Raw genomic sequence first — 144179 nt, 5'->3', positions numbered from 1 at the left:
AATGCTGCAACAAAAAAATATTTACTCGTGAAAGATTATTATCCCCCACCTCCCCTCCCCGGCGAAATCAGCCATCCGTGACGATAGTTTACAGACGACAGCAATCAGATCAAATAGATCTTGTTACCTCCCCTTAGTTTCAAATCATTTAAAACTATATTATCTGCCCCTAATAGCCTTCACTAGATCGACCGCCTCTACAATTGTAAACATTCTCGTGAACCACATCTCACCAGACGGTGAGGGTGGTCGCGTCTAGGTAGTTATCTCCCCTTCTGTTATTGAATATAGTAATCTATCAATGATTTAATTTTGTTATATCCCTAATTAAATTATATCTAATTATATCTAATTAAATTAAAAAATAGATAGACTTGTATTGTCATCGAAGTGAATCTTATCTGGAAAGTTTGAACGAAATCGCTGCATTAGAAGTGGGTCAAAATGGAGTTACAAGATTTGCCACAAACCCACAAACAAACAAACAGACGTTGCGAACTAAATAAAAGCTTGTAATAAAAACGAACAATACAAAATGATTCGCAAAACAGCATTTAACATGCAAGAAAGCAATCTATCCAAATTTTAAAAAGTTCCGCATAAAAAACAAGATGGCGCCAAAGTATTGCTCTCGGTACTTCTGATGGATTTCAGAACGGCGTGACAGACTACTCCTTTGTCGAACTGTTTTTTTTTAAAACTGCTGTACCATTCCAGAATAATAACCGTCGCTGTAGTCCTACTGTGAGATTACCCAAAGTTGTGATTATCTGATACTGGCTTATCGTTCTGCACGGTTATTAGATCCAGATTCTATTCATGAATATTAGTTCTGGATCTAGATCTATATCTGTCTGTCCTGCTGTCTTTTGGTCTATCGAGCTATACATTACATCAGTTATGTACCCCTAGACACTTGTCATGCTGTGTGTTGGTCTATCGAGCTATACATTACATCAGTTATGTACCCCTAGACACTTGTCCTGCTGTCTATCGAGCTATACATTACATCAGTTATGTACCCCTAGACACGTGTCCTGCTGTCTATCGAGCTATACATTACATCAGTTATGTCCCCCTAGACACATGTCCTTTGGTCTATCGAGCTATACATTACATCAGTTATGTACCCCTAGACACTTGTCCTGCTGTCTATCGAGCTATACATTACATCAGTTATGTACCCCTAAACACATGTCCTTTGGTCTATCGAGCTATACATTACATCAGTTATGTACCCCTAGACACTTGTCCTGCTGTCTATCGAGCTATACATTACATCAGTTATGTCCCCCTAGACACATGTCCTTTGGTCTATCGAGCTATACATTACATCAGTTATGTACCCCTAGACACTTGTCCTGCTGTCTATCGAGCTATACATTACATCAGTTATGTACCCCTAGACACATGTCCTTTGGTCTACCGAGCTATACATTACATCAGTTATGTATCCCTAGACACTTGTCCTGCTGTCTATCGAGCTATACATTACATCAGTTATGTCCCCCTAGACACATGTCCTTTGGTCTATCGAGCTATACATTACATCAGTTATGTACCCCTAGACACTTGTCCTGCTGTCTATCGAGCTATACATTACATCAGTTATGTACCCCTAGACATTTGTCGTGCTGTCTTTTGGTCTATCGAGCTATACATTACATCAGTTATGTCCCCCTAGACACTTGTCGTGCTGTCTTTTGGTCTATCGAGCTATACATTACATCAGTTATGTACCCCTAGACACTTGTCCTGCTGTCTATCGAGCTATACATTACATCAGTTATGTACCCCTAGACACTTGTCCTGCTGTCTATCGAGCTATACATTACATCAGTTATGTACCCCTAGACACTTGTCGTGCTGTCTTTTGGTCTATCGAGCTATACATTACATCAGTTATGTCCCCCTAGACACTTGTCGTGCTGTCTTTTGGTCTATCGAGCTATACATTACATCAGTTATGTACCCCTAGACACTTGTCCTGCTGTCTATCGAGCTATACATTACATCAGTTATGTACCCCTAGACACTTGTCGTGCTGTCTTTTGGTCTATCGAGCTATACATTACATCAGTTATGTCCCCCTAGACACTTGTCGTGCTGTCTTTTGGTCTATCGAGCTATACATTACATCAGTTATGTCCCCCTAGACACTTGTCCTGCTGTCTATCGAGATATACATTACATCAGTTATGTACCCCTAGACACTTGTCCTGCTGTCTATCGAGCTATACATTACATCAGTTATGTACCCCTAGACACTTGTCGTGCTGTCTATCGAGCTATACATTACATCAGTTATGTACCCCTAGACACATGTCCTGCTGTCTATCGAGCTATACATTACATCAGTTATGTCCCCCTAGACACTTGTCGTGCTGTCTTTTGGTCTATCGAGCTATACATTACATCAGTTATGTACCCCTAGACACTTGTCCTGCTGTCTATCGAGCTATACATTACATCAGTTATGTACCCCTAGACACTTGTCGTGCTGTCTTTTGGTCTATCGAGCTATACATTACATCAGTTATGTACCCCTAGACACTTGTCCTGCTGTCTTTTGGTCTATCGAGCTATACATTACATCAGTTATGTCCCCCTAGACACATGTCCTTTGGTCTATCGAGCTATACATTACATCAGTTATGTACCCCTAGACACTTGTCCTGCTGTCTATCGAGCTATACATTACATCAGTTATGTACCCCTAGACACTTGTCGTGCTGTCTTTTGGTCTATCGAGCTATACATTACATCAGTTATGTACCCCTAGACACTTGTCCTGCTGTCTATCGAGCTATACATTACATCAGTTATGTACCCCTAGACACTTGTCCTGCTGTCTATCGAGCTATACATTACATCAGTTATGTACCCCTAGACACTTGTCGTGCTGTCTATCGAGCTATACATTACATCAGTTATGTACCCCTAGACACATGTCCTGCTGTCTATCGAGCTATACATTACATCAGTTATGTACCCCTAGATACTTGTCCTTTGGTCTATCGAGCTATATATTACATCAGTTATGTCCCCCTAAACACATGTCCTTTGGTCTATCGAGCTATACATTACATCAGTTATGTACCCCTAGACACATGTCCTGCTGTCTATCGAGCTATACATTACATCAGTTATGTACCCCTAGACACATGTCCTTTGGTCTATCGAGCTATACATTACATCAGTTATGTACCCCTAGACACATGTCCTGCTGTCTATCGAGCTATACATTACATCAGTTATGTACCCCTAGACACATGTCCTTTGGTCTATCGAGCTATACATTACATCAGTTATGTACCCCTAGACACTTGTCCTGCTGTCTATCGAGCTATACATTACATCAGTTATGTACCCTTAGACCAGGGGTCGGCAACCTTTTGAAGCCGAAGAGCCAAAAGTTACAATTTTCAAAATTTCCCTGATTTTAAAGAGCCACTAACATTTGTTTATTTCAAATATTTTATTTTTTTATTAAGATTATTAGTATTTGTACAAGGAGCTGGAGAGCCGCATCTTGATATTCAAAGAGCCGCATGCGGCTCGCGAGCCGCAGGTTGCCGACCCCTGCCCTAGACACTTGTCCTGCTGTCTATCGAGCTATACATTACATCAGTTATGTACCCCTAGACACTTGTCCTTCTGTCTATCGAGCTATACATTACATCAGTTATGTACCCATAGACAATTGTCGTGCTGTCTTTTGGTCTATCGAGCTATACATTACATCAGTTATGTACCCCTAGACACTTGTCGTGGGTCGACTGGACCCCCTCGGACATGGAGGCCGACTGTGGCGTGGTCTATCACCTGCGGGACTTGAACGCCGACCTCGTCAACGAGTGGGAGGTCATGTTTGAACCCTATGCTGCCACGGTCAAGGTCAGTCAACCACACACAGGCGCCATCTTGTATTATAAACATCATTTCTAAAGTTGGAGATACAGACTAGTCCCTTCTTCATTTATTTTTTATAAAATATGTTAACAAAGTATTATATTTTAATCTTCCAAAAGCTTGCAGTGTTATCTTTAGATGAACTCGTCAGCCTTAAACGCGCATTATTAATGTAGGACCTACCCCTCCAACACATAGGTCTACAAGTTTTCACTTTATACTCTAATTTTCACCCCCCCCCCCAAAATAATATCGTTACACTTTCAATTCTATTCCCTAAATCTGCAAACTAAGTCTGGTTAAACTAATTTCAGCCGTCGGTAGGTGACGTGTTTCTAGACGCCCCCGCAGCAGATGCCATTGTAAGTTTTTACAGCTGTTCTATCCACTAAAATTGAAATAGGACTGTTATTATTATTTTTTTTCTTTCTCTTTTTTTTCCGCCTCAGACATACAGCGTCAGTTTGTCTTGCATGTTCGCTTTCGTTTTACAGTTTTCATCATCGGCTTGTGAGGACTGATACAGATTTAAAATAATAATACTTCTTTCTTACATGTAGCCTACTTTCATTCATTTAAGATTGTTTAAATAAGTAACTTTAAAAAAAATCATAAAGTGGAATACTATATCTATGACGGTACATTAATTTGTATCAGTCCCCATAATCCGAAGATGAAAACTGTAATACTAAAGTGAACAGGTTAGGCAAATAACTCCAAACAATTTTTTTTTTAAAGTTATATGTGCTTCACAATTTTAATCTCTAAACACACTAAAAAAAAACAACAATCTGTTTTTAAGTTGTTTCTCTTTATTGACGGGTAATTGTCCAGGAAAATTTATGTTACGATATAGCTTGTTAGTTATTGTTATGTCCCTTGCATTACATAGTTCATAGTTACATCCCTTGATTGTGTAGTCGATGTGTATTTAATACTACATTCTTAATATTAATAAAGTGTTTAATTAAACACGATGGTGTCAGATGTTGTGTTTAAGTACAAGTTGGGTAATGTGAAAACTTTCCTTAATCCCCTGGTATTAGAGTGGTTTAGGGGTAGAGCGATGATATTGCTTTGTTTAAAAAACGGGCCATGTTACAATAGTAGCGTATGCCCAATCACCCAAATTTCATAGTAGATAATTGAAAACTCTTTATTCCCCAAATAATTAATTTTTCCCCACCCTCATCCTTAGGTGTGCCCAGCCAACAGCTTTGGTTTCATGGGAAATGGCAGCGTTGATGCAGCACTCCTCTCACATTTTGGGGAATCCTTGTAAGTGGTGTAATTTCATACACTCAAACAGTATAAAACTACATTAAAACAAACAGCTATAGCAGGCTACAGCATGTATTTTAATACTACATTTTCTCAAACACGAACCACTTTGTTAAACATCAAATAGAGTATATTGGCACATCCATTTTAGTGAAACACATCAAACCTTTTTGTCTAAATCTATTTCAATGTGTTATCAGAAGGTAGAGTGGAAACTACAGCATATGTCACGAAGCCACTAACACTTAAAGGCTAATTTAGCCTTAAGTTATTTAAAGATACGTAAAATATCTGTTACTGTTTTAAAAGGACGTGTCTAGGAATCAAAACTCCCGAGATCTTTTAATTTACTATCTCTACTTTAGGCAGGAGCAGGTGCTTGAAGAAATACAAGAGAAACACCACGGAGAATTGCTTGTTGTAATTATATTTTCGCTTTTTTACTTAGTAATTATACAAATTTATAACCTCGGTAGCCTTTGTTGTAATTATATTTTCGCTTCTTTACTTAATGATTATACACATTTATAACCTCGGTAGCCTTTGTTGTAATTATATTTTCGCTTTTTTACTTAGTAATTATACAAATTTATAACCTCGGTAGCCTTTGTTGTAATTATATTTTCGCTTCTTTACTTAATGATTATAATTGGGCCTGTCAACTAAACCACATACATAATGTGTCCTGTTAGACTACATACATAATGTGTGCCCTGTCTTCTAGACCACATAAATAATGTGTCCTGTCAACTAGACTGCATACATAACGTGTGTCCTATATACTAGACCACATACATAATGTCAAATACAGTGTCCTGTCTTCTAGACCACATAAATGTGTCCTGTCAATTAGACATACATATTGTGTCCTTTTAACTAAACTACATACGTAGTGTGTCCAGTCAATTAGACCACATACATAACGTGTGTCCTATATACTAGACCACATACATAACGTGTGTCCTATATACTAAACCACATACATAACGTGTGTCCTATATACTAGACCACATACATAACGTGTGTCCTATATACTAGACCACATACATAACGTGTGTCCTATATACTAGACAACATACATAACGTGTGTCCTATATACTAGACCACATACATAACGTGTGTCCTTTATACTAGACCACATACATAACGTGTGCCCTATATACTAGACCACATACATAACGTGTGTCCTATATACTAGACCACATACATAACGTGTGTCCTTTATACTAGACCACGTACATAACGTGTGTTCTATATACTAGACCACATACATAACGTGTGTCCTATATACTAGACCACATACATAACGTGTGTCCTATATACTAGACCACATACATAACGTGTGTCCTTTATACTAGACCACATACATAACGTGCGTCCTATATACTAGACCACATACATAACGTGTGTCCTATATACTAGACCACATACATAACGTGTGTCCTATATACTAGACCACATACATAACGTGTGTCCTATATACTAGACCACATACATAACGTGTGTCCTATATACTAGACCACATACATAACGTGTGTCCTATACACTAGACCACATACATAACGTGTGTCCTGTCAACTAGACCACATACATAACGTGTGTCCTGTCAACTAGACTGTATACATAACGTGTGTCCTGTCTTTACCAACCAACCTCCTCCAACCAGGGCCAGGCTATGATCGTGTCTGACATCCACTGTGTCCAACCCGACAGAGAGCGGTACAACCAGGGCGCGCCCATCCAGCACGTCATTATGGCGCCCACCATGCGGGTCCCCGTTGACGTTTCCTACACACCCAACGCCTACCTGGCCTTCCGTGCGGCTATATTGGCGAGTATGTGCACGTGCTTTTAGCGCTCACACATACAGCTACTCTACTTCTACATATACAGCTACTCTACTTCTACACATACAGCTACTCTACTGCTACAAGTTCTACACATACAGCTACTCTACTGCTACACATACAGCTACTCTACTGCTACGCACAGCTACTCTACTGCTACAAGTTCTACACATACAGCTACTCTACTTCTACACATACAGCTACTCTACTGCTACAAGTTCTACATACAGCTACTCTACTTTTACACATACAGCTACTCTACTGCTACAACTTCTACACATACAGCTACTCTACTGCTACTTCTACACACACAGATACTCTACTTCTACGCATACAGCTACTCTACTTCTACACATACAGCTACTCTACTTCTACACAAATAGCTACTCTACTTCTACACATACAGCTACTCTACTTCTACACATACAGCTACTCTACTTCTACATATACAGCTACTCTACTTCTACATATACAGCTACTCTACTTCTACATATACAGCTACTCTACTTCTACATACACAGCTACTCTACTTCTACACATACAGCTACTCTACTTCTACACATACAGCTACTCTACTTATACACATACAGCTACTCTACTTCTACATATACAGCTACTCTACTTCTACACATACAGCTACTCTACTGCTACAAGTTCTACACATACAGCTACTCTACTGCTACACATACAGCTACTCTACTGCTACGCACAGCTACTCTACTGCTACAAGTTCTACACATACAGCTACTCTACTTCTACACATACAGCTACTCTACTGCTACAAGTTCTACATACAGCTACTCTACTTTTACACATACAGCTACTCTACTGCTACAACTTCTACACATACAGCTACTCTACTGCTACTTCTACACACACAGATACTCTACTTCTACGCATACAGCTACTCTACTTCTACACATACAGCTACTCTACTTCTACACAAATAGCTACTCTACTTCTACACATACAGCTACTCTACTTCTACACATACAGCTACTCTACTTCTACATATACAGCTACTCTACTTCTACATATACAGCTACTCTACTTCTACATATACAGCTACTCTACTTCTACATACACAGCTACTCTACTTCTACACATACAGCTACTCTACTTCTACACATACAGCTACTCTACTTATACACATACAGCTACTCTACTTCTACATATACAGCTACTCTACTTCTACACATACAGCTACTCTACTTCTACACATACAGCTACTCTACTTATACACATACAGCTACTCTACTTCTACATATACAGCTACTCTACTTCTACACATATAGCTACTCTACTTCTACACATACAACTACTCTACTGCTACACATACAGCTACTCTACTTCTATACATACAGCTACTCTACTTCTACACATACAGCTACTCTACTTCTACACATACAGCTACTCTAATTCTACACATACAGCTACTCTACTTCTACACATACAGCTACTCTACTTCTACATATACAGCTACTCTACTTCTACATATACAGCTTCTCTACTTCTACGCATACAGCTTCTCTACTTCTACACATACAGCTACTCTACTTCTACACATACAGATACTCTACTTCTACATATACAGCTACTCTACTTCTACACACACAGCTACTCTACTTCTACTTCTACATATACAGCTACTCTACTTCTAGACATACAGCTACTCTACTTCTACACATACAGCTACTCTACTTCTACATATACAGCTACTCTACTTCTACATATACAGCTACTCTACTTCTACATATACAGCTACTCTACTTCTACATATACAGCGACTCTACGTCTACACATACAGCTACTCTACTTCTACATATACAGCGACTCTACTTCTACACATACTGCTACTCTACTTCTACACATACAGCTACTCTACTTCTACACATACAGCTACTCTACTTCTACACATACAGCTACTCTACTTCTACACATACAGCTACTCTACTTCTACATATGAAGGGCTCAGTGGAAAAAGTACTTAAGTGTATTTTGAGAGTTTTGAGAAAAATGAGTGCAAAGTTTTTAAATTGAAGCTGAAATACCAAAACAGCTGATGCTACAAGTTCTACACATACAGCTACTCTACTTCTACACCCACAGATACTCTACTTCTACACATATAGCTACTCTACTTCTACACATACAACTACTCTACTGCTATACATACAGCTACTCTACTTCTACACATACAGCTACTCTACTTCTACACATACAGCTACTCTACTTCTACACATACAGCTACTCTAATTCTACACATACAGCTACTTCTACACATACAGCTACTCTACTTCTACATATACAGCTACTCTACTTCTACATATACAGCTTCTCTACTTCTACGCATACAGCTACTCTACTTCTACATATACAGCTACTCTACTTCTACACATACAGCTACTCTACTTCTACTTCTACATATACAGCTACTCTACTTCTACACATACAGCTACCCTACTTCTACATATACAGCTACTCTACTTCTACATATACAGCTACTCTACTTCTACATATACAGCTACTCTACTTCTACATATACAGCTACTCTACTTCTACATATACAGCTACTCTACTTCTACATATACAGCGACTCTACGTCTACACATACAGCTACTCTACTTCTATATATACAGCGACTCTACTTCTACACATACTGCTACTCTACTTCTACACATACAGCTACTCTACTTCTACACATACAGCTACTCTACTTCTACACATACAGCTACTCTACTTCTACACATACAGCTACTCTACTGCTACAAGTTCTACACATACAGCTACTCTACTTCTGCACATTCAGACAAAAAATCTGAATTTAACAACTGGGTACTGTTTTTTCTTCAGTAAGAAACCACAACGAAAATAGCGCCGATCAAATAGAGTCTGTGATAGTTCCTGGGCTAGCCACATGGGGAGGTCTCATGCCAACAAGACGATGTGCTTACCAAGTAAGGCTCGCTATTATTGTAGTATTGGTTAGCAGAGTTTCGTTCAGGCATCTATTCGGGTTGCTCCACCCCGCTAAAGAAAGTCTACCCCTTCCCCCCACCCACCCAACAAAATATAATTTATATAAATATATATACTTTTAACAGTCTGCCCCCTCTCCCGAAAATGTAGACCCTACCCAACCCGCTTAGAAAACATAAATTTGAGAACATTGTTGGGAAACACTAAATACGTGAATGATTTAGTCACCATAATAATTAAAATAAGATTAATTATCTAAGGGGTCGTCCATAAATGACGTCACACTCGTAGGGGAAAGGAGGTCCGTAGTTTTGTGACGGTGTGTGATGAGGGGGAGGGGGGGGGGGTCAGATGGAGCGACGTCACACTTTTGCATTATAAAAAAAGCAATGCTAGAGAACGAATTTTAGACGTTATTTCGCGTTTTAGAAGACTGTTTTAATAAATTGTAATAGGAATTGATTAAAATACTCTATTTTGACAGAGTTCAGACAAGATTTTAGAAAAATATTAATGTTTAAAAAAAATTCAACTGCAATTTTGAGGGGGGTTATAGGCTGAGGGGGGGGGGGGGGGTCTGGCTTTTTGTGACGACGTGTGACGGAGGGGAGGGGGGGAGGTAAAAATCGTCCAAAAAGCGTGACGTCATTTATGGATGACCCCTAATACTAAGTGAAGATAATGATTTACAATGAAAATAATTGAAAATCTTGTAGATGATGACTTAAAAATTATTAATTGTGAAAGGTTAACGATTTCTCAGATTATAATTTACTGAACAGATGCTGCAAGCTTATGAGAGCTTTGTGTTGGGTAAATCCAAATTCCGTTCTAGTCCCCACAACAAATCTGAGATGATCGATGACCACTTTCACATGTGCCAGGTAATTTTCGTATCTTGAATACCAAATTTTTTACATCATTTATTTAGTTAGCTAGTTTAATAACTAAAACATTAAAAATATCGACTTTTACTTTCACTTTGACACTCCCGACTCGTGTTAATCCGTTTATCATCCCATCCTCATGTTTTCATCTTTTAGGTCTCCAGGCCCGGAATATTTCAGCCCTAGAGTACAAGAGGACGCATTGACGTGCTTCTAGTGAGGTTAGTATAAGCCAGTTCTAGTTACGGTAGGTGTCGTGTCGTGTCTAGACATTTAGTACAAGCCAGTTCTAGTTACGGTAGATGTCTAGACGGGTTAGTCAAAGCCAGTTCTAGTTACGCTAGACGCTTTAAATTAAAGTTTAATTGTTACAGCATAAATTAAGTGGTCACCGGAGCTACTTTTATCTTTTACAGTACAAAATTATTTATGTAACAATTAGATTTTATTTTACGGATTCTTAAAAACCACAACTCGTTGTTAGATTTTTTTTCGGGTTATGCATTTTTATAATTGTAATATTAGATATAATTGTATAATTAGTAAAATATTTTACCAGTGACAATAACAAATTCACCACTGCATGCCAAGCAAGACACCATTAGTCCATTGACCGTTACTAATGTATTTATTCACAGACCTGAAATACCTTAATGATGTAGGCTACCCGAAGCTAGGAAGAAAACAAATACCGACACGTTTTCCCCCCTATCAATTTTATTGGAGGAAGGAGCAATTTTTAAGGATATTTTAGTCTGATTACAAGAACACATGTAAAAATATGTTTAAATAAAAAAAGCAAATACACATTCATATCATTAACATTTATTATCCTATATTATACGAAGCTTAGGGTAACGAAGCAGCATACATGAAAAAAAAAACAACAACAGCTGCTCTGTATTTTAAGACCAGGTGGTCAGTCACTGATAATGCATCAGAGTCAGTAATTGAAAGGTTTGGATAAGTAATGCATCAGAGTCAGTAATTGAAAGGTTTGGATAAGTGATGCATCAGAGTCAGTAATTGAAAGGTTTGGATAAGTAATGCATCAAAGTCAGTAATTGAAAGGTTTGGATAAGTGATGCATCAGAGTCAGTAATTGAAAGGTTTGGATAAGTAATGCATCAGAGTCAGTAATTGAAAGGTTTGGATAAGTGATGCATCAGAGTCAGTAATTGAAAGGTTTGGATAAGTAATGCATCAGAGTCAGTAATTGAAAGGTTTGGATAAGTAATGCATCAAAGTCAGTAATTGAAAGGTTTGGATAAGTAATGCATCAGAGTCAGTAATTGAAAGGTTTAGATAAGTAATGCATCAAAGTCAGTAATTGAAAGGTTTGGATAAGTAATGCATCAGAGTCAGTAATTGAAAAATTTGGATAAGTAATGCATCAGAGTCAGTAATTGAAAGGTTTGGATAAGTAATGCATCAAAGTCAGTAATTGAAAGGTTTGGATAAGTGATGCATCAGAGTCAGTAATTGAAAGGTTTGGATAAGTAATGCATCAGAGTCAGTAATTGAAAGGTTTGGATAAGTAATGCATCAGAGTCAGTAATTGAAAGGTTTGGATAAGTGATGCATCAGAGTCAGTAATTGAAAGGTTTGGATAAGTAATGCATCAGAGTCAGTAATTGAAAGGTTTGGATAAGTAATGCATCAGAGTCAGTAACTGAAAGGTTTGGATAAGTAATGCATCAAAGTCAGTAATTGAAAGGTTTGGATAAGTAATGCATCAGAGTCAGTAATTGAAAGGTTTGGATAAGTGATGCATCAGAGTCAGTAATTGAAAGGTTTGGATAAGTAATGCATCAGAGTCAGTAATTGAAAGGTTTGGATAAGTAATGCATCAGAGTCAGTAACTGAAAGGTTTGGATAAGTAATGCATCAAAGTCAGTAATTGAAAGGTTTGGATAAGTAATGCATCAGAGTCAGTAATTGAAAGGTTTGGATAAGTAATGCATCAGAGTCAGTAATTGAAAGGTTTGGATAAGTAGTGCATGAGAGTCAGAAATTGAAAGGTTTGGATAAGTAATGCATTAGTCATTAGTCGATAAATCATCCATGAGTCAGTAGTCGATAAATCATCCAAAAGTCAGTAGTCGATAAATCATCCAAAAGTCAGTAGTCGATAAATCAATAACTGGAGTATCCAGAGGAATCAGAAACGTAAGCTGTGACCAGGGCTGTACGACCGGTGAACGGAAAAAAGTCACAGGAAAAAAAAACACAGAAAAAAAGTCAGTTTTTGCTAGGAAAAAAGTCACAGAAAAAAAGTCAAAATGGAAAAATTTTTTATGGAAAAAAAGTCACAGAAATAAAGTCACAGAAAAAAGTCACAAAAATCTTTATAGAAATATTTTGATTTAATCGTTAAGAAATGTAACATTTTGTATGTTTATTGTTTTCGGTTTTTTTTTTTGATAGCATACATTATTTATAGACGTTAAAAGCATTATGGTTTATAATAATTGTAAGTAAAAATACTCTAAGATAATTTACACACCAATCTCAACTTGAGCTACGTATTTAGTCAAATACGCGGTAGAAAAGATAATTATAAAAGAAATGTAGGCACATCATTGTGTTTTGCATATGTTTTGCAGTAGGCTATTCTCTGGTTGGCCTCTCCATAGTAGTCATTGTCCAAACACATTTTGTGTTGTTCACGTTTTGTGTCAATGACAGCCTTGAACCTTGTCGGCTTTCTGTTTTGATCCTAAGTTTTGTTATGTAATGAGCGTGATAAATGTGGGCAGTAAAGGTGGTTGAACTAAGCATAACTATTGTTGCGATGAGTTGAGGGCAGTAAGTCAGATGTTGGTATTAAAAAAAACACGATGAAAACCGTCGACTTTGGGGCATTCTATTAAATACTATTAATGTTATTTTAACGGTGGCCGGAAAGACCCGCAAAGGAAAAAAGCGCAACGGAAAAAAGCGCAAAAAAAAGCGCAACGGAAAAAAGCGCACACGGAAAAAAGCGCAAAGAGAAAAAAGCGCACACAGAAAAAAGCGCAAAGAGAAAAAAGCGCAAACAGAAAAAAGCGCAAAAAGAAAAAGCGCACACAGAAAAAAGCGCAAACAGAAAAAAGCGCACACAGAAAAAGCGCAAACAGAAAAAAGCGCAAACGGAAAAAAGCGCAAACAGAAAAAAGCGCACACAGAAAAAAGCGCAAACGGAAAAAAGCGCAAACAGAAAAAAGCGCAAACAGAGAAATGCGCAACCAGAAAAAACACAGCGAAAAATGTGCAAAACAGAAATTTAGCACAAAGACCATATGGACTAGATGACACATTTGGTTATACATGACTGTTAGGGCTGCTGTGAGAGTGTCGTGTTTGATCACGTGATCTACTACCATTTAAAGCGTACCACTACCATCTGCATTCCCATCACCACGTTAGTGATTTTATGTCAACAATCAGCGGGTCATTATAATTTCGTATGTGTTCTTATGTCAAAAAGGAAAGTGGGTCGGCCAAAGAGATCATGGAGTAGAATAGTAGAGAGAGGGGCAAAGACGTGGGCACAGATAAAGGGAGCAGCCCAAAACCGAGTCCGGTGGAGAGGTGTGATCGCAGCCCTTTGCTGCACACGGGCCACAAAGAAAAAAATGAATGAATGTTTGATGAATGTTCTTATGTCTCCCTGCTTCTGTCTTTCTCTCTCATACATACAGGGCCGGCGCCAGGTCATTTAGCGCCCTAGGCAAAACTTTTTACAACGCCTCCCCCCTCCCGCTAATCACATACTCATCGCAAAATGTTCGAAATTAAAAGAAATACATTAATAAATGCAATAGTTATCTCATTATTATTAACAGAGGCGTGGCTGGGGGGGGGGGGGGGGGGATGGAGCGACCGCTACATTTGTTGACTCAAAAGGGGGCGCTAACAATACATAGATAGATAGGTAGATACTAAAATAAAAATCTAATTACTAAATTATATACAGTTGAAATAAAGACTGCTACTTGGCATTATGAATATTTAATTGTTTTTTTTTACATCAATTGTGCGAAACCAAAGTAAAAAGGCTAAGTTAGAGGCGTCGCGAGGAGGGTGTGTGTGTGTGGGGGGGGGGGGGGGCGTGCGAACCGTACCGGGTGACACCAAGACAAAATATTTCAAAATATATAAATGAAAAATTGTTTTCGCCAGTGCAATTAATGCTTAATTGAAGTGAAATAGTCTTTTAAATAAAAATTGGCAAATCCCGACAATAGCGGGGAGTTGACACCATGACGCAAACCTGCTAACTATAGAGAAAACAATGCTACATCCAACTGTGTTAATGGCCTACTATAGATAAACATCGTTACAACTGTACACCTTATAAAGCTATCACCCAGAAGTGACATCAACCGCAAAATTTACAGGGGAAAAGTAATTTAGTTGAATATTGTCAGTTACTGTTAGTTAAAGGCACTCAACGACCATGGTGGTGCTGTCACCATATCTAATAATTTACTATGTAAACGTGCTTAATAGCTATATATTTGAGGAGATGGCGCAAAATTGATAATTCGTCCTGGGCATCGAAATATTACCTTGTCTATGTATAGTTTATATCATACAGTTATTAATTATTACTTTTTAATTATGGCGATTACACATTTTTGCGCCCCCTTATGGATAGCGCCCTAGACAACCGCCTAGTTCGCCTTATAGGTAGCGCCGGCCCTACATTTATATATATATATATATATATATATATATATATATATATATATATATATATATATATATATATATATATATATATATATAAATTTATATATATAAAAAAAACAAGTTATTACATGCACTAAAATACATAAAAAATATATATAACATACATTTGCAGGACTAAAACATATCTTGTGCAGAACTGATAAGTTTGGCGTTGAAACTAGTGATACTAGACTATATTAAGCCTTATATTATCGTTGATAATTAAATGGAAATAGCTTTTCTGAAGTAAAATTAAGAGCCAAGTTAAAGAAGACCCTCTTAAATAAATCTGATAGGAGGTTTTTAAATAGAATTGATGTAATTAAGAATAAAACAATCTTTTAAAATATAATTAATGTAATTAAAAGTTAAACTATCTTCTTAAAAAATTATTTTAAAAAATAGGTATATATTTATTACTATATCGTGTTTTAACGCTGTTGTATTTGAACAGTCATGCACCGCAATTGCTAGAGCTATCGTCCGCACTGACAAAATCCGATCGCAACTCAAATAAGTCTGTGGTGTGTCTTGAACGCCACCAAACACCTGAGACAGACTCACCGAACTCCTGGGGTTTGATCGCACCCAGGTTAGGAACCACTGAGCTAGACATTGCCATTGATGTTTTTCAACGTGCCGAATAGTTAGTTTTTTTTTTTTTAAATTGGGCCTCCAATGTCTTCAGACTAGTTGGTTCAGAGGTCCACTTTTGTTATGTTCGCATTGATGAATTTTTTTTTGACACATTCATCTTTTGAGTCGAAAGCTGCGATTTTAAGATTTTTAAGATTTTAAGAATAAATGCGATAACAATACTATGTAGATGTCGTGGAAATAGGTTTTAATTGAAAGAAAGATTTTCTGAGGTTAAAAAAATGTTATTTCCTTGATATATTTGCCTCATCCGTTTTTGATATATATATATATATATATATATATATATATATATATATATATATATATATATATATATATGTATATGTATATATACATGTATATATATATAAATATATAAATATATATACATACATTTATATTTAGTCATATAAATAGTCATGTTATATATATAAAAAGACTACTTAAAAAGTACGAGTGACCATAACATGTGCGTGTCTTCTCAAGACAAAAACTTGAGTTGTGAGACGGCTGGAACCAGACGTGATATCATTCTGTCAACATGACCATCATGGACGGTGTTTTTCTGCTTCTGGGGACCTCACTTCTCATTCATTATGGTAATATCTCTTTATTCATTGATGAGTTCTGTTTTTAAATTATCCTTACTGGTGGTACAAGAAAACACTGTCCTCGATCTTGACAGCACTTCCATGACAAAAGGTGTCAATATCTGAGACTAGAGATAAGATTTTGTTATGTTTGACTTCATCTTCTGGGGAGCCAAGGGCCACAACTTCCCATACGGATTCTCCTTAGATTCGCCCACGAAACCCACAGCCTCTTTGTTCGCTTTCAACAGTTCTCCAGGAAACGACAAAATTCTAAAACGAAAATCATCTAACTATATATATATATATATATATATATATATATATAATGTGTGTGTATTCTACATATATATGTGTGTAATTTAATTGTGTGTATATATTCCCCAGGTGTATCCATAACGTTGGACGACTGCCCTGCTAGCCTGGTGAGAGACAGGTACCTGCAGGTACACGGCGACCTGTGCTACGAGTTCATCGTGTACCGCCAGAGCACCCACCTAGCGGCCAAGTCAGACTGTGAGATCAACGGGGGGAGCCTGGTGTTCATCAAGTCAGCCGAGACCCAGCAGTGCCTCACCCACCAACTTGAGCACACCTACAAAGAGCATCAGTCTATCTGGATCGGCCTCGATGACACACCCTGCCCAGCATGAGAACAAGGACTGCGTTGCTATGGATACCAGAGACGGGGGGAAGTGGAAAGAGTTCCCGTGCGAGTCCACCGATATTCTGGTGATCGTGTCGACAAACGAAAGACACAGTTACGTCTGCCAGTACGACCAAAGTGCTCTGGTGTCGCGGGTCTTCCGTCACCCACCCCTGCCCGCGGGGACCACAATGTCCTCCATCACTCACCCCTGCCCGCCATTGTCCTGCATTGACCACTGCAGTGTCTACAAGAGGGACCCTGTGACCGGATGTTTTCTATGTGAATGTGAAGCATAGATAAATATCTGTAATGACAACCCTGGTTTAAAAGGTGCAAAGGTGCCCTGTATTTTTAAAGCTATGTGTGCTGGATAGTAAAAAATAATTTGAAACAACTTATTGTCTCGCATGTGTTACCAGAATAAGCCTTATACAACATATATATATATATATATATATATATATATATATATATATATATATATATATATATATATGTTGTATAAGGCTTATATAACAATGACCAATGGGTAAATAATTTAAAAAATTAAACAAATAGGCCTATAACGTATCTAGTTTTTTTAATCATCGTCATAAACCAAGTTACATTAATAATTTCTTTAAAAGTTACATAATTAGAATTAATCAAATTTGACAATTAACGTATATTAGATTGGTCATACTGTGCTAAAAGTCTAGAATGCTAAATATAAGAAAAATATTATTTTTAAGCAAACTGAAGAGTTTAAACATATTATATTGCGAAATAGATTCCTGAAAACTCTAGTATAAAATGCGAAGAAAATATCAAAATGTAGTAGCTAGAATTTTACTATAATAGCAACATTAAATAGTAGCATCTAAGTGTCGAGTTAGATATGGTCTAGGGGAGTTATCAAGATCATGTGAAGCGGACTATTTCTTGTTTCATGACTGTACATTTCTGTTTTAGGCCACTGTGTCAATGAGTTATGTACTGTTATACTATGGGCCACTATGTCAATGACATGTTTACTGTTATGCTTTGGGTCACTGTGTCAATGACGTGTTTACAGTTATGCTTTGGGTCACTGTGTCAATGACGTGTACAGTTATACTTTGGGCCATTGTGTCAATGACATGTTTACTGTTATGCTTTGGGTCACTGTGTCAATGACATGTTTACAGTTATGCTTTGGGTCACTGTGTCAATGACATGTTTACAGTTATGCTATGGGTCTCTGTGACCATGACGTGTACAGTTATACTTTGGGTCACTGTGTCTATGACATATTTACAGTAATGTTTTGGGACACTGTGTCAATGACATGTTTACAGTTATGCTATGGGTCACTGTGTCAATGACGTGTACAGTTATACTTTGGGCCACTGTGTCAATGACATGTTTACTGTTAAGTTTTTGGCCACTGTGTCAATGACGTGTTTACAGTTATGCTATGGGTCACTGTGTCAATGACATGTTTACAGTTATGCTATGGGCCACTGTGTCAATGACATGTTTACAGTTAAGTTTTGGGCCACTGTGTCAATTATGTGTGCAATTTTTCTTGTTACAGTTCAGTAAATATGGGTTGCAGGTTTTTATTCCAACACTCCGTCTGTTGGGGATCTGTATTCGGCCACCGTGTCACTTTCATATGTACAGTTAAGTTTTTGGCCAACATGTTAATCAGACGTAAACAGTTCTTTCATTGGCCACTGTGTTAATTAAGTGTAGGCCTACATAGTTCTGTTTTTGGCCACTGTTTTAATTAGGTGTGCACAAATCTTTGTCAGCTAATGACTGGGCGCTAGAATATTGGGTTCATATTCGTTTTTTGGGATTTCCATTTCTGGGTAGGTTGCTGTTTTTTTTTGCAGGTTGGCTTTCTTCTGCTTGTACTAATTGCTAGTTGGTATTGTCAATGAGGCTAGAAACTGAAGTGCTGTCGGGTTGCGGATATTGGCTGATGCATTACTGGTTGGGCGAGTGACTTGCGGATAACTGCTGATTCTCGGTCGTGCGGGAGGCTTGTCGGCTAGCGGACCAACTGGATAGCTGTTGACTAATTAGTTTGCTGCTAATTAGATGGCGGCAGGTTTGTTGACATGTATATGGCGGCAGGTTTGTTGACGTGTATACGGCTGGCGTCTTGATTGTGGACGTGTGGGCTAGCTAGTAAAGCGTTGATGATTTATAAGCTGGCGTCATTTTTGTTGAGAGCTAGCAGGCTATATGTTGAAGATTAGAAGCCTGGCAGCTGGTTGGCTGTGGGTTAGTGAATCGGCTGATAACGGACGCTAGGCATATTGAGGCTGGCTGGTAATACGTTGATGGATGGTTGGATGGTGTCTACTCTCTTATTTGCTTTTGGGCTTATAATGTTTTGACATATAATAGGTTGACGTCCATTTTCTTGTTGGTAATACATTGACTGATAATAGGCTGGCTTCTTCTTGGTTGTGGGCTTGTGAGCTGACTGAAAAATTATGGTTGATTTTTATTTTACTGCTTCTCTTTATATATCGTAATATTGTAAAACAATAATTCCTAATCGGATTGATTACTATGCAACACAAACAAATATATTGCTTCTGTTGTATATTGCTAACCATAAACAGTATTGAATATTTATTAGCACTGAGAGCTAAACTGTGAAAACTGAGCGTTAAGAGTTAGGAACTCACCATTTATTTCTGAGTGCTAAATCTTTCTGTCAGTTGTTTTTGGCAGGATTCTTGTTGGGTTGTAGAAATCATGTTGGGTTGCAGAAATCTTGTTGGGTTGCAGAAATCTTGTTGGGTTGCAGAAATTATGTTGGGTTGCATAAAGCATGTTGGGTTGCATAAAGCATGTTGGGTTGCATAAATCTTGTTGGGTTGCAGAAATCTTGTTGCGTTGCAAAATCTTGTTAGGTTGCAGAAATCATGTTGGGTTGCAGAAATCTTGTTGGGTTGCAGAAATTATGTTGGGTTGCAGAAATTATGTTGGGTTGCATAAATCATGTTGGGTTGCATAAATCTTGTTGGGTTGCAGAAATTTTGTTGGGTTGCAGAAATCTTGTTGGGTTGCAGAAATTATGTTGGGTTGCATAAATCTTGTTGGGTTGCATAAATCTTGTTGGGTTGCAGAAATCTTGTTGGGTTGCAGAAATCTTGTTGGGTTGCAGAAATCTTTTCTTTTTTACAGGATTCGCGGGTTGTAAAAATCACGTTGGGTTGTAGAAATCATGGTGAGTTTCAGAATCTTTTCTTTTTTTGCAGGTGTCACGTTGTGTTGCAGAAATCATTTAGGGTTGTAGAAATCGTGTTGGGTTATAGAAAGGATGTTGGGTTGCAGAAATCATGTTGGGTTGCAGAAATCATGTTGGATTGTAGAAATCTTGTTGGGTTGCAGAAATCATGTTGGTTTGGAGAAATCTTTTCTTTTTGCAAGCCACTGTGTCAATGACATGTTTACAGTTATGCTTTGGGCCACTGTGTCAATGACATGTTTACAGTCATGCTTTGGGCCACTGTGTCAATGACATGTTTACAGTCATGCTTTAGGCCACTGTGTCAATTTTGTATGCAATTTTTCTTGTTACAGTTCAGTAAATATGTGCTGCAGGACTCATGATGGGTTGCAGGATTCTTTTGGGTTGCAAAAAATCTTGTTGGGTTGCAGAATTCTTGTTTTTGGCAGGATTCTTGTTGGGTTGTAGAAATCATGTTGGTTTGCAGAAATCATGTTGGATTGCAGAGATCTTGTTGGGTATTAGAAATCATGTTGGGTTGCATAAAGCATGTTGGGTTGCAGAAATCTTGTTGGGTTGCAGAAATCATGTTGGATTGCAGAGATCTTGTTGGGTATTAGAAATCATGTTGGGTTGCAGAAATCTTGTTGGGTTGCAGAAATCTTGTTGGGTTGCAGAAATATTTTCTTTTTTGCAGGATTTGCATTGGGTTGCAGAAACCTTGATAGGTTGCAGAAATCATGTTGGGTTGCTGTAATCGTGTTGGGATGCAGAAATCTTGTTGGGTTGCAGAAATGAAATCTTATTGGGTTATAGAAATCTTTTCTTTTTTTTTGCAGGATTCGTGTTGGGTTTCAGAAATCATTTTGGGTTGCAGAAATCTTGAATTTTTTGGTAGATTCTTGATGGGTTGCATGATTCTTGTTGAAGAATTGTTGATGGGTTGCCAGATTCTTGTTGAGGTTCAGGATTCTTGTGGGGTTGAGGATTCTTGTTCTGTTGAATGATTTATGTTTGGTTTCAGAGATCTTGTTGGGTTGCAGGATTTTTGATGGCTTGCAGGTTTCTTGATGGGTTACAGTATTCTTGATGGGTTACAGGTTTCTTGATGGGTCACAAGTTTCTTGATGGGTTGCAGGATATATGTTAGGTTGTGTTATTGTTTTTAGGTGGTAGGTTTCTTAATGGATGGCAGGTTTCTTGATGGTTTGCAGGATTCTTTTTGAGTAGCAGGATTTTTGGTGGGTCACAGAATTCATGATGAGTTGCAGAATTCTTGAAGGATTGCAGGATTTTTTATGGGTTACACAATTATTGTTGATTTGCATAATTCTTGTTTTTTGGTAGGATCCTTGTTGGATTGCAGAAATCTTTTTGGGTTGCAAAATTCATGATTGCTTGCAGGATTTTTGATGGGTTACAGTATTCTTGATGAGGTACAGGATTGTTAGGTTGAAGAAATCTTGCATTATTTTTTTTTTTTTTAGGATCCTTGTTTGGTTTGCAGAAATCATGTTGGGTCGCTGGATTCTTGATGGGCTGCAGGTTTTTTTGTTTGGTTGCAGAAAACTTGTTGATTTGCATAATTCTTTTTTTTGTAGGATCTTTGTTGGGTTGCGGAAATCTTTTTGGGTTGCAGGATTCTTGTTCGGTTGCAGGACTTTTGATGGGTTGTAGAATTCTTGTTGATTTGCACAATTCTTGTTTTTTGGTAGGATCCTTGTTGGGTTGCAGAAATCTTTTTGGGTTGCAGGATTCTTGATGGGTGGCAGGATTCTTGATGGGTGGCAGGTTTCTTGATGGGTGGCAGGTTTCTTGATAGGTTGCAGGATTCTTTTTGAGTTGCAGGATTTTTGAATGGTGGAAGAATTCTTGATGGTTTGTAGGATTCTTGTTCGGTTGCAGGATTTTTGATGGGTTGTAGAATTTTTGATAGGTGACAGGATTCTTGATGGATTGCATCTTTTTATTGGGTTGCAGCTTTTTGTTGGGTTGCAAAATTCTTGATGGGTTGAAAGATTCATGTCGGTTGCATGATTCATGGTTGGTTGCAAGATTCATGGTTGGTTGCATGATTCTTATTTGGATGCAGAATTCTAGGCTTGATTCGTGTAAGCTCTTGTCTATTGGTTTTGAATGCTCTTTGGTTGATGGCTAGAGGTCAGGTTGCTGGTCAACTAGTAGGATGGTTACTTGTCTGCTTCTTTGCGGACTTATGTCTAGTTGTTAGCTGATGTGCTAGCAGATGGTTGCTTGTATGGTATTGCTCTGGATGTTAGAATATTGGGTTTGTAGTCGTTATTGGTATTTCCATTTATGGGTAGGTTGCTGTTTGTTTTTGGCTGGTTGGCTTTCTTCTGCTTGTACTATTTGCTAGTTAGTATTGTCAATGAGACTAGGTACTGAAGTGCTGTCGGGTTGTGGATGTTTTCAGATTCATTACTGGTTGGGCGAGTGACTTGCGGATAACTGCTGATTCTCGGTCGTGCGGGATGCTTGCAGGCTGGTGGGTTAGCAACTGGAAATCTCTTGGCTAATTAACTTGCAGCTAATTAGATAGCAGCTGGTTTTTTGACGGGTATAAGGCTGACTTCTTGGTTGTGAGAAAGCTGGTGAAAGGTTGATGATAAAAAGCTGGCTTCATTTGTGTCGTGAGCTAGCAAGTAATATGTTGATGGAAAGTAGGCTAGTCTCTTTTTTGTAAGGGCTTTGGGCTGATAATATTTTGACATATAATAGGTTGACGTCCATTTTCATGTTGACTTGAAGGCTGGCAGATATTACATTGACTGAGAGTATGCTGGCTCCTTCTTGGTTGTGGGCTTGTGGGCTGTCTGAAAAATGGTGTGTATTAGTTTACTTAGCTTCTTTATATATCATATAATTAGAATACAATACTTCCAAATCTGATTTATTACTATTTAACAAAAATGTATTGCTTCTATTAAAACTTTAAACATTATTTTTGTTTATTAGTACTGAAATCTAAACTGTGAAAACTGAGCATTAAGCATCAAGCACTCACCAATAATTTCAGAGCGTTTAATCTTTCTGCCTGTTGTGTCGCAGTGTTCTTGTTGATTCACAAAAATCATGTTGAGTTGCATCTTCATCTTGGGTTTGTTTAAGGGCTGCAGAGATCTTGTATTGTAGAATTGGGTTGGAGGGTTCTTGTCGGATTGTAGAATTCTTGATGGGTTCCCGGCACCCGGGTTAGATCCAGGTTCTAGCTGGCTGCCGGTTGGTTTCTGTTTCTGGTTTCAACGCGTTCTTGTTCTTACCTAATAAACTGACTGTTGTTTGCCGTTTAGTGGTGTTAATTGTCGTATGTTAGTTTGTAGACCTTGGATGGTTACGTTTGATTATTGAGTTGTCGTTAGTTAGTCGGTTGTCGGTTAATGGTGATAGCTGTGGTTCGTTGGTTGGTGGTCGTTGGTTGGTTGTTAATGGGTAAGTTGTCGTTCGTTGGTCAGTTGTCGGTTAGTGGTGTTAGTTGTGGTTCGTAGTTTTGTGGTCGTTGGTTGGTTGGTCGTCGGTTAGTGGATTAGTTGTCGTTGGTTGGTCGGTTGTCGGTTAATGGTGTTAGTTGTGGTTCGTAGTTTTGTGGTCGTTGGTTGGTTGGTTGGTCGTCGATTAGTGGATTAGTTGTCGTTGGTTGGTCAGTTGTCGGTTAGTGGTGTTAGTTGTGGTTCGTAGTTTTGTGGTCGTTGGTTGGTTGGTTGGTTGGTTGGTCGTCGATTAGTGGATTAGTTGTCGTTGGTTGGTCAGTTGTCGGTTAGTGGTGTTAGTTGTGGTTCGTAGTTTTGTGGTCGTTGGTTGGTTGGTCGTCAATTAGTGAATTAGTTGTCGTTGGTTGGTCGGTTGTCGGTTAGTGGTGTTAGTTGTGGTTCGTAGTTTTGTGATCGTTGGTTGGTTGGTTGGTCGTCGATTAGTGGATTAGTTGTCATTGGTTGGTCGGTTGTCGTTGGTTGGTCAGTTGTCGGTTAGTGGTGTTAGTTGTGGTTCGTAGTTTTGTGGTCGTTGGTTGGTTGGTTGGTCGTCGATTAGTGGATTAGTTGTCGTTGGTTGGTCGTTTGTCGGTTAGTGGTGTTAGTTGTGGTTCGTAGTTTTGTGGTCGTTGGTTGGTTGGTCGTCGATTAGTGAATTAGTTGTCGTTGGTTGGTCGGTTGTCGGTTAGTGGTGTTAGTTGTGGTTCGTAGTTTTGTGATCGTTGGTTGGTTGGTTGGTTGGTCGTCGATTAGTGGATTAGTTGTCGTTGGTTGGTCGGTTGTCGGTTAGTGGTGTTAGTTGTGGTTCGTAGTTTTGTGGTAGTTGGTTGGTTGGTCGTCGGTTAGTGGATTAGTTGTCGTTGGTTGGTCGGTTGTCGGTTAATGGTGTTAGTTGTGGTTCGTAGTTTTGTGGTCGTTGGTTGGTTGGTCGTCGATTAGTGGATTAGTTGTCGTTGGTTGGTCAGTTGTCGGTTAGTGGTGTTAGTTGTGGTTCGTAGTTTTGTGGTCGTTGGTTGGTTGGTCGTCGATTAGTGGATTAGTTGTCGTTGGTTGGTCGTTTGTCGGTTAGTGGTGTTAGTTGTGGTTCGTAGTTTTGTGGTAGTTGGTTGGTTGGTCGTCGATTAGTGGATTAGTTGTCGTTGGTTGGTCAGTTGTCGGTTAGTGGTGTTAGTTGTGGTTCGTAGTTTTGTGGTCGTTGGTTGGTTGGTCGTCAATTAGTGAATTAGTTGTCGTTGGTTGGTCGGTTGTCGGTTAGTGGTGTTAGTTGTGGTTCGTAGTTTTGTGATCGTTGGTTGGTTGGTTGGTCGTCGATTAGTGGATTAGTTGTCATTGGTTGGTCGGTTGTCGTTGGTTGGTCAGTTGTCGGTTAGTGGTGTTAGTTGTGGTTCGTAGTTTTGTGGTCGTTGGTTGGTTGGTTGGTCGTCGATTAGTGGATTAGTTGTCGTTGGTTGGTCGTTTGTCGGTTAGTGGTGTTAGTTGTGGTTCGTAGTTTTGTGGTCGTTGGTTGGTTGGTCGTCGATTAGTGAATTAGTTGTCGTTGGTTGGTCGGTTGTCGGTTAGTGGTGTTAGTTGTGGTTCGTAGTTTTGTGATCGTTGGTTGGTTGGTTGGTCGTCGATTAGTGGATTAGTTGTCGTTGGTTGGTCGGTTGTCGGTTAGTGGTGTTATTTGTGGTTCGTAGTTTTGTGGTAGTTGGTTGGTTGGTCGTCGATTAGTGGATTAGTTGTCGTTGGTTGGTCAGTTGTCGGTTAGTGGTGTTAGTTGTGGTTCGTAGTTTTGTGGTCGTTGGTTGGTTGGTTGGTTGGTCGTCGATTAGTGGATTAGTTGTCGTTGGTTGGTCAGTTGTCGGTTAGTGGTGTTAGTTGTGGTTCGTAGTTTTGTGGTCGTTGGTTGGTTGGTCGTCAATTAGTGAATTAGTTGTCGTTGGTTGGTCGGTTGTCGGTTAGTGGTGTTAGTTGTGGTTCGTAGTTTTGTGATCGTTGGTTTGTTGGTTGGTTGGTCGTCGATTAGTGGATTAGTTGTCATGGGTTGGTCGGTTGTCGTTGGTTGGTCAGTTGTCGGTTAGTGGTGTTAGTTGTGGTTCGTAGTTTTGTGGTCGTTGGTTGGTTGGTCGTCGATTAGTGAATTAGTTGGCGTTGGTTGGTCGGTTGTCGGTTAGTGGTGTTAATTGTGGTTCGTAGTTTTGTGGTCGTTGGTTGGTTGGTTGGTTGGTCGTCGATTAGTGGATTAGTTGTCATTGGTTGGTCGGTTGTCGGTTAGTGGTGTTAGTTGTGATTCGTAGTTTTGTGGTCGTTTGTTGGTTGGTCGTCGATTAGTGGATTAGTTGTCATTGGTTGGTCGGTTGTCGTTCGTTGGTCAATTGTCGGTTAGTGGTGTTAGTTGTAGTTTGTTGGCTGGTGGTCGACGTTTGGTTGGTTGTCGGTTAGTGGTAGGGTTGTGGTTTGTTGTTTCGTTTTGTTGGTTGGTTTTCAGTTGGGTAGTTGATGCTGGTTCTTTAAGGACATAATAACCTGACGGTTAGTTGGTTAACTTATTTTTTACTTAAACGCTAATGGCGGGCCTCTGTTTACTTGGCTCATGGCGGGCCTCTGTTTACTTGGCTCATGGCGGGCCTCTGTTTACTTGGCTCATGGCGGGCCTCTGTTTACTTGAAGGCTAATGACGGGCCTCTGTGTACTTGAAGGCTAATGGCGGGCCTGTTTACTTGAAGGCTAATGGCGGGCCTCTGTTTAGTTGATGGCTACTGGCGGGCCTCTGTTTACTTGAAGGCTAATAGCGGGCCTCTGTTTACTTGGCTCATGGCGGGCCTCTGTTTACTTGAAGGCTAATGAGGTGCCTCTGTTCACTTGAAGGCTAATGAGGTGCCTCTGTTTAATTGGCTCATGGCGGGCCTCTGTTTACTTGAAGGCTAATGACGGGCCTCTGTTTACTTGAAGGCTAATGAGGTGCCTCTGTTTACTTGTAGGCTAATGGCGGGCCTCTGTTTACTTGAAGGCTAATGGCGGGCCTCTGTTTACTTGAAGGCTAATGAGGTGCCTCTGTTTACTTGAAGGCTAATGAGGTGCCTCTGTTTACTTGAAGGCTAATGAGGTGCCTCTGTTTACTTGAAGGCTAATGAGGTGCCTCTGTTTACTTGAAGGCTTATGAGGTGCCTCTGTTTACTTGAAGGCTAATGAGGTGCCTCTGTTTACTTGAAGGCTAATGAGGTGCCTCTGTTTACTTGAAGGCTAATGAGGTGCCTCTGTTTACTTGAAGGCTTATGAGGTGCCTCTGTTTACTTAAAGGCTAATGGCAGGGCTCTGTTTACTTGAAGGCTAATGGCGGGGCTCTGTTTACTTGAAGGCTTATGAGGTGCCTCTGTTTACTTAAAGGCTAATGGCAGGGTTCTGTTTACTTGAAGGCTAATGAGGGGCCTATGTTTACTTGAAGGCTAATGAGGTGCCTCTGTTTACTTGAAGGCTAATGAGGTGCCTCTGTTTACTTGTAGGCTAATGGCGGGCTTTTGTTTACTTGAAGGCTACTGGCGGGCCTCTGCTTAATTGAAGGCTAATGAGGTGCCTCTGTGTACTTGAAGGCTAATGGCGGGGCTCTGTTTACTTGAAGGCTAATGGCTGGCCTCTGTTTACTTGAAGGCTAATGGCGGGGCTCTGTTTACTTGAAGGCTAATGGCGGGCCTCTGTTTACTTGAAGGCTAATGGCGGGCCTCTGTTTACTTGAAGGCTAATGGCGGGGCTCTGTTTACTTGAAGGCTTATGAGGTGCCTCTGTTTACTTAAAGGCTAATGGCAGGGCTCTGTTTACTTGAAGGCTAATGAGGGGCCTCTGTTTACTTGAAGGCTAATAGCCTCTGTTTACTTGAAGGCTAATGGCGGGCCTCTGTTTACTTGAAGGCTAAAGGACTAGTAGATTTCAAGTTTATGAACTGAAGAGAAGTCGGCTTGCTGCTGATGACTTGATGGCTAGTTGCATTGCTTTTGATGTCTGGATGGCTAGTTGGCTTTCTGTTAATGCATTAAAGGCTATTCAAATTGCTTATGATGACTTGGCTTATTCTCTACTTTCTTGTAAATGATTGGCCAGTTTGTTTCCTGCTGATGACTTAATGGCTAGTTGGATACCCTTATGATGTCTTGATGGATACTTGTTTTGCTTCTCTTGACAGCTACTTTTCTTGCTACTAATGAATAGATTGTTTATTAGTTTACTACTGATAACACGACAGCTATTTGACTTATTGCTGTTGATTTAATGGCTAGTTGGCTTGTTGATGATGCCTTGACAATCAGTTGGCTTGTTGCTGATGACATGACGGTTAGGTGGCTTGCTGATGATGTCTTGACGAATACTTGGTTTGCTTCTCTTGACTTAGCTACTCTGCCTGCTTCTAATCACTTGACAGCTACTTTTCTTTCTACTAATGAATAGATTGTTTATTAGTTTACTACTTACAACACGACAGCTATTTGACTTACTGCTGTTGATCAGCTAATTGGCTTGTTGATGATGCCTTAATGGCTAGTTGGCTTGTTGCTGATGATAGGACGACTAGGTGGCTTGCTTATGATATCTTGATGGATACTTGGTTTCCTTCACTTGACTTAGCTATTCTGCCTGCTGCTAATCACTTGACAGCTACTTTTCTTTCTACTAATAAATAGATTGTTTATTAGTTCACAACTTATAACACGACAGCTATTTGACTTACTGCTGTTGATTTGATGGATTGTTGGCTTGTTGATGATGACTTGATGACTAGTTGGCTTGTTGCTGATGACATGACAGCTAGGTGGTTTACTGATGATGTCTTGACAGATACTTGGTTTGCTTCTCTTGACTTAGCTACCCTGCCTTCTGCTAATCACTTGACAGCTACTTTTCTTTCTACTAATGAATAGATTGTTTATTATTTTACTACTGATAACACGACAGCTATTTGACTTACTACTGTTGATTTGATGGCTAGTTGGCTTGTTGCTGATGACTTGACTGCTAGGTGGCTTGCTGATGATGTCTTGACAGATACTTGGTATGCTTCTCTTGACTTAGCTATTCTGCCTGCTGCTAATCACTTGACAGCTACTTTTCTTTCTATTAATAAATAGATTGTTTATTAGTTCACTACTTATAACACGACAGCTATTTGACTTACTGCTGTTGATTTAATGGCTTGTTGGCTTATTGATGATGCCTTGACAATTAGTTGGCTTGATGCTTATGACTTGATGGCTAAGTGGCTTGCTGATAATGATTTGACAGATACTTGGTTTGCTTCTCTTGAAAGCTATTCTGCCTGCTGCTAATAACTTGACAGCTACTTTTCTTTCTACTAATGAATAGATTGTTTATTAGTTTACTACTGATAACACGACAGCTATTTGACTTACTACTGTTGATTTGATGGCTAGGATGCTTGTTGCTGAGGAATTGATATCTAGTTGGCTTGCTTATGATATCTTGATGGATACTTGGTTTGCTTCTCTTGACTTAGCTACTCTGCCTGCTGCTTATCACTTGACAGCTACTTTTCTTTCTACTGATGAATAGATTGTTTATTACTTTACTACTTACAACACGACAGCTATTTGACTTACTGCTGTTGATCAGCTAGTTGGCTTGTTGATGATGCCTTAATGGCTAGTTGGCTTGTTGCTGATGACTTGACGGCTAGTTGGCTTGTTGCTGATGACTTGACGGCTAGGTGGCTTGCTGATGTCTTGACAGATACTTGGTATGCTTCTCTTGACTTAGCTATTCTGCCTGCTGCTAATCACTTGACAGCTACTTTTCTTTCTATTAATAAATAGATTGTTTATTAGTTCACAACTTATAACACGACAGCTATTTGACTTACTGCTGTTGATTTGATGGATTGTTGGCTTGTTGATGATGACTTGATGACTAGTTGGCTTGTTGCTGATGTCATGACAGCTAGGTGGTTTACTGATGACATCTTGACAGATACTTGGTTTGCTTCTCTTGACTTAGCTACTCTGCCTGCTGCTAATCACTTGACAGCTACTTTTCTTTCTACTAATGAATAGATTGTTTATTAGTTTACTTCTTATAACACGACAGCTATTTGACTTACTGCTGTTGATTTGATGGCTAGTTGGCTTGTTGCTGATGCCTTGATGGCTAGTATGCTTGTTGTTGATAAATTAATATCTAGTTGGCTTGCTAATGATATCTTGATGGATACTTGGTTTCCTTCACTTGACTTAGCTACTCTGCCTGCTTCTAATCACTTGACAGCTACTTTCTTTCTACTAATGAATAGATTGTTTATTAGTTTACTTCTTATAACACGACAGCTATTTGACTTACTGCTGTTGATTTAATGGCTTGTTGGCTTATTGATGATGCCTTGACAATTAGTTGGTTTGATGATTATGACTTGATGGCTAAGTGGCTTGCTGATAATGATTTGACAGATACTTGGTTTGCTTCTCTTGAAAGCTATTCTGCCTGCTGCTAATAACTTGACAGCTACTTTTCTTTCTACTAATGAATAGATTGTTTATTAGTTTACTACTGATAACACGACAGCTATTTGACTTACTACTGTTGATTTGATGGCTAGGATGCTTGTTGTTGATGAATTGATATCTAGTTGGCTTGCTTATGATATCTTGATGGATACTTGGTTTGCTTCTCTTGACTTAGCTACTCTGCCTGCTGCTTATCACTTGACAGCTACTTTTCTTTCTACTGATGAATAGATTGTTTATTAGTTTACTACTTAAAACACGACAGCTATTTGACTTACTGCTGTTGATCAGCTAGTTGGCTTGTTGATGATGCCTTAATGGCTAGTTGGCTTGTTGCTGATGACTTGACGGCTAGGTGGCTTGCTGATGTCTTGACAGATACTTGGTATGCTTCTCTTGACTTAGCTATTCTGCCTTCTGCTAATCACTTGACAGCTACTTTTCTTTCTACTAATGAATAGATTGTTTATTAGTTTACTTCTTATAACACGACAGCTATTTGACTTACTGCTGTTGATTTAACGGCTTGGTGGCTTATTGATGATGCCTTGACAATTAGTTGGCTTGATGCTTATGACTTGATGGCTAGGTGGCTTGCTGATATCTTGACAGATACTTGGTTTGCTTCTCTTGACTTAGCTACTCTGCCTGCTGCTTATCACTTGACATATACTTTTCTTTCTACTAATGAATAGATTGTTTATTAGTTTACTACTGATAACACGACATCTATTTGACTTACTGCTGTTGATTTAACAGCTAGTTGGCTTGTTGTTGATGCTTTGACAACTAGTTGGCTTGTTGCTGATGACTTGACGGCTAGTTGGCTTGTTGTTGATGAAATGGCGGCTAGGTGGCTTACTGATGATGACTGGATAGATAGTAGACTTGCTGTAGATGACGTGATTGTTAGGTGGCTTGCTGGTGATGACGTAATGGCTATTCGAATAACTGAATATGAATTGGCTTAATGTCTATTTTCTTGCGAATAATGGCTTCTTCTTCTTCTTCGTTTTTAATTGAGAATATAGTGGAGGATTCAGACAAGTCCAACTTCGTGAACATACCGGAATGTATGACTTGACTGAAGACTTGACGACTTTTTGGTTTTCTACTGATGACTTGACGACTATTTAGCTTGCTAACGATGACTTGTCGACTATTTTGCTTGCTAACGATGACTTTACGGCTATTTGACTTAATGCTGATGACTTGACGACTAATTTGCTTGCTATTGATGACCTGATGGCTGTTTGGCTTTTTATTGGTGATTTGGCTGATATTTGGCTTTCTCCTCATGACTTAAGGACTATATGACTTTCTACTGCTGATTAGACGACTTTTTGGATTTCTTCTGATGACTTTACGACTAGTTTGCTTTCTTTTGATGACTTGACGACTATTTTCTTGCAAACGATGACTTTACGGCTATTTGACTTACTTCTGAGGACTTGACGAATAATTTGCTTGCTATTGATGACTTGATGGCTGTTTGGCTTCTTGCTGGTGACTTGGCGGTTATTTGGCTTTCTCCTCATGACTTGACGACTATATGACTTTCTACTGATGACTTGACGACTTTTTGGCTTTCTGCTCAAGACTTGACGACTAAATAACTTTCTACTGATGACTTGACGACTATTTAGCTTTCTTTTGATGACTTGACGACTTTTTTGCTTGCTAACGATGACTTGGCTTTCTGCTCAAGACTTGATGACTAAATAACTTTCTACTGATGACTTGACGACCATTTAGCTTTCTTTTGATGACTTGACGACATTTTTGCTTGCAAACGATGACTTGACGACTATTTGACTTACTGCTGTTGATTTGACGACTATTTAGCTTGCGATTGATGACTTGATGGCTGTTTGGCTTCTTACTGGTGAATCGGCGGTTATTTGGTTTCTCTTCATGACTTGACGACTACATGACTTTCTTCTGATGACTTGACGATTTTTTGTTTTTTTACTGATGACTTCTTGACTATTTTGCTTTCTTTTGATGACTTGACGACTATTTTGCTTGCTAACGATGACTTTATGCCTATTTGACTTATTGCTGTTGATTTGACGACTATTTAGCTTGCTATTGATGACTTGATGGCTTTTTTGCTTCTTACTGGTGACTTGGCGGTTATTTGGCTTTCTCATCATGACTTGACGACTATATAACTTTCTACTGATGACTTGACGACTTTTTGGTTTTCTACTGATGACTTGACGACTTTTTTGCTTGCTAACGATGACTTTATGCCTATTTGACTTATTGCTGTTGATTTGACGACTATTTAGCTTGCTATTGATGACTTGATGGCTTTTTTGCTTCTTACTGGTGACTTGGCGGTTATTTATCTTTCTCCTCATGACTTGACGACTATATGACTTTCTACTGATGACTTGATGACTTTTTGACTTTCTACTGATGACTTGACGACTATTTTGCTTGCTAATGATGACTTGACGACTATTTTGCTTGCTACTGATGACTTGATGGCTGTTTGGCTTCTTACTGGTGACTTGGCGGTTATTTGGCTTTCTCCTCATGACTTGACGACTATATGACTTTCTACTGATGACTTGACGACTATATGACTTTCTACTGATGACTTGACGACTATTTTGCTTGCTAACAATGACTTGACGACTATTTTGCTTGCTAAAGATGACTTGATGACTGTTTGGTTTCTTACTGGTGACTTTGCGGTTGTTTGGCTTTCTCCTCATGACTTGACGACTATATGACTTTCTACTGATGACCTGACGACTTTTTGGTTTTCTACTGATGACTTGACGACCCTTTTGCTTTCTTTTGATGACTTGACGACTATTTTTCTTGCTAACGATGACTTTACGCCTATTTGACTTACTGCTAATGACTTGACGACTAATTTGTTTGCTACTGATGACTTGATGGTTGTTTGGCTTTTTACTGGTGACTTGGAGGTTGTTTGGCTTTCTCCTCATGACTTGACGACTATATGACTTTTTTGCTTGCTAACGATGACTTGACGACTTTTTATCTTGCTACTGATGACTTGACGGCTGTTTGGCTTCTTACTGGTAACTTGGCGGTTATTTGGCTTTCTCCTCATGACTTGACGACAATATGACTTTCTACTGATGACTTGACGACTTTTTGGTTTTTTACTGATGACTTGACGACTATTTTGCTTTCTTTTGATGGCTTGACGACTATTTTGCTTGCTAACGATGACTTTACGGCTATTTGACTTACTGCTGATGACTTGACGACTAATTTGATTGCTATTGATGACTTGATGGCTGTTTGGCTTCTTTCTGGTGACTTGGCGGTTATTTGGCTTTCTCCTCATGACTTGACGACTATATGACTTTCTACTGATGACTTGATTACTTTTTAATGATGACTTAACGACTATTTTGCTTTCTTTTGATGACTTGACGACTATTTTGCTTGCTAACGATGACTTGACGACTGATTTGATTGCTACTGATGACTTGACGACTTTTTGACTTTCTACTGATGACTTGACGACTTTTTGGATTTCTACTGATGACTTGGCGACTATTTTGCGTTCTTTTGATGACTTGACTAATTTGCTTGCTTACGATGACTTTACGGCTATTTGACTTACTTCTGATGACTTAACGACAAATTTGCTTGCTATTGATGACATGATGGCTGTTTGGCTTCTTACTGGCGACTTGGCGGTTATTTATTTTTCTCCTCATGACTTGACGACTATATGACTTTCTACTGATGACTTGACGACTATATGACTTTCTACTGATGACTTGACGACTATTTTGCTTTCTTTTGATGACTTGACGACTATTTTGCTTGCTAACGATGACTTTATGCCTATTTGACTTATTGCTGTTGATTTGACGACTATTTAGCTTGCTATTGATGACTTGATGGCTGTTTTGCTTCTTACTGGTGACTTGGCGGTTATTTGGCTTTCTCATCATGACTTGACGACTATATAACTTTCTACTGATGACTTGACGACTTTTTGGTTTTCTACTGATGACTTGACGACTTTTTGGTTTTCTACTGATGACTTGACGACTTTTTTGCTTTCTTTTGATGACTTGACGACTATTTTGCTTGCTAACAATGACTTGACGACTATTTTGCTTGCTAAAGATGACTTGATGACTGTTTGGTTTCTTACTGGTGACTTTGCGGTTGTTTGGCTTTCTCCTCATGACTTGACGACTATATGACTTTCTACTGATGACCTGACGACTTTTTGGTTTTCTACTGATGACTTGACGACCCTTTTGCTTTCTTTTGATGACTTGACGACTATTTTTCTTGCTAACGATGACTTTACGCCTATTTGACTTACTGCTAATGACTTGACGACTAATTTGTTTGCTACTGATGACTTGATGGTTGTTTGGCTTTTTACTGGTGACTTGGAGGTTGTTTGGCTTTCTCCTCATGACTTGACGACTATATGACTTTTTTGCTTGCTAACGATGACTTGACGACTTTTTATCTTGCTACTGATGACTTGACGGCTGTTTGGCTTCTTACTGGTAACTTGGCGGTTATTTGGCTTTCTCCTCATGACTTGACGACAATATGACTTTCTACTGATGACTTGACGACTTTTTGGTTTTTTACTGATGACTTGACGACTATTTTGCTTTCTTTTGATGGCTTGACGACTATTTTGCTTGCTAACGATGACTTTACGGCTATTTGACTTACTGCTGATGACTTGACGACTAATTTGATTGCTATTGATGACTTGATGGCTGTTTGGCTTCTTTCTGGTGACTTGGCGGTTATTTGGCTTTCTCCTCATGACTTGACGACTATATGACTTTCTACTGATGACTTGATTACTTTTTAATGATGACTTAACGACTATTTTGCTTTCTTTTGATGACTTGACGACTATTTTGCTTGCTAACGATGACTTGACGACTGATTTGATTGCTACTGATGACTTGACGACTTTTTGACTTTCTACTGATGACTTGACGACTTTTTGGATTTCTACTGATGACTTGGCGACTATTTTGCGTTCTTTTGATGACTTGACTAATTTGCTTGCTTACGATGACTTTACGGCTATTTGACTTACTTCTGATGACTTAACGACAAATTTGCTTGCTATTGATGACATGATGGCTGTTTGGCTTCTTACTGGCGACTTGGCGGTTATTTATTTTTCTCCTCATGACTTGACGACTATATGACTTTCTACTGATGACTTGACGACTATATGACTTTCTACTGATGACTTGACGACTATTTTGCTTTCTTTTGATGACTTGACGACTATTTTGCTTGCTAACGATGACTTTATGCCTATTTGACTTATTGCTGTTGATTTGACGACTATTTAGCTTGCTATTGATGACTTGATGGCTGTTTTGCTTCTTACTGGTGACTTGGCGGTTATTTGGCTTTCTCATCATGACTTGACGACTATATAACTTTCTACTGATGACTTGACGACTTTTTGGTTTTCTACTGATGACTTGACGACTTTTTGGTTTTCTACTGATGACTTGACGACTTTTTTGCTTTCTTTTGATGACTTGACGACTATTTTGCTTGCTAACAATGACTTGACGACTATTTTGCTTGCTAAAGATGACTTGATGACTGTTTGGTTTCTTACTGGTGACTTTGCGGTTGTTTGGCTTTCTCCTCATGACTTGACGACTATATGACTTTCTACTGATGACCTGACGACTTTTTGGTTTTCTACTGATGACTTGACAACCCTTTTGCTTTCTTTTGATGGCTTGACGACTATTTTGCTTGCTAACGATGACTTTACGGCTATTTGACTTACTGCTGATGACTTGACGACTAATTTGATTGCTATTGATGACTTGATGGCTTTTTGGCTTCTTACTGGTGACTTGGCGGTTTTTTGGCTTTCTCCTCATGACTTGACGACTATATGACTTTCTACTGTTGACTTGATTACTTTTTAATGATGACTTAACGACTATTTTGCTTTCTTTTGATGACTTGACGACTATTTTGCTTGCTAACGATGACTTGACGACTGATTTGATTGCTACTGATGACTTGACGACTTTTTGACTTTCTACTGATGACTTGACGACTTTTTGGATTTCTACTGATGACTTGGCGACTATTTTGCGTTGTTTTGATGACTTGACTAATTTGCTTGCTTACGATGACTTTACGGCTATTTGACTTACTTCTGATGACTTAACGACAAATTTGCTTGCTATTGATGACATGATGGCTGTTTGGCTTCTTACTGGCGACTTGGCGGTTATTTATCTTTCTCCTCATGACTTGACGACTATATGACTTTCTACTGATGACTTGATGACTTTTTGACTTTCTACTGATGACTTGACGACTATTTTGCTTGCTAATGATGACTTGACGACTATTTTGCTTGCTACTGGTGACTTGATGGCTGTTTGGCTTCTTACTGGTGACTTGGCGGTTATTTGGCTTTCTCCTCATGACTTGACGACTATATGACTTTCTACTGATGACTTGACGACTATATGACTTTCTACTGATGACTTGACGACTATTTTGCTTGCTAACAATGACTTGACGACTATTTTGCTTGCTAAAGATGACTTGATGACTGTTTGGTTTCTTACTGGTGACTTTGCGGTTGTTTGTCTTTCTCCTCATGACTTGACGACTATATGACTTTCTACTGATGACTTGACGACTATATGACTTTCTACTGATGACTTGACGACTATTTTGCTTTCTTTTGATGACTTGACGACTATTTTGCTTGCTAACGATGACTTTATGCCTATTTGACTTATTGCTGTTGATTTGACGACTATTTAGCTTGCTATTGATGACTTGATGGCTGTTTTGCTTCTTACTGGTGACTTGGCGGTTATTTGGCTTTCTCATCATGACTTGACGACTATATAACTTTCTACTGATGACTTGAAGACTTTTTGGTTTTCTACTGATGACTTGACGACTTTTTGGTTTTCTACTGATGACTTGACGACTTTTTTGCTTTCTTTTGATGACTTGACGACTATTTTGCTTGCTAACAATGACTTGACGACTATTTTGCTTGCTAAAGATGACTTGATGACTGTTTGGTTTCTTACTGGTGACTTTGCGGTTGTTTGGCTTTCTCCTCATGACTTGACGACTATATGACTTTCTACTGATGACCTGACGACTTTTTGGTTTTCTACTGATGACTTGACAACCCTTTTGCTTTCTTTTGATGGCTTGACGACTATTTTGCTTGCTAACGATGACTTTACGGCTATTTGACTTACTGCTGATGACTTGACGACTAATTTGATTGCTATTGATGACTTGATGGCTTTTTGGCTTCTTACTGGTGACTTGGCGGTTATTTGGCTTTCTCCTCATGACTTGACGACTATATGACTTTCTACTGTTGACTTGATTACTTTTTAATGATGACTTAACGACTATTTTGCTTTCTTTTGATGACTTGACGACTATTTTGCTTGCTAACGATGACTTGACAACTGATTTGATTGCTACTGATGACTTGACGACTTTTTGACTTTCTACTGATGACTTGACGACTTTTTGGATTTCTACTGATGACTTGGCGACTATTTTGCGTTGTTTTGATGACTTGACTAATTTGCTTGCTTACGATGACTTTACGGCTATTTGACTTACTTCTGATGACTTAACGACAAATTTGCTTGCTATTGATGACATGATGGCTGTTTGGCTTCTTACTGGCGACTTGGCGGTTATTTATCTTTCTCCTCATGACTTGACTCTTATATGACTTTCTACTGATGACTTGATGACTTTTTGACTTTCTACTGATGACTTGACGACTATTTTGCTTGCTAATGATGACTTGACGACTATTTTGCTTCCTACTGATGACTTGATGGCTGTTTGGCTTCTTACTGGTGACTTGGCGGTTATCTGGCTTTCTCCTCATGACTTGACGACTATATGACTTTCTACTGTTGACTTGATTACTTTTTAATGATGACTTAACGACTATTTTGCTTTCTTTTGATGACTTGACGACTATTTGGCTTGCTAACGATGACTTGACTGATTTGATTGCTACTGATGACTTGACGACTTTTTGACTTTCTACTGATGACTTGACGACTTTTTGGATTTCTACTGATGACTTGGCGACTATTTTGCGTTCTTTTGATGACTTGACTAATTTGCTTGCTTACGATGACTTTACGGCTATTTGACTTACTTCTGATGACTTAACGACAAATTTGCTTGCTATTGATGACATGATGGCTGTTTGGCTTCTTACTGGCGACTTGGCGGTTATTTATCTTTCTCCTCATGACTTGACGACTATATGACTTTCTACTGATGACTTGATGACTTTTTGACTTTCTACTGATGACTTGACGACTATTTTGCTTGCTAATGATGACTTGACGACTATTTTGCTTGCTACTGATGACTTGATGGCTGTTTGGCTTCTTACTGGTGACTTGGCGGTTATTTGGCTTTCTCCTCATGACTTGACGACTATATGACTTTCTACTGATGACTTGATGACTATATGACTTTCTACTGATGACTTGACGACTATTTTGCTTGCTAAAAATGACTTGACGACTATTTTGCTTGCTAAAGATGACTTGATGACTGTTTGGTTTCTTACTGGTGACTTTGCGGTTGTTTGTCTTTCTCCTCATGACTTGACGACTATATGACTTTCTACTGATGACTTGACGACTATATGACTTTCTACTGATGACTTGACGACTATTTTGCTTTCTTTTGATGACTTGACGACTATTTTGCTTGCTAACGATGACTTTATGCCTATTTGACTTATTGCTGTTGATTTGACGACTATTTAGCTTGCTATTGATGACTTGATGGCTGTTTTGCTTCTTACTGGTGACTTGGCGGTTATTTGGCTTTCTCATCATGACTTGACGACTATATAACTTTCTACTGATGACTTGACGACTTTTTGGTTTTCTACTGATGACTTGACGACTTTTTGGTTTTCTACTGATGACTTGACGACTTTTTTGCTTTCTTTTGATGACTCGACGACTATTTTGCTTGCTAACAATGACTTGATGGCTGTTTGGCTTCTTACTGGTGACTTGGCGGTTATTTGGCTTTCTCTTCATGACTTGATGACTATATGACTTTCTACTGATGACTTGACGACTTTTTGACTTTCTACTGATGACTTGACGACTTTTTTGCTTTCTTTTGATGACTTGACGACTAATTTGCTTGCTTACAATGACTTGACGACTATTTTGCTTGCTAAAGATGACTTGATGACTGTTTGGTTTCTTACTGGTGACTTTGCGGTTGTTTGGCTTTCTCCTCATGACTTGACGACTATATGACTTTCTACTGATGACCTGACGACTTTTTGGTTTTCTACTGATGACTTGACGACCCTTTTGCTTTCTTTTGATGACTTGACGACTATTTTTCTTGCTAACGATGACTTTACGGCTATTTGACTTACTGCTAATGACTTGACGACTAATTTGTTTGCTACTGATGACTTGATGGTTGTTTGGCTTTTTACTGGTGACTTGGAGGTTGTTTGGCTTTCTCCTCATGACTTGACGACTATATGACTTTTTTGCTTGCTAACGATGACTTGACGACTTTTTATCTTGCTACTGATGACTTGACGGCTGTTTGGCTTCTTACTGGTAACTTGGCGGTTATTTGGCTTTCTCCTCATGACTTGACGACTATATGACTTTCTACTGATGACTTGACGACTATATGACTTTCTACTGATGACTTGACGACTATTTTGCTTTCTTTTGATGACTTGACGACTATTTTGCTTGCTAACGATGACTTTATGCCTATTTGACTTATTGCTGTTGATTTGACGACTATTTAGCTTGCTATTGATGACTTGATGGCTGTTTTGCTTCTTACTGGTGACTTGGCGGTTATTTGGCTTTCTCATCATGACTTGACGACTATATAACTTTTTACTGATGACTTGACGACTTTTTGGTTTTCTACTGATGACTTGACGACTTTTTGGTTTTCTACTGATGACTTGACGACTTTTTTGCTTTCTTTTGATGACTTGACGACTATTTTGCTTGCTAACAATGACTTGACGACTATTTTGCTTGCTAAAGATGACTTGATGACTGTTTGGTTTCTTACTGGTGACTTTGCGGTTGTTTGGCTTTCTCCTCATGACTTGACGACTATATGACTTTCTACTGATGACCTGACGACTTTTTGGTTTTCTACTGATGACTTGACAACCCTTTTGCTTTCTTTTGATGGCTTGACGTCTATTTTGCTTGCTAACGATGACTTTACGGCTATTTGACTTACTGCTGATGACTTGACGACTAATTTGATTGCTATTGATGACTTGATGGCTGTTTGGCTTCTTACTGGTGACTTGGTGGTTATTTGGCTTTCTCCTCATGACTTGACGACTATATGACTTTCTACTGTTGACTTGATTACATTTTAATGATGACTTAACGACTATTTTGCTTTCTTTTGATGACTTGACGACTATTTTGCTTGCTAACGATGACTTGACGATTGATTTGATTGCTACTGATGACTTGACGACTTTTTGACTTTCTACTGATGACTTGACGACTTTTTGGATTTCTACTGATGACTTGGCGACTATTTTGCGTTCTTTTGATGACTTGACTAATTTGCTTGCTTACGATGACTTTACGGCTATTTGACTTATTTCTGATGACTTAAGGACAAATTTGCTTGCTATTGATGACATGATGGCTGTTTGGCTTCTTACTGGCGACTTGGCGGTTATTTATCTTTCTCCTCATGACTTGACGACTATATGACTTTCTACTGATGACCTGACGACTTTTTGGTTTTCTACTGATGACTTGACAACCCTTTTGCTTTCTTTTGATGGCTTGACGACTATTTTGCTTGCTAACGATGACTTTACGGCTATTTGACTTACTGCTGATGACTTGACGACTAATTTGATTGCTATTGATGACTTGATGGCTTTTTGGCTTCTTACTGGTGACTTGGCGGTTATTTGGCTTTCTCCTCATGACTTGACGACTATATGACTTTCTACTGTTGACTTGATTACTTTTTAATGATGACTTAACGACTATTTTGCTTTCTTTTGATGACTTGACGACTATTTTGCTTGCTAACGATGACTTGACGACTGATTTGATTGCTACTGATGACTTGACGACTTTTTGACTTTCTACTGATGACTTGACGACTTTTTGGATTTCTACTGATGACTTGGCGACTATTTTGCGTTCTTTTGATGACTTGACTAATTTGCTTGCTTACGATGACTTTACGGCTATTTGACTTACTTCTGATGACTTAACGACAAATTTGCTTGCTATTGATGACATGATGGCTGTTTGGCTTCTTACTGGCGACTTGGCGGTTATTTATCTTTCTCCTCATGACTTGACGACTATATGACTTTCTACTGATGACTTGATGACTTTTTGACTTTCTACTGATGACTTGACGACTATTTTGCTTGCTAATGATGACTTGACGACTATTTTGCTTGCTACTGATGACTTGATGGCTGTTTGGCTTCTTACTGGTGACTTGGCGGTTATTTGGCTTTCTCCTCATGACTTGACGACTATATGACTTTCTACTGATGACTTGACGACTATATGACTTTCTACTGATGACTTGACGACTATTTTGCTTGCTAAAAATGACTTGACGACTATTTTGCTTGCTAAAGATGACTTGATGACTGTTTGGTTTCTTACTGGTGACTTTGCGGTTGTTTGTCTTTCTCCTCATGACTTGACGACTATATGACTTTCTACTGATGACTTGACGACTATATGACTTTCTACTGATGACTTGACGACTATTTTGCTTTCTTTTGATGACTTGACGACTATTTTGCTTGCTAACGATGACTTTATGCCTATTTGACTTATTGCTGTTGATTTGACGACTATTTAGCTTGCTATTGATGACTTGATGGCTGTTTTGCTTCTTACTGGTGACTTGGCGGTTATTTGGCTTTCTCATCATGACTTGACGACTATATAACTTTCTACTGATGACTTGACGACTTTTTGGTTTTCTACTGATGACTTGACGACTTTTTGGTTTTCTACTGATGACTTGACGACTTTTTTGCTTTCTTTTGATGACTCGACGACTATTTTGCTTGCTAACAATGACTTGATGGCTGTTTGGCTTCTTACTGGTGACTTGGCGGTTATTTGGCTTTCTCTTCATGACTTGATGACTATATGACTTTCTACTGATGACTTGACGACTTTTTGACTTTCTACTGATGACTTGACGACTTTTTTGCTTTCTTTTGATGACTTGACGACTATTTTGCTTGCTAACAATGACTTGACGACTATTTTGCTTGCTAAAGATGACTTGATGACTGTTTGGTTTCTTACTGGTGACTTTGCGGTTGTTTGGCTTTCTCCTCATGACTTGACGACTATATGACTTTCTACTGATGACCTGACGACTTTTTGGTTTTCTACTGATGACTTGACGACCCTTTTGCTTTCTTTTGATGACTTGACGACTATTTTTCTTGCTAACGATGACTTTACGGCTATTTGACTTACTGCTAATGACTTGACGACTAATTTGTTTGCTACTGATGACTTGATGGTTGTTTGGCTTTTTACTGGTGACTTGGAGGTTGTTTGGCTTTCTCCTCATGACTTGACGACTATATGACTTTTTTGCTTTCTAACGATGACTTGACGACTTTTTATCTTGCTACTGATGACTTGACGGCTGTTTGGCTTCTTACTGGTAACTTGGCGGTTATTTGGCTTTCTCCTCATGACTTGACGACTATATGACTTTCTACTGATGACTTGACGACTATATGACTTTCTACTGATGACTTGACGACTATTTTGCTTTCTTTTGATGACTTGACGACTATTTTGCTTGCTAACGATGACTTTATGCCTATTTGACTTATTGCTGTTGATTTGACGACTATTTAGCTTGCTATTGATGACTTGATGGCTGTTTTGCTTCTTACTGGTGACTTGGCGGTTATTTGGCTTTCTCATCATGACTTGACGACTATATAACTTTTTACTGATGACTTGACGACTTTTTGGTTTTCTACTGATGACTTGACGACTTTTTGGTTTTCTACTGATGACTTGACGACTTTTTTGCTTTCTTTTGATGACTTGACGACTATTTTGCTTGCTAACAATGACTTGACGACTATTTTGCTTGCTAAAGATGACTTGATGACTGTTTGGTTTCTTACTGGTGACTTTGCGGTTGTTTGGCTTTCTCCTCATGACTTGACGACTATATGACTTTCTTCTGATGACCTGACGACTTTTTGGTTTTCTACTGATGACTTGACAACCCTTTTGCTTTCTTTTGATGGCTTGACGTCTATTTTGCTTGCTAACGATGACTTTACGGCTATTTGACTTACTGCTGATGACTTGACGACTAATTTGATTGCTATTGATGACTTGATGGCTGTTTGGCTTCTTACTGGTGACTTGGTGGTTATTTGGCTTTCTCCTCATGACTTGACGACTATATGACTTTCTACTGTTGACTTGATTACTTTTTAATGATGACTTAACGACTATTTTGCTTTCTTTTGATGACTTGACGACTATTTTGCTTGCTAACGATGACTTGACGACTGATTTGATTGCTACTGATGACTTGACGACTTTTTGACTTTCTACTGATGACTTGACGACTTTTTGGATTTCTACTGATGACTTGGCGACTATTTTGCGTTCTTTTGATGACTTGACTAATTTGCTTGCTTACGATGACTTTACGGCTATTTGACTTATTTCTGATGACTTAAGGACAAATTTGCTTGCTATTGATGACATGATGGCTGTTTGGCTTCTTACTGGCGACTTGGCGGTTATTTATCTTTCTCCTCATGACTTGACGACTATATGACTTTCTACTGATGACTTGATGACTTTTTGACTTTCTACTGATGACTTGACGACTATTTTGCTTGCTAATGATGACTTGACGACTATTTTGCTTGCTACTGATGACTTGATGGCTGTTTGGCTTCTTACTGGTGACTTGGCGGTTATTTGGCTTTCTCCTCATGACTTGACGACTATATGACTTTCTACTGATGACTTGACGACTATATGACTTTCTACTGATGACTTGACGACTATTTTGCTTTCTTTTGATGACTTGACGACTATTTTGCTTGCTAACGATGACTTTATGCCTATTTGACTTATTGCTGTTGATTTGACGACTATTTAGCTTGCTATTGATGACTTGATGGCTGTTTTGCTTCTTACTGGTGACTTGGCGGTTATTTGGCTTTCTCATCATGACTTGACGACTATATAACTTTCTACTGATGACTTGACGACTTTTTGGTTTTCTACTGATGACTTGACGACTTTTTGGTTTTCTACTGATGACTTGACGACTTTTTTGCTTTCTTTTGATGACTTGACGACTATTTTGCTTGCTAACAATGACTTGACGACTATTTTGCTTGCTAAAGATGACTTGATGACTGTTTGGTTTCTTACTGGTGACTTTGCGGTTGTTTGGCTTTCTCCTCATGACTTTCTACTGATGACCTGACGACTTTTTGGTTTTCTACTGATGACTTGACAACCCTTTTGCTTTCTTTTGATGGCTTGACGACTATTTTGCTTGCTAACGATGACTTTACGGCTATTTGACTTACTGCTGATGACTTGACGACTAATTTGATTGCTATTGATGACTTGATGGCTGTTTGGCTTCTTACTGGTGACTTGGCGGTTATTTGGCTTTCTCCTCATGACTTGACGACTATATGACTTTTTTGCTTGCTAACGATGACTTGACGACTTTTTATCTTGCTACTGATGACTTTACGGCTGTTTGGCTTCTTACTGGTAACTTGGCGGTTATTTGGCTTTCTCCTCATGACTTGACGACAATATGACTTTCTACTGATGACTTGACGACTTTTTGGTTTTCTACTGATGACTTGACGACTATTTTGCTTTCTTTTGATGACTTGACGACTATTTTGCTTGCTAACGATGAATTTACGGCTATTTGACTTACTGCTGATGACTTGACGACTAATTTGATTGCTATTGATGACTTGATGGCTGTTTGGCATCTTACTGGTGACTTGGCGGTTATTTGGCTTTCTCTTCATGACATAATGACTATATGACTTTCTACTGATGACTTGACGACTTTTTGACTTTCTACTGATGACTTGACGACTTTTTGGTTTTCTACTGATGATTTGACGACTTTTTTGCTCTCTTTTGATGACTTGACGACTATTTTGCTTGCTAATGATGACTTGACGACTATTTTGCTTTCTTTTGATGACTTGACTATTTTTCTTGCTAACGATGACTTTACGGCTATTTGACTTACCGCTGATGACTTGACGACTAATTTGCTTGCTACTGATGACTTGATGGTTGTTTGGCTTCTTACTGGTGACTTGTAGGTTGTTTGGCTTTCTCCTCATGACTTGACGACTATATGACTTTCTACTGATGACTGGACGAGTTTTTGGTTTTTTACTGATGACTAGACAATTATTTTACTTTCTTTTGATGACTTAACGACTATTTTGCTTTCTGTTGATGACTTTACGACTTTTTTACTTAATGCTGTTGATTTGACGACTGTTTTGCTTGCTACTGATGACTTCGTGGCTGTTTGGATTCTTACTAAAGACTTGACTGTTTTTAGGATTGTTACTGATAACTTGACTAGATTGACTTGCTATTTATGACTTGACGACTATTTGACTAACTATTAATTACTTGACGGTTTTTGGGCTTCCTACTGGTGACTTGACTTATTACTAATGAATTGCTGACTTTTTTCTTTCTTCTGATGACTTGACGACTTTTTCCCTTGCTGCTTATGACTTAGTGGCATTATACGTTGCTACTGATGACTTGACGATTACTTTAAATTCTGCTGATGACCTGATGGCTATTTGCCTTGCTAATGAAAACTTTACGGCTGATTGGCTTCATAATTATGACTTGACGGCTTTAGGCTTGCTACTGGAGACTTAGAGGTTGTTTGGCTTTCTCGACTGACTTGACGACTATATGACTTACTATTGATGACTTGACGACTATTTGGTTTTCTATTAGTGACTTGACGATATTTTGCTTTCTTTTGATGTCTTGACGACTATTTTGCTTTCTAACGATGACTACGGCTATTGACTTACTGCTGATGACTTGAAGGTTTTTAGGACTGTTACTGATAACCTGACGACAAGATTGACTGTTATTTATTACTTGACGACTATTTTACTAACTATTTATTACTTGACGACTTTTGGGCTTGCTACTGGTTACTTGGCGGATTTTTTGACTTATTACTAATGACTTGACGACTATATGCCATTCTACTGATGACTTGCCTTTTTTGTTTCCTACTAAGGACTTGACGACTTTTTCGATTGCTACTGATGACTTGACGACTACTTTAAATTTTACTTATTACTTGACGAAAATGTCCATAGCTACTGATGACTTGACGACTATTTGACTTGTTACTGATTACTGAACTACGATTTAGGCTGTTACTTATGGCTTGACAGTTATTTGGCTTGGTTATGATGACTTGACGGCAAGTTTACTAGATGATAATCGCTGATTGGTTTTCAGTTAATGACTAGTAGGGTTTTTGGCCTTCTGCAGACGACAAGCCTCTTTGGCGAGCTGTTGACGGCTAGTTGAGTTGCTGCTGATTAATAGACAGCCATTTTGGCTTTGAGTTGATGACTTTAGGCTTTTCGGCGGGCTGCCTTTGACCTTAATGCTATTTGTCTTGCTGTTTAATGTCTTGAGGGTTATTGGGCTAGCTTTTGTTTGACTTATAAGCTAGTTAGCGGAATGTTGATGGCATGATAGCTATTTTAGCGGATTTTGTTTAGATGCTACGAGTTAGCGGGCTGCGAGTAATTTGATTGCTAATTAGCTTGCAGCTGGAATTTTGAAGTCTGTTTCGCGGGCAATTTATGACTTGACTGCTTGGTTTTGGTTTTCTGTTGAATTGAAGGCTTTCTTGCGTGTTATAATTGACTAGGGCAGAGGCTTCTGATGACGGATGTTGTTTACTGGCTTCTGATGACTTGGATGTAGTTTACGGGCTTCTGATGACTTGGATGTAGTTTACGGGCTTCTGATGACTTGGGTGTAGTTTACGGGCTTCCATTTTCAATCTGGATATTGCTGGTCTGCTTTTTGTTTTCTCGATAACGTGCTGCTGTTGTCGGTAAGTTGGTCTGTCAGTTGTATTTACGGTGTTGTGGTTTGTAGTTTTTTGTGTCTGTTAGTGGATTAGTTATCGTTGGTTGGTAGGTTGTCGGTTAGTGGTGTTAGTTGTGGTTCGTTGTTTTGTGGTCGTTGGTTGGTCGTCAATTAGTGGATTAGTTGTCGTTGGTTGGTCAGTTGTCGGTTAGTGGTTTTAGTTGTGGTTCGTAGTTTTGTGGTCGTTGGTTGGTTGGTTGGTTTGTTGGTCGTCGATTAGTGGATTAGTTGTCGTTGGTTGGTCGGTTGTCGGTTAGTGGTGTTAGTTGTGCTTCGTAGTTTTGTGGTCGTTGGTTGGTTGGTCGTCGATTAGTGGATTAGTTGTCGTTAGTTGGTCGATTGTCGGTTAGTGGTGTTAGTTGTGGTTCGTAGTTTTGTGGTCGTTGGTTGGTTGGTTGGTTGATTGGTCGTCGATTAGTGGATTAGTTGTCGTTGGTTGGTCGGTTGTCGGTTAGTAATGTTAGTTGTGGTTCGTAGTTTTGTGGTAGTTGGTTGGTTGGTCGTCGATTAGTGGATTAGTTGTCGTTGGTTGGTCGGTTATCGGTTAGTGGTGTTAGTTGTGGTTCGTAGTTTTGTGATCGTTGGTTGGTTGGTTGGTCGTCGATTAGTAGATTAGTTGTCGTTGGTTGGTCGGTTGTCGGTTAGTGGTGTTAGTTGTGGTTCGTATTTTTGGTGGTCGTTGGTTGGTTGGTCGTCGATTAGTGGATTAGTTGTCGTTGGTTGGTCGGTTGTCGGTTAGTGGTGTTAGTTGTGGTTCGTATTTTTGGTGGTCGTTGGTTGGTCGATTGTCGGTTAGTGGTGTTAGTTGTGGTTCGTAGTTTTGTGGTCGTTGGTTGGTCGTCAATTAGTGGATTAGTTGTCGTTGGTTGGTCAGTTGTCGGTTAGTGGTTTTAGTTGTGGTTCGTAGTTTTGTGGTCGTTGGTTGGTTGGTTGGTTTGTTGGTCGTCGATTAGTGGATTAGTTGTCGTTGGTTGGTCGGTTGTCGGTTAGTGGTGTTAGTTGTGCTTCGTAGTTTTGTGGTCGTTGGTTGGTTGGTCGTCGATTAGTGGATTAGTTGTCGTTAGTTGGTCGATTGTCGGTTAGTGGTGTTAGTTGTGGTTCGTAGTTTTGTGGTCGTTGGTTGGTTGGTTGGTTGATTGGTCGTCGATTAGTGGATTAGTTGTCGTTGGTTGGTCGGTTGTCGGTTAGTAATGTTAGTTGTGGTTCGTAGTTTTGTGGCAGTTGGTTGGTTGGTCGTCGATTAGTGGATTAGTTGTCGTTGGTTGGTCGGTTATCGGTTAGTGGTGTTAGTTGTGGTTCGTAGTTTTGTGATCGTTGGTTGGTTGGTTGGTCGTCGATTAGTAGATTAGTTGTCGTTGGTTGGTCGGTTGTCGGTTAGTGGTGTTAGTTGTGGTTCGTATTTTTGGTGGTCGTTGGTTGGTTGGTCGTCGATTAGTGGATTAGTTGTCGTTGGTTGGTCGGTTGTCGGTTAGTGGTGTTAGTTGTGGTTCGTATTTTTGGTGGTCGTTGGTTGGTCGATTGTCGGTTAGTGGTGTTAGTTGTGGTTCGTAGTTTTGTGGTCGTTGGTTGGTTGGTTGGTTGATTGGTCGTCGATTAGTGGATTAGTTGTCGTTGGTTGGTCGGTTGTCGGTTAGTAATGTTAGTTGTGGTTCGTAGTTTTGTGGTAGTTGGTTGGTTGGTCGTCGATTAGTGGATTAGTTGTCGTTGGTTGGTCGGTTATCGGTTGGTGGTGTTAGTTGTGGTTCGTAGTTTTGTGGTAGTTGGTTGGTTGGTCGTCGATTAGTGGATTAGTTGTCGTTGGTTGGTCGGTTGTCGGTTAGTGGTGTTAGTTGTGGTTCGTAGTTTTGTGGTCGTTGGTTGGTTGGTCGTCGATTAGTAGATTAGTTGTCGTTGGTTGGTCGGTTGTCGGTTAGTGGTGTTAGTTGTGGTTCGTAGTTTTGTGGTAGTTGGTTGGTTGGTCGTCGATTAGTGGATTAGTTGTCGTTGGTTGGTCGGTTGTCGGTTAGTGGTGTTAGTTGTGGTTCGTAGTTTTGTGGTTGTTGGTTGGTTGGTCGTCGATTAGTGGATTAGTTGTCGTTGGTTGGTCAGTTGTCGGTTAGTGGTTTTAGTGTGGTTCGTAGCTTTGTGGTCGTTGGTTGGTTGGTTGGTCGTCGATTAGTGGATTAGTTGTCGTTGGTTGGTCGGTTGTCGGTTATTGGTGTTAGTTGTGGTTCGCAGTTTTGTGGTCGTTGGTTGGTTGGTCGTCGATTAGTGGATTAGTTGTCGTTGGTTGGTCGTTTGTCGGTTAGTGGTGTTAGTTGTGGTTCGTAGTTTTGTTGTCGTTGGTTGGTTGGTCGTCGATTAGTGGATTAGTTGTCGTTGGTTGGTCGGTTGTCGGTTAGTGGTGTTAGTTGTGGTTCGTAGTTTTGTTGTCGTAGGTTGGTTGGTCGTCGATTAGTGGATTAGTTGTCGTTGGTTGGTCGGTTGTCGTTCGTTGGTCAGTTGTCGGTTAGTGGTGTTAGTTGTGGTTCGTAGTTTTGTGGTCGATCGTGGTCTGTTGTCGGTTAATGGTGGTAGCTTATGTTCGTTGGTTTGTGTTATTTTGTTTGTGATATGTTGTTTTTGTTTACTGTGTACATATACACTTATGCTACACACTTATCTGATTTTCACCATTTCTGATCATCTTGTTGATGGGTCCTCTAGCTGATGGGTCCTCTAGCTGATGGGTCCTCTAGCTGATGGGTCCTCTAGCTGATGGTCCTCTAGCTGATGGTCCTCTAGCTGATGTGTCCTCTAGCTGATGGGTCCTCTAGCTGATGGGTCCTCTAGCTGATGGGTCCTCTAGCTGATGGGTCCTCTAGCTGATGGGTCCTCTAGCTGATGGGTCCTCTAGCTGATGGGTCCTCTAGCTGATGGGTCCTCTAGCTGATGGGTCCTCTAGCTGATGGGTCCTCTAGCTGATGGGTCCTCTAGCTGATGGGTCCTCTAGCTGATGGGTCCTCTAGCTGATGGTCCTCTAGCTGATGGGTCCTCTAGCTGATGGGTCCTCTAGCTGATGGGTCCTCTAGCTGATGGGTCCTCCAGCTGTTGGGTCCTATAGTTGGTGGGTCCTCTAGCTGACGGGTCATCTAGCTGATGGGTCCAGTATTTAATGGGTTCTCAAGTTAAAACGGTCCTTTAGTTGATGAAGCCTCTTGTTGATGTTTCCTCATGTTTGATTTTCTTGATGGGTCCTATTGACTACGTAGTGACGATGTTCAGAAATAAACAGTCCTTGCTTATTCCACGAACAAACCATAATCCACACACAGAATCCACACACAGAATCCACACAACTTTGCCCATTTAAATGTGTGTACCAAAGATAGTTACGTTATACAGTTGAGCTAGTTTATCTTGTGAGGTCTTTACAATAGCCAACGCACGGCTAAAAAATTCCTACATCAATAATTAACACAACCGGCCAGTTTTCACAAGAAAGGGAAATAGTTGTTGAACACACCATGCCATGGGTTTTGACATGCGTGTTGTTTCATTTATCTCCCCTCCCCTCTCGGTTGTCCTTGCCACCAGTAGTTTCCCTTTGACCATCTCCCATTGGTCGTCGCGTGAACACGAGCTCAGCTACCCAGACGTCAAAACACACCAGCACATGTTAACCTTGCACTAGACACTGTCCTACACCCATCGAACATACACGAATTTTACACTATCTCACTACACATTGTTTACACGTAGAACTTTCACGTACACACAAAACTCCGTCATCACACAACCTACCCAACTGAAATCACCATACAACATACACATATATCAGTATCTATATATTTGTTAACCTAGCTTAGATCTTTTTAAAACTGCTTTGTATAACTAAAGTATCTATCAACATTGTGAAGTACTAAGGGTATAATTCGGAATTCTTTCTCGTAACTTGTTTTAAAAATGTAATACTACATCACACAAATCCAACACGTTTCAATTTGCATTATTTTCTTTGAATTGTTTTAAACCGAAGGTGGATTTTCCCCCATACTTTAAATTTAAGAATGCTTCTTAAACACTTAAACAGCTCACGAAGAAAGAGAGAACTAGTCTTTGAAACTTGATGTATTTTATTAGATAAATAAGATGCCTCTAACGAGGAGCCTTATTTTACTTATTTTGTAAGCTCTCCCCCCCCCCCTTTCCACACCCACACCCAAACTACTCGCCCCATCAGTTTAGGGGTCATCCATAAATGACGTCACGCTTTTTTTGACGATTTTTACCTCCCCCCTCCCCTCCGTCACACGTCGTCACAAAAAGTCAGACCCCCCCTAAAATGACGTCACACCTCAACCTACAACCCCCCTCAAAATTGCAGTTGAATTTTTTTAAACATCGATATTTTTCCAAAATCTTGTCTAAACTATTACAATTTATTAAAACAGTTATCTAAAACGCGAAATAACGTCTAAAATTCGTTTTCTAACATTGCTTTTTTATAAAGCAAAAATGTGACGTCGCAACATCTGAAACCTCCCCCCCCTCCCCCTCATCACACATCGTCACAAAATTACGGACTCCCCCTACCCCCTACGAGTGTGACGTCATTTATGGATGACCCCTTACCATAGTGTGGGTGGACAATGGTTGAATTATAAATTTAATATTTGATTTTAATATTACGTTCCAGATTGTTTGCGGGGGGCGGGGGGGGGGGGGGGGGGGGGAGGGTTCGGCATGACGGTGGCCGGAAAGAACCGCAAAGGAAAAAAGAGCAACGGAAAACGCGCAAAAAGAAAAAAGCGTAAAAAGAAAAAAGCGCACACGGAAAAAAGCGCAAAGAGAAAAAAGCGCACACAGAAAAAAGCGCAAAGAGAAAAAAAGCGCAAACAGAAAAAAGCGCAAACAGAAAAAAGCGCACACAGAAAAAAGCGTAAACAGAAAAAAGCGCACACAGAAAAAAGCGCAAACAGAAAAAAGCGCAAACAGAAAAAAGCGCACACAGAAAAAAGCGCAAACAGAAAAAACCGCAAACGGAAAAAAGCGCAAAGAGAAAAAAGCGCAAACGGAAAAAAGCGCAAACAGAAAAAAGCGCACACGGAAAAAAGCGCAAACGGAAAAAAGCGCAAACGGAAAAAAGCGCAAACAGAAAAAAGCGCAAACGGAAAAAAGCGCAAACAGAAAAAAGCGCACACAGAAAAAAGCGCAAACAGAAAAAAGCGCAAACGGAAAAAAGCGCAAACAGAAAAAAGCGCACACAGAAAAAAGCGCAAACAGAAAAAAGCGCAAACAGAAAAAAAGCGCAAACAGAGAAATGCGCAACCAGAAAAAACACAACGAAAAATGTGAAAAGAGAAATTTAGCACAAAGACCATATGGACTAGATGACACATTTGGTTATACATGACTGTTAGGGGTGCTGTGAGAGTGTCGTGTTTGCTCACGTGATCTACTACCATTTAAAGCGTACCACTACCATCTGCATTCCCATCACCACGATACAGGCGATAATCACTTTACACAATACCTATTATTTTCTTGGTCAATAATTATTCAACTACAATTCTCGTATAAACATAAAACTATCCTTGATATCGACATTACACGAAGTATCTTTCACATTCTGCCTAGTACGAACTATCTAGCTTGCATACTATAACAACCCGTTCCTATGGCAAAACTTCACTCTCTTTCATCCGCGTCATCAAACATGCATTCGTCATATCTCTCGTAACAACACTCATTCGCACCAAAATACCTGAGTGATAAACCACACATCATAACAATGATGTATTTACTATTATTTCATAATGACGCACCTACCTGCCTGCCTACCTACCTGCCTGCCTGCCTACCTACCTGCCTACCTACCTGCCTGCCTACCTACCTACCTGCCTACCTACCTGCCTAATTACCTCATATATATATATATATATATATATATATATATATATATATATATATATATATATATATGAACGGCGCTAACAGGGGACCAACTTTTTTCAGCCAAGTCAACCTGTGCTAGCTTCTACAACAGGCAGTCAACTTTCAGTCAACCAAATGCTTGACTCTACTACTGGCAGTCAACTTTCAGTCAACCTGCGCTAGCTTCTACAACAGGCAGTCAACTTTCAGTCAACCAAATGCTTGACTCTACTACTGGCAGTCAACTTTCAGTCAACCTGCGCTAGCTTCTACAACTGGCAGTCAACTTTCAGTCAACCAGTGCTAGCTTCTACAACAGGCAGTCAACAACTTTCAGTCAAATCAACTAAAGCTTTACTCTACAACTGGCAGTTAACTTTCAGTCAATCAGTGCTTGACCCTAGTACTGGCAGTCAACTTTCAGTCAACCAGTATTTGACCCTAGTACTGGCAGTCAACTTTCAGTCAACCAGTACTTGACCCTAGTACTGGCAGTCAACTTTCAGTCAACCAGTGCTAGCTTCTAAAAACAGACAGTCAACAACTTTCAGTCAACCAGTGTTTGACCCTACTACTCTACTGGCAGTCAACTTTCAGTCAACCAGTGCTTGACCCTAGAAGAGACACTGAGTGCTCGGTCATTGTGCTGTGTGACTGGGGTACACAAATCTAGATTAATTAATTCAATTAACATATCGCCAGTATGAAGATAATTACTATAATAACTAGAAGCGTTTAATGAATAACGTAAGGCTTTTTGGACTAAAATTGAGGAACTAGATTTGCCACAAACTCACAGACAAAATTCATTGTGTAAAAATAATGATTAAATGCTTGTTAAAAATTTAGCATTGTATGTTTCAAGAAAAACAAAACATTGGATAAGAAACGGAGACATTTTTATAATTGCCTTTGGCCTAGATTTAGCGTTTTGTTACACTTTCCCCGCGGTTGTTCTATGTACCGGGCCAATGGTGACAACCTTCAACAACTGGGTTATACTTCTGTAGCTCTGCGATACACCAAGTCATTATGTTGACTGGTGATACACCTCGGTCCACTGGTGATACACTTGGTCAATAGGTTGACTGGTGATACACCTCGGTCGACTGGTGATACACTTGGTCAATAGGTCGACTGGTGATACACCTCGTCAGTAGGTTGACTGGTGATACACCTCGGTCAGTAGATTGACTGGTGATACACCTCGGTTGACTGGCGATACACCTCGGTTGACTGGTGATACACCTCGGTTGACTGGTGATACACTTGGTCAATAGGTCGACTGGTGATTCACTTGGTCAGTAGGTCGACTGGTGATACACCTCGGTTGACTGGTGATACACCTGGTCAGAAGGTTGACTGGTGATACACCTTGTCAGTAGGTTGACTGGTGATACACCTGGTCAGTAGGTTGACTGGTGATACACCTTGTCAGTAGGTTGACTGGTGATACACCTGGTCAGTAGGTTGACTGGTGATACACCTCGGTTGACTGGTGATACACCTGGTCAGTAGGTTGACTGGTGATACACCTGGTCAGTAGGTTGACTGGTGATACACCTGGTCAGTAGGTTGACTGGTGATACACCTGGTCAGTAGGTTGACTGGTGATACACCTCGGTGGACTGGTGATACACCTCAGTTGACTGGTGATACACCTGGTTAGTAGGTTGACTGGCGATACACCTGGTCAGTAGGTTGACTGGTGATACACCTGGTCAGTAGGTTGACTGGTGATACACCTGGTCAGTAGGTTGACTGGTGATACACCTTGTTAGTAGGTTGACTGGTGATACACCTGGTCAATAGGTCGACTGGTGATACACCTGGTCAGTAGGTTGACTGGTGATACACCTGGTCAGTAGGTTGACTGGTGATACACCTGGTCAGTAGGTTGACTGGTGATACACCTCGGTTGACTGGTGATACACCTCGGTTGACTGGTGATACACCTGGTCAGTAGGTTGACTGGTGATACACCTGGTCAGTAGGTTGACTGGTGATACACCTCGGTTGACTGGGGATACACCTGGTCAGTAGGTTGACTGGTGATACACCTGGTCAGTAGGTTGACTGGTGATACACCTGGTCAGTAGGTTGACTGGTGATACACCTCGGTTGACTGGGGATACACCTGGTCAGTAGGTTGACTGGTGATACACCTGGTCAGTAGGTTGACTGGTGATACTCCTGGTCAGTAGGTTGACTGGTGATACACCTGGTCAGTAGGTTGACTGGTGATACACCTCGGTTGACTGGTGATACACCTCGGTTGACTGGTGATACACCTCGGTTGACTGGTGATACACCTCGGTTGACTGGTGATACACCTGGTCAGTAGGTTGACTGGTGATACACCTCGGTTGACACCTGGTCAGTAGGTTGACTGGTTATTCACCTGGTCAGTAGGTTGACTGGTGATACACCTGGTCAGTAGGTTGACTGGTGATACACCTGGTAAGTAGGTTGACTGGTGATACACCTCGTCAGTAGGTTGACCTCTGGCGTAACAACCATTTAGCGCCGCTTATCTGGATTGAACCGACCTTGACATTGGCTGTGATCTCAACTCTTATCTTGTCCAAAAATAGAACAGCTTATGTCAATACAATGTGTGGTTGGTTTCATTGACTGCCATGATTTATTGGCTAATTCAGCCTTGGCCTTTTGATCACATTTAGATCACATTTAGATCACATTTAGATCACATTTAGATCACATTTAGATCACATTTAGATCACATTTAGATTTTAGATCACATTTAGATCATATTTAGATCACATTTAGATCACAGTTAGATCACAGTTAGATCACATTTAGATCACAATAAGATCACAATAAGATCACATTTAGATCACATTTAGATCACATTTAGATCACATTTAGATCACATTTAGATCACAATAAGATCACATTTAGATCACATTTAGATCACAATTAGATCACATTTAGATCACATTTAGATCACAATAAGATCACATTTAGATCACATACTGCCGTCAGATCATAGACTTGGACCACAGACTTAAATGACTCCATATAGACATTTGTCTCTGGTACGGGGGCCACTTGCACGGAAAATGGAGTGCGGACACTGGTTAAAGCAGAGGCGCAGCGAGGGGGGGGGGGGCGTGCGGACCGCACCTGGTTACACCATTTAGGGGGTGACACCAAGGCAAAAAATAGCAAAATATATAGAGAAAACTGATAATTCCACCTAATTAAGTGATTAATTCGAGTGTTAAATATTGTTTTAAGAGGTGCAAATCGAAAGTTTGAGGGGGAGGTGCAAATTGAAAATTGAAAGTTTGCCCCCGGGAAGGGTCGTTATGCCCCTGGGGGGGGGGGGGGTGACACCATTACGTGCCGCAACGGGTGACACCCGACCTCGCTACGTCACTGGGTTAAAGTGTTTTTTAGACATAAATAAAATCTTTTTTTAAATTTCGCTCCTTAGGATAGGGGGGGGGGGGTGGAAAGAAAAGTGGGGGGAACTACCCCACTCCCCATTAGAAATGCCTGAAAGAAACACTGCTATAGATTAAAGTCTACAGTTAGACCACAGCCTTTTTTTTTACTGCAACAAAAGCATTAGAAAGTTGACCAACGATAAAGTTAGATTTAGCACTGGTATACGTGAGGCATAGAAAGTTATGATGGCAAGATAAAAAAAAATCGTTAATTACATCTTCTAAATACCACCACGAACAACGTTTTGAGCTAACTAACAATTAACTAATTACATGTTATTATGAAAAACTGACATTCGGTTTGACAAAAATGTACCAAGCGTGACATGATTATCTAGACCGATGGATTAACGTGACTATAGCATTAATGTGACCGATGGATTAACGTGACTATAGCATTAACGTGACCGATGGATTAACGTGACCATAGGATTATCGTGACTGATGGATTAACGTGACAATCGCATTAAGGAGACCAATGGATTAACGTAACAATCGCATTAAGGTGACCGATTAAATAACCTGCCCATCGGATTATCGTGACCGATGGATTAACCTGACCATAGGATTAACGTGACCGATGGATTAACGTGACAATCGCATAACCGTGACCGATGGATAAACCTGATCATCAGTTTAATCTGATCATCCAAGCACATCCTACAATACTTCACCTTCTAGATCTCCAGGAAGTCAAAACTATCATACATAACCGAGTAAACTCCCCTGACCCGTGTGTTGGTATGACAACAGTAAACAACCACTTCAGATTTGATTCGGTCCTAATGTTCTCGACACTTTGTACTTTTATGACGGCACGAACCGATTTTTAGACAGTCCCACCACTGCTGGGTGCCGCTATTATGTCATGTTCCTACATTAGTTCTAGATCGTGGAGTACATTACAAAAGTACTGAGCACACCTCTCTCAGCACAGTGTTTAATGCAGTGTTTAGCCAAACTGTGTTTAACGTGGTGTTTAGCCAAACAGTGTTTAACGTGGTGTTTGTTGTTGGTATTGGGTATCAATTTTAACATGGATTGGTTTGTTTCAAACACGACTTACAGCCATACAGCAAACACGACTTACAGCCATACAGCAAACACGACTTACAGCCATACAGCAAACACGACTTACAGCCATACAGCAAACACGACTTACAGCCATATAGCAAACAGCTATTTCGACTAGTTATCAAGCTGTCAACCTTTCTGACTAGATATAAAGCTGTCGGCTGTTCTGACTAGATATAAAGCTGTCGGCTCGTCTGACTAGATATAAAGCTGTCGGCTGTTCTGACTAGATATAAAGCTGTCGGCTGTTCTGACTAGATATAAAGCTGTCGGCTGTTCCAAATGATCAACAAAGATCGAGCTGTTTACCCAGGAAACAGCCCACAACAGCTCTGATAAAGGTAAACTAATCTGCTGTCTTCACAAGCTGTTTATACTGTTTATAAGTTTGTTTTCAGTATCGGCCACGCTCTACACCCTATACAAATACAAATTCACCTATAAAGATAAGATGTGTTGTATATAATACAGCCAGCATAATTTAAAACAAGGACAAATAAAAGTATGTACAATTTTAACAGTTGTGAGACAAGTTCATAGGCTGGAACTAGGACTATGGACTTTATTCAGTTATCATATTCTGACTACGGACTTGATCGAGTTACTCGCTAATTCTGTTGAGTGACTATTGCTCTTTATCAATGATATAGAAGTGTACAGTTAGGAGTTCTGTGATTTAGATGCCATGTTGAGGTCTATGTAGAACTACGCTATAGCAAAAACATGTTTTAAATTAAAAAAAAACAAAACAAAAAAAAACTATTAAATGTTATTTCATTATTTTTTTGGGGAATGAAAAACATATCATTAATGTCACTTATCATTTCTTAAAATCTCACCCCTCAAAGAATATTGTCAGCCCCCCCCCCCCCCCACTTTAACCCCTTTTCACGGAACTTGACCAGGCTCCCATCAGGAAACAGCCCAGCTCTGGAAACAAAGTCTGCCACTTGGTACAAAGATCTTGCGTCTGCTGGTGTGGCTACACTCGCACTTACCATGAACTTTAACGCTATGTAGGATAAGTTTTTAAGGGTGTAATCCCGTTTGTAAAGTGGGTCACACGTAGATCAGATTTTGGTGTCGTTCACTCGGCCCAGAAGTGGCGCGAATGTATCAGGTGTGAACGTACCTTAAGTTCAACCATGGATGTGTCTTTAGCAGGAGGTGCTGTTGTTTAAGTTTTTGGACAGGTGCTGCTGTTGTCTGAACTGTTGGGCACATGCTGTTCTAACGAGCAGTTTTAAATGCTGTGCTGTATGCTGTTTACAGGTTGTGCTGTTTTATAAGCTGTTTAACAGACTGTGCTGTTCTTGACCTGTTGTGTGCTGTATTCTCAGCTGTTTGACAGGCTGTGCTGTTGCCTATTTACCTCGGCTGTGACTTCTGGCACGGTGCTGTTGATGCTCACTCTTGCACCGTGGTGTGTGTCAGTGGTGTGAGTTAGATGCACGTGCAGTCGAGAGGCTGTTGTTAATTATAAAACAGTTTTGGCACAATTTTTTTCCTGTTTTCAAACGTTCGTGAGTGGAATATGATCAAAATGTCATCAGATTTGGATGGATAAAAACTTTTATCAACACGTCTGGATGTGATTCTCTGGAGGTAGGAAAACTTGTTCGTTGTGACAAACGTGACGGTGTGTGACGTCAACAGATTTGTGACAATCGTGACGACGTGTGACGTCAACAGGTTTGTGACAAACGTGACGATGTGTGACGAATTAAGCGTAAGCAACAGATGAGAGGAAATGTAGACATTTAATATGTAGAGGATTTGAAAAATTATTTTGAAAGGATTATCATGTATTTGATATGGATATTGTTTTTTTTTAAATTTCCGTAACAAACTTGTTTACAACTAAAACCACAATAATTGTGATACGCAGAAGCAGGCTGACTGCGAGCGTATCATGTGACTGCTATTGTTGATTCAGATCTAGTGCGTGACCTGGATCGTCTGCACCCACGTCACTCTACCTGTGCCTGCATGTTACAGGTGGAAGGGGGGAATCTATAGAAAATCTCTTTTACCATTGGCACCGCTCACCTCTCAGGATAAACTACCTGTTACAGTTTGTACTGGTAACCTGTCAATCAGCTTGTAACAGTGCTCGAAGTACTACCGGCATTTCAAACTACCTGTTGTATGTGACACTGCTCAACTTTCAAACTACCTGTTATTTGTGACACTGCTCAACTTTCAAACTACCTGTTATATGTGACTCTGCTCACCTTTCAAATTACCTGTTTCACCTTTCAAATTACCTTTTATATATGATACTGCTCACCTTTCAAACTATCTGTTATATGTGATACTGCTCACCTGTTATATGTGACACTGCTCACCTTTTAAACTACCTGTTATATGTGACACTGCTCACCTTTCAAACAACTTTTTATTGTGTATTCGATATTATACCACGTGATCTGTCGGTGTCACGACCTTGACCCAAGTGGTTCGTGTAGCCTGACCCTACTATTTAGACGGAGACACTTCGGGAAGCTAATGGTCCAATTACCAGTTCACGCTCCAGTTTTTTAGACCTAATTAACCTATTTCAATTAAAATAAATCTGTGCACCAAGCCGGTGGTTTTTGACACTCGTCTTGACTACAAAGTTTGCTTTTTACCCGATCAACATAATGTTGCTTTACTCCCTTGTAAATATTAGTCTACATGAGCATGCTCTGGTAACTTGTTTGTTTTAAAAGAAATATGAAAATTCAATGTAAACAAAACTCACGTGGGTGACCTAGTGATTGAAGCTACCTAAGTTGTCTACCTTTTTTGCATTGAGTTTTAGTCATCTTAAATACGTTTTTCAATACCTAATGAAACTAAAAAATTAGATATTTTTGTGTTGTCAGCTGAAATGCGCTAATCTAGAAAGACGGACAGATATAGTGACCTAAAATGAAACTTGTAAAAAACTAAGTACAAGTAGGTTATAGTTGTTTGAGCAGTTGTTAGATTAATGGACATTTTTTATCCTTGTCTGTAGTCGCTAGTAGGTCGTTTTAACTAGGTCGTGACCATATGATTGTATGTGGGATAAGCTGGGTGGTCGGGTGGGTAGTAGACCTGTGTAGTGGGGCGGTTAGATGGGTTGGCAACTCCCCCTTTTTTTACCAGTAATTGACACCCCCCTGCGTTCACCAGAAGTAGGCACCCCCCTTACGTTAACCTAAATTGGCACCCTAGCATCCCCCACTTTACGTTAACCTAAATTGGCACTCTGGACCCCCCCCCCATATGTTAACCTAAATTGGCACCCTAGCACCCCCCCTTACGATAACCTAAATTGGCACCCTAGCACCCCCTTATGTTAACCTAAATTGGCACTCTGGACCCCCTCTATGTTAACCTAAATTGGCACCCTAGCACCCCCTTTACGTTAACCTAAATTGGCACCCTGACACCCCCAGTGTGCGTGGTGTCCCATATCTTGGTGTTTGCACTCCCCGCCCTAGCGGTTTCTGAACCCTTCACCCTAGTCCGGTCACGTGGTTTCACTGATAAGATAACATCAGTGCTCTACTTTCATTTGTGACGCAAGAGAGAGGGTGGTTGTTGTCTGGTACATCACATACTGCTGATGGTTGGTTTATGTTGTGTTTATATTGCTTTAAATTGTATGCGTGGACGACTGTGTTACAGAATGTTGCAACACAAAAACACTGGCATTTATTTTGTAGCAGGAGAAAGACGACATTATAGATCAGCCGTTCCTAAACTTTTTGGAGGTACCGAACCCCACCAGTTTCTTACGCCCATTCACTAAACCCTTCTGAATAGTTTTATCGTCCCCACTGACAAAATCCGATCGTGAATCATATGAGTCGGGTGTGTCTCTTGATCTTCACCGAACCTATGAAACTGACTCAACGAACCACTATAAAACTGAATCTCGGGTTCGATCGAACCCAGGTTGAGAACCACCGGTCTAGATGGTGCCTAAGACCGGATAGGAATGTAGTAGGAACTAGCCGATGTTTTAGATGGTGCCTCGGACTAGTGGTGGATTGCATGAGAGAGTGAGAGAGAGAGAGTGAGAGAGAGGGAGAGAGAGAGCGGGAGGGAGGGAGAGAGAGAGAAATAGAGAGGGAGAGAGATATCTTGACTTGACTTCCGATACACGCTCTTTTTTGATGGGCACCAAATGAGAACTCTACTTCACTTGCCCCATGGACCATCAGGTTCGAAAAGGGAACTTTACTAAATAGGAATATAGTAGTCATTGTCACACTGTTTCGACACGTTAAAGTAATGACGATTTCCTGGAAGTTTAGGCATAGGAATGGTTGGTAGCGACGGTGTCGGCGTGTTGAAAAGGATACTTTTAACTCAAGACATCTTTCAGGAAGACCTATCTAAAGAATAGCGTAATAATGCCAACGCACCGTTACGTGCCCATTAACACTGCACTTTAGAATCATGACACATTTCTGAAATGTTTTTTTTTTGCCTAGTGTGTAAAGTCGAGTAAAATTAAAGCTTTTAACTAGGTTGGACATGGACCAATAGAATCCTACCCGGCGCAGGTCTATCTTAAGACAGATCAGTTTTACAAGGTCAGAACTGACCAGTCTGTCAAGGTCAAAACTCTCGGGTCAATTCTGATCAGCTGGCCTCTTCCTGACCTCTTGACCCCGTTAATCCCTTCACGAACCCCTGGTTGTAATCAATTGTTGACCAATCGTGGCTGAAGAACTGGACAACGGGTTGATAGGATTAGAGGTTGGACAGATTTCAGTTACTATTCCACTACGTGAAGCCCGTAAGCCCAGGTATATCCTGCCAGTACAGTAGATGGGAGTTCTAATTCGTCGTGTGTGAATCGTGTTGTGTGTCGTGGTCTGTGAGGATGTGTTTTTAGGATTATTGTTTTCATGTGTCATGTGTACTGTTTCTACCTTTATGCATAGATATTAATTGTAGTTCTAATTGGTCGGGTGATACAACACCTCACGTGAATTAACATTAAAATACCGACGGTCATAAAATCTGTACGACAAACGCTCTATATTTTCTAAATAAACCGGGAGTGATCTCCCCTAAACTTTCTCGAATTTTCTTATATAAAACAACAGGGGATGACAACTCGGGATATAGATATGATTTTTAATCCATTTTAAATACTTAAACTTTTTAAAATAGGATAAAATCTGGTAGAAAAAAAAAAGAAGTGCACACCAAGAGAACGCCAAATAAAATGTGCACAATAGCGCGGAATATTATTAGTACTTTATAAATTCACATGCGTTTTTTGAGAAATCGGAAATAGCGAAAATTATTACTTCGGGTCAATGGAAATTACTCAAAATTTGACAAAAGGCAGAGAATTAGATCTTTTACTTACGTGTGAAATTTCATTTGTCTATCTGAAATAGTACTCAAGTTATCTGCTTTTGAAAAATTGAAATTAGAAAAAGTTTCACTTCCGTTTACCGGTAATCGCTCAAAAGTTGATACGGATCTACGATTTTGATAAAATACTTATATATGAAATTTCATTACCCTAGCTGTAACGGTACATAAGTTATCTTGTTTACAGACACACACACACACACACACACAAACACACATACACACACAGACATACGGACAAGATTGCAAATCTATGTTTTTCCGACTCAGGTAGCTGTAAAACGTCGAGATTTGCAAAAATATTTTTTTTTGCACGATTACAAGACTTTCTCTATACTTTGTATATACGAGAAAGTAATAAGGAAAAATTTGTTAATTTTTACAAGCTTTTATTTAACTCACTTCCTCGTCAGTCGTCAACCTGTCGTCAGTCTGAAACGCCCGAGCGAAATGGCAGGCAATTCTAACTGACAGATACGGTTCGTAGTTGGTACGTGAGTCAAGACATGAAGACAATGCAACATGACATTAAATTTAACTTAATTGATTGTCTGATTAATTTTTTATGAATTAATTAAAATTTTGTCCAAATTAGCTCATCAAACTATTCCGCGCTATTAGACACGCGTCATCACGTTCAATAAGGCGTCATCACGTTCAATAGGTGCGCAATGGTTTTTAGTCATGTAACTCTATTGTAATTAAAATAAAAAATGTAAAGTACTGAAAATTTCATAAAAAACGTTTTAATAACAAACTTTTATGTAATAATGCACTAAAAAGGAGAAAATAAATTATACACAACTATTTAAATAACTATAAAGAAAAGAGTGGGTCTCTTCCTAAATACTAGTAAAGGTATCCAATAGATATTAAAGTGAACCACGCTTTTCTATATAGTTATTTAAATAGTAGTGTATAATTTATTCTCTCCTTTTTGGTGCATTATTACATAAAAGCTTTTTATTAAAATGTTTTTAATGAAATTTTTTAGTGCATGTAATTGTAATAACTTGTTATATATATATATATATATATATATATATATATATATATATATATATATATATATATATATATATATATATATATATATATATATATATATATATATATATATATATATATACACACGAATGGTTTTGTGCTTTTATTTTACGCCAACTATATTCGCACTTAAAATAATATATTATATCAGTGTATGTGGGGATGGGGTGGTGGGGCGTGGTAGGGGAGGAGGTCAAAGGTTGTAAGCTGAATTTCTAATCAATTCGACAGCTCAGTTTCATTTTAATTTTAAAATCCTGGTATGAGAGACGGGGAAAATGACAGGAATCTTGAATAGACGTTTGTGTTAGTGGTGGTGGGGGGGGGGGATGGCGAATGCCAGGGGAGGGTGGTGGGTCAGGCCCTTTATAAAAAGTAAGACCATATCTCGGCAGCTAGGCAACGTATGAGCCACGGGGAATGTTGTTGTACTCGGGTACCGTCGGCTGTCTGTGGCGTAACGTTGACTTAATCAGCTGGGTTACACGAGCACAATACAACAGTTACAGACCTACAAACCTCGTTACGTTTGGTCTAACCTTGGACAAATCGGTTGAACCAGCACAGTTGTATGCGAAGAGAGGTTCACGTCGAGAGAGGTTCATTACGGTCATAAATCTCTGAGAGATTTTATCTACATGCTCCGCTAAATAAATGTCTGGCACACTGTCCAGAACGGCAATAAAATACGTGCAAGGATTAACACATGTGTGTTTGTGGTGTTTGTGTTTTAATACATTATGTTTGTGTATTTATAACATGTTGGTTAGCAACGTTAGTGACTGTTGATGATTTCCCTTTTGTGTGACCGTCGCTGATCTCCCTTAGTTCAAACAGACAGCCATCTCAGCGATGCAAGATGAAGTTCGATGAGATCCTCGTCCACATTGGAGAGTTCGGCTGCTACCAGAAGAGGGTCTACTTCATCCTATGTCTGCCCGCCATGTTGTGTGGCCTGCAGGTGCTCAGTACCGTCTTCATCATGGCCACGCCTCCACACAGGTATGTGGTTTGTCTCTTTCATCTGATGCTAAAGTTGGTGGGTAAGTTCATGATCTGATGTGTAAGTTGGTGGGTAAGTTCATGATCCGATGCTAAAGTTGGTCGGTAAGTTCATGATCTGATGCTAAAGTTGGTGGGTAAGTTCATGATCTGATGCTAAAGTTGGTGGGTAAGTTCATGATCTGATGTGTAAGTTGGTGGGTAAGTTCATGATCTGATGCTAAAGTTGGTGGATAAGTTCATGATCTGATGCTAAACTTGGTGGGTAAGTTCATGATCCGATACTAAAGTTGGTCGATAAGTTCATGATCTGATTCTAAAGTTGGTGGGTAAGTTCATGATCTGATGCTAAAGTTGGTGGATAAGTTCATGATCTGATGCTAAACTTGGTGGGTAAGTTCATGATCCGATACTAAAGTTGGTCGATAAGTTCATGATCTGATGCTAAAGTTGGTGGGTTAGTTCATGATCTAAAGTTGGTGGGTAAGTTCATGATCTGATGCTAAAGTTGGTGGGTAAGTTCATGATCTGATGCTAAAGTTGGTAAGTTCTTGATCTGATGCTGATGTTGGTGGGTAAGTTCATGATCTGATGCTAAACTTAGTGGGTAAGTTCATGATCTGATGTGTAAGTTGGTGGGTAAGTTCTTGATCTGATGCTAAAGTTGGTGGGTAAGTTCATGATCTGATGTGTAAGTTGGTGGGTAAGTTCATGATCCGATGCTAAAGTTGGTCGGTAAGTTCATGATCTGATGCTAAAGTTGGTGGGTAAGTCCATGATCTGATGCTAAAGTTGGTAGGTAAGTTCATGATCTGATGCTAAAGTTGGTGGGTAAGTCCATGATCTGATGCTAAAGTTGGTGGGTAAGTTCATGTTAAAATGGCGGACTTAGGTCAATAGTATACACAGCTAATGACGAGATTGATTGGCAGTTAAATTCTGCCCCATGGGTTGATGGTTTACATGTCTTCAGCACAGATACTTGGACTAAAGACATGCGGTATTTGCTCTAAAGACGTGTAGTCTCCAGACGCCATTAGGCTCTGGAGTTCCTTGTCCTTAGTATTGAATACGTCATGTCCTAACCTATCGCACATCAAAAATAGATTCAGATGACATCAATCTCAGATGAAAAACACCTATGCCTTCACCTATAGAAAATTCTTCTGTTTTAGCTCGACACAACAACATTACATATTTCTACCTATAGCACCCTAACCCACATTTTCCAGTAGGTCAAGGTCACTACAACAACATTACCGGTTTCGACCTTAAAACTCTAACCCACATTTTTTTCTAGGTGAAGGTCAACACACTTTTATCATTTTAATATATTGTGTTATAACTGAAAGGAGGTTTATATAGCTAAAACATAACATTGCCTCTTGACACCATGTCAATAAAATTGTCCCCACATCACAATGTGTGCACCTCATTTGTCCCCACATCACAATGTGTGCACCTGATTTGTCCCCACATCACAATGTGTGCACCTCGTCTGTCCCCCAAAACACGATGTGTGCACCTCGTTTGTCCCCACATCACAATGTGTGCACCTCAATTGTCCCCACATCACAATGTGTGCACCTCATTTGTCCCCACATCACAATGTGTGCACCTGATTTGTCCCCACATCACAATGTGTGCACCTCGTCTGTCCCCCAAAACACGATGTGTGCACCTCGTTTGTCCCCACATCACAATGTGTGCACCTCATTTGTCCCCACATCACAATGTGTGCGACTGATTTGTCCCCACATCACAATGTGTGCGACTGATTTGTCCCCACATCACAATGTGTACCTCAATTGTCCCCACATCACAATGTGCACCTCGTTTGTCCCCACATCACAATGTGTACCTCGTTTGTCCCCACATCACAATGTGTGCGACTGATTTGTCCCCACATCACAATGTGTACCTCGTTTGTCCCCACATCACAATGTGTGCGACTGATTTGTCCCCACATCACAATGTGTGCGACTGATTTGTCCCCACATCACAATGTGTGCGACTGATTTGTCCCCACATCACAATGTGTACCTCATTTGTCCCCACATCACAACGTGCACCAGATTTGTCCCCACATCACAATGTGTGCACCTCATTTGTCCCCACATCACGATGTCTGCACCTCATTTGTCCCCACATCACAATGTGTGCACCTCATTTGTCCCCACATCACAATGTGTGCACCTCAATTGTCCCCACATCACAATGTGTGCGACTGATTTGTCCCCACATCACAATGTGTACCTCATTTGTCCCCACATCACAACGTGCACCAGATTTGTCCCCACATCACAATGTGCACCCCATTTGTCCCCACATCACAATGTGCACCTCATTTGTCCCCCACATCACGATGTGCACCTCATTTGTCCCCACATCACAACGTGCACCAGATTTGTCCCCACATCACAATGTGTGCACCTGACTTGTCCCCCACATCACGATGTGCACCTCATTTGTCCCCCACATCACGATGTGCACCTCATTTGTCCCCCACATCACGATGTGCACCTCATTTGTCCCCACATCACAACGTGCACCCCATTTGTCCCCACATCACAATGTGCACCTGACTTGTCCCCCACATCACGATGTGCACCTCATTTGTCCCCCACATCACGATGTGCACCTCATTTGTCCCCACATCACAACGTGCACCAGATTTGTCCCCACATCACAATGTGTGCACCTGACTTGTCCCCCACATCACGATGTGCACCTCATTTGTCCCCCACATCACGATGTGCACCTCATTTGTCCCCCACATCACGATGTGCACCTCATTTGTCCCCACATCACAACGTGCACCCCATTTGTCCCCACATCACAATGTGCACCTGACTTGTCCCCCACATCACGATGTGCACCTCATTTGTCCCCCACATCACGATGTGCACCTCATTTGTCCCCACATCACCATGTGCACCTGATTTGTCCCCACATCACAATGTGCACCTCATTTGTCCCCAGATGTAAGCTCCCAGGCTACACCAACGACACCTACGAGGTCCAGGGCCCCCACCATCAGTACCTCATCAACCTCACCATCCCCCCGGGGGAGGACGGTGCTGGACTTTACTCCGAGTGCTACGTCTACTCTGACGTCAACGGCACGGGCCACAACGTGACGTCACAGCGGGGCACGAGCCACTGCTCCGAGTGGGTGTTTGAGAAGACGGAGTTTGACAACACCATCATAGAGGAGGTAAGGGTCACGTGATAGGGTCATAGAGGAGGTAAAGATCACATGATAGGGTCATAGAGGAGGTAAGGGTCACGTGATACAGTATTAGGAGGTAAGTGTCACGGTATAAGGTCATAGAGGAGGTAAGGGTCACGTTGAACGGTCTTAAAGGATTAATGGTTACATGTGTATTAAGTAATTTACATCCCCCCAACACCTTTACAATTATATTTGCTTCCAGTGTTCTTTAGTGTGTCGGGACCCTCCTCTAGGAGTATGACCTTATTTACATCCCCCTCCCTAATGCTGTTCCTTTCTTCCCCCACAGTTTTCCTTCGTGTGTCGTGACACCATCCTCCGCTCTCACAGCAACATGGTGCTGTTTGCTGGTGCCCTGTGTGGCTCGGTCTTCATGGGCATCATAGCTGACATGTAAGTCATGCCCTCACTGGGCATCATCGCTGACATGTAAGTCATGCCCTCACATGGGGCATCATCGCTGACATGTAAGTCATGCCCTCACATGGGCATTATCGCTGACATGTAAGTCATGCCCTCACATGGGCATTATCGCTGACATGTAAGTCATGCCCTCACATGGGCATTATCGCTGACATGTAAGTCATGCCCTCACATGGGCATTATCGCTGACATGTAAGTCATGCCCTTATAAGGGCATCATCGCTGACATGTAAGTCATGCCCTCACATGGGGCATCATCGCTGACATGTAAGTCATGCCCTTATAAGGGCATCATCGCTGACATGTAAGTCATGCCCTCACTGGGGCATCATCGCTGACATGCAAGTCATGCCCTTACATGGGCATCATCGCTGACATGCAAGTCATGCCCTCAAGTGGGCACTTTACGTATATTGAATAGTGTGGGCACTTTACTGTTATAAATGCGACACTGACAATGGGTACTTTACGTATAATAATAACTATAGATGATTCACTTTACTTATTTTGAATAGTGTGGGTACTTTGTTAACCAATGTAGGTACTTCATTAAATTATTATGACCAATATATTCAAACAATGCGTCATTGAAATAAGTCATCTACCCCCACAAGGGTACTTTACTCATATTGACCAATGAAGTAACTTTGTTGAAGTAACTGGTGCACTCACACGAGTACTTGATTGAACCCACACAGCCTTCACACAACCCACACAGACAACCCATACACAACATGTTTTGTTGAACGCAGAACACTTTCTACTTATCCCACATTTGTGTGTGTGTTTGTGTGTGTGTGTGTTATGTGTTCGAGTGCGTTAGGTAGGCCACCATAAATGAGCTCAGATGTAAACTATGTCATGTAGTACATCAAATGTTTGTATAGTGTGTAATAAAACTTTTTCCGGGGAAGTAACTGAATGTGACAATACATCGATCGTTTCCCTTGAAATGTTACGTTTCGAACCTGACGACAAGTGAAGTAGAGTTCACCTGATTCTGTGACCTTGACATATGAAAGGATTTTGTGGTCAGCACTCTGTCCAATCGCTTTTACTTAAAGTGTACACATGTTAATGGCAAAAACAAATCTTGATTTAGTAGAAAATTTATTCATGAGTAGGCAGAAAGAAAACCATCATGTTGTCTATTCTAGAGTGGGCAGGAAGAAAGCCATCATGTTGTCACAATCTATTCTAGAGTAGGTAGGAAGAAAGCCATCATGTTGTCACTATCTATTCTAGAGTGGGCAGGAAGAAAGCCATCATGTTGTCACTATCTATTCTAGATTGGGCAGGAAGAAAGCCATCATGTTGTCACTATCTATTCTAGAGTGGGCAGGAAGAAAGCCATCATGTTGTCACTATCTATTCTAGAGTGGGCAGGAAGAAAGCCATCATGTTGTCACTATCTATTCTAGAGTGGGCAGAAAGAAAGCCATCGTGTTGTCACTATCTATTCTAGAGTGGGCAGGAAGAAAGCCATCATGTTGTCACTATCTATTCTAGAGTGGGCAGGAAGAAAGCCATCATGTTGTCACTATCTATTCTAGAGTGGGCAGGAAGAAAGCCATCATGTTGTCACTATCTATTCTAGAGTAGGCAGGAAGAAAGCCATCATGTTGTCACTATCTATTCTAGAGTGGGCAGGAAGAAAGCCATCATGTTGTCACTATCTATTCTAGAGTGGGCAGGAAGAAAGCCATCATGTTGTCACTATCTATTCTAGAGTGGGCAGAAAGAAAGCCATCGTGTTGTCACTATCTATTCTAGAGTGGGCAGGAAGAAAGCCATCATGTTGTCACTATCTATTCTAGAGTGGGCAGAAAGAAAGCCATCATGTTGTCACTATCTATTCTAGAGTGGGCAGGAAGAAAGCCATCATGTTGTCACTATCTATTCTAGAGTGGGCAGGAAGAAAGCCATCATGTTGTCACTATCTATTCTAGAGTGGGCAGAAAGAAAGCCATCGTGTTGTCACTATCTATTCTAGAGTGGGCAGGAAGAAAGCCATCATGTTGTCACTATCTATTCTAGAGTGGGCAGGAAGAAAGCCATCGTGTTGTCACTATCTATTCTAGAGTGGGCAGGAAGAAAGCCATCATGTTGTCACTATCTATTCTAGAGTAGGCAGGAAGAAAGCCATCATGTTGTCACTATCTATTCTAGAGTGGGCAGAAAGAAAGCCATCGTGTTGTCACTATCTATTCTAGAGTGGGCAGGAAGAAAGCCATCATGTTGTCACTATCTATTCTAGAGTGGGCAGAAAGAAAGCCATCGTGTTGTCACTATCTATTCTAGAGTGGGCAGGAAGAAAGCCATCATGTTGTCACTATCTATTCTAGAGTGGGCAGGAAGAAAGCCATCATGTTGTCACTATCTATTCTAGAGTGGGCAGGAAGAAAGCCATCATGTTGTCACTATCTATTCTAGAGTGGGCAGGAAGAAAGCCATCATGTTGTCACTATCTATTCTAGAGTGGGCAGGAAGAAAGCCATCATGTTGTCACTATCTATTCTAGAGTGGGCAGGAAGAAAGCCATCATGTTGTCACTATCTATTCTAGAGTGGGCAGGAAGAAAGCCATCATGTTGTCACTATCTATTCTAGAGTGGTTAGGAAGAAAGCCATCATGTTGTCACTATCTATTCTAGAGTGGGCAGGAAGAAAGCCATCATGTTGTCACTATCTATTCTAGAGTGGGCAGGAAGAAAGCCATCATGTTGTCACTATCTATTCTAGAGTGGGCAGAAAGAAAGCCATCGTGTTGTCACTATCTATTCTAGAGTGGGCAGGAAGAAAGCCATCATGTTGTCACTATCTATTCTAGAGTGGGCAGGAAGAAAGCCATCATGTTGTCACTATCTATTCTAGAGTGGGCAGGAAGAAAGCCATCATGTTGTCACTATCTATTCTAGAGTGGGCAGGAAGAAAGCCATCATGTTGTCACTATCTATTCTAGAGTGGGCAGGAAGAAAGCCATCATGTTGTCACTATCTATTCTAGAGTGGTTAGGAAGAAAGCCATCATGTTGTCACTATCTATTCTAGAGTGGGCAGGAAGAAAGCCATCATGTTGTCACTATCTATACAGTTTGTCACCGCCCTGGCTATCTACCTGTCCCCCACCTACGAGATGATGATCGCCTTCAGAGGTTTGGCTGGTGTGGCGACACAAAGCCTGTTCGCGGTCAGCGCATCCACAGGTAAGACGTTTCAAATATTTTTTCTATAACTGCTGCGCTTACTAGATGAGGTCTTAAGTGCGATAAGATCAAGCTGACAGCCTCAAAATTGGTCGAATAACCAAAGCTAGCAGATGGGATCAAAGGCCCATAAGCGTATTGTCACAGTGACTAAACCAGTAACCGTATTGTCAGAATGACTAAAGTCCCAAAGCCAAATTGTCATGTCAGTAAAGGCGATAACGAAGTCGTATTTTGACTGATTGTTTAATTACCTATGGTCAACCGGAAACAAGGAGTATAGGTTCAAGCTACAGCCATGATTATCATGGCAACAAAGGTTACAGAGAAGGCTGCGCAACTCGCTAATTTAACTTTACAAATCGGCGTTTTCGCATATCCCCCCCCCCCCCCATAGTCCCCCAAAAGCTTCGTAGACTCTGCCACATTAGGAAGTTTTAAGTACTGGTGGGTGGGATGATTTTGTCCAGACAGGTTTTGAAATTTCGAACTTTTTCAAGTTATGTTGAGGACAGTGTCGCCGTGTCTTTCATGACGCTACCCCTGCCGCCCCCACCCCCCCCCCCCACACTCCTGAAGTTGCCCAAGCATGAGAGGCAGTTGGTGTGGGGCCCAGGACACGTTTGACTTATGACGTGTTCGTTCAATTTGTCGCAGGGGTTAGACTCATTCCTCACAGATGAAACATGTCGCATTTCCCGACTCATTTGTTTATTTAGTTCATTGGACTAATATTTGTACAATGTTTCCCAGGTATAGAGCTAGTCGGGCCGACGAAGCGAACATTCACAGGTGTTGTTGTGGAGATGTACTGGTGTGCAGGTATTTTCCTGCTGCTGCCAGTGGCCTTCGTCTTGCGAGACTGGAGGAACATCCAGCTCTTTCTGTGTCTCATCACCATCCCGCTCTTCTCCATGTGGTGGTACGTCACACTTGTTTATCTATGGAGTCATGTCTTAGAGATTTCCGTGGGTGCTACGTCATTATTTTCTGTTGATGTGGTGTGTTATCTTTATGGTTTTGCTATGTGTTGTGTTACGCATTTATTTTGCGTAGTGCATTTTTTTTGTGTATTTTCATAGTGGGCCCTTACGGTTTTTTTTGTATATAGGTATTATAATTGCATCGTTTTGTTTACATAAAGTCAGTTAATTACTTATCTAAACCATTTATAAAGAACGGGAATTCAAATTTCAATTCATTGAGAAAAACAAAATAACTCTTCGCCTTGGCGTTTAAAAAAAATATTTGAGACTATAATATTGTGTCAGCATTAAAAAATAAATAAAATCACAATATAAACCGAACTATGAAATAGCCTTTGTATAACTGTCAACTAATGCTGTAAACTATTACTGCTTTAGTTTTTAAAATAGACATTTGTTAAACCCCCAGGTTGATCCCCGAATCTCCAAGATGGCTGCTAGACAAACAGAAGTTCTCTGAGGCTCGGCAGGTCTTGGAGCGGATCTGCCAGTCCAACAAGACCAAACTGCCTCGTGACGCCATCGACGCTGAGACGGCTAGCGAGGGCCCGCAGGGGAAAATCTGGCAGATGTTCACACACAGGGTCCTCATCATCCGCACGCTCATCATTTTCTTTAACTGGTGGGTCCAGCTCTGGTTATTGCATGCTTAGCTCCAATAATTGCAAGCTTAACTCCGATAGTTGCAAACTTAGCTCTGATATTTGCAGGCTTAGCTCTTAAAGTTGCTGAAAGTTGCAAAGATAGCTCTGAAAGTTGCTGAAAATAGCAAGCTTCGCTCTGAACGTTGCAAGCTTAGCTCTAAAAGTAACAGCTCAGCTCTAAAAGTTGCAGCCATAGCTCTAAAAAGTAATTGCAAGCTCAGCTCTGAAAGCTGTAAACTTAGCTCTGAAAGTTGCAAGCTTTGCTCTGAAAGTTGCTGAAAGTTGAAAACTTAGCTCTGAAAGTTGTAAGCTCAGCTCTGAAAGATGCAAACTTAGCTCTAAAAGTTGCAAAATTAGCTTCGAAAGTTACTGAAAGTAGCAAGCTTAACCCTGAACGTTGCAAGTTTAGCTTAGCAAAATAATTATCGTCTATTATCCATATCTAATATAACCTAACCTAAACCTCCTCACCTACAGGTTAGCCGTTAACCTGCTGTACTACGGGTTAAGTCTCAACCTGGACAACCTGGCAGGGTCCTCCTACTTCAACTACCTCATCGGCACCCTGGTGGAGTTTGTCGCTTACGTCATCTGTCTTCTGCTGCTGGACAGGACAGGACGGAAGAAGCTGCACTGTATTTGTATGTTCACAGGCGCGGCCGCCTGTCTGGCTGTCATGATACCTGTCACGTTTGCTGGTCAAAGTAGGTCACCGGGGGGGGGGGGGGGTATACTTAATTAGACTGGACGTCCGGAAGTTAGGGGACGTTGTGGTAAATGAGGGAGGGATTTGGCTAATGTAGTTACTTGATGGTAGGATAAAAGTTAGGGTCATGTAATGGATGAGGAAGGTGTGTGAGGTAGTCGAGCACATAGGTTCATTTGACATTTCTAGTTGGGTACCCTGGCTAAAGTTCTCATGTCGTTACTAAGTGAACTCAGCTCTAATGGGTACTTGGCTCTAATTGGGAAAGCCTCGCTGACACAATCGTGAACTGAACAAAACAAAAACACAAGAGCATCCGGTCAAATATACAGTCTTCGTCTACAGTCTGTTGATCACGTCTTTCCCTCCCCCCCCCCCCCCCCGCCTGACACTGACTAGCATTACGTCTGCCGCAGGTCACCAATGGATAGCCACGTGTCTTTCAATGGTGGGCAAGCTCAGCGCTTCCGGCTGCTACGCCATCTTGTACATAATGTCTGCAGAACTGTTTCCAACCGTCATGAGGAACTCTGGCATTGGATGCTGTTCTATATTTGAAAGTCTTGGAGGCATGATCTCCCCTTATATTGCTGATATGGTAAGAGCAGTGTCTGTGTCTCTATGACTCCTGTATTATTGTATCTCTGTTGTATCATTATAATCAGAGTTTCTTTCAGTCATTTTTTCAAGGTCGTTGGGACCTGAATCTTTTAGGTGGCGGCGGAAATTGGTTAAAGTATATGTTTTCTAAATAAACTATACATTTTCCTAGTTTGTTGGGGGCGTGGAATTGGGGGGGGGGGGGGGGAGGAGGTGAGGAAGAAGGGCTAAGAGCAGTTAAAGAATATTGGATTACTAAGGGTTTAAAAAAATGTAATTTAGTCTTTTAAGTAGAGTATAACTTCTAATCTAAGTAAATTGTATTAGTTTTATCAACTTGTTATATTAATATTACTTAAAAGTCATGTTTAATTCATACTTTCACGTCCACTTTTTGCCAATTAATGTTTCCCTCTCCCCAGGGTTTGATGATAGGCGGGGCCTTTGCTCAAGGTTTGCCAATGGTCGTGTTTGGCACTGTCAGCGTTTTAGCTGGTTTCCTCTCCTTAGCGTTGCCAGAGACCCTACACAGAACGCTTCCAGAGTCTATACAGGACGCTATAGATTTTGACAAGTGAGACATTATACCCGTGGTTCAATCTGTTGTCCATGTTTATCTTATACTACTATCTAGATAGGATGCTGAGTTAAATTGTTGAGTAAAATAATTTGTTTTGTTTCCCAGGCAACCAAAATCCTCTAAAAATGGCGTCGGTCAGACAAATGGATTCAAACATCCGGAAGTTGAGCTGGAGCTGGTGGTACCGTTGACCAAAGTGTGAACTTCCGTTTTTTTTTACATTTGCATATGTCAATCATCTTCGTTAAACATTTAACCAATCAGAGTTGCGTTTAGTTCAGTTGATTATTATATTGGTGTTTTGATATTTTGAGTATCATATCAAAATGTTGGACAATAGTCCATTGTGTTGGTTGTAGATGTCATAAAGTAAGGTGGACAGTACTCATATCTATCTTTGAACGGGACCTGCCGGCTGGGCATAGTACTGACCACACTATTCTTAAATATGCTGAGGTTACTTAAAAGACATGAACTCTACTTCATCTACTCTACCCACCGAATAGCGTAAAAGAAAAGACAGTGTATCTTTGGGAGAGGGGGATGAACAAGATCAGACATGCGTACAAGACAAGCACAATGTCAGGGCCATAGGTGCTTGGGAAATTCTGCATAATAGCATAATAATAATAATAGCTATCAAATGGGGGCCATCGAATTGGGCCATCGGATACGGACGTTAATTAGGCCAATCGAATTAGGCCATCGAATGGGGCCATCAAAAAGGGCCCATCGTGGGGCCATCGAGGAGTAGGGCCCTCAGGAGGGGCCATCACTTTAAATGCAGCTATCAGACCAGGCCATAGAATAAACGGAGCTATCAGCCGTCAAATTGAGCCTTAAGATGGAGCTAAGGGAGCTAACCAGTGAGGGGACGCGTGGTCTAGGGCTAGAACATGCGCCTACAAACCCGAAACTCGTGAGTTTGATACGCTGGTCATCCCTCGACCAAAATCCCCTTACCCCCACCCCACTTATGCAAACCATATTGTATAAAGCCCGGGGTTAGGAAGTAGTGGAAACCCACGGGTCTAGCAGCTGACAACCAGGTGTAACCCACGGGTCTAGTGTCTGACAACCCACGGGTCTAGCAGCTGACAACCAGGTATAAACTACGGGTCTAGCGACTATCAAACCACCAGTGAGCCTTATTCTCGATTATCAAATGATTCGCTTGCCCGGTTTAAGTATAGCTTAAGGTAGTTATGTCCCTTTAAGATAGATTCAAAGTTAAAATCACACCGGTTTACATATACAAAAAATTAATTTGTTTCTATAAAAAAATATCTCTCTGTAAAGAATAAAATCATTTATTGGAAAACAATCAGAAAGCTAAAAATAGCCCCAAAAACTGCAACCTCTCAAACTAGGTATTTAAAGACCACTGTATTACTAAAACCTTAATTTAGCTTCAGAAATCGCGTGCTTGCCAAGGTCAGGTTTGAGTAAGATAATTCTATATCATTTCTGTAACTGCAGTTGTAGCTTCAGGAGTGTTTGGTTGTGAGGAGGATGCTGTATAATTTACGTACCTCGTTCAGTACAGGACGGCAAGCATATCATTTTCTTTGACGTCAACAATATTGACGTGGATTAGACAATTGTGTGTGACGTCTTACAAACAATGGAGTGAATTGTCATTTTGTTTGACGTCTTCTCATCACGGAGTATGTGGTCAGACATTGGTTGTTCAATTTACTTGACGTCTCCTGGTCATGAAGTTAATGGTCAGACATGAATTCAGCGAAATTATCATAATAAATATTTCTTGAGATGACGATATAAATTAAAATCTTGACCTCTACATCATTAATATAAACTAAAACACGAATTAAAGTGTTTTGTGGTGGAGCGAGAGTTTTTTGTATTATTTTTTTTGCGCCATTGTTTGTGTTTATGTTTGCGTTTATGTTTGTGTTTTCATTGCTTGCTTTTATGTTTTCGTTTATGTTTCCGTTACCGTTATTGTTTGCGTGTATGTTTGCGTTTGATTTTGTGTTTATGTTTGCGTTTATGTTTCCGTTATCGTTATTGTTTCCGTTTATTTTTGCGTTTTTGTTTGTGTTTATGTTTGCGTGCTAGCACACTATTAATCTCCAATGTTCCAGCAAACTACTAATTAACAAAAGTACAAGAAGCTGAGTACTCATTATCGCATATCCTCATCAGCTTGCCTACCTCAAGAGTACAAGAGGCGCAATACACAACATCTCAGCAGTTATTATCATGGTGATGTGTACGGCTTAATTTATATAATCGTTGAGAGTTTGTGTGGACTGCTAAAAATACGACACCACGTGATCAGGTGACATCCGGGTTTGACTACGTTCACAAGTACCTTGCTGGTTGTCAGGATTTGTAAGTTTTAATGAATAGTTTGCTAATTATTTTTTGTAAAACAATATTTTTTAAATTAATACATATATATATTTAAAGTTTAAGCTCAGAATGAATAAAATGTCTGAATTCTGAAGACTCCAATAAAAATAGATTTAATTGACTCATAACGCTTTAAAAAAAAAGTTTATTTTAATTTTATTTATAGTGCATTGAAAAGCTATTTATTCTAAATGTTTTATACTGATTTCTTTTATAGAAACGAAACCCGAGTTGATAGTAAATAAATACCAGATGGCTCTCGGCAGTTATTAGTGCTTGCTTTGAGATGAAGTGTATTGCGGCATTAGCTTAAAGCAAATAATCAGATTATCCGAACATTGACAGTAATGTTGTAAGATAGTATCTATGCAGCGTATGACATTCAAATGTGGCTTAAAATAAAACAAGTTTGGCGGAGCAAACAGATCACGTGACTTGGAACCACATCAAAACTGCACTGGTCTAGTCCATGGCCTGTCTATTTTAATCTAGTTCATACAAAACGTGCCTACACATAGACAAAGGGCTGCAAAAAACGTGTTTATTTTCATGTTTAATCAAATCTGTAGTCTTTTCCTTTCCCCTCTTCCATAAAGGTGTCTACATAGTCGTCTAATCTCAAGTCTAAAATGATGTCTACGTTTGCTTCTAATCTCAATTAAAAATTATGTCTACTTTACGTCTAATCTTAATACATTTTTCTTTCTATTTTGCGTCTAATCTCAATTTAAAAAAGTGCTTATAATAGTGTGGAATAATAGTAGGACCCCTACTTTATTTAGACAATTTTTATTAATTCAGAAAAAAGAATTAGGCATCTAATTAAGTCAGTTTTGATGTCAGATTGCATTGTTATCGGGTCTTGAAACAAGTGCGAATCGGTCAGTTACAAGTGCTCGAAATTTCTCTCGGCAGTTTCGATCTATGACGGAAGACAGACAGACGGTAGAAAAGTGACAGACAGAGAAAGCAAGTCTATAACCATGCCTATTTTACATGTCATCAAATCTAGTAAAAAAATGTTGAAGAAAAAAAATATCCTCTTAATACCATTTTCATCCACACTCTCCACATAATAAGCGCTCAGAAGGAGAAAATTTTGAAATAAATTGGACCATAATTTCGGGGATTTTTTTTAAGTACCCTGCTTTGTGGAATGTTACGAAACCGGGGAATGTACATCGTTAATTCTAAAAATGTCTGGCGCGGTTCTTGACTGCACAGTCAATAATTCCAGCTGGTAGCCCCAGGCAGCTTTCCGTGTCCTGACATTTTAATATCGGCGGTTCAAAACTTTTATCATTGAGGCAACTTTCTGTGTCCTGACATTTTAATATCGGCGGTTCAAAACTTTTATCATTGAGGCAACTTTCCGTGTCTTGACATTTTAATATCGGCGGTTCAAAACTTTTATCATTGAGGCAACTTTCCGTGTCCTGACATTTTAATATCGGCGGTTCAAAACTTTTATCATTGAGGCAACTTTCTGTGTCCTGACATTTTAATATCGGCGGTTCAAAACTTTTATCATTGAGGCAACTTTCCGTGTACTGACATTTTAATATCGGCGGTTCAAAACTTTTATCATCGAGACAACTTTCTGTGTCCTGACATTTTAATATCGGCGGTTCAAAACTTTTATCATTGAGGCAACTTTCCGTGTCTTGACATTTTAATATCGGCGGTTCAAAACTTTTATCATTGAGGCAACTTTCTGTGTCCTGACATTTTAATATCGGCGGTTCAAAACTTTTATCATTGAGGCAACTTTCTGTGTCCTGACATTTTAATATCGGCGGTTCAAAACTTTTATAATTGAGACTAGTTTTTAAATTTTATTTGTATAATGTCAAAAGGGGTGGGACGAGTGGCGGGGCATTAGATCTATACATTAAAAGTGATGAGGTTCGGTTCAAGTGTTTTAGATTTAGGGTTGGGTCTTTGTCCTTCTAAAGTTGATTGCTAAGAATGTTAAGGAGTGGGGGGGGGGGGGGGGGAATAGTTGTGAATGGGCATCGCATCAACGATACATAACTTTAAGAATCGTATCGTCCTCAATGCACTATGCATATGCAGGTCTATAATTTAAAAAAAAAATATTTTAAGCTGTCAAAAAATGTCAACATAAAATTCAACAAGAACCTTAAAGCAAGACAACTCAGTCAAACATGAGAAGAGGAGCTCGGCTATACAGAATCCTTTTAGCTGCGTGTACAATTTGAGAATGGCTGACAAAAGTGCTACTGTCAGGCTTTACCAATATGCGAACAAATATTTGTAAATATCGCTTTTCTTTATTGCGTAATCAGAGCGTTTAACATCTGAAGTAGGAGCCAACGTCAATATTTGGGAAAAAAAATGGGCGATGAAAAGATGGAATAACACACTGAAAACGTATAAATAAATTTAAAAAAAGTCCTAAATAAAATAAATAAATGAATAAATAAATAAATATAGGCCTACATAATAATATATATGCATATATATATATATATATATACATACATACATACATACATACATACATATATATATATATATATATATATATATATATATATATATATATATATGTATAGACTATACACATATATTATAAAGTAAATACTGTGAACGTACTCGAAGATTATCACGTGATGTCAGTGGTCATACAAACGGCTTGTTTTAACCATTAGAAGAAGTGATTTTTTTTTTCGTTGCCTGTGTCCTCGCCATTTTGTTCGTGTAGTGAAGGAAAAAATAACTCCTGATAGAGAAGATCATGCCATCAAGCTGAACTGATTACCGCCCACGTCCGAATTTTGTTCACTAATGGTCTCGACAGGGAGATCACCTCTGCACAAAACAGCAAAAGGCCAGTTGCTTCCCTTGACCTTTATACGACTTCGCTGACTCGCTGAATTACCTCCCTTAACGTTGGTTTACACAAGCATCTCTCCCCTACTTTAGATGTCGCGTAAATTAAATGTAGAAACTAATTTTATTTTCTAGAAAAATCTGAGAAATTGTATATGCTTAAAGTGCTAATTATTAATTACTATTGAAAACTTAAAAAGGATATCGCACACACGTACGTTTATACACACACAGTGCATATATATATATATATATATATATATATATATATACAAACATATATATATACAGTCTATACGTATACGAATTGAAAACAAAAGAAACTGAACGACAATAGAGTGAGTCAACGCGAATGTTGTCTAGATGACAACCAGGAAGTTGTCGTTACATCCTCGTCTGCCAGTTAGATGACGTCGCCATGTTAAATCTGTAGCCTATGGGTGACGTCACACCGATCGTCTGGTAAATGTCAAAACTTAGCGAGGATTGAGCTTGATGCTTGCTAGGACCACTTAGATAACGGTAAATTACAGCTTTAAAAACATACTAGAAGACAGGTGTTTGATGGTAGCTCATCTTTTATGACATCTTAGATGACATTTTAGATGACATTTTAGATGACATTTCAGATGACATCTTAGATGACATCTTAGATGACATTTTAGATAACATCTTTTATGACATCTTAGATGACATTTTAGATAACATCTTAGATGACGTTTTAGATGACATTTTAGATGACATTTTAGATGACATTTTAGATGACATCTTAGATGACATCTTAGATGACATTTTATATGACATTTTAGATGACATCTTAGATGACATCTTAGATGACATCTTAGATGACATCTAAGATGACATTACATCTCATGTGGCAACACATGTTATATGACAACTCATTGCAGTTACATCACATGTTAGATGACATCACATCCCAGGTGATAGCACGTCTTAGATGCCAATATATCTTAGATGGCAAAATCACTTTTAAAAACACTTTTTAAATGACATCACATCCTAGATCATGACAATATATCTTAGATGACAACATATCCCAGATGACATCAAAACACAGATAACAACACATTTTACAGGACAACACAGCGTATATGACACATGTTATATGACAACTCATCGCAGTAATTTCACACGTTAGAGATGACAACACATCTTAGCTGACCTCCTTATTATTCAACAACATAAATGACCACATGAACTGACCACATGAACTGACCACATGAACTGACCACATGAACTGACCACATGAACTGACCACATGAACTGACCACATGAACTGACGACATTAACTGACCACATTAACTGACCACATGAACTGACCACATGAACTGACCACATGAACTGACCACATGAACTGACCACATGAACTGACCACATGAACTGACCACATGAACTGACGACATTAACTGACCACATTAACTGACCACATTAACTGACCACATTAACTGACGCCGTAAGCTGACAACATAGTTGTCAAAAGACATTAGCTTATGACAACATCTGATATCTCACATTAGCTAAGTCCACGGATTAACAAAATTTTTTCTCAAAAAAAAAAAAACAAATAAAAAATTCAGTGGGAAAAACCCACAAACAGAACTTAAAATTGAAGGGGAAAAATCAACAATGGAACGTGTAGCCTAGTTTTTCGATAACTCGGCCATCCCAGAAGCCACTTCCAGTCACCGATCTTATAAATGGCTTCTAGCGTGAGGGGTTTGTGTGTGGGGGAGGGAAAGATGAGACGGAGTGTGGGAGGGGAGGGGAGGTGGTAGGAGGGGGTAATGAAACAGAATACCCAGGTGGTAGGAGGGGGGGGGGGGGTAATGAAACAGAATACCCGCCAATCTGAAATGTCCAAGTGTCAGGGTTAATTCTATGCCTTTTGACTCGCTCGCAGACGACTTCCCAGCAGACGAACTTTGAGCAGACGTTGAGTTCTTTCCTGTAGATCCAGAGCGAGGTCTAGTCTTTAATTATGTCTTTATTAATGTCCTATTTAGAGATAATTAACCCCACTCCAGTAAGTTTTCATTACGTTCAATAAACAAAATCAAAATAAATTTTACCGTCATTTGAGATTGCCAACGCAATTAACAGCCAGTTATAAATATCTTCTCCTTTGTAGTTCAATACACCTAAAAAATTAGACATTTTTAATGTCCTTGGTAGGTATTATTTCAGTGTACACAAAATTTGCGATAAAAAAAAATTGCAATGTGTAAGTTGCGGTGTTGAACGCCAAAAGTTCAAGTAGTTGAATGCTGACTGTTGTGAGACTTAGTGAGACCGACAGCAAACAGTTCAAAGTGAGACCGGCATCAAACAGATCAAAGTGAGACTGTGGCAAGAAAGTTCGTGGTATGGCCGTCACTAGATAGGTGAATTGGAGGCTAGCAATAAAAAAACATGAAGTGAGACTTTTTGACTGACAGTGAGATCTCCAAGTCAAAGTGAAACTTTTGACTCACACTGATCACATAGAGCTGACTGACAAGACAAAAAATGAAAGTGAGACCATAGACTAACAGTAAGATATGTCTGTGAGACTTAAAAAAAAGCTAACAGTGAAACTCACTGAATGACTGTGAGATCATCAAGTCATAGTGAAACTGTTGATTCTCAAACAAAACTTAACACGGCTGACTGTGAGACTCTCATGGTGAGATCGTTGGCTCACAGTGAGACCGTTACAGTGAGACTGTCACAGTGAGACCATTGACTCACAGTGAGACTGTCAAAGTGAGACTGTCAAAGTGAGACTGTCACAGTGAGACTGTCACAATGAGACCATTGGCTCACAGTGAGACCATTGACTCACAGTGAGACTGTCTAAGTGAGGCTGTCAAAGTGAGACTGTCTAAGTGAGACGGTCACAGTGAGACTGTCTAAGTGAGACTGTCAAAGTGAGACTGTCTAAGTGAGACGGTCAAAGTGAGACTGTCACAGTGAGACTGTCTAAGTGAGACCATTGGCTCACAGTGAGACCATTGACTCACAGTGAGACTGTCTAAGTGAGGCTGTCAAAGTGAGACTGTCTAAGTGAGACGGTCACAGTGAGACTGTCTAAGTGAGACTGTCAAAGTGAGACTGTCTAAGTGAGACGGTCAAAGTGAGACTGTCACAGTGAGACTGTCTAAGTGAGACCATTGGCTCACAGTGAGACCATTGACTCACAGTGAGACTGTCTAAGTGAGGCTGTCAAAGTGAGACTGTCTAAGTGAGACGGTCACAGTGAGACTGTCACAGTGAGACCGTCACAATGAGACCATTGACTCACGATGAGACCATCAGCCGAGGCTGAACGCCAGACCCGATTACAGCCCGCTGGAAGCTCACGCCGTTCCCCCGTGCCCCACCCCACCGCCAGTTCCTCTGTCGCGTGCCACACAGTTCGATACTTGGGCAGCGAGTGCACGTGGAGACACGCTCGTGCTACACGATCGTCTGCTCACTCTGGTCAAAACCGTCTGCTCTGTGATCGCTTGTGGATCAAGGATTAACCGTGACAGCTACACCATCAGAGGAATTTGTTTTTCTCGTGTTCGTTCGCTCAGCTCACCCAAACACACCGTGTTAACACAGGGTCACTTTAACACACGGACCTCACCCCCCAGACGTAAGAAGCGTCGTACGGGGGCTACACATTCGGATCCTGTGTGCTCGGCTGATGTGAGGGTCGGCATTGTGTTTGAGACAGTGACCGCTCGTGGTGAATAGATAATTAGCCAAGCGTGTTGATTACGTGATTGGATTCGATTTTATGGCCGTCTAGAGAGACATCTACATCAGAACTGTGAGTACAGTTTATTTTGGGTGTGAGAAATTTGTGTTTCTGTGTGTTGTGTGTGGAGGGGGAGGGTGGGGGTACTGGGGGGATGTACAATATGTTTTTAAAGCTTCCCAACGCCAAGAGCCAACAGCTCAACAACGTGGTAGTGTTAACAGTTTTGTTGTTTAGCCAGGGCTTAATCTAAATGTTTATTTTTTAGAACATTCATGAATCGTTTGAATGTCATGACACGCCCTATCTTCAAATGACATGCTACGACATGACTTCATATAACCAAATATAAAATAACATGACATTGCGTCCTATATTTGTAATAACATGAAAGTCCGTAGTTTATTTGAAGGTGCATGTAGAAGCATTCGGGTGGAGTTGTTTGGTTGGGTGTGGTGCGCTGTGGTTGGGTACAATGTGATGTGTACTTATGTGTAATGGGGTGAGTATGAGCGTGTAGTGGTGTGTGTGTGGGTATAAAGGGGTGCATGTGTGTATATTGGGGTGTGTACTAGGGATGTGTATGTACTGGGGTATGTTTGTGTACTGGGATGTGTATGTGTGTACTGAGGTATGCATGTGTTGGTGGGGCGTTTATGTATGTACTGGTGTATGTATGTGTGTAGAGGGGTATTTACATGCGTGTATTCGGGTGTTTATGTAATGAGATGTGTATGTGCGTGTATTCGGGTGTGTATGTGCGTGTATTCGGGTGTGTATGTGCGTGTATTCGGGTGTGTATGTGTGTGTACCGAGGTGTGTATCTACATGTACTACAGTGTAGTTGATGGTGTAGTGAGCTGTGTTGGCAGAGCAGGAGTGGATCAATACACTGAGGTGGGGTGGGGAAGTTGGGGATGGGTGGGGAAGTTGGGGATGGTTGGGGAGGGGTGGGGATGGTTGATTAAGGTTGGGGATGGGTAGGGCATGATCAGGACCAAACAATATATTAAACGCAACCAACAACCATCCAAATGGTGAACACGTTGAGATCGAATGTAGACAACGACAAGGGGCGTGACAACAGTTATATACAGATCTATAGAATAGCTATAAGAAGAGCATGACTACAGCATTTAGCTCACGTAGACAAAAAACCAGACGACATCTGCTGTCCTGACATCCCCACCTGTGACCGCACAATTAGTTTTACTCACCTGCGTTATCTACCTGTTGTGTTTTATCTACCTGATGCACGTGTGGCTAGATGTGCTCACCTGTTTTACATGCGCTCACACTGAATGCTTGTCTATACTGTTTAAAATATGGTCACATGACCCATGAGCGGTCACATGACCCATGAGTGGTCACATGACCTACGGGTAGTCACACTGAATGCTTGTCTATACTGTTTAATGTGATTATAATATCTACCTATAGTCACATGACCTACGAGGGATCACATGACCTACGAGTAATCACAGTCTACCTGTGGTCACTCAACTTACCTTTGACCACTTATCTACATACATGCATATTTGTATTCAGTCCTATCTCAACATCACGCTCACTAGTAGATTGTACACCATTTAAAAAACCGGCTCTTGTTAAATGTTATTTTATGTGTTATGTGTTTAGCCATGAATTTCTTTTTTATTGAAAATTTACTTTTTTTTTAAATAAATATTTTGTTTTGCTGTTGGGGTAAAAAAAAAGAATGTTTGTACAGTTTATTAAAGTATAAAAACTTGAATGACAAAACATATCCAATGTTTTTACTTACTTTTATGTTGGTTGGATGCGAATTTTGATGAAAGATTGTGAATGTTAAAAGAATGTCTGCATAATGTGTTGCTGATGATCTCATGCATAATTTGATGTTGTTATGCACGCCGGCGTCCGCGTTGTTTATTTGTTCAACGCGATGACGTCATTCAAATTAAAATGTAGTTGTTACGTAAATAATCAAAGAATTCATCATTTCATTTGTTATTCCATCCACGTCCAGATGAGTTGCTTTCATCCCCCCCGCCCAAAGCAAAAGTGGTTTATTTTGTCTTTCCCTTTCTCCAAGTTTCTACACTCGAGAAACAACTCAAAACACTTGGTGTTTACATGTCTAACTTGTTGCCTCTTTTGATGAACATTTTTTTTACAAACTTTTATTTATTTCGCAGTCTGTTTGTTTGTGGATTTGTGGTAAATTTTATAACTTGATCCACTTCTAATGAAGTTTTCCAGATACTTTATTCTTTGATGACAATGCAAGAATATAATTTTTTTTTATCTAATTAGTTAGATGCTCAATTGTCGTTAAAAATAAATGAACCGGGTTCAAAACTAAGGGGAGATAACAAGATAAAATCCTAGCGATCTATCAGCTACCCGGCGAGGTTGAATTGTTTGTCACCGTTAGATGATTTTTCGCCTTAGCGCCGAACTAAGTAGAGGCAAACAAAGAGATTTGAAGCTACTGGTCAATTTTTTAAAGCAAATATTTTTAGCCGGAGCCTATGCAATATGTAGTGTCACCTTCATTTCGAACGAATGACTGAAAAGTGGAAAATAAAACAAATACAAAAAACCTTTATAGCAACAAGCGTAAAAAAGCACAGAAAATAAGAAAATAAAAAACGTGATTTCTGTAATAAAAGTTTTTGTCGCTAAAATATGTAAGAGATCTCAAGAGCGAGCTAAGCTTTTATTAAAGAATGCAAATTTGTTTTATTTTATTTTCTTATTTTCAGTGCTCTAAACAGATTGTTATTTATATATGTTTTTATATTTCCCCGGACAATACCAGTGGTATTGTTTTGTAATATTCTGATTTTTGTAGGTGTTGTGGGTTTGAGAGAATTTGAGTTTAATACTAGAAATAAATATGGGCATAGCATTTTTGAGGATAATTGATCGAATCATCACGGTAAACTTTTAAAGTGTACATTTTTTAATGGAAAAAAGTTAACAGTTTTCTGTTTAGACGTAAAGTCAAAATAATTATTTTATAATTTACCAAGTATGAGCAATAACCACAAAATATAAGATAAATTTAATATATACATTTAGTAAATTAATAGATAATGAATTAGATGTTACCAAATAATTTTTCTTTATTGTTTTCAACTCTAAAGAGCATTGTTGTAGGTTCCTTCCCTTTAATAATTTTAGTTATAAATGGGAAGTAACTAATATACATTTTTAAAGGTTTCTCAGGTACAGCTATAGTATGTTAATTTTTCAAATTTGTATCAAAGCAAAGATGCAAGGACATTCAATTTTGATATTACATATTAAAAGAAATATAAAGCTGGATTTAGAGCGCTCCACTCGCCCCAACATCGCATTTAGTGCCGCTCCTGTACATTGTAGATTCCTGTGAAACTTTTCGTGCCAGCCATAAGACTATTCTGTGCATGGTGTTTCATGTATGATGTGTGTGTTTATGTATGTTTTTATGTATGATGTATTGGTGTATGTGTTTGTCTATGATGTGTTTGTACATGATGTATAAGTGTATCTGTTTGTGTATAATGTACGCGTGTATGTGTTTGTGTATTATTGTATGTGTATGATGTGGTTGTACATGATGTATAAGTTTATGCGTTTATGTATGATATATTAGTATTATGTGTTTGTGTTTGATGTATTAGTGTTTGTTTTATGGTATGATGTGTTTGTGTACGAAATATAGGTGTATGACATGTTTGTGTATGATGTGTTGGTGCATGATGCGCTGACGCAAGATGTGTAGTAGCATGCTGTAACAGCACATGATGTGTAGTAGCATGCTGTAACAGCACATGATGTGTAGTAGCATGCTGTAACAGCATATGATGTGTAGTTGCATGCTGTAACAACACATGATGTGTAGTAGCATGCTGTAACAGCACAAGATGTGTAGTAGCATGCTGTAACAGCACATGATGTGTAGTAGCATGCTGTAACAGCACATGATGTGTAGTAGCATGCTGTAACAGCATATGATGTGTAGTTGCATGCTGTAACAACACATGATGTGTAGTAGCATGCTGTAACAGCACATGATGTGTAGTAGCGTGCTGTAACAGCACAAGATGTGTAGTAGCATGCTGTATCAGCACACGACACGTTGATGTGTGTCGACCCACTGACTACATAGTACAGATCAGGTGGCGATATTTCCCGGTCATCGATTATTGATCGACAGATCAGCTGACAAATGCGTTGAATTACAAACTGCAGCCATTGATTAGTATGTAATCAGCCTGCACCAGAGCATTACTTGGTCATAGTAAAAAACATCGAGTCGATTGCCAGAGAATGGAATCGACCTGTGAATGATGTGTGATGTACAATGTATGATGTGTGATTATTATGTGTTATGTATTATATACGATGGGTGACCTTGATGTATGATGTATGATGTATGATGTATGATGTATGATGTATGATGTATGATGTATGCTGTATGATGTATGATGTATGATGTATGATGTATGATGTATGATGTATGATATAGATGTATGATGAGAGAACACTTAACAATATGGTGTCTTATGCATGAACACAATATATTATAAACATACGTGTACAATGACTGACCATCTGATGGGACATGACTGACTATCTGGGAAATGACTGACCATATGATGGGACATGAATGACTATCTGATGGGACGTTACTGACCATCTGATGGTACATGATAAACAAACTTAATCACGTGATACCCCCTGTATCGGTTGGGACTCGCGTCTGACACACACCCTAAAGTTAATTACCACGAGTTAATTAATTCAGTCTATTCACGGGCCGCGCCATATGCTACAAGTAGGGTCGTCACGTGCCATCATAAAGATAATCTCAGTCAGACCTGGCAGAAATCAATACAACTCACTCAACGACTTGCTCCTCATTAACACGAGACAAAGAAAAAAACACACACTCAATGCAAGCCCAACGCCCCTTGGCTTCGGTCGGCCATCTTGTTTCCGGTTCTAGATGAAGCTGGTGACAAATGGTCGTAGAACTTGCCCCCCCCCCGCCCCTCCAGCAGATAACACGCCCCGAGGGTCCGTCTCTTTTTATTTGTTATGATTTTTGACGCTTCCTTTGCTCCGGGAGAAAACCTTCTCTCAGCATGGTGGTATTGGCAATAATGGCGATGTCACAACCTTGACCTCGATATTCAATTTTGGCACGGTAGCCTTGACCTTCAGATACAAAATTCATGGTTACAAACAAATCATGGTGGATAAAACACAGCCAATACAAAATGATGGTTCGCAGTTCTAACCCAGCAAGAGCCATTTGTTAAACCGGGGTTTTATGTCAATCTGAACATTTTTGTCACTAAATAGGTGATTGATTGCTTGATGCTGAGCTCATTAAAATAATTAAAAACAAAGATTTTTAGAAAAAAAAAAACCAACGCATAGAAAGCAAAAAAAAAAAAACAACAAAAAAAAAAACCCCGACATTTTACTTTAACATGCTTATCCATGACCTGCGACCCTTATTCGAGTTTGTTAAAAACTTTAATGTAGGGCGTTAATTAGGGGAGAGGGTGGTGGGTGGGTTGTCCAATGTTGACGCGTGTAAGCAGGAATGGGTCTAAAATTGCAATTTTTTTAGTCATCTTCATCAAGGGATGACACCTTTGTGACCGTCATTTATGGATGACACCATTGTTACCGTCACCAACGGATGACACTTTTGTCACCTCATCATTGAATAACACCTTTGTGACCTTCATTAAAGGATGACACCATTGTGACCATCATCAACGGATGACACCTATGTAAAAAATTTCAACAAAGGACAGTGGTTGAACTTCAACTTTACTCCAACGTTCAAATTTTAACCTGTAAACTACTTTACAGTGGACCAACATAAAAATTTCCCACTCGCTACTTTACCTATTTTAATCACAGCCAAGAATAAATTTCACCGAACAACCCTCAGAGAACTTCGGGTTTGAAATTACTTCTTTAATCAGCCTCACCACAATTATAAAAGACATTTTTTTTGTCGTCCAAATTATTTTCGCGGTGTAGCCATTTCGCCCACACGTCATAACTCGCGCGGAGATGAATCCGGCATTACCTCCCCTCTCTCGCTCCCTTCCCATTGGACAATACTGACCACGGTTTAGCCGTTCAAAAATATAATTAAAATCGAGATATTTTCCCGCTGTCTAGGATATATTATTATGGCTTTACATGGACAAAGATGGATGGCATTTGGGCTTTGTCTTCGTATGTGTGTGTATGTGTGTGTGTGGTGGGCGGGGGGGGGGGGGGATTAATAAACATCTGACATGGAATTTGAAAGTTGAGCTGATCCCCATTTTTTAAAATTTCTCATTTAAACTTTTTTTTTTTAAATTTAAAAGTTTGGCTCAATAGAGAACTTTTCGAGCTAACACTTTCACAAAGCTGCTATAGTACAACAAACTTTCACAAAGCTGCTATAGTACAACAAACTTTCACAAAGCTGCTATAGTACAACAAACTTTCACAAAGCTGCTATAGTACAACAAACTTTCACAAAGCTGCTATAGTACAACAAACTTTCACAAAGCTGCTATAGTACAACAAACTTTCACAAAGCTGCTATAGTACAACAAACTTTCACAAAGCTGCTATAGTACAACAAACTTTCACAAGGCTGCTATGGTACAACACACTTTCACAAAGCTGCTATAGTACAACACACTTTAACAAAGCTGCTTTAGTACAACAAACTTTCACAAAGCTGCTATAGTACAACAAACTTTCACAAAGCTGCTATAGTACAACAAACTTTCACAAAGCTGCTATAGTACAACAAACTTTCACAAAGCTGCTATAGTACAACACACTTTCACAAAGCTGCTATAGTACAACACACTTTAACAAAGCTGCTTTAGTACAACAAACTTTCACAAAGCTGCTATAGTACAACAAACTTTCACAAAGCTGCTATAGTACAACAAACTTTCACAAAGCTGCTATAGTACAACACACTTTCACAAAGCTGCTATAGTACAACACACTTTAACAAAGCTGCTTTAGTACAACAAACTTTCACAAAGCTGCTATAGTACAACAAACTTTCACAAAGCTGCTATAGTACAACAAACTTTCACAAAGCTGCTATAGTACAACAAACTTTCACAAAGCTGCTATAGTACAACACACTTTCACAAAGCTGCTATAGTACAACACACTTTAACAAAGCTGCTTTAGTACAACAAACTTTCACAAAGCTGCTATAGTACAACAAACTTTCACAAAGCTGATTTAGTACAACACAATTTCACAAAGCTGCTATAGTACAACAAACTTTCACAAAGCTGCTATGGTACAACAAACTTTCACAAAGCTGCTATAGTACAACACACTTTCACAAAGCTGCTTTAGTACAACACACTTTCACAAGGCTGCTATGGTACAACACTTTCACAAAGCTGCTATGGTACAACACTTTCACAAAGCTGCCATAGTATAACAGTGCTAAAAACAAACAAACAAAAACAGCCAAAAAAAAACAAACTACAAATACAAAGCGCATTAATTCCCCCCCCCCCCCCACTCCGATTATCACTCACCAACGTGCTGTCCTAATTCAACGACCTTTATTTAATTATTTGAAAAAATTCTATAGATGTTAGAATGGGAATTTTTAATTACTTAATTTATAATTAAGCTGTGTTTGTCTACCATGACTAATGACTAGCGTTTAACCCGGGGGTAGATAAAAAAAAAAACAACTGCGCGGGCGGTTATACAAAAACTTTACTCAACTCTTAAATTGCTTGTACAAAACATTTTTACCATAGGTAAAATCAATTTCTAGTATTTGTTTTCAGCTTAGTAGGCCTGACTTTGTGGTCCTGACTTTGTGGTCCAGAGTTTGTGGTCCTGAGTTTGTGGTCCTGACTTTGTGGTCCTGACTTTGTGGTCCTGACTTTGTTGTCCTGACTTTGTGGTCCTGACTTTGTTGCCCTGACTTTGTTGCTTTGACTTTGTAGTCCTGACTTTGTGGTCCTGACTTTGTTGTCCTGACTTTGTGGTCCTGACTTTTTTGTCCTGACTTTGTGGTCCTGACTTTGTTGCCCTGACTTTGTTGCTTTGACTTTGTGGTCCTGACTTTGTGGTCCTGACTTTGTGGTCTTGACTTTGTTGCCCTGACTTTGTTGCTTTGACTTTGTAGTCCTGACTTTGTGGTCCTGACTTTGTTGTCCTGACTTTATGGTCCTGACTTTGTGGTCCTGACCTTGTGGTCCTGACTTTGTGGTCCTGACTTTGTAGTCCTGACTTTGTAGTCCTGACTTTGTCGTCTTGACTTTGTAGTCCTGACTTTGTGGTCCTGACTTTGTGGTCCTGACTTTGTGGTCCTGACTTTGTGGTCCTGACTTTGTAGTCCTGACTTTGTAGTCCTGACTTTGTTGTCCTGACTTTGTGGTCCTGAATTTGTGGTCCTGACTTTGTGGTCCTGACTTTGTGGTCGTGACTTTGCTGTCCTGACTTTGTGGTCCTGACTTTGTAGTCCTGACTTTGTGGTCCTGACTTTGTTGTCCTGACTTTGTGGTCCTGACTTTGTGGTCCTGACTTTGTGGTCCTGACTTTGTGGTCCTGACTTTGTTGTCCTGACTTTGTGGTCCTGACTTTGTTGTCCTGACTTTGTGGTCCTGACTTTGTTGTCCTGACTTTGTTGTCCTGACTTTGTTGTCCTGACTTTGTGGTCCTGACTTTGTTGTCCTGACTTTGTGGTCCTGACATTGTTGTCCTGACTTTGTTGCTTTGACTTTGTGGTCCTGACTTTGTGGTTCTGACTTTGTGGGCCTCACCTGTAAATTGTTTAAAAAGAATTTTAACAGTACACTGAAAAGCAAGTTAAAGTACAAGCCCATACAATTCCCTGGCTAACTTCGTATAAAATAAATTAAAATGACATGGATTAACGTTTTATGGTAGTGGCAATCTCCAGTAAATAAATGGTTAAAATTGTAGTTCAGTATTTAGTAAAAAATGGTTAAAATTGTAGTGCAGTACTCAGTAAATAAATGGTTAAAATTGTAGTGCAGTATTCAGTAAAAATGGTTAAAATTGTAGTGCAGTATTTAGTAAATAAATGGTTAAAATTGTAGTGCAGTATTCAGTAAATAAATGGTTAAAATTGTAGTGCAGTACTCAGTAAATAAATGGTTAAAACTGTAGTGCAGTACTCAGTAAATAAATGGTTAAAATTGTAGTGCAGTACTCAGTAAAAAAATCGTTAAAACTGTTTAAAAACCAGTTTTTAAAAAAATCGTTAAAATTGTTATCTCCAGTGAAATAAATCTTCTGCTAAAGTCTAAAGTATTCTGAAGTCTAAAATATTCTAAAGTCTAAAGTATTCTAAAGTCTAAAGTATTCTAAAGTCTAAAGTATTCTAAAGTCTAAAGTATTCTAAAGTATTCTAAATTCTAAAGTATTCTGAAGTCTAAAGCATTCTAAAGTATTCTAAATTCTAAAGTATTCTAAAGTATAAAGTATTCTGAAGTTTAAAGTATTCTAACGTCTAAAGTATTCTAAAGTCTAAAATATTCTAACGTCTAAATATTCTAAAGTATAAAGTATTCTAAAGTCTAAAGTATTCTAAAGTCTAAAGTATTCTAAAGTCTAAAGTATTCTAAAGTATTCTAAATTCTAAAGTATTCTGAAGTCTAAAGCATTCTAAAGTATTCTAAATTCTAAAGTATTCTAAAGTATAAAGTATTCTGAAGTCTAAAGTATTCTAACGTCTAAATATTCTAAAGTCTAAAGTATTCTAACGTCTAAATATTCTAAAGTATAAAGTATTCTAACGTCTAAAGTATTCTGAAGTCTAAAGTATTCTAAAATATTCTAAATTCTAAAGTATTCTTAAGTATAAAGTATTCTAAAGTATAAAGTATTCTAAAGTCTAAATATTCTAAAGTCTAAAGTAGTCTAACGTCTAAAGTATTCTAACGTCTAAAATATTCTGAAGCGAAAGATTACCTCGTCCCTTTTATGGTTAATAGGCTCATTACGTCAGTTATCAGCGGAAGAAATAACCTCGGCTAACTTCGTTAATGTGCGTTTAATATCTCGGTGTTTTAGATATAATCATTGGCCGTTTTTTTGGGGGGTTTCACAATTTCCTGCCCAGAGTAGAGAAACAAGAGTTGAATGAGACGAGTGGAACAAATTCATTATTCAAGAGATTTCATGGCTCTGTTTATTGATCGGCGAACGGGTAAAAATAATTAGAAACTTCATGAAAAAAATAATTGGATGAAGACTTATTTCACGAACAGGAATTTTAAAAATCTGTTTGTGTGTGGGAGGTGAGGAACAACGCAATATGATCTGTGTTGGGAGATGTTTTATAAGGCAGCACTTTTTTAAAAAAATAAAGAAATAAAAAAATAAAAAATGCAGGGGAGTAACTCTGTCAGCCTAATAAATCAGGGGACATAATCGTTACAACTTGACACGAAGCATTTGATTGTTTATTGCATGCGGCAATACATTAATAATACAGTGTGACTTTGTTTGGGGGATGTTCATTCGCAAACGAAAATTATCATAACGGGTTTACGCAACGTCATGATTAACGATCGAAATGACGTGACTTAATTAGTACGAGTATATTAGCCAGACAGAATTACAAATAGTTGTTCACTTTTTAAAACAAATCTAATGTTGGGTGCTACGTGTTGAGAGTTCAGTGCTATGGGTGCTAAGTGTCTGATGTTAATTATTGGGTGTTTAGAGAGCCCCGTGGTTGCTGGTAGAGCGCTGTACTGTTAACCCCAGGACCTAAGTTCGGTTCTTGCTTCAGTGGCCAGACGAGGCTTGTTAGCTGGGGACAGAGGAAAACATTTATAGGAAAGAAAACTACGCCTTTCTGGGATATATTCAATAGTGAATAAAGACGAAGATTTATAGAAGCATGGCAAAAAAAAATGTTTTTAATTACGTAATAACAGGAACAGCTTATAAAAGAATGAACAACCTATACAAAACAGAATTTAAAAAAAAATTGAATTTTATTTTTATTTTATGTATGTGCAATTTAAAATAAAAAAACACGTTAAAACAGAGGCATTAAAAATACTTTAACAAAATGTCTATGTTGAACATTCTAATCGATTAAATTTTTTTACTGGTGTGTGATGGGGGGGGGGGGGGGGGGGGAGGGGGTACAACCTTAAAGGCGGTAAAAGGTTGATCATTTCTCGACCTTATAAAAAAAATTCGACGAAGAAAAACATTTAATAAAGTTAAAAGGATGAGGGCAGGTTATGGGATGTCATGAGGGGTGAACTACAAGATCTGCTGATGTTGTCAAGGGGCGTGGCTAGAACAATTGGTCCCAGAATAGGATCATGTGTGTTCTTCATGAGGGCGTGGCTAGAATAATGTTTGTTGTGACCGTGGCTTGAATCATGTATGTTCTAAATTAGTGAGTGGTAGAGTCATCTTTCTTCTTAAAATGGGCGTGCTTAGATTCATGTATGTTCTTAATATGGGCATCAACACAAACAATAGAGAGAGCAGTCATTGTAAGCTAACCGGACCTAGGTAGTACATGTTAACTTTGTGAGTAAAATTGTCTAAAAGTTGAAAAAGTCAGAGAAAACAAATCGTCAACATTTTCCTGGAGCCATCATCAGTCAAAAGTTGACCGAGGCAAAGATCCAGGTAAAAATCTGACAGCTAGAGTGTAAAAGGCAAACGTTTCACCTGCATTATTAAGATAATTGGGCTAATTGTTGTGGCCTTTGTTTTCGCGTTGGCGTGACCTACATTCACGTCATTGATTTTTTGTGTGTGAGCTAAATCTTTGGTGGTTGTCATGTGACTTGTGTGGTGGATGTCATGTGACTTCTTTTTATCAATATGAACATATCCAAAAATATACCTTTCCTCTAAAACGTATTATGTGTGGCCCTAATGAATTTAACTTACCATACTCGGACTTGACACGGCGTAACTGTTAGTGCACTCATACAATACAACACAACTGAACAAACCAACACTATACAACACAACACAACTAAATAAACCAACACTATACAACACAACACAACTAAATAAACCAACACTATACAACACAACACAACTAAATAAACCAACACTATACAACACAACACAATTGAATAAACCAACAATATACAACACAACACAACACAGCTGAATAAACTAACACTATACAACACAACACAAATGAATAAACCAACACTATACAACACAACACAACTGAACAAACCAACACTATACAACACAACACAATTGAATAAACCAACACTATACAATACAACACAACACAACTGAATAAACCAACACTATACAACACAACACAAATGAATAAACCAACACTATACAACGCAACACAACTGAACAAACCAACACTATACAACACAACACAACTGAATAAACCAACACTATACAACACAACACAACTGAACAAACCAACACTATACAACACAACACAACTGAATAAACCAACACTATACAACACAACACAACTGAATAAACCAACACTATATAACACAACACAACTGAATAAACCAACACTATACAACACAACACAACTGAATAAACCAACACTATACAACACAACACAATTTAATAAACCAACACTATACAACACAACAGAAATGAATAAACCAACACTGAGCTTGTTAGGTCAGCGATCGCCCATTTAATTTCTTTAAGACAAAGAGTCAGAATTGCAGGAAAACACATGAAATAACTGACATGAAATATTTGACAGAACACTGAGAGGAACAAAGAGATGACTGTTGTTTTTGTAAATTTGTTTTTCTTCACGAGGCTGTATGCAAATATGTCGCGGTCACGTGTTGTTTTTATTGTGAAGAAGGCGCTGAGTTAAAAATAGCACTCACGTGACGCATGCAGCTACAGTACATTGTGTGGTTCTTTGTCTCAGTGTTGGGGTGGTAGGGGAGGTTGGTATTGGGAGCTGATGGTAACAGGCTGAATGGTTATTTGTGGGTATTGGTTATATGGTAGTCAATGGTACTAAGGCAAATAGAGGTGCATAGTAATTGGTCAGGTGTTAACTATAGGGTAGAGGTGTTCCATAAATATTTTCACATATTGGTAGGTTTTCACCAATGTTTCTTCTAGTCTTTTTAGTGTTTTAAGTGTTTTAAGTTTTAAATGACGTAAACCTACTAACTGCAGAAAAATCCATGATACGTAGATTTGTTCTGCATGGATTTTAAAAAAAAAATGTGTTCTCAAATTCCAGCCATTTGGCAAAACGGGAGGGGAGGGGAGGGGTGTCACACCAATTGTAACCATATGCCTATACACAGTCTATTATTAATTTTTCATTTGGTGTGTGTGTGTGTGGGGGTGGGGGTGCCACACCGGGTGACACCCCACCTAGCAACGCCACTGTTTTCAAGTGATGGTATGTTTTCACGTGCTGTTATGTTTTCACGTAATGTTATGTTTTCACGTGATGGTAGGTTTTCACGTGCTGGTATGTTTTCTCGTGATGGTATGTTTTCTCGTAATGGTATGTTTTCTCGTAATGGTATGTTTTCACGTGACGGTATGTTATCACGTGACGGTATGTTATCACGTGATGGTATGTTTTCACGTGCTGGTATGATTTAACCTGCTGACTAACCCTTTGCTTATTCACGTGACTGCGGTATTACCAAGGGAAATCACTCTAAAGATAGACTCGTGTTGTTGTTGTGAAGCCACCTCGGTCTGAGTATCGGAAATCCTTTGTCACTTGACACTATGCAGATTTCATTCCAATAAAAAGGAGGACATCTTCGAGATACAAGTATAAAAAAAGTTTACTGTCCACTTGGGTCTATCTTGAGGGAGGGGAGGGGGGAGGGGAACGAGAAAAACACCAGTGTGAGGACATGTTTTTTTTCTACACGCTTTAACTTAGTTCACAATGTCTGAGGATTTGTCATTTGTGGCAAATCTTGGAACTCAATTTTGACCCACTTCTAATGCAGCGATTTCGTTCAAACTTTCATGATACGTTCTTCTTCGATGACAATGCAAGGATAGGCCTATCTATTTTTTTAATCAAATTAGACATTATGTTAGTCATTAAAATAAAAAAATACTACATTTAATACTAAAGGGGTAGATAATACGATTAAACACTAGCGATCGCTCGCTTGAGAGCGAATGACTTAAAAAGTAGGAAATAAAATAAATATAAAAACCTTTACAACAACAAGCTTTTGAAAGCACTGAAAATAAGAAAATAAAACAAACTTGCTTTATTTAATAAAAGTTTTGGTCGCTAAAATAATATGTAATATGTAATATTAATAATATCTCATGAGTGACAGAAGCTTTTATTAAGCTTTCGTCAATGTGTTGTAAGTTACAACTACGTGTGTAATATCTCTTTCGTCAATGTGTTGTAAGCTACAACTACTGGTGTCAGAGATCAACCTATGTTACATGTAACATACAACTGTTACAGCCCACCATATTTTATATCATTGACCCCCCCCTCACCCCCCCCCCCCCCCCGCGTCCACGGAACAGCCCCCGGTGTATCTTCTAATGTCGCCAGTAAATAATTGATAACGATACACTGTTCAGCTCTGTGGGTTAGCCGGGTAAGGCTTGGGGGAGGTTTTACAAAAAATCAATTAGGGAATTTTATTTTTAAAAAATAAATCAATTTTCGTCTATTTTGCTGAGGTAGGAATTCGATGAGAAATCTAGGACTGGTTGTTAAAGGTCGTTAATTGACACGAGGTCGCTAGGCTAATTAAGCGTGTCATGATCTGATTGGTAGAACGGGATTGGATTTTTTTTTACAGCTGTCTGGTTGTAAGGTGTGGGTTTGTGTGGTGTGGGTTTGTGTGGTGTGGGTTTGTGTGGTGTGGGTTTGTGTGGTGTGGGTTTGTGTGGTGTGGGTTTGTGTGGTGTTGGTTTGTGTGGTGTTGGTTTGTGAGGTGTTGGTTTGTGAGGTGTGGGTTTGTATGGTGTGCGATTGTGAGGTGTGGGTTTTTGTAGTGTGGTTTTGTAATGTGTGTTTGTTAAGTGTGGGTTTGTGAGGTGTAGGTTTGTGATGTGTGGGTTTGTGTGGTGTGGGTTTTTTGATGTATAGATTTTAGAGGTGAGGGTTTGTGAGGTGTAAGTTTATTTAGGTTTCTGAGGTGTCGGTTTGTAATGTGTATGTTTGTTAATTGAGGGTTTGTGAGGTGTGGGATTGTGAAGATTGTGATGTGTGGTTTTTTTAACTGATCGGGGTGGTAAAGTGAACGTGGATTGGGGTTTGGTTTGTCTAGTGAGTTGCTTTGGTTTGACTTTGTGTTAATGACTTAGAGCTGTTTTATGAGAAGGTGGAGGCATGTGTGTTGGTATGTTCTACACGATGATACTGTCGTGAGCTGTTGTTGCTGTTATGTCAGGTTGTGTTCCTAATACTGACTCTATAGAATCAGACTCCATCTCTGATGACTCCACAAACTATTATCCTGCTGACTCCTGCATCTATATCAAGTTATTGATCTGCTGAAGGGGGTCGGCGTGGTAGTGTCGGTATAATCCTTGGTTGCTAAACCGGTAAGTCTCGAATGATGAGGTTCGGTAGCTAGAGCAATCAACCCATCAAAATCAAGCAAATGCTGCCTTGACCCACTTCTAATGCAGCGATTTCCTGTATTATCCCACTGACTCCACCCTGTATTATCCCACTGACTCCACCCTGTATCATCCCACTGACTCCCCTGTATCATCCCACTGACTCCACCCTGTATTATCCTACTGACTCCACCCTGTATTATCCCACTGACTCCACCCTGCATTACCCCACTGTCTCCACTCTGTATTATCCCACTGACTCCACCCTGTATTATCCCACTGACTCCACCCTGCATTACCCCACTGACTCCACCCTGTATTATCCCACTGACTCCATCCTGTATTATCCTACTGATTCCATCCTGTATTATCCTACTGATTCCATCCTGTATTATCCTACTGATTCCATCCTGTATCATCCCACTGACTCCTTCTACCCTTCTAACCCACTCTACTGGGAGTGTAAAAAGTTCAACCGTGTTGATTACACCCAGTCCTGTAACGGTAATGAGAGTTATCCTTCCCTGCTGTTTCAGCAGTAATTAAAATATCAAGTTCACTGGGCCAAGCAGATGATACGATCGCATGCCCTACTGGGGGGTGGGGTGGGGGAGGTGGAGGTGGGTGGGTGGGGGCGCTGTTGAAAGGTTATTAACATTGAACTCATTATGAGATTAATGGCATCGATCTATTGGATCAAGGGTGTCCATTGTGTATCCTAATCAATGATCTTTAGCGGTCGATACTAACATTTGAACAACCCACTCACCCCCACACGATGGGATAGGATCTGGAAGATACCCTTTAAGATAAATTTTCACATTATTTCCGAATCATTTACAAACACTTAACAATTCAGCACGCTATAGCCGAATAATGGACTTTATATCCACACATAACGTACCACTACCATGAAAGAAACTACAAACATAGACCTCATAGAAACTCTCAAAGAATAATAAAATAATAATAGTTTCAATTAGCTGTATATTTACTCCAAAATATATGGCTTATTGCCCCTTGTTTTTAAACTGCTGTATTGTCTTCTAATGCAAAACAACGCATTACTTCCCTTTAAGAGTTTTAACTGAAGTATTACGTATGGCCAGATGCCACACGCAAAGACTACTTGATTAAATTTAGGCAGTCTAATTGGTAGAAGATGATGAGTGGTATGTAGGTTTGTGGTATGGCTTGTTTTATGTAGGTTTGTGGTGTGGTTTGTTGTATGTAAGTTTGTGATATGGTTTGTTGTATGTAGGTTTGTGGTATGGTTTGTTGTATGTAGGTTTGTGGTATGGTTTGTTGTATGTAGGTTTGTGGTATGGCTTTTTGTATAGTTTGTTGTATGTTTTGTTGTAAAGTGTATGACATCATTTCTATCACTAGATGTTTCAACTGTCTATTGTTTATGTTCTAGCATGTCGTGTCCAGTTAGATTCATGGTATATTTTCTTGCCGGCCGGTGTCCATTTTTAATCACTTCAGATGCTGTTGTCAACTGTTGTCAGATGTTGTCTACTGTCGTCAGTTTAGACTCCGTTGTATACATAGATGCTGATGCCTGTTTACAGCCTGTTTACATAGATGCTGCTGTCTGTTTATAGTCTGTTGTTTATTGAAATGTTGTTGCCTACTTTCCACACCATTGCAACAAATATTTCCTTTGTTTTGCCACCCCGTACCGCCCGTCTATGTTCGAGCTGTGTTATGTCGCTCTACAAACCTCACAGTTAAGTGTTGACCCTATCAATTTTTAATGACCGCTGGTCGCCCAGTGCAAGGCTGTTTTGTCACGTGACAATGTACGAGTCGAATTCCATTGGTTAGAATTTCTGAAAAGTGGGTCATGTTTTCAACTTCAAAAGACTGCGAATGTTTACGTTTAGAGAATACTACACACAACACGTACAAACCAGTATAAGGAAGATTTTTTTTAGCTTAAGTGTATGTGTACATGTGTATACGTTAGGCTGCTACAAAAACATATACACACATTACATGTACAGTAAAACACGTAGCCTACTTTAATGACACCTTCAAATACAGCATGTACATAAAAGATACCTTACGACACAGCTTGTACACAAACAACGCCTTCAATGCCACATGTATATAGATGACACCTACTGTTCAATGCAGATGTCATATATAATCTAACGCAACTGGATTGAGTGTTCTGACGCACTTTGTTTTCCCATTTTCACACCCCACCAACACACTTGATCAGTGCAGGGGAGGGGGGTGGGTGGGAGGGGGGAGGGGCTGTGAAGGTGTGGGGTGGGGGAGAGGGGTAGGGCCTGTGAAGGGGTGGGGTGGGGGAGAGGGGTAGGGGATGTGAAGGTGTGGGGTGGGGGAGAGGGGTAGGGGATGTGAAGGGGAGGGGTGGGCTCGCTGTTTGACCAGGGGATCCTGTAGCACTTCTCACGTAACGCGAGGAAATTGTTTTCTTCAGGCCCTCTGGTGCCGCCTGTTTGTTACATGGTGCTAGAACAGAGGTCAGTGTCCTCGCTGCCTGATAGTTTTGGCAGGGAGATGGGCTGGTTTCAGTGGGGGGTGAGGGGGAGGTCTCAGTGAGGGAGGAAAAACTGCGGGCGTTATTGATGCGTGGGTGTAGGAGACAATGCTGGTCGGGTCTGCTATTGGGGGCATGGGTCTTATGGATATCGTAGACATGGGTCTTATGGATATCGTAGGCATGGGTCTTATGGATATCGTAGGCATGGGTCTTATGGATATCGTAGACATGGGTCTTATGGATATCGTAGACATGGGTGTTATGGATATCGTAGACATGGGTGTTATGGATTTTTGGGGATCCGGGTCTTATGGTTATTGGGGACAAGGGTCTAAAGGTTATTGTGCGCATTTTTCTGTTTGCGCATATTTCTGTGTGCGCGATTTTCTGTTTTTCTGTTTGCGCATATTTCTGTGTGCGCGATTTTCTGTTTGCGCTTTTTCTGTTTGTGCATTTTTCCGTTTTTGCGCTTTTTTCCGTTGCGCATTTTTTGCGCTTTTTTCCGTTGCGCATTTTTTTTGCACTTTTTTGTTGTTGCACCGGCATGTGAACACAGATTTCACGGATATTGTGGACACTGGCCTAATCGGTATTTGGAACTTGGGCTCTGTTAAACCTTACTCACATAATACAGTTTTGATTCTTTTTTCAAACTTTAGTCTAATCATGACTCCAACCATGACGGTTTGTTTTTCTGTTTATAAATGAATAAGAGTGGGATATTTAAAGAAAATATTCATCTTACGCTCTTAAACTTAAAGTGATAATTTAAATCAACCAATTAGCATCTGTAAAGATGTACTATTAGCCTCAAATTACAAGAATAGAAAGTCATTGTGTTGATAAAAGACGCGCCATTCTTTACTAGTCAGATATTGCTATCAATCACTTTTCTGGTTTAGCCCATAAGACATCGATACATCATAATCTCCACTGTTACTGGTCTTCTGCTGGTCAGGTTAGAATAGTCAGGGGATAGTGTGTTTGTGAGCTGAGGTTAACCCCGTGTTTATGTGTTGTTACCCTAACGACGAATGTGAGTATACAAGTGGTGTCAACGATTGTGAGGGGGCTTTTTGTGTGGTAGAAGGTTCTTGACGGCTGGGAGGTGTGAATAAAGGACCTAAAACATTGCGATCCTCGCTTTTGGGGTTTTATTTCGACCTTTGACACCCACCGCCCACATCTAGCCTCACACACACCAACACTCACAATAACCGGAAGTAAAAAAATAAAACAACAACATACAATCCAACATGGCGTCGTCGTCTGCTTCCAAAAGCACTTGTATCCAAACAGCGCAACGCTGGTCACATTATTGTCTGCGGGAAATCTCGCTAGCCTGACCGACCCCCGTCTCCAGATCCAGATCACAGAGACAGTGTGCATAACGGTGTGCAACGTTCACACCCCCCCCCCTCTCCCCTTGCCTCATCCATCACAGGCTACTATGACATGTGTGCTTCCATATTCGTGGATTAGTTACATGACTGCTTCTTACAACATTGTGCCCAACAATACAGGAACCACCCCGCCCAAATCATTTCAGTTTCAACTTTTTAGTCGATGAATGAATAAAAAATGTCATCGTAATGAAAAACAAAATCCAGACGTGCATTTAGCGGGTACTAATCAATTTATCTAAAGACATAGTGCTGAAAATCTGGCCAATTGTGGCCTAATTAAAATCACACAATTCAAAACTGGTGTAAATCTGGCCTATTGTGGCCTAACTAAAATCACACAATTCAAAACTGGTGTAAATCTGGCCTATTGTGGCCTAACTAAAACCACACAATTCAAAACGGGTGTAAATCTGGCCTATTGTGGCCTAACTAAAATCACACAATTCAAAACTGGTGTAAATCTGGCCTATTGTGGCCTAACTAAAACCACACAATTCAAAACGGGTGTAAATCTGGCCAATTGTGGCCTAACTAAAATCACACAATTCAAAACTGGTGTAAATCTGGCCAATTGTGGCCTAACTAAAATCACACAATTCAAAACTGGTGTAAATCTGGCCAATTGTGGCCTAACTAAAATCACACAATTCAAAACTGGTGTAAATCTGGCCAATTGTGGCCTAACTAAAATCACACAAACTGGTGTAAATCTGGCCAATTGTGGCCTAACTAAAATCACACAAACTGGTGTAAATCTGGCCAATTGTGGCCTAACTAAAATCACACAAACTGGTGTAAATCTGGCCAATTGTGGCCTAATTAAAACCACACAATTCAAAACTGGTGTAAATCTGGCCAATTGTGGCCTAACTCGGCCAAAAGAATTGTCTGCTTCATCCTTCTGATAGCAAACGTCTTAAAACAATCTCCCCCAATAGACGCTTGGTGTATTTAAAGTCTGACAGTTTGTCTGCAAGTCTGTCTTTTTGACATTCTATTTATTTGTCTAAGATCTTATACGACAAAATTGTTATAAAAACAATATTTTAAAAAACTTATACACCCCTCCCCATCCACTTCCACGATAAAAAAAAAAGCCAAGCTGAAAAGAGATCTGAAAGCGCATCGGTTTTTTGATAGCCTGGATAAGATGTTTTTTTTTGGCTCTGATAAGAGAAATGAAATTTGTTTTATTTATTTCTGTCGTTTTTTTTTTCTCCCTCAATCTTCGGTATATCGATGGCAAGATCAGCCAATCAAACAGGCGAGCAGCGGCTTAAATGTGGGTCATTAAGTATCGTGTTCTGGAACATTTGGGATTTGTTCTCATGTTGACCTGGAACATTTTGCTCATACTTTGTTCTGGGATATTTGATCTCAATGTGTTCTGGAACATTTGATCTCAATGTGTTCTGGAACATTTGATCTCAATGGGTTGCAGAACATTTGATGTTTGTTCTGGAACATTTGATGTCAATGTGTTCTGGAACATTTGATCTCAATGTGTTCTGGAACATTTGATCTCAATGTGTTCTGGAACATTTGATCTCAATGTGTTCTGGAACATTTGATGTTTGTTCTGGAACATTTGATCTCAATGTGTTCTGGAACATTTGATCTCAATGTGTTCTGGAACATTTGATCTCAATGGGTTGCAGAACATTTGATGTTTGTTCTGGAACATTTGATGTCAATGTGTTCTGGAACATTTGATTTCAATGTGTTCTGGAACATTTGATCTCAATGTGTTCTGGAACATTTGATCTCAATGGGTTGCAGAACATTTGATGTTTGTTCTGGAACATTTGATCTCAATGTGTTCTGGAACATTTGATCTCAATGTGTTCTGGAACATTTGATCTCAATGTGTTCTGGAACATTTGATGTTTGTTCTGGAACATTTGATCTCAATGTGTTCTGGAACATTTGATCTCAATGTGTTCTGGAACATTTGATCTCAATGTGTTCTGGAACATTTGATCTCAATGTGTTCTGGAACATTTGATCTCAATGTGTTCTGGAACATTTGATCTCAATGTGTTCTGGAACATTTGATCTCAATGTGTTCTGGAACATTTGATCTCAATGTGTTGCAGAACATTTGATGTTTGTTCTGGAACATTTGATCTCAATGTGTTCTGGAACATTTGATCTCAATGTGTTCTGGAACACTTGATCTCAATGTGTTCTGGAACATTTGATGTTTGTTCTGGAACATTTGATGTTTGTTCTGGAACATTTGATCTCAATGTGTTCTGGAACATTTGATCTCAATGTGTTCTGGAACATTTGATCTCAATGTGTTCTGGAACATTTGATCTCAATGTGTTCTGGAACATTTGATCTCAATGTGTTCTGGAACATTTGATCTCAATGTGTTCTGGAACATTTGACCTCAATGTGTTCTGGAACATTTGACCTCAATGTGTTCTGGAACATTTGACCTCAATGTGTTCTGGAACATTTGATCTAAATGTGTTCTGGAACATTTGATCTCAATGTGTTCTGGAACATTTGATGTTTGTTCTACAACATTTGATGTTTGTTCTGGAACATTTGATCTCAATGTGTTCTGGAACATTTGATCTCAATGTGTTCTGGAACATTTGATCTCAATGTGTTCTGGAACATTTGATCTCAATGTGTTCTGGAACATTTGATGTTTGTTCTACAACATTTGATGTTTGTTCTGGAACATTTGATCTCAATGTGTTCTGGAACATTTGATCTCAATGTGTTCTGGAACATTTGATCTCAATGTGTTCTGGAACATTTGATCTCAATGTGTTCTGGAACATTTGATGTTTGTTCTGGAACATTTGATCTCAATGTGTTCTGGAACATTTGATCTCAATGTGTTCTGGAACATTTGATGTTTGTTCTGGAACATTTGATCTCAATGTGTTCTGGAACATTTGATCTCAATGTGTTCTGGAACATTTGATGTTTGTTCTGGAACATTTGATCTAAATGTGTTCTGGAACATTGATCTCAATGTGTTCTGGAACATTTGATCTCAACGTGTTCTGGAACATTTGATGTTTGTTCTGGAACATTTGATCTTACCCTGTGCTGTTGCTGAGCTTTTGTAAAACGACAGAATACGTCACACAGTTCTACGTGAGGGTAGTGTGTACATTATATGTTATGGTGAGGTGGTGTGTGTGGGGGGTGGAGGTGGGGGGGGGTGGAGGGCAGTACACCCCAGCAATAACGTATACAGCCACCATATTTAAAATTCTAAAACGAATTCAGCAACTTAGCTCCGCAAGCTCTTAATTGCAAAATTGCCTTCGGGACGTTCAGGGCATACTTTATGGCTACACTAATCGTGACCCTAAACCTAACTCAAGTTCAAATCCTTCCTCAGCCTTAAACCAATCCCTTACTATTAACAAAACAGTTGTAAAGTCAGAAGAATCCCACCGTGCTACAGTACTGGCTACAGAGTAGCCACAACAAGTCAGATGTTGAAAAAAAAGAGTGTGAGAAGATTCGAACCACTACCCTTAAAGTTAACTGCTACAGCCACGCTGGCACCTCCCCCTACAATGCTCTTGGATTATCTCCCCTATTTGTTAACGCTCACCCCCCCCCCCCCTCATGCTGAAGTCAGCTGATCAATGCGCCGCGCATGCGCCCTGCAGTACGACGTGAGAAATAAACTTCCGACTTGACAAAAAAAAAATCCATTTGATGTCTGATATCCCCCCGCCCCACACCCCATGACGTCTCTAGCAACCGTCACCACTCTCCTCTGTCTTATTATTTTCTAATAGGTCACCCATGGGGGTCCCATATTATTATGTTCATGTTACGTCATGGCACCCCGCACAGGTCGTGATGAAGAGTGGGATTTCCCGAAAGTTATTATTATAGAACAAGCTGGTACCTCAATATTTCTTGAAGTAAATAAGTCATCTCAAGTTTCTCGAATGATTTCAAGAATGTATAAAAAATTACTTTTTTTTCTCTTAAATTCCTATTTTGTATTCCATGTACTAATTAACTTATGAGTACTTAAAAATTTCTCGTCCGATTTAATAAATTCCTAGCTTTAAAAAAAATATACAAAGATTAATTTATAAAGGTTCATCAGTGACGTCACAAAACTCTGGTCAGTTTACAACCCCAACTCATTGACGTCATAGCAAAACGCTAAGCGCCCCCCCCCTCCCACCTCATACCCATAGGTTGGGATATCAATGTCAGCCTGTATGTTTCTTCATGTACAGAATGTCATTTCTTCTCTCAATATTGTCACAAAAGTCAGACCACACCCCAGCCCCCCACCCCCCCCCCCCCCGGGGCCATTGATGTGTAACATCTTTACGATCAACTGAGCCCAATTATTTAGCTCAATTTCCATACGGACAATTGCGATTATTAACTCGTCAAGGATGGATGTGTGTCCGATGTGTGTCCGATGTGTGTCCGCAGCTTTAAGTCGTATCTCCTCCTCAACGAAGCAATATCGAGGACTAGTTCCAAAAGCAAATATGTGAAGCAAGTTCCGAGGATGATTGTGGGCCAAAAAAATTCCCGGAATTCCTACCTGGATTTCCCGGAAAAGCCAAAAAAACCCTCGAAAAAATGCAGTTTTTGGCCCATATCTCGGCAACCAGACCACTTAGCGACTTGGAACATTTACCAATCGATTCCTGCCATAATTTAGAACAATATTGCCGAAGAAAGTTTTCAAAAATATCCTTTCGTTCGGACACAAAAAATTAATTAAGGAGATTGCGCTTAAATTGTCACTAGACTTTTTATTAACTTGTTTTTATATATGGTGAATTTTTGAGGTAGACTGTACTAAATATATGACGTAATGAAATTAATTTTTTAAATCTATTGCAATATATACCTTTTAACAGTGTCCGCCCCCCCCCCGAAGAAAGTCTACCGCCCCTCCGAAAATTTCAAAGTGCCTCCCCCCCGCCCCCCGGAGAAATAAGTCTGGAAGAAACACTGGATCCAAATGGTTGAAAGTTAGCCACACAATTTAAAAAAAAAATGACCCAAATGGTTGAACACGTTCTTGAACACATAACCGACTTATTGGACTCACAAAGTCAATTAGCTTTCAGCTTTAAAGTACTGCATGCTACAATCAAAATCTATTGGTCGATCCGAAACCACGTGATGTTAAAAGGCTCCGTGTACTGTTAGACTACCGGAAGTCCAATGGAGTTGGGGGTGGGGTGGGTGGGGGGGGGGGGGGGAGGAAATCGTCTGCGGGCTCATCTAGCGAGAGAAAGATGGCAATAATCTGATGACGTTTTTTTTTAAAACTGAAATTAGATGCGAAGCTTCGCTCATGCTATAGTGTTACTATGTTATAATGTTGCAATGTTGTAAAATTACAATGTTACAATTTTATAATGTTACAATGTTATGATATTATAATGTTAAAATGTTTCAATCTTATAGTGTTACTATGTATGTAATATTACAATGTATATAATGTTACAATGTTATAATGTTACAATGTTCCTTACAATCAACTGATGTTAACGAAGGTCAGACAATGACAAAAATGTTCTCGAAATTTGAAAACTTATAGTGCACAAGGACTTCCAATGTTAATTTGGTTATGGTAGGGGGGTGGGGGGTGTTTAAAAAGGGGTGGGGGAGCAGAAAGGAACAGTAGAAGAATGGGTTTTGAGCCTTTAAGGTTGATGACTCGCGTGTGTGTATCAGTTAGTGAAGAGCATCCTAAATGGGATCGTCTGATGAATGGGGGTGTTGCGTTTTTTCAGGGATGCTAACAACATAACACCCCTGTTTCTAGAAAAGTCCATGTTCGGGTACTGGTGCTAAAATACCCCAAAAAAATCCATTCATTTTTAATATTATTTTATGTATTCATTATTATAATTCACTATATTAAATTTTGTTTCGGTGATCAGGTATTAATTCTCATTATTTTGTCATTATTTGGTATGTTTTTTTTTTTCGAGCGGGGGCGGTTTGAGTGAGCAAATCTAAAGCAGCAGAAGATTTAAAATGAAGACAGCGTAGAGAAACAAAAGAATCAATACTTAAACAATGGCACCTATTCTAGCGTTCGTGTAAAAAAGGGCTAGTGTTTCTGATTTATTAATGAAGGGAAAACATCATCTACGTGGGAGATAGCAAGTCGTGTGAACTGTTCACTGTTCGTACCCCGGAGTACGGTGGGTACGGTGGGTACGGCGGGCACGGTGGGTACGGTGGGCTGTAGGTAGCGGAGGTGCCGAGGTGGAACTAATGGTTTTGTCGTGTCGCAGTTCCACGCGACGGTTGTTTCCCCTGGTTCTTTGGTCAGGTTTGATAACTCTCGGTTCGATCTCTTCAGGTCGTTCGGCTGGCTGGGGACTAATGCGTGGTGTTCAGGGGAGGTAATCTCACCACGGGAGACACTATCTGAGCAGGGGAGGTAATCTCACCACGGGAGACACTATCTGAGCAGGGGAGGTAATCTCACCACGGGAGACACTATCTGAGCAGGGGAGGTAATCTCACCACGGGAGACACCATCTGAGCAGGGGAGGTAATCTCACCACTGGAGACACTATCTGAGCAGGGGAGGTAATCTCACCACGGGAGACACTATCTGAGCAGGGGAGGTAATCTCACCACGGGAGACACCATCTGAGCAGGGGAGGTAATCTCACCACTGGAGACACTATCTGAGCAGGGGAGGTAATCTCACCACGGGAGACACTATCTGAGCAGGGGAGGTAATCTCACCACGGGAGACACCATCTGAGCAGGGGAGGTAATCTCACCACTGGAGACACTATCTGAGCAGGGGAGGTAATCTCACCACGGGAGACACCATCTGAGCAGGGGAGGTAATCTCACCACTGGAGACACTATCTGAGCAGGGGAGGTAATCTCACCACGGGAGACACCATCTGAGCAGGGGAGGTAATCTCACCACTGGAGACTATACCTGATCAGGGGGGGGTAATCTCACCACGGGAGACTATATCTGATCAGGGGAGGTAATCTCACCACGGGAGACTATATCTGATCAGGGGAGGTAATCTCACCACGGGAGACTATATCTGATCAGGGGAGGTAATCTCACCACGGGAGACTATATCTGATAGGGGAGGTAATCTCAACACGGGAGACACTATCTGAGCAGAGGAGGTAATCTCACCACGGGAGACTATATCTGATCAGGGGAGGTAATCTCACCACGGGAGACTATATCTGATAGGGGAGGTAATCTCAACACGGGAGACACTATCTGAGCAGGGGAGGTAATCTCACCACGGGAGACACTATCTGAGCAGGGGAGGTAATCTCACCACGGGAGACTATATCTGATAGGGGAGGTAATCTCACCACGGGAGACACTATCTGACCAGGGGAGGTAATCTCACCACGGGAGACACTATCTGAGCAGGGGAGGTAATCTCACCACGGGAGACTATATCTGACCAGGGGAGGTAATCTCACCACGGGAGACACTATCTGATCAAGGGAGGATAATCTACGTACAGAGAAAACAATTTCTATCCCCCGCAAATCTTGCTGACCTTTCAACCCTGACACGATAAGACCAGCTTTCCTCGCACGAATGTGTATAATCCTGTCACATTATAAGGCACACGGATCTGTAAATGTCTGTCACATTATGGGACCTCTGTTTCTGTCACATTATGGGACCAGTGAACCTCTGATACTGTCACATTATGGGACCAGTGAACCTCTGATTCTGTCACATTATGGGACCTATGAACCTCTGATTCTGTCACATTATGGGACCTATGAACCTCTGTTTCTGTCACACTATAAGGCAAACAGATATGTAAATTTCTGAACCTTTGAATTTGTCATATTATGGGACACACGAACAAGCATATCTGTGTCACTTTATGGAATATACAAACCTTCATGTTTCAATGACCTTACGTGGCCATGACCCCAATGCCTCAGGTCATTGTGAACAGACGTCAACACATGACGTCACAGGAAAACTATTACGCAGTTATTCCTCAACAATACCATTTCTCCAAAACCTTTTTGTCACCCCCACCCCTACCCCCCCCCCCCCCCACCTTCACCCAACCATCTTCATATTTCTCATGGACCAGAACATTGAGCTACTTTAAGATACATTTTTTTAATGTAAAAAAATATAAACGAAATACAAACAAAAATAGAAAATGTTAACATTGTTTCATAAATGTCCGAACTAAGTTAACGTAACAAATGTTTTATAAATGTCCGAACAAAGTTAATGTAACAAATGTTTTATAAATGTCCGAACAAAGTTAACGTAAAAAATGTTTTATAAATGTCCGAACAAAGTTAACGTAAAAAATGTTTTATAAATGTCCGAACAAACTTAACGTAAAAAATGTTTTATAAATGTTCGAACAAAGTTAACGTAAAAAAAAATGTTTTATAAATGTCCGAACAAAGTTAACGTAAAAAATGTTTTATAAATGTCCGAACAAAGTTAACGTAAAAAATGTTTTATAAATGTCCGAACAAAGTTAACGTAAAAAATGTTTTATAAATGTCCGAACAAACTTAACGTAAAAAAATGTTTTATAAATGTTCGAACAAAGTTAACGTAAAAAATGTTTTATAAATGTCCGAACAAAGTTATCGTAAAAAATGTTTTATAAATGTCCGAACAAAGTTAACGTAAAAAATGTTTTATAAATGTCCGAACAAAGTTAACGTAAAAAATGTTTTATAAATGTTCGAACAAAGTTAACGTAAAAAATGTTTAAGGAAGATAGAGAAGCCGGAGAAAAACAATTAATTGGGTTAAGTTGTTTTTTTTTGCCAGGTTTGAGCAGCTAGGGTATCGCGTTACTGATGTATCGAACCGTTCGACGAGAGAGGAGGTGGGGGCGGAGGGGGGGGGGGGGGGGTTGTGTACATGAGTTGGGGGTTTGTTAAAATGTTGGATTAAAAGACTTGTTTTACAATGTTGTAACGATTAGGGTAAATGGGGAGGTAAGGTTGGGGGTGGGAGTGGGGAGGGGGTTGTTTGAGATGAGTTGAGGTTAGTTCAAATGTTGGATTCAAATACTTGTTTTACAATGTTGTAACGATTACGGTAATTGCGATGGGGGTGGGGTGGGGGAGGGTTGTTTGAAATGAGTTGAGGTTTGTTGGATAAAAGACTTGGTTTACAATGTTGTAACGATTAGGGTAATGGCTAAACCACGAAGTTTTTGTGGTAAAGACTGGGGTAATGGCAGTATCATGAAATGTCGTATTGACGAATTATTGAATGGCCATCTCTCAAAACAATCTCCAATTTTATGGGAGCAATTTTAGTGTCGTGAGGGGAGGCGGGGATCGATAAACTCCACTGGAACTCTGGAACATTGTTCTATGACTTCACGGTGGGGGGGGGGGGGTTGTGTGTGTGTTGTGAGTGTTAGTGTGTGAAACTCTGGAACATTGTTCTCTGACTTCACGGTGTGGGGGGTTGTGTGTTTGTGTGTGTTGTGAGTGTTAGTGTGTGAAACTCTGGGACATTGTTCTATGACTTCACGGTGGGGGGGGGGGGGGGGTTGTGTGTGTGTTGTGAGTGTTAGTGTGTGAAACTCTGGAACATTGTTCTCTGACTTCACGGTGTGGGGGGTTGTGTGTTTGTGTGTGTTGTGAGTGTTAGTGTGTGAAACTCTGGGACATTGTTCTCTGACTTTACGGTGTGGGGGTTGTGTGAGTGTGTGTTGTGAGTGTTAGTGTGTGAAACTCTGGGACATTGTTCTCTGACTTCACGGTGTGGGGGGTTGTGTGTGTTTGTGTGTGTTGTGAGTGGGAGTGTGTGAAACTCTGGAACATTCTTCTCTGACTTCACGGTGTGGGTGGTTGTGTGTTTGAGCGAGTGTGTGTTGTGAGTGTGAATGTGTGATTGTGTATATATGTGTGTGTGTGTGTGTGGTTCATGGGAGAATGGGTATCAACAAAACAATTTGCTCTGAGTTTTAAATTTTGTTCGCGTTTGCTTGTCTCTGTTTGTCTCAGTGGTGTGTGTGTGTGTTAGTGTGTGTATGTGTAATTTTTGTCAGTGTGTGTGTGCCAGTGTATGCTGGTGTGTGTGTGTGTGTGTGTGTTGGTGCGTGTATGTTTTCAGCTTTTTCTGTCTTTTTCTTTTTCGCTGTGTAATTGTGTGTGTGTCGGTTCTCTCTCACTGTCAGTGTCTCTCTTTGTGTCTGTGTGCGTGTATTTGTTTATATATCTCATTGTTTTAATGTATGCCTGTATCTGTCTGTGTGTCATCGTGTGCATTATATATATAGTGTGTGTGTGTGTGTGTGAGTGTGTGTGTGTGTATTCCACGCACAGGGTGTCACGACACGTCTATGGATTGAACGCGTTCGTCTGCGTTTGACATTTGTGTCGTAATACCGGGATGGCGACAAAGTGGGAAAAGAGGGAGGGGGAAGGAGGGGGGGGGGGGGTTAAACGTTTTTTGCGTTTTAATAGAGCCGTAACGATAGAAACGAGCGGATGTTATGAGACACGGGTCGACAGAGAACATAAAATCTTACAATACCACAAAACAACGACAGAAAACAGCGATAAAATTGTAGCACAATGCAGCGTTTAGAGGAGTTCTCTTGTAGAATCAATATCTAGCTAAACAGATGGAGATGTATGTGCATTCTAACTGAATCTTCCCAACTGATTTGTAAAGATCTTACACTTGGAACGTCTGCCTTCAATTGAGTCTTTAAACTGGACGATGTTTTATCTACTCTGACAACTATTCTATTAAATGATATATATATATATATATATATATATATATATATATATATATATATATATATATATATATATATATATTTATGTGTGTGTGTGTGTGGGTGTGTGTGTTGAGGGTACAGTATAGTATACGGTTGAAGTATGTGTAGTGTTCGTGTAGGGAGTATACCGGCATCCAGTGTGAGATAAGAGTATACCGTTTTAACCGGCCTACTAAGACTAAGGCTCTGTAGGTTGTTGCCAATCTTTTACTTATTGATGGCTCTTTTGTTTAGAAGATTTTCAAAACATATTTTTTTTCTATGGCGCCCTCTACTTTAAAAACAAAGTCGATCTAGCCTTATAAAATGTTTGCACCAAAAGTAGGTCTAGCCTTATTAATGTATACAATTAAAACTACACTTGTCTTAGAAGCCAAGTCTCAGAACAGCGAACCTCTAAGGCAAATTGAATGTAAACAAAATATCGACTGAACTTTCTACAAGAACCAAAAAACAAAGAAAACATAGAGAGGGTAAGCTTCAAAGATTGAGAGTAATGGCTGTAGTTTCAAGTTTATCGATTATTTTTCCTTGATGGATTAGCAGAAGTGACTTTATGGCGGCAGACGTTTCGAAACTAATGTTGTTTTTTTTCTCTGAGATTTTTAAAAAAGAATCTAGACTGTACTTTACCAGCTAATGGTGTGTGGTAGACTGTTCATTTAGTTTTACAGCTAGCTATGGTAGATTTAGATCTGTGTTTATTGCTTTAAGGTTTTGTTTAGCATCGAAGAATCCTTATTTATTTTCCCGTGTGGAAATGGCATTAAGGGGCAATGTATTCAACCCTTGTAGTATTTTTAAAAAGGGGTTATCTTCCCTTAGCTGGCCTGCTTTAACACATATTATTTATATTCGAGGCAGCTAACTTTCTATAAGTAAACTTTCAATTATTTTTTTTCCGCGCCGTGAAGTGAATGAATTTCTACAATTTGCCAATACAATCCTAGCCAGAACAAAGTACTCTACTCTGTTATATGCCGGCCAGACAATAGGACCTAACCGGCATGTGCCAGAAGGTGGTGGCCAGATTTTCCTGACGCTTGAAGCCCATAATCTTCCGGAAATTTGTTTTCACTAAAACAGAATGGAGGTTTGAAAGCTTTGGTAAATGATAGAAAGGGGGAGTGAGTCGAAGTGAGAGAAGGAAAGAGTAGGCGAGGAGTGGGAGAGTGGGGGAGGGGGAGAATGGGGAGAGAGTGGGTGAGAGTAGGTGAGAGAGTGGGGGAGAGAATGGGGGAGAGAGTAGGTGAGAGAGTGGGGGAGAGAGTGGGGGAGAGAGTGGTTGAGAGGGAGAGAATGGGGGAGAGAGTAGGTGAGAGAGTGGGGAGAGAGTGGGGGAGAGGGAGAGAGTGGGGGAGAGGGTGGGGGAGAGGGAGAGAATGGGGGAGAGAGTAGGTGAGAGAGTGGGGGAGAGAGTGGGGGAGAGAGTGGTTGAGAGGGAGAGAATGGGGGAGAGGGTGGGGGAGAGAGTGGTTGAGAGGGAGAGAATGGGGGAGAGAGTAGGTGAGAGAGTGGGGGAGAGAGTGGGGGAGAGGGAGAGAATGGGGGAGAGAGTAGGTGAGAGAGTGGGGGAGAGAGTGTGGGAGAGAGTGGTTGAGAGGGAGAGAATGGGGGAGAGGGTGGGGGAGAGGGAGAGAATGGGGGAGAGAGTGGGGGAGAGTGAGAGAGTGGGGGAGAGAGTGGGTGAGAGGGAGAGAATGGGGAGAGTGGGGGTAAGAGGGAGAGAATGGGGGAGAGAGTGGGGGAGAGTGAGAGAGTGGGGGAGAGAGTGGGTGAGAGGGAGAGAATGGGGAGAGTGGGGGTAAGAGGGAGAGAATGGGGGAGAGAGTGGGCGAGAGTGAGAGAGCGAGAGAAAGTCAGAGAAATGAATGAAAGAGCCACATGACCTGGGAAGATGTGAATTAGAGGAGTGGCATTTAAAGATTATTTCCAATAACTCTGGGATTGTACTAGTCCTCGCAGATGTGGCCACAGGTTTCTATAGCAACAGGATGTGGTGCCCGGATGTGTGTCTCGGCTTGCAGGAAGTCTGAAGGAAACGTTTAAGCGCAAATAAAAAAAGCGAACCGGATTTTTGTTTTGTTACGTTTGTTAATTTGTGTTTTTTTGCTGACTTGGTGTTTAAAGAATGGTCGATATATTTAACATGGCCTCGCTTGATCTCTACCTAAAGCATGAACAATAGTGCTATTAAGGCTGTTATTGTAAATTGTAATAGAATTTGATTCATATACTCAATGTTGACCGAGCTCGGGAAATACTTTTTAAAAAAATCAATGTTTAAAAAAAATTAAATTGTGAGAAGGGAGTAGGTCGAATGGGGGGAGGGGGGGGGGGGGGTAAGGTTAAAGTGTGACTTCATTTTAGGGGTGGAGGGTCTGGCTATTTGTGGCATTGGGTGACGATAGGGAGAGGGGGGGGGGGGTAAATATGGTTAAAAAGCGTGAGGTCATTTATGGATGACCCCTGATGTCATATGTCTCACACGACTCTTTTATTTACACCTTTCCATAACCCACCTGGTTACCCACATAAAGTAACGCAAGTATTTTACCCCAGAACTAAACAAATGTTTAAAACAACAAGTATAATAAAACTCCCATAAACTTTCCCATAGCCATTCCCGTATTTCTTCCCATTATTCTTCCCATAAGCCTACACATAAACATTCATAAAAACCTACACATAAACCTTCACATAAACCTACCCATAAACGTAAATCTCCAACAAATCGAAAGTGTTTTTGTTTATAAGCAGGCTTTGTCTCGTACACTGCTTGAATAAAACGTTAAAAAATCTCTTTAAAAATATATTAAAAAAACTAAAAGAAAAATAATTCAACAGTGTTCAAATACGCTGCTCAATAAAGATGTAGATCTAGTGTATAGACAATTTTTTTTTATTTTCATGATATTATAATTTTAATTTCTATAATTATAAAGTAACATTAACACCAAATCTGGCTTTAATCAAGCTAAATAAAATAAAATATTGTATCGTCGTATCTTGTGTCTTTTTTATGTGCAATTATTTATTTAGGCTATTTTACAAGGATAGCCGTAGCCTACTATACGGGGTCCTAGATTAAAAAACAAACAGCTTCAACGATTGATGGGATATTTTCTTAATCCAGCGACCTGCCAATTATGGACCAGACTGACGGACAATAGAGGTCAAAGTTTGCGCCATTTATAGCTCAAGCGTGGGACGATGTAAATGTGTCTTATTTACTTTGGTCAGTAAATAGGTTAGCATTATTCTGGCCAGCAGCCCGCCTATTGGTCAGTATCCACTGACCATTAGTCTCCCCCAGCACCGTTGTCCCCCTCCCCCCTGATGCTGGTGCTTGTATCACCAGCAGCCACGGGAGTTTAGTGCAAGCCCAGGGGAGCTAATTCTCCCAGTTGAAGGGACATTACTGATCACTTGTCCGGAGTCATCGAACCCCCTCCCCCCGTCTCCCGTCTCCGTTCGTTGCTATTTCAAGGTGTATCCGCTCACGAGGAGGTCTAGAATATTGGTGATTTATCGAAGGAAGTGCCTGGATATTTTTAGCCCGACTTGACGCAACCAATGAAAACACTCGATTCTTGTCGTACTGATTGTCGACAACCCGTAACCCAGGACGTCATTTTCGTTTGTCAATACCCATAACACAGGACGTCATTTTCGTTTGTCAACAACCCATAACCAAGGACGTCATTTTCGTTTGTCAACAACCCATAACACAAGACGTCATTTTCGTTTGTCAACAACCCATAACCCAGGGCGTCATTTTCGTTTGTCAACAACCCAATAACCAAAGACGTCAATTTTGTTAAATACAACCCATAACCCAGGATGTCATTTTCGTTTGTCAACAACCAAATAACCAAAGACGTCAATTTTGTTGAATACAACCCATAACCCAGGACGTCATTTTCGTTTGTCAACAACCCATAACACAGGACGTCATTTTTGTTTGTCAACAACCCAATAACCAAAGACGTCAATTTTGTTAAATACAACCCATAACCCAGGACGTCATTTTCGTTTGTCAACAACCAAATAACCAAAAACGTCAATTTTGTTGAATACAACCCATAACCCAGGACGTCATTTTCGTTTATCAATAACCCATTACCAAAAACGTCCCTGATATCGACAACAGTACGTCCCTAATGGTCAAGAGCTCATTACTCAAGACGTACTTTTTTGTCAACAGCCTATAACGTCTCAAATGTTAAGGTTTTAAACAGCCCATAACGTCTTAAATGAAATGATTGTCAACAGCCCATAACGTCTCAAATGAAATGATTGTCAACAGCCCATAACGTCTCAAATGAAATGATTGTCAACAGCCCATAACGTCTCAAATGAAATGATTGTCAACAGCCCATAACGTCTCAAATGAAATGATTGTCAACAGCCCATAACGTCTCAAATGAAATGATTGTCAACAGCCCATAACGTCTCAAATGAAATGATTGTCAACAGCCCATAACGTCTCAAATGAAATGATTGTCAACAGCCCATAACGTCTCAAATGAAATGATTGTCAACAGCCCATAACGTCTCAAATGAAATGATTGTCAACAGCCCATAACGTCTCAAATGAAATGATTGTCAACAGCCCATAACGTCTCAAATGAAATGATTGTCAACAGCCCATAACGTCTCAAATGAAATGATTGTCAACAGCCCATAACGTCTCAAATGATAAGGTAGTAAACAACCCATTTCCCATAACGTCCATGATATTATCACACACACGTTTGTTAAAGTTGTAATTTTACTTGCTACTCATTACTAAATTCGACTAACCAATGTAACCAATGCCCTTGTTTAAGCGTATGCTACATTGTTTTCCTATTGACTTACTTAACGCTCCTTGTGGAACATAGGGCCTCAACCAAAAATCACCATTTTGCCCGATCCCCGGATGTTAATTTTGCAATCTCCCAATACATCCCTGCTGTCTTCAATTTTCCTATTACTGTCATCACATTGCTGGCTGAGCTACCTCTAGTTTACTCATTAGCTTAACTATACGCAATACACTTACTTACTTCCCTAATTAATTCTTTAACTTGACAAAACCTAACATACCTATTAATTCTCCTTACTTGAGCTTCTGACTTGAACTACATAAACTTGTCCATGGTTACACCTATACCTTATGAAGTGCCTACATGTAACTAATTCCCCCCTGCACAGTTCATATAGTTTAACTGAAACGAAATGAAGGCCTCCTTACGATAGCCAGTACATATCTCATGTCCTCTTTACAGGCATATTCTATGTAAAGATTTTTCTAAAACTACATCACAAATTATTCAGAGCTAAAATGTCATGGCGTCATTAAATGCTTTGTGAATGCCATCTGCATTGATGCCATGTGAATGTCATGTACATTGATGCCATTCACGTGAACGTCATCGTAATAAGTGTCATCCAGCCTTAGCACAAGTGAAAAGAATTTTATAGAACTTAACAGACCTCTGTAGAACCAGGAGTACTCACGTTTATTGATTCTCTCGTTGAGGGCTCGGCACATTCCTTCATCAGCAACATGAAGCCTACAGCTAAATCATACAACAGGTTGCAAGCTTCGAATGTCTGATCTACAATATCAAAACAACATTTCTTCCATTTCGAATAAAGGATGCCCGGGTTGGGGTAGCAGTGGGGTTGGGCTATAGTCATAACTTCACATCCCCACCTCAAGATCTACTGAACTACTAGATCTAGTCGATATTAGCGATAAAAATGATATGTCAACATAATTGAAAGAGAATCTAAAAAATTAATTATTTTTTGTAAAGTATAAGATCATTAACTTAAATTAGATATCCAGGTTATCGTGACATAACATTAACTATAACCAGTTATAGATTCAGATCGTGAATGACATTAGCCATTAAAGAGATTTTGATCCGTTCTCGTTAGCCGCTACATCATTAGCGAGTCGCTAGTTCAGTTAGTTAGGGTCAGGGCTAGTTATGGTTGTGATCCTGAAAAGAGGCTGGCTACAACGGAGGTTGAGGCTTGGGTTAAGATTAGTGTTGTGATTGAAATATTAAAATAGGATTCTCAGCGAATTTGGTTATGGAGATTCCGCTGCCTTAAGAGTACTGAAAATGTCTAGTGGTTTATGTTGGAACGAAAAAGATAAATCTTCCACACAAAAGCACTTAGCTACAAGTGCCTCATAAAGACAGCAGTCACTTTCACTCAGCAGTAAAAAAAAATACAAATCGGCTAAATCAAATCCAGATGAAGTTGGGGAGCTACGTTTGATGGTTTGACTCGAGATGAATATTGGCACCACATTTGTAGAGAAGAGCTTTTATTTTATTTCGTTTTTTTTCCATTTCTCCCCCATGACTGCGTGACGTTGCATCTATTTATAGCACTCTGACGTTTGCACAGCAAGAGAAAAATGACCGGAAATCACATGACTCAGCATGGTACCTTAGGTTCCTCGTGTTGTTTGGGCAGTCTTTGAGTCAATGTTGTTTTTGGCGTCAACTTAAGGGGTGTCTAGGTTTCTTACCAATGGAGGATTCTAGAAAAGCGAAAATTGACCCATACACCAGATGACTATTCATTGAATTGGTGACCAAGTTCCAATTATAAACTGACGTTGATAATAATGATATGGTAATGTAACCTATATGATATAGTTAAAAAAAAAATTCAAGATTAAATCCCGATAACCCACGATCGCTGAGTAAAAAGCTAATTGGTACTTACAAACCCAATAATTTGTATTAATGTTATAAAGAGACCAATGTAATCCTAACTTCAGTTCTAAACTCTAATCGTAAATCCGATCCGAAGAGATCTCTAGCTTTATAAATTTAAAGGCCGTTTGATAAGAGAGTGGGATGCTTAAACTGATGCTGTACAACAACCGGATGCTGTACAACAACCGGATGCTGTACAACAACCGGATGCTGTACAACAACCGGATGCTGTACAACAACCGGATGCTGTACAACAACCGGATGATGTATAACAACCGGATGCTGTATATCAACCGGATGCTGTACAACAGCCGGAAGCTGTACAACAACCGGATGCTGTATAACAACCGGATGCTGTATATCAACCGGATGCTGTATAACAACCGGATGCTGTATATCAACCGGATGTTGTACAACAACCGGATGGTGTATAACAACCGGATGCTGTATAACAACCGGATGCTGTATATCAACCGGATGCTGTACAACAACCGGATGCTGTACAACAACCGGATGCTGTACAACAACTGGGGGCTGTGCAACAGCCGGATGCTGTACAACAACCGGAGGCTGTACAACAGCCGGATGCTGTACATTCCATAACTCAATTAGCAGTTAAACCAAACAATACAACAGCACAGACAAGTCAACTTTGACTACAGTCATCCCAGCCTCTTCTTCCCTACAACAACCTACCTCTTGCTCACAAACCTACAACCTACCTCTTGCTCACAAATCTAGAGCCCATCCCTCCACCACAGTCCACCACAGCCTCTCCGTATCCACAAGCCTCCCCCCCTCCCAATGACCTAGTCCCCCACCCCCCTGACCTACACTCTACCCCTACCTCACAAACTTACAGCCCCACCCCCAATCCTCCCCTACCCAGCAAACCTATAACTACAGTCGAACCCCTCCTCTCCCGCTAATTCAATCTTAATGAACTCTTCAGCAAATGAGTTTGTTCTAGCCTGTAGCGAAATCTCCGCTTTACCTCTTTATGCGTGTAGTCTACAACATAAGAAAATCACATTATTTTCTCGTGACATTATTGAAACTAAAGATTAACTCGGGTTGTCAGACGGCCTAATCCAATCGTAGGTAAGCAGCTTTGTACAGGGAGATGGGAGTATCGTTTAGGAAAAAAAAAATATTGAAGACAAGCGCAAAGCTACTGTCAGTTTACAGAAAAGGATTTAATTTGTTTTCTTGTGACGTGGATATCTGTGCAGAAAAACGTGATTTGATTGTTACAAGAGAGCGTGCATGTGGGGGGTGGGGGGGGGGGGGGGAGGGAGGATGTGTGTGTGTGAAATGTCAGTTCTGATTTATTAAGACAAGGATAGGCAGCGGCTCATATGTAAAGAGCATGCTTTATTTACATTTTTCTGATGGCTGCAATAAAAAAAAAAATTTTTCTTCCGTTTCTTTACACAAAAAATACGTTTATTGTTTTATGAAAAGTTTCTGTTAAATATGATATGTATATTATTGTAGTTTCTGGACGTCAGAAAGAAACATCTAGAAGGCCATTCGTTGTCAGGGGGAGGATGGGTGGGTTTCTTTCTGTCCTCTTTAGCTTGGGGTGAGGGTGGTGAGGGGTCAACGTAGGGCTGGATTGTGGATTGGAAAAAATAAATCACTGCTTGTCGGAATGGATATCCTCTGTCTTGTCCGTCTCTGTGACGTGTTTCAACGGGAGCGACAGGAACATGGGAAGGGCGTCACTAAAAGACAGGGGGGGAGGGAGGGGGTGAAGGGCATTACTGGAAGGCAAGTGGAGGGAGTGGGGGGGGGGAGGAAATGGCGTTACTGGAAGGCAATTGTAGGGAGGGGGAGAAGTGCGTCACTGAAAGGCTAGGGTGGGGGGGGGGGAATGGCGTCACTGAAAGGCTAGTGTGCGAGGGGTGGGAAGGGCGTCACTGAAAGGCTAGGGCAGGGAGTGGGGGGGGGGGGAGGAATTGCGTTACTGGAAGGCTGGTGTAGGGAGGGGGAAAAGGCATCACCGAACTTTTAAAACTTTTAAAGTCAGGGAAAGAAAAAGAGCTTCAATTAGAACGTCTTGGCCAGTTGGGGAAAATTTAGATCAAGAATGTTTAGGAGTTGACCTCAAGAAAACGGTTCATTAACCAACACGAGATTACAAGAGTTGATCTGAAGGCACGTTCATTAAGCAATTAAGCAAGAAATCAGCATCTGTAAATTCCTGTTGCTTAATGAAGTCGCCATCTTGAGATCCGCTTCTGTAAAGTTATCTTATTTTTCACTCGCAGCCACTGGCGTCATCCCCTGCCTATAATTACGTCACGATTTTTTAAGACTTGCCTACTAATTAAATAACATATGATGTGTATGTGGTTTATTTCATGCTGCTTGCAATGCTTAACGTGAGATTTATTCTTTTTCAAAACAGTTTGATGTTCAATATTAAAAGCAGAATATGGAATGTGTTGAGTGAAATAAATCAAAAGTTTTAAATATATAAATATGTGATAGCTTTTGTTTTATTTTCATTAGATCTGCCTTCTGAACTAGGGGTTTCCTGTTTAAATATTGGCCTTGAATTTTTCGGGGTATATGTTTTCTATATAAATTCTATTTCGCTCGGGGAGGGGGGGGGGGGGGGCGAAGATGCCTGGAAGAAACTCTGCTCCCTATCTACTACCATCATGAATAAATGACCCTTTAGCAATGGTGCGCTCGTGTCGTATTATGTCAACAATTGCAAAATTTTGAACGTCACATAAACAACAATTTGTTAAAAATTGTTATGTTATCAATACAAAATATTATATATATATATATATATATATATATATATATATATATATATATATATATATATATATATATATATATATATATATATATATATATATATATATATATATATATATATATATAGAGAGAGAGAGAGAGAGAGAGAGAGAGAGAGAGAGTTACCAATTCCTGGCTTCACAATCGGCAGGGTTTCTTTCAGGCTTTTTTTTCTTCTGGGAAGGAAGTAACTTAAACCTTCAGGGGAGACTGATTAAAGAAAATATTTTCTTTATTAATATACTTTTTTCAATTTTGTCCTGGGGCATTGGACGTGACCCCCCCCTCCCCATTTGGTAGTTGCGTAATTGGCATCTCACGGCAGTTCTTGTAGCTGACTCTTTCTGTGACCCTACTGTACTATCACTGAACTTACAAATCCTAAACAAATTAAAACAGATGAATTAGTAAACAACGGACTGGCATGACGTCGTTTGTTTGCGTTAAAACTAGTGTTTCTTCCACTTTTTTCTTCGGGGGGGGGGGGGGGGGGGGCACTTGATATTTTAAGGTGGGGGGGGGGGCGGTCTACATTTCTACATTTTCCGGGGGGGGGGGGGGGCGGACACTAGTAAAAGTATATGTTTACTATATAAATTCCACCTCGTTCGGGGGGTGGGGGGCGGTAAACGAAGAGATGCCTGGAAGAAACTCTGGTTAGAACAAACAACTCATGAATATTTGAAATATTGTTACCAATAATAACTATCGTCTGCCATATTTTCAGGTCTCTTTTCCCGCCATGAGTGACTGGGGAATCGCCCTGCTCGTCATCGTGTTGGTCGCCGTGGTGGCGGTGGCGCTGGGTGTCCTCTTCCGGTTGTTTGGTATCTACCACCTGGCCTGGTGTCTGGGGTCAGACGAGGAGAAGGCCGGCCTGACCCAGCATGAAAAAGTACACGGTTTTATGGTAAATATTTAATGCTTACAAGATTGGATCTGTCCTTCAGGGGATGTTTGTTTGACGTCCATTTTGTTAGAGCTCAGGTTTTTTTTTAGGATTTTAAACTGCTCGAAACAGAAAAAAATTGATCAATATTTTAACTTAAGAGAGCAGTTTAAAATTTGTAACATACTTCATTATTGTAGGTAGATCTATGTTAAAGGGGTAAATAGGGGTCATCCATAAGTGACGTCACGCTTTTTTGACGATTCCCCCCCCCCCTCCGTCACACATTGTCACAAAAAGCCAGACCGCCCCCCTAAAATGACGTCACACCTCAGCCTACAACCCCCCCCCCCCCCCTCAAAATTGCAGTTGAATTTTTCTTAAAATACGATATTTTTTCCAAAATCTCGTCTGAACGATGGCAACATAGAGTATTTTAATCAATTCCTATTACAGTATATTAAAACAGTTTTCTAAAACACGAAATAACGGCTAAAATTCGTTTTCCAACATAATGCAAAAGTGTGACGTCACATCATCTGAAACCCCCTCCCTTCATCACACACCGTCACAAAATACGGACCCCCCTCCCCCTTCGAGTGTGACGTCATTTATGGATGACCCTATAGTAAATAAGTTAGGTTTTAAAATTCTACACTGTATCTCTTATTATAAGTAATTAACTAAAACTAATCATATATTTTTTCAACGTCTTACATTTTTTTCTGGGAAATAAAAAAATATTTTTCTTCTAAAAAAATCGAATTAATGAAAATATCGATTCTCAAATCTTCGCAGGTGGGATCTGACAGCTCAGAGTTCACGTTAGACACAGGCAACAAATATGCCCAATACGACACCCTCATCTCGAACCCTAATCGTAACAACAGCCCCACCCAGGGCACTGAGCAGCAGCAGCAACAAGGTCAAGATGAAAGCAATCGCAGCAGTCCTGTCTCTGTAGGAACATCTTCCATTGGTCAGTTCACTTTCAGTGCCACTGTTGTATTGTCCATACCCATTGGTCAGTTCATTATAGGTCTCATTGTTGTTTTTGGTTCATGTCCATTGGTCAGTTCATTATAAGTCTCACTGTTAGTGAGTTCATTATAGGTCTCATTGTTGGTTAGTTTCATTATAGGTCTCATTGTTGGTTAGTTTAATTATAGGTCTCATTGTTGTTTCATGTCCATTAGTCAGTTCATTATAGGTCTCATTTTTGGTTAGTTCATTATAGGTCTCACTGTTGTTTCATGTCCATTGGTCAGTTCATTCTCACTGTTGTTTTATGTCCATTGGTCAGTTCATTATAAGTCGTGTTGTTGTTTTATGTCCATTGGTCAGTTCATTATAAGTCTTATTGTTGTTTCATGTCCATTGGTCAGTTCATTATGTCCATTGGTCAGTTCATTATGTCCATTGGTCAGTTCATTATGTCCATTGGTCAGTTCATTATGTCCATTGGTCAGTTCATTATGTCCATTGGTCAGTTCATTATGTCCATTGGTCAGTTCATTATGTCCATTGGTCAGTTCATTATGTCCATTGGTCAGTTCATTATGTCCATTGGTCAGTTCATTATGTCCATTGGTCAGTTCATTATGTCCATTGGTCAGTTCATTATGTCCATTGGTCAGTTCATTATGTCCATTGGTCAGTTCATTATGTCCATTGGTCAGTTCATTATATCCATTGGTCAGTTCATTATGTCCATTGGTCAGTTCATTATGTCCATTGGTCAGTTCATTATGTCCATTGGTCAGTTCATTATGTCCATTGGTCAGTTCATTATGTCCATTGGTCAGTTCATTCTAGGTCTCTCATTGTTACTGATTATGTTCGTGTAGACCTACAATTGTCATTTGGAAATAGACTGCAAAATATTAAACTATTTGCACTTTGATTATATTGACATGTAGAAAGCATTGCTGTTGTCTACCTACATCTCAGTGCACGTTAACCATAACCCTAATAGTAAATTGTTTTAAAAGTTCATTCCTCACAGCAAGGTACCAGAATTTTCTCAAACTTGTAATCCTAGAAATATTAACAATAAACCGGTAGTGATCTCCCCTAAACTTTCTCGAATATTCTTATATAAAACAACAGGGGATGGTAACTGGGGATATAGTTATGATCTTTAATCCATTTTAAATACTGAAACTTTTAAAAATAGAATAGAATCTCAGTAAAAAACAATTGCGCACCAAGCGAACGCCTAATAAAGGTGTGTATAATAGTGCGCAATAGTATTAGTACTTTATAAATTTACATTAGTTTTTTGAGAAATCGGAAGTAGCGTAAAGTACTACTTACGGTCAACGGAAATTACTCAAAATTTAACAGAAGGTAGAGAATTAGATCTTTTACTTACATGTGAAATTTCATTTATCTATCTGAAATAGTACTCAAGTTATAGGCTTTTGAAAAATTCAAAGTAGAAAAAGTACCACTTCCGGTTATCCGAAATCGCTCAAAAGTTGATACGGATCTACGATTTTGATATAATACTTGTATATGAAATTTCATCAACCTAGCTGTAACGGTACTCAAGTTATCGTGTTTACACACGGACACACACACACACAGACACACACACACACGGACACACAGACATACGGACAAGATTGCAAAATTATGTTTTTCCGTATCAGTGAGATGTAAAACGTCGAGATTTGCAAAAATCTCGATTTTTTTTTTTGCACGATTACAAGACTTTCTCTATACTTCGTATATACGAGAAAGTAAAAATATCTATATCCAGGAATTGTTTTAAAAATGTATTGCAATAGGCTTTTATATATATATATTTTTTCCCACTTGCTAGCCAGTGGCCTACATGAAAATTGTCAAACTTAAAAAAAAAATGTTTTGTTTTTCTAATGTGAGGATGATTATTGATCTCACAAGGCTTGATAAGATAGAGAAGGTTCAAGAGGAGCCAGTGCAATACATGTAGTGAGAGAATTAGCAAAAGTAAGGGGAGCTTAACCAAATACAATTATCTATCTACCCTGAAGGGTAATGTCTGCTCTGTTTTAGGACTGAATTCTCTCCCTTCCCACACGCCCAGGATATGCAATAGCTCTTGGAGAGAAGGGAGTTTTCTCTGAAGTCATTTACATTGATCGAGGTCAGGAAAAAAAAAATCTTCCAAAGTAATTTCAGTATTTAAAAAAATGGCTTTAGAAAAACGTTAAAAGAGAATAAAATTGTTGATAGGTTTTTCTTTAAAAAATAAACTCTTCAGCAAAAATGTTTAAAAAAAAGAGTGCATCTAATGTTCTAATTTAAAAAAAAATAATAGTAAAAACTTCAATTTTAAAAAATCAACCCAAAAACTGGGAATTGAAACTCAAGGGATAAAGAGTTTAAAAGGGGGTTTAAATTACTTCTTTAAGTTATGTAAAGTAAAATGGAAGTTTTATAATAAACATGATGTATTATGTAGAAATTACCTTGGAAGTGATGGTTATATAAAAACATTGCATGAGGGGAGAGGTTTAATAACTTTAGGGTAAATTTCTTTTGAAATGAAATTATTTCAGAAAGGTGATTATATTCATATTGCACAATTTCCTAAGCCTTAGAATTATAATACTTTATTTTTTAAAAGTTTACTTTAAATTATTCTAATTTTAAAAATATAACTCTTGTAAAAATGTTCAAAGACAATCTCTTTTTATTTAGTTTAAATTAAAATAGGTAGGGCTAGAAAATAGGAATACTTTGAAACGTAAACTCTACACACAAAAATATATAGATCTAATGCTTTTTCTTTAAAGTTTTAAAAATATTTTTGTTTAAAAAAATTATTTTAAACTGAAATTCTCAGCTAAAATTTCATTTTGAATAATGCCAACAATAATTAATGTAAAAGATACTTAGGTTCCAAAAATGTAGCCTTTACAATTTCCTGACAAACCTATTTTGTTGTCACCTCTCTGTATAATTGAGCAATTTCTAAATACGACAAAATTACAATGTAAAAAGCTTTCAAACAATTGTGTATAATTTTGAGAGAAGAAAAGATATTTTTAAAATTAGCCCTGTGAGTTTTCTAACCCTTGTTTAAATTTTACTTGAAATTTTTTTTGAGTGAATCATAAATTGAATCAAATTATATTGATTCCTATCAATTTAGTATCATACAACTTTGCTTGGTAAGTAAAATATGGGTTTAAATAGGTTGGAAACTGCTTTGGTTTATGGTGACTTTATTAAAAGACCTTTATGTTTACTTTGGCTTTTTTTTTTCAATTATTTTTTTTTTTAAATGTTGGTTGGTTGTTTGGCTCTGTTATTAGTTAAGGTTTTTTTTTGGTTAATGGATGTACTTATTGTTATGAACACTTATAATAAAAAATAATAAATTTAATGCTCTAGTTTTTATTTTTAAGAAAAACTAGGACGTAAATGGTTTTTATTTTATTGAACATTTGTTTTACATTATATTACTCTATTAGACTTCCACTGGAGTAAAAAAAAACTATGTTTACCAAAAGGGCAGAGGAAGTTGAGTTCATTTGTTTCTCTGACCTTGTTACATAAAGAGATTGCAGCACTATGCCCAACTTCCCATTAAAACAGAAAACAGAACCAAAGTTCCACAGTTTCCCAGCAAACATAATTATAGTTCTGAGCCTTATAACAGTAACATTAACTTAATTTATCCTATCTATCCACCAAGTAACACATGAAATTTTGTTATGTCTGACAACTGAGACCACCCCAATTTTCTTGCAGCCTCTGACATGGATCTGGGTCATGGAATCAGGCGAGCCGAGTCATGTGACAGCGTAGCCTCTGATTCCAGTGTCTTGGACATGCAGCCAGATATGCCGAAAATTGGACAGTTGGAATTTGCTCTTGAATATGACAAGTAAGTGTCACTTTGTGGGAAGCTTAGTTTTAGGATTGATGCTAGTGGATGTTTTTGGCTAAAGTGTTATTAGAGAATCCAAGCTATAATACAATTTTCGGTGGTTCAGATGACTTAATAACCATAGGTTTTATTCATCTGATTGTTAGAATAGAAATTTTATATTCAGACTAAAAGGTTTCGGTAAATGTGTATATTCTGATGGTACCCTGAGAGTCGTCTCCCTTGTTTCAATGACCATAATGCACACATAGATGATAGAGCCAGCTCCTTGCTCAACTGTCAAACTTTTCCCACATTAATGCTGGGTACTTAGTAAAGCTGTACTGCTCAACAAATCAAATCACCTTCTAAGTAAATCAATAAATGAGCAATGAGGCAAATACAGATCCTGGTGCTATAATTTTTAGAAAATTATAAATATTATGGTTAAGATAAACTGCTAAAATGAAAAAAAGAATGATTTTGAATATTAAATTTGTTTACTTTTCAGGGAAGTTTCTGAACTGATTGTTAGTATCTTCCAATGTCGAGATCTAACTCCAAACCCTTATTCTGGTACATTAGATACTTTCATCAAAGGAATTCTGATGCCAGGAGGTGATGACAAATTTCAAACTAAGGTAATGACAGTTTCTCCTCTACAAGCATTAGTCTATCCCTACCACAAACTATACCTAAATATGATTTGCTGGTTTCCTCATGGTGAATTTTATTTCTGTGTAGTAATTTCTTTTCATCAGATTCATACTTAATATGAAATATGCTAAATTTCACGAGAATATTAGTTTTATTTTTCTTTGCAAATATTGTATTGCATAATTTGATGTTGTAAGAAAGACATTTTTTACAATTAGACTGCGTAAATCACTAATTTTTGTCTAAACCTAATTTTCCAACCGTAATTGAAATAAAACTAGCAGTTTGCAATTAAATTATTTTGCTTCAATGCATGAAAAACACAGCAGACCCTGTATTTAAAAAAAGATTTCTGTTTTACAATATTTCTAGACTGTGAAAAACACCACAGATCCTGTATTTAAAGAAAGGTTTCTGTTCACTGTGGAGCCTGACCATCTATTGGGCAAGTCTCTTCAGCTGCAAGTTTTCTCAGTGGACAAATACGCTAGGCAGAAAGTCATTGGAGAAGCTGATGTTAGGATTGGGGATGTGGATCTCAACTTCCCCATCAAGATGTGGTTTAACTTGAGAGATATTGATGAGGTAATTTAAAAGTGTCATTCAGGCATATTTTAATTTTTTTTTTGCAAATATTAATTTAAAAAATTCTAAAATAGTTGGGAGCCGATATTTAAATACAAAATCTCTCACAGAGCTTTCATTACTTTCAAGGACAGGACACGTTAGCTGAAGTGTTATAAAAAGAGAAAGCCCAAAAACTAGTGAAACAAACCAATTAATAATTGTATGGAACTAAGCTTTTGTTCTTTATGTAATAGATTGAGATAATTGTGAGGTCAAGGGAACTCACTCTTCTGTATTAGTATTATATGTATATTGTTATCTTGAGTGATGTCCCTTGATATCGTACTTCCTCTTCCTCTTTCCTTCATGGCTGTAAATAAAGACTGTTAACAACCAACGCGGCTTCTCGTCAGTGATTACAATCTATCACATTTTGGCGACGAGGATAAAAATCTACTAGAAAGAGCACCTATTTACGCAAAAAAGAGGTTTGCTAGAGCTTATTAGCTAAGTATTTCTAGAATAATGGCGCTGTATGGCCAAATAAAAGAATTTGATTCGAATGATGAAATCATTCAAGATTACCTAGATAGGTTAAGCTTTTACCTTGAAGCTAACGACGTGACGATAGAAGCCAAAAAGAGAGCTGTTTTGTTAACAGTCATAGGGCCTCAACAATTTAGGCTACTAAAGGACTTGTGCGCACCAGCTAGTCTAACTACCAAGAGCTTTAACGAGCTGAGCAAATTGCTAACAGACCACCATGCGCCTACCCCATCAAAGTTTCTATGTCGAGCTAGATTTGACAGTAGGACTCGTCAACCAAACGAGTCAATATCAGAATATGTTGCTGCTTTACGTCATTTAAGTAGATTTTGTGAATTCGGCGATACGCTGTCTGACAGACTATGTGAAAAGTTTGTGACAGGTGTAAACAGCCCTGATATTCAAAGAAAGTTGCTGCTCGAGTCAGATCTAACATTAGAAAAAGCAATACAACTTGCAACTTCATACCAGCAGTCATCCGATGCGGCGAGATCTCTAACGTCTTCAGAGATCCATGCAGTAAACAGCAGGTTAGTCAACAAACACCAACCCCATCAGAGCATTCCAACTTATGCTAAACAGCCTGCACGTTTAAAGCCTAGATCTAAATCTAGTAATAATTATCAAAAATATCATCGATGCAAAGGTCCCCATGCATCTCATCGGTGCAAGTTCAAGTCTGCAACTTGTTATAAGTGCAGTAAGCAAGGTCACATTGCCAAGGCCTGCTTTGCAAAGTCTTCGTCTGTTGCTAAATTTAGCCAGTCAAGACAGTACCGCAACCAAAGGCAGTACTATGTTAACTCTCACCAAGACTACCTAACCCAACCAATGAACCACTCTACCTGTGAAAATGCTCAAACTGATTCGCAGCCGGATTTCAACCTGTTCTCTGTGAAATCAGAAAGTCATGCTCCCATCAATGTACTAGTTAATATCAACGGTAAGAGCATCAGCTTCCAACTTGACACTGGAGCATCTCTAACAGTCATAACAAAGAAGGACTTTGACGCTGTCACAGGAGGATCAGTGCCTCTACAGCCATGTCACAAGTGTCTAACAACATACACTGGTGACAATGTTCCGGTAATAGGAGAGTGTATGGTTCATGTAAGTTATAATGGTCAAAGTGTTAAACTTCCTCTTCTTGTGGTTGAAGGAAATGGACCACCATTACTAGGTAGGAACTGGTTAAGTGATCTTAAGTTAAATTGGGAGAGTATTTGTTCATTGAAGAATGTAAGAGAATCTAGTCTTACTTCACTAGATAAAGTAATATCTGAAAATAAAAGTGTTTTTGGCAATTCTGGATTACTAAATCATAGAACAGTGAAGATAAGCATTAAAGACACAAATCCAAGATACTGCAAAGCTAGAGTTCCACCTTATGCAATGAGGAATAAAATTGAAAATGAGCTAAGTAGATTGGAATCTAATGGCATCATAAAGAAGGTAGACTATTCCGATTGGGCAACGCCCATTGTGCCAGTGTTAAAGAAGGATGGTTCTATAAGAATTTGTGGAGATTATAAAACTACACTGAATAAGCAAATAGAGCTAAATAGGTACCCTATACCTAACATTGAGGAAATTTCTTTGAATTTGGCAGGAGGAGACAAATTCACTGAATTAGACTTTAGTCATGCTTACACTCAACTAGAACTGCATCCAGAGTCAAAAGTCTATACGACAATAAACACTCATAAAGGACTCTACCAATATGAAAGACTATGTTTTGGCATATCATCCAGCCCTGGAATTTTCCAAGCTGTCATGGACAGTATTTTTAAGGATATTCCAAATGTTTGTGTTTACTTTGACAATGTGTACATAACTGGTAAGAATGACACTGAACATCTTAAAACACTAGATAAAGTCTTGAAAATTGTTGGTGAAAAAGGTTTAAAGATAAACAAAGATAAATGTCAATTCATGCTGACAGAAATTAGTTTTCTTGGTTATATATTAAGCAAGCAAGGTATCAGACCTCAACCTGAGAAAACAAAAGCCATTAAAGAAGCACCCAAACCTGAAAATACCCAACAACTAAGAGCTTTTTTGGGCTTGATAAATTACTATGCAAAGTTCATAGGGAATCTGTCTGGTAAACTATCACCACTGTACAAGCTGCTACAGAAAAATGCAACTTGGCACTGGGGTAAACAACAAGAAGCTGCTTTTAATACAGCAAAAGAAGCTTTGTCTTCTGACACCTTACTAACTCACTATGACCCAGGGAAAAGACTTATATTAACATGTGATGCTTCACCAGATGGTGTAGGAGCAGTCTTGTCCCACATGGATGAGAAGGGTGACAGACCCATTGCTTTTGCCAGTAGATCTTTGAACCAGGCTGAGAAAAATTATTCTCAGTTAGATAGGGAAGGCTTAGCTATCATTTTTGGTGTTAAGAAATTTCATAAGTTTCTGTTTGGTAGGAAGTTCACCATCTTTACAGATCATAAACCATTGCTAGGTTTATTTGGAGAAAACAAAACCCTACCTGAGCATGCCTCACCAGGAATTCAAAGATGGGCTATCACACTAACTGCATACAATTATGAATTGAAATACAAACCTGGATCTGAGAATAGTGCAGATAGTCTTAGTAGATTACCTTTAAAAAACCAAAGCCTTAGCTATGTACCAGAAGATGTATTTGTTCTCTTCACTATCATGGATAACTCCAATATAAATGTGAATGATATTAAAAGAGAAACACAAAAAGAGTGCTTAATAAAAGTATATGAGTACTGTAAGAATGGTTGGCCTGAAGAGTCTGTGAATGATGACTTAAGGCCATATTAAATAAGAAATAAAAACCTTTGTGAAGATAATATAGAAGATGGAGAAGATGCAGTCCATTATCAGTCAGAGTTGCCTAAACAAAGTATTTGTAACTTAATAAATGATTATGGTGATATGGCAATTTCAAATGTTTTAAAGAGAATACATTAGTAAGAAGGAATGTGATCATCAAACAACTTTGCTAGCATCATTAGCACTTACAGAAACTAAAAGGGTAACATCAAAAGAAGAAAAAGATTTTTGCAATTTAATACACCCACTTCAAATACTGGATCACAGTTGCAAAGTGATATTGTCCAGGATATTACTTTTAAACAGTATTTTTGGTTACTAAAAAGCACTATCAGATTACCTGAGAAAATTGATCAATCAAAGAAATCTATGTCAGTTAAGGATCTAAATAATAGCATAATACTTTCAGATGCCAATTCAAAAATAGTTCCATTAAATCATGACAACACATGCATTGAAAGAGAATTTGGTGTTAATGATAATGTGTATCTAAGAAATTATGGGAGAAGGAAAAAATGGATACCAGGTCAAATTGTTCAATGTACAGGACCTGTGTCTTATAAAGTAAAAACAAATGATGGACTTATTGTCCGTAGACATGCAGACCAGTTAAAAATAACTTGTGCAGATAATAAGTGTGAATCTGTCAATCCCACCAAATCTGAACAGTTCACACCAACTCAGTTTGTTCCACAACCAAGTTCTGTTGATATGAGTGAACCAAGTTGTCTGGAGTCAGAAAATGTAAATTCTGGAGTTAATGATTTAAATCCTAGACCTCCTGAGATAGAGAATCCAAATGGTCAGAATATTGAGTCACCAAATCAAAAGCCACTGAGAAGGTCAAACAGGACAATCAAAGTCCCAAATAAGTTAGACCTATGATTTTAAAGGTCAAAAGGACTTTGACATCATTGTTTGTATTTTAATTGTGTTGTAACATATTGTGCATTGTTTGTAAGGATGTAATCTACCATAATGTTCATGTTACAATATATTTGGTGATTTTAGGATACTATCAATTGTTCTATTGAGAGATGTGTTATTGTGTTCTAAGGGTAAAGGGATGTAATAGATTGAGATAATTGTGAGGTCAAGGGAACTCACTCTTCTGTATTAGTATTATATGTATATTGTTATCTTGAGTGATGTCCCTTGATATCGTACTTCCTCTTCCTCTTTCCTTCATGGCTGTAAATAAAGACTGTTAACAACCAACGCGGCTTCTCGTCAGTGATTACAATCTATCACACTTTAAACAAAAAAATCACTTTGTTTTTTGGAACCCAGTATTCACAATCTTTTTTATCTGAAATGATTGGAATGTCATGAATCAAAGACTGATAAAATTTGTCTGAGTAATTGATTTCTTGTCAAAACTGATGGTTATCTTATTTCTTTAAAATAACTCGACCTTTTTATGTTTTTCAGAAACCCACAGAATATGGTGACATTTTATTTTCACTGAGTTATTTGCCCACTGCAGAAAGGCTGACAGTAGTCATAGTGAAAGCCAGGAGCCTCAAGTGGAAAGATGGAAAAGATTCAGGGGGTAGTTACCTTTGCATCTAGTTAAATATTTAAATTTATTTGTGTTTTTAGCATATTATTTCCTTTAGCAAATGCCTGTTTTGTTTCTTTGCCTAGTTCATATTTTTTTTTACACATCATTCTTTACAGCTTATTGATTTTTCTAGCCACATTTCAGCATTTATAATATTATATTAGATAATGATCCTTGGCATTTCAGACTAGCAAAATTAATGGCTGGTTGTTTTTAAAATTGTACATTCTTTTCAGCTTGTAACTTTCATGTCGTGACTTCATGCTCAGCTTACCGTGCAGGTACCTCCACTGTTTCAGGTTTTAATGGCTGAAGATTGCTCATTAAAGTTTATTTCTGTTTCTAGATCCATTTGTCAAAGTGTACTTGATGCAGAATGGAAAGAAGATTAGTAAAAAGAAAACCACGGTTAAAAGAGGAGAGAAAAATCCAATTTTTAATGAAGCCATGATCTTCTCTGTTCCTTCAACTGCATTGCCTGTAAGTTAGATTGTATTGGGTATTATCTTTAATCAATACAGTTTTTAATTAAAAAGCTAGCTGGAGAAACTCAGTACTTTTTAAAAAATTGATGATATTTTTTCGTCTCTATATTGGTAGCTATTATATGATTAATTTTTTTTTACTTTACTGTGTATTTAATTAGAAATTACTACTTTTCAGACTGTACAGTTGCGGATTACTGTGGCTGAGTATCAGTCTGAGAATAGAACCCCTTCCCTAGGTCATGTGATTGTAGGGGCCCACACTTCAGGGACTGAATCAACCCACTGGAACCAAATGATGACCTCTCTTCGTAAACCAGTTGCCATGTGGCATTTCTTAAGAAAATAGCATCTTAATTATTTTTTTACAAAACTAAATACTTATTGCTAACTTTAAGTACATCTGGTAGTATTTAATACAATTTTGAAATTTTTTTGTAATAAACATAGCTACAAGCACCATTTTTAAAAATTAACAAATTGTAACTGAATGTTTTTAATTTACTTTAAAACAGATTGTACTTGGTGACTCAACAAAAGTGCTTTATGGTTTAACTTAAGCCTTTTTCTACTTATTCGTGAAATGTCTTTAGATTTTGAGAGCTGTTAGTCGGGACTAGATAGAAAAAAGTCATAACCAAACATTTCTACATGTCTAATGCCACAACCTTCTTTATGTGATAGGCTAGACTTGATCTAGTAGCACAAAGCATTAATTCTCTTGTTTTGTTAATATTGTTTTTGAATTTTTTTCCCCCCAAATGTTATTCTGCAATATATTTCTTTTTCTACTGCAATCTACTACCATAAATTTGATGTTAGGTCCAGTTGCAACAGGCCGTAGGCTACAATTATTTTTTTGTCTTGATTTAAAAGAAATGTGATCAACTACTTAACTGGTTTTATTTGCTAATTAATATTTTGAGACAGAAGAATTCTATTGTACATCTGTTTTATGGGATACTGGAAAGTTTAATCTTACCTCATATCAATGTTATTTACAGTAGGCTATATTTGGACTTAAGATTTCCTCCCAGAAATTCTTACATTTTGTCCTAAAAAGTAAAATTAAAATGGTTGCTTAAGACAAAAAAAAACTGTTTTTATATGGATCAATAAGAACATTCCTGAAGAATCATTTAAATGGAATTTTTTGTGTTATTAATACTTCCAATAGAAAGGCTTAATTTTTTTAATTTAGATGATGTGCACTATAGTCAAACTGGCACAAATGGTATGTAGTTTTGGACTCTTTTTGTGTGAATGTAAATTTAAAGTTTAATTAACCACACATACATACATTTAAAAGCCTTTTGTACAGTGATCTGATCTTTAAAGTACTACTTGTTTAAAAAAAATATCATTAAAAATTATAATTAAGTTATTTTTCCCCCCCATAGAATTGTGTTAGAAAATTAGTTAGTCGATATCCAAAATTTTTAGTTTTTTTTTTAGCTAGATGTTAAAATCCAGTTCAAGCTTATTTTGAACGTATCATGTAAAAATCTATGTGTAAAAGATACTTTAAAAAATAAATTGTTTATGTTTTAATACTAAATTACCCTGCTGAAAATATTGTATTATAAAACCTGGAATCAATTGATGAGATATAGTAACACAGATTTTTTATGATCATAGTTTTTTGTTGACATAGGCCTAATCAAATTATATTTATTAGAGCTTATTAAAACTTAATAATAAGAATTTTTAGCTTGCCGTAGAAATTTAATTTTAAGTGTATGCTTATAAATTGCAAAGATTAAATTTTGAATTTATAAAAAATAATAATGAATCTAATGGCAAACAAAAATATTTGCAGTTGCAGAAGACTAAAGATTTTAAAAACACATTTGAAAATTTTTTTTGGTCAAATATTCAGTCTTAAATTCAAGATATTCCAGTCATTTGAGTCTGAAAATGTTGTGACTGCAAGGTTTAGAATGAAACAAAATCTAAGGGGATTTTATTTACATGATCAAAGCAAAACGCTATTAAAATTTTAATTGGTTTGCACCACAAGTTCTTGAACTTAAATGTTTTGGTAAAACACAAGCTAATATGTCCTGTCCTTGTAGCTCTGTGTGGAAGTTGGGATTATTCAGAAATTATAGAAACAAAAAGTGAATGAAAGTAATAATAATGTGATACACACTGTAGAAGAAAAAAATTAACTATGGAAATAGGTTAAAATTCAGCTTTAAGTTATTTGATTGAAGATGTTTCATTAAAAATTACTGGTTGACTTTTAATGTTCTGACAGTTATATATTAGTGACAAGTGTTGCTTGCAACTGTAAGGCAGCTGAAAAGACTGGCTTAATGGCATGTAAAATGTGGTTAGTGATATGCCAGGTTTTATGACATGCTTCTGATATAATTGGGCTAATGGCCTGTATCTAGACAGACCTTAATGATTTAATGGGGCTAATGACCTGTATCTAGACAGACTGTAATAGTATAATTGGGCTAATGGCCTGTATCTAGACATATCTTAATGATATGATTGGGCTAATGGCCTCCTATATCTTGACATATCTTAAAGATATAATTGGGCTAATTGCCTGTATCTGGACAGAGCATAATGATGTAATTGGGCTAATGGCCTGTATCTTGACCTATCTTAATTATATAATTGGGCTAATGACCTGTATCTAGACAGCAAAATGATATAATTGGGCTAATGGCCTTTATCTTGACAGACTGTAATGATATAATTGGGCTAATGACCTGTATCTTGACAGACCTTTATATAATTGGGCTAATGACCTGTATCTTGACATACCTTGATGATTTAATGGGGCTAATGGCCTGTATCTTGACAGAGCATAATGATGTAACTTGACATATCTTAATGACGTTATTGGGATAATGGCCTTTATCTTGACAGACCGTGATTATTTAATTGGGCTAATGGCATGGGCCTAGAAGCTAGTGGAATGACTTCCATAATTAGAGTATAAAACATGTATTTCAATGTTGTGTTTTTGAAACGAGGGCTCGTTATATTTGGTAACACACTGACCCCCATAAGTTTGTTACATGTTCCATCATCCCTGTACCCCCCAGTACACATGCTATTGTATACTTTTAGTTCTCTCAGTATTTTTATGTAACATAAATTTCTTTCAGCAGAAACATTCTGCAATCAAAAAACAAATGTTCTTATTTTTTCAGAGCTTTACTTTTAAAATTTGGTTGTAAAACTCGAATAAATGAATTTATTGAGTATTTTTTTATTTCTTGAATCTACTTTACGCTGGTTCAGTAAGGATGAATTGATATTACTACACTCTGTTGTGGTCTGTATTTGCTAAGCAGCGTAAATATGAACTTAAGATGTTTTCTAAAAATAATCTGGACAATATTATGCATCAAAGAATATTTTCCAACACCATTTTTCAGTTTGACTTTATTTTCTGATGAAAATACAGGAATGTACAAATAGGCAAGTCAAATAAGATCAATAAAAGAAACTGCATAAATAATGCATGCAAGAACTCCATGTGCAGAGAGAAACATCTGGAAGAGAAAATGGAAACATTTGGTTCAACCAAAGCTTACATAGAAATAAACAGTGGGCTGTGTGTTGTTCACCATAGGGAAATAAAAACTCTGGGGCTCTGTACATGGGCTGAACAAAGGATAAATGCTGAGTTGAATCACATGAGTCTTTAGAACACTCAAGCTAACAACAACTAGGACAACATAAATAGTGGTGGTCTAACTACAAACATCCATCAAAGCCATGTCAGGTTTCATAGACACAAAAGATGGGTACTATGTGTGGTAAGGTTTCACAAGATCCAAACTAAGATCAGTGATTTAATTTCCTATTTCATAATGGGAGCTATAAAAAATATTTCAGATCTGATTTAGTTGAATATAAAACAAAACAAGGATATGAGTACAGGGAAATCATAGAACATTAAACTATTTTAAAACATTAAAGTTGAACATGTATATTTCAGTAGATTTACATTATTTTGTACATGACTATAGTATGCCAGGTTTTTAATATAAGTATGGTAGTAATGTTTTCATGCGCCATAAATAATACTTGTATAAGTGGTAGGGGGACACATACTGATGTAATTAGCATAAGAGTAATGTGTTGTAATGTTTTGATCGAGTTAGAGACTAAAAACATTTGTGGGAATATAAGTGGGATGGACATTTTTTTTTAAACTGTTAGATAATGAATTCAAATAAAACATATTTTTGATTTAGCTACACAAATCTGGACATGTTATTGAACATTTCAATTAATTAACACCCAGGGCAGTTTACAGTTTTATCAGTTTGTTTGTTCAAACACAACAGTGGTAGTTGAGCCTTATCAACGTACACTTTTTATTTGCCAGTTATTTAAAAATAATGTAACAATTGCTACTACCATAGAAAAGCATTCACAACTCTCAGCACATACTTCATTTCTGATTATTTGTTAAAAAATATATACATACAACCATAATATGATTTAAAGAACATAAAAAAAAATGTATATTTTGCACATAGCAAGATAATTATTATACACAGAATCAGATCTAGGCCATGTACCACATACCACTGTTATAAGCATTAAGTACATAGAAGCAGAATTAAATATGAAACATTTAAAAATCTAATTATGTACCTCAATTTATAAATACATTACCTTTGATAAAAATAATTTTTTTTGCAGTACTTGTATCTGATTATAAAATTTATTACAAATTGAATATATTTTTTAATGACTATAAACCTTGTACTTAAGCCCATTTAGAGACAAGCATGTAAATATATCAGTTTAAAACATCAGCAGTCATAGTTGGCTAGCAGAATTTTTGTGTTACACAGAGAGTATTATTAACTTTCTACATATACAAACAGGAGAAATATACATGACGGAATAGTACACCTGGTACACATGGTGTTAAAGACTGAATAGTACATCTAGTACACATGGGTTGTAGAGACTAAATAAAAATAGTACATCTTGTACACATGGGTGGTAGAGACTGAGTAGTACATCTTGTAAAGATGGTGGTAGAGACTGAATAGTACACCTAGTACATATGGGTTGGAAGCAACAATTTAAGTCTGGTCAGTTAAATCTATTGAACTCATAGTGAACACTCAATGTAAGGTGCCTTTCAGGATCTGATTAATAGAGTAGATGGAGTACTGGTGATTTCTTTTTAAATAACATAACCTAGTTAGCATCCAGCACAAGAGTCCCTTTTTCTTTAGTCACACTTGGCAATAAGTACATGACAGCTATGCACAAAAACCTCAAGGAAAAAAACTAAAGTTCAAACTCTAGGACTTTTCAAATGAGTTCTGACAGGACTAGAATTAGGAACATCAAGTGCTAATCCTATGTACTAACAACAGTTTAGGAAACTGCAGTGGGATACAGCGTAACTGGATTTGTATCAAGACATAGTCCCAGATGATTCACCTACATCTCAGATCCTGACTAGCTGTATTGTTATCTATACAGCTAACTTCTCTTCCATCATCAACTATTTTCTCTTCATTTGTCCTGTTAAGACATTTAAACTACCACCTGTCTCCATCCATCACCACGGTGACACCTACATTTCCATAGAGAAGTACTCAAGGTACAGCATGAATAAACCATCTTGATTGTCAGAGAGCAACAGGCTATATTTTAGACAACATGGGAAACAACTCATTCCATGCCAATACAACAAGCTGATAACACCCACCTAACATCAAATGCTTTACAGCAAGATGCACTAATATTTCTAAAACATCAAATGCCTTACTGCTATACAAAGGCTACAGGTAACAAACATGCAACAGTCATATTTCAGCCTACATTGTATTTGAATGTAGAAGTGAAAATATAGGAACTTCTATTTTTAGTACATTTTGATGCGAAAATAAATTAACTTTCCATGAAAAATAGATGCTAGGATTCCACAATACTGTTTATTATTTCTTTTACTCTTATATCTGCAGTTGGAAAGGGGTGTGTGTGTATAAACATATGTGTGTGCCACCAAACAACCAAAAAGTTTTTCAGGTGTTTAAAGAAATAAAAATATCCTGTAATAAAGTACAACTAGATAAAGGTTGAAGTATTTACCAAATGGATGTCCTAATAATGAAAAATTAATCTCAATATATTTGAGCTAGGTAACAGATTTTTGGTACAAAAAATAAATGGTACAGTCTCTAAAAATACAATACATGGCTCAGAGACAGGATGACAACATCTGTTGAGGTATTTTTTTTTTTATGTTTTAAATTCAAACTACTTTTATCAGCAAATTTTCAAAGCATAATGACACTTATTCAACACTGATCCATCCACAGACAGGTATAATATTGTCTGGCCGAGGTAAAAATGCATAACCCAGCAACATGTCCACTCAATGAGCTACACTAGTGTCTAGAGATAAACCTGGTCTTAAACTCTGGTGGGTAGGGGATGAGACCTTTTCTTCTCACAGCCGAGGGTAGAGTACCAGCTACCTCTGGCTCAATGCTGAAGTTGGATATCATGGAGACTAAGAAGGACGAGAGGATGGTCTCTGCTATATTAGAGGCTGGGCATCCTCGAATACCTGCAACAAGGATGTATTTATATTTCTCTCAACATCTTAGACATAACAAAAACAATACAGGGTGGAATAACTACTAATATTATCAATAAGTAAAAACTAATATTGAGCAAATGTTATTTAGCCATTGAACACTACAGATAAATGTTGTGAATGATGCAGAAATTGCCTAACCCCAGGGTACTGGCTGTTGTCTGAACTGGTC

General features: G+C 39.1%; 7 protein-coding genes across 10 annotated transcripts in view; 5 read left to right on the top strand and 2 right to left on the bottom strand.

Moving 5' to 3' along the window:
* The window catches only part of LOC131953152 (uncharacterized), a 12707-nt gene extending 1003 nt beyond the window's left edge, over window positions 1–11704 (top strand). Inside the window, exons 2-10 of the mRNA XM_059316206.1 lie at window positions 3762–3897; window positions 4227–4274; window positions 5111–5190; window positions 5559–5613; window positions 6860–7028; window positions 9894–9997; window positions 10802–10903; window positions 11063–11127; window positions 11545–11704. Of these exons, the coding sequence (XP_059172189.1) occupies window positions 3762–3897; window positions 4227–4274; window positions 5111–5190; window positions 5559–5613; window positions 6860–7028; window positions 9894–9997; window positions 10802–10903; window positions 11063–11092 (724 nt within the window). The 3' untranslated portion in view covers window positions 11093–11127; window positions 11545–11704. The remainder of the gene's footprint in view (window positions 1–3761; window positions 3898–4226; window positions 4275–5110; window positions 5191–5558; window positions 5614–6859; window positions 7029–9893; window positions 9998–10801; window positions 10904–11062; window positions 11128–11544) is intronic.
* A 5051-nt stretch (window positions 11705–16755) lies between these two features.
* Window positions 16756–17796, top strand: LOC131953139 (uncharacterized). The gene is made up of 3 exons (XM_059316171.1): window positions 16756–16860; window positions 17239–17475; window positions 17507–17796. The coding sequence occupies exons 1-3, from the start codon at window positions 16803–16805 to the stop codon at window positions 17794–17796; spliced, it is 585 nt and encodes a 194-aa protein (XP_059172154.1). The 5' UTR covers window positions 16756–16802.
* A 4229-nt stretch (window positions 17797–22025) lies between these two features.
* LOC131953138 (uncharacterized) lies at window positions 22026–23832 on the bottom strand. Its single transcript, XM_059316170.1, has 2 exons — window positions 23740–23832; window positions 22026–23548 (listed from the first exon to the last, which is right to left on the bottom strand). Exon 2 carries the CDS (start codon window positions 22785–22787, stop codon window positions 22026–22028), a length of 762 nt encoding a protein of 253 aa, XP_059172153.1. The 5' UTR covers window positions 22788–23548; window positions 23740–23832.
* Window positions 23833–59517: 35685 nt separating this feature from the next.
* On the top strand, window positions 59518–76457 carry LOC131953137 (organic cation transporter protein). The gene is made up of 11 exons (XM_059316169.1): window positions 59518–60010; window positions 65651–65824; window positions 68807–69041; window positions 69349–69452; window positions 72532–72686; window positions 73440–73608; window positions 74082–74294; window positions 74794–75020; window positions 75439–75620; window positions 76045–76196; window positions 76308–76457. Exons 2-11 carry the CDS (start codon window positions 65682–65684, stop codon window positions 76402–76404), a joined length of 1677 nt encoding a protein of 558 aa, XP_059172152.1. The 5' UTR covers window positions 59518–60010; window positions 65651–65681; the 3' UTR covers window positions 76405–76457.
* Window positions 76458–85128: 8671 nt separating this feature from the next.
* LOC131953144 (synaptotagmin-12) lies at window positions 85129–138409 on the top strand. 2 transcript variants are annotated; one of them, XM_059316178.1, is made up of 10 exons: window positions 85129–85254; window positions 125739–125921; window positions 126699–126879; window positions 128974–129033; window positions 130647–130782; window positions 131276–131405; window positions 131794–132006; window positions 136786–136906; window positions 137265–137398; window positions 137582–138409. In XM_059316178.1, the coding sequence occupies exons 2-10, from the start codon at window positions 125754–125756 to the stop codon at window positions 137750–137752; spliced, it is 1314 nt and encodes a 437-aa protein (XP_059172161.1). In that variant the 5' UTR covers window positions 85129–85254; window positions 125739–125753; the 3' UTR covers window positions 137753–138409. The 2 variants fall into 2 exon arrangements, with proteins under 2 accessions (XP_059172161.1, XP_059172162.1); XM_059316179.1 differs by lacking the exon at window positions 128974–129033.
* LOC131953136 (uncharacterized) lies at window positions 122336–122797 on the top strand. The gene has a single exon (XM_059316167.1). The coding sequence runs from the start codon at window positions 122336–122338 to the stop codon at window positions 122795–122797; it is 462 nt and encodes a 153-aa protein (XP_059172150.1).
* A 5079-nt stretch (window positions 138410–143488) lies between the features above and the next one.
* The window catches only part of LOC131953145 (cytochrome P450 2J6), a 9789-nt gene continuing 9098 nt past the window's right edge, over window positions 143489–144179 (bottom strand). For all 3 annotated transcript variants that reach the window (XM_059316180.1, XM_059316183.1, XM_059316182.1), the window contains exon 8: window positions 143489–143977. In XM_059316180.1, coding sequence (XP_059172163.1) covers window positions 143796–143977 — 182 coding nt within the window. In that variant the 3' untranslated portion in view covers window positions 143489–143795. The remainder of the gene's footprint in view (window positions 143978–144179) is intronic.

Source organism: Physella acuta, unplaced genomic scaffold (assembly GCF_028476545.2).
Source record: "Physella acuta isolate Inbredline_101_S28 unplaced genomic scaffold, ASM2847654v3 ptg000911l, whole genome shotgun sequence".
In the NCBI taxonomy this organism is placed as follows: domain Eukaryota; kingdom Metazoa; phylum Mollusca; class Gastropoda; family Physidae; genus Physella; species Physella acuta.
This window is presented reverse-complemented; position numbering and strand designations above follow the sequence as displayed.

What these genes read in the sequence shown, in the direction of transcription:
- LOC131953144 (XM_059316178.1), top strand. Translation starts at nt 125,754, where the DNA reads ATGAGTGACTGGGGAATCGCCCTGCTCGTCATCGTGTTGGTCGCCGTG. An exon ending in ATGACAAATTTCAAACTAAG is followed by an intron (nt 131,406 to 131,793) that starts GTAATGACAGTT and finishes CAATATTTCTAG; the next exon opens with ACTGTGAAAAACACCACAGA. An exon ending in TTCCTTCAACTGCATTGCCT is followed by an intron (nt 137,399 to 137,581) that starts GTAAGTTAGATT and finishes ACTACTTTTCAG; the next exon opens with ACTGTACAGTTGCGGATTAC.
- LOC131953136 (XM_059316167.1), top strand. Translation starts at nt 122,336, where the DNA reads ATGCTTAAACTGATGCTGTACAACAACCGGATGCTGTACAACAACCGG.
- LOC131953137 (XM_059316169.1), top strand. Translation starts at nt 65,682, where the DNA reads ATGAAGTTCGATGAGATCCTCGTCCACATTGGAGAGTTCGGCTGCTAC. An exon ending in CGCGGTCAGCGCATCCACAG is followed by an intron (nt 72,687 to 73,439) that starts GTAAGACGTTTC and finishes AATGTTTCCCAG; the next exon opens with GTATAGAGCTAGTCGGGCCG. An exon ending in TGTCACGTTTGCTGGTCAAA is followed by an intron (nt 75,021 to 75,438) that starts GTAGGTCACCGG and finishes CGTCTGCCGCAG; the next exon opens with GTCACCAATGGATAGCCACG.
- LOC131953138 (XM_059316170.1), bottom strand. Translation starts at nt 22,787, where the DNA reads ATGCAACCAACCATGAATCTTGCAACCAACCATGAATCATGCAACCGA.
- LOC131953139 (XM_059316171.1), top strand. Translation starts at nt 16,803, where the DNA reads ATGACCATCATGGACGGTGTTTTTCTGCTTCTGGGGACCTCACTTCTC. An exon ending in CTCACTTCTCATTCATTATG is followed by an intron (nt 16,861 to 17,238) that starts GTAATATCTCTT and finishes TATATTCCCCAG; the next exon opens with GTGTATCCATAACGTTGGAC. An exon ending in GCATCAGTCTATCTGGATCG is followed by an intron (nt 17,476 to 17,506) that starts GCCTCGATGACA and finishes CCCAGCATGAGA; the next exon opens with ACAAGGACTGCGTTGCTATG.